This window comes from Mirounga leonina, unplaced genomic scaffold (assembly GCF_011800145.1).
Source record: "Mirounga leonina isolate KUSES-001 unplaced genomic scaffold, KU_Mleo_1.0 Mir_168, whole genome shotgun sequence".
Lineage (NCBI taxonomy): Eukaryota > Metazoa > Chordata > Mammalia > Carnivora > Phocidae > Mirounga > Mirounga leonina.
Window position 1 is genome coordinate 25,514,395 of NW_023270426.1, and position 144,179 is coordinate 25,658,573.

The 144,179-nt window shown below is 43.4% G+C and overlaps 1 protein-coding gene and 1 pseudogene across 1 annotated transcript; one reads left to right on the forward strand and one right to left on the reverse strand.

Moving 5' to 3' along the window:
* The first annotated feature begins 8,931 nt into the window (after window positions 1–8,931).
* On the forward strand, window positions 8,932–60,949 carry NDFIP1 (Nedd4 family interacting protein 1). The gene is made up of 8 exons (XM_035014355.1): window positions 8,932–9,187; window positions 38,254–38,341; window positions 42,940–43,070; window positions 46,099–46,186; window positions 47,097–47,221; window positions 49,566–49,632; window positions 52,469–52,574; window positions 59,886–60,949. The coding sequence occupies exons 1-7, from the start codon at window positions 9,125–9,127 to the stop codon at window positions 52,570–52,572; spliced, it is 666 nt and encodes a 221-aa protein (XP_034870246.1). The 5' UTR covers window positions 8,932–9,124; the 3' UTR covers window positions 52,573–52,574; window positions 59,886–60,949.
* Window positions 29,723–31,001, reverse strand: LOC118016754 (annotated as a pseudogene).
* Window positions 60,950–144,179: the final 83,230 nt, after the last annotated feature.

Here is a 144,179-nt window from a genome sequence, read left to right on the forward strand (position 1 = left end):
AGACCTGCAAACACCTCTAATATGACAAGATGTTCCACGGAGCTCAAGTAGCACATGCACCCGGTAAGAAGCTAGTAAACATGCCTTTGTTTAAGACAAGCTCCAGGTCAACACAATGGCAGAGACTCAACTAGGAGATGCTCCCACAGCCAGAAGAGGCTGTCTTCCTGTCTCCTCGGTTCTGCTGGCTGATTGCAACTCCTCCTGCCTCATTCACAAACCTTGCAGCCTCCTGGAGCCAGCATGAACTCAGCCTCAGAGAGGCTTTTGCAGTCATCCTAACCTCATGTCAGCACACAAGGAGTTATCATCCACAGAGAGCCCTGGCCGGGAAAACTTCCTGGTGCTCTGTGGCTGGAAAATCTGTGTCACCAGAGGTATCGCTAGATAATTCATCCGTTCCGCTCCCTGGATTTTGAAGATTCAGGGAACACATGCAAAGGCACGTGATAGTTCTTGGTATTTGCAGTTTGCAAAGTGCTTTTACCTGCATTGTTCCATTGAGTTGGTCTTCCAGAGGTCAGAGACTAGACTTTTTGCTTGAAATCAATCTGTCTCAGAAGAACAATTGTTGCCAAAGATCCTATGAAAGGTCTTTTTTTCCTACTGACAATTGGCATTTCTCTCCCCTCCCCAAGAAGGAAGTCTAGTCTCCAGGTGGGAGGAAAGCTTATCCTTAGGCAGCTGCCAAGTTGGGAAAGAAGGGCTACCCCCCAGGGCAGTGATGTATGTTTAGAAAGGGAGAGGGAGTGACATTTTTAGGCTGCAAGTCTCTTCTGGGAGACAGACCTATTTTTGGATATGTTCTGTGCCACCCATGAAACACTCGAAAGGTAACCAAGAACCTGGTGTGTTTCCTGTGGGGAAAGTTGTGAAGGGCCAAGAGCTTCAGCCTGTTCTGAGTCATTAAGTTTGACTTCATCATCAGTTGGTTGCAGAGAGAGCACAATATCGCCCCTCCCCTTTCTTCTGAACCATAGTTTGGTTGCATGAGGACAGCACAATGGGGATGGCACAAATCCTCGAATCATAAAAGGTTGGGCCACATGCTCTCAGAGTACAGAAGGCCAGGGTGACGTGTGTTAACCCAAAGTGGTAGATTGTTTGTTTCAGGGATGGAAGGAACCTTATGTTCCATAGCCTCTCTGCCACTTCCTGGCTGTGTGATCACGGGCGTGTGACCTAACGCCTCTGAGCTCAGTTTCCTCATCTGTCAAATGAAGGATCAAACCAAATGATTTCAAAAGCCCTTTTAGCTCTTGTCTTCTATGACATACACACAAAGGCAAGATAATTATCTTCATGCAACTTGTTCCCTCATCCAGAGGATAGAGATAAAATAGATTCTACCTCATGTGTTTCTTTTTCTTTCTTTTTTTTTTTTTAAGATTTTATTTATTTATTTGACAGAGAGAGACACAGCGAGAGAGGGAACACAAACAGGGGGAGTGGGAGAGGGAGAAGCAGGCTTTCCCGCTGAGCAGGGAGCCCGATGCGGGGCTCGATCCCAGGACCCTGAGATCATGACCTGAGCCGAAGGCAGACGCTTAATGACTGAGCCACCCAGGTGCCCCTATCTCATGTGTTTCTTATTAACAGTAGAAAAGATAAAAAAATGTAAATTGCTTGGTACAAGTCCTGGCATAAAGTAAGTGCTCAGTACGTGTGATAATTAAAGTAGTGGTCTTGGGGGCAGTGATATCAGACGCATCTTTTTTAGGACAGTGAACAATAAAAATGCATCTTTAATTTTTTATGGTGAGAAACATCAGTGGCAATTTAAGCCAATGTTCTGGATGACCTGTAGACTAGTATATCGGCCATGTTTGCTTACAGAGTGACTAACAGGTAAAGGAAAGTCAAGGCAAGAGAATGGTGTTTCAAAAGCGAACACAACTTTCATTCGACCCCTGAGCCGGTGGCCAATTACTATTTAAAATTGAAATCTGTTTTGTCACCATCAGCTCTGGAAAGGCTGCGTGCCAGGTGCCAACCCACCTTGTACCATTACTCTATCACTGCATGGCTGACTCCAGGGGAGGAATTTGGCATAGAAGGGGGCTTGTCTTTGCTCCATCTGTGGGCTTCAGTTACCGAAGATGTGAATGAGGAAGAGCCCCACACAGGGATAATGTTAGAGGAGCTCCTGAGTAATTTGGCCAGGATTTCAACACTGCTTTAAAACTATGGTACGGGGGCGCCTGGGTGGCTCAGTCCGTTAAGCATCTGCCTTCGGCTCAGGTTATGATCCCAGGGTCCTGGGATCGAGCCCCACATTGGTCTCCCTGCTTAGCAAGGAGCCTGCTTCTCCCTCTGCCTCTCCCCCTGCTTGTGCTCTCTCTCTCTCTGTCAAATAAATAAATAAAATCTTTAAAAAAAATAATAAAAAAACCCCCCCCCAAAACTAAGGTGTGATTTCCTGGTCCTCATGTAATCTTATTTAAAACTAGAGAGTCTCCCTTGTCCTTTCCTTAAAGGCTGCTCTAAGTCACCCAGGCAGAGTTTCCTGGTGACCTGTGAGCAACCAGCATGTGTGCCCACAAGCTGCTGCTGAGTTTAAGCCAACATCAGCTTCTTCCAGTGGGGGACCCTGCGGGGGGCTCGTCTTTGTTGTCATAATTAGCACAAGTAGTATGTCCCCTGACACAGTGCAGACAGTGCAGATCCCTGAGCTTTAGTATTTCCCTCGTGTAATCCTGTTTCTTTTCTTTCTTTCTTTCTTTTTTTTTTTTTTTTGTAATCCTGTTTCTTACGATACTTCCTGAACACAGGGAGAAAATTACCCACTGGGGAAATGGGAGAAAACCTTTTCTTGTCTTAGGAATCAGCCTGAGGGGTGGAGAGCCAGGCACTTTCCCTACTCACCTTGTTCTTGTGTTCAAGACACTTAGTTAAAGCAACTGGTTGGTATGCTGGGTCCAAAGATGAGAATCAGACGCTTGATTTCCTTGTGGACACTTCGCTGTTCTTCATTCCTCATTCCTTTGTCACCCACAACACCCCTAAATATATTGTGAGCCATTTGTCAGGGGTGGGATCATGTAAAGATTTTATGGGGATGCCTCTTATGGTTGCATACGTTGTATATTGCCCAGATCAGGGTGGAGGGTGTCGTTTGCGTAGACTATAATGGCCTGGCTCTCCCTGGACTGTGTCAATGCACTATTTACACAATCAAATGTGGCAGTCAATACATGGAGGACCAAGTTGCAGCATCTCTCCTGGCAGGGGGGGGGTCCCCAAAATTTAAAGCATGTATTCTATTTAGGACAGACAGATCAGTTCAGCATCTTTCTAATTAAATGTTACTGAGGACTCTTGGAAGAAATTTCTCTATCGGTCTTGGTACCCTGTTTTATTTAGCTCAGGTTCCCTATCAGTTGTATAACCAGTCAGGTCTCCACTTTTTTGGTGCGCTTGTAACATGTATAACTTCATTTTTGTGTTAAACTCATTCCTGATGCTATTTCAATCCTACAAGGGCCTATTATATGCCAGGCTCTGTTCATATGGAGATAACGGTGAACAAGAAGGCGAGGTCTCTTTCATGTTGCTATTTTTGTTTTGCTTTTTCTTTTCTCATCTACTTCTAATCTATGATTTCTTTACTATACTGCAATCACTTAAATCCTTTTTGGATCAAGAGAGTGTATAAAATAAGTAAATACTATAAATGTATATGTACCTAACAATAAAGCACTAAACTATATGAAGCAAAACTGACACCAGTGAAGGAAGAAATAGACAATTCTACAATTATAAGTGGGAGACTTTAACAATCTACTTTCAATAATGGTTAGCCAGAAGATCAACTAGCCAGAAGAGCAACAAGGAAATAGAAGACTTGAACTACACTATAAGCCGACTAGACCCAATAGACACACCTAGAGAACATGCCACCCAACAATAGCAGAATAGACATTCTTTTCAGGTGAACATGGAACATTCTCCAGGGTAGACCATAGGCTAGGGCATAAAGCCAACCTCTATAAATTTAAAAGGATTGAAAAAATACAAAGTACGGGCAACCCCCTGTGGTCCCTTCCCTCCTCGGGAGTTTCATAAGATCACTCTGCTATTGTTCAATAAACCTTGCTTTGCTGTCCACCAAAAAAAAAAAAAAAAAGAAAAGAAAAAGAAAAAAAATACAAAGTATGTTCTCCAATCACAATGGAATGAAATTAGCAATCAACGACAGAAAGAAATTAGGGGAATGCACAGATAGGTCAAAATTAGGCCACACACTGCTAAGTAACCAAAGGGTCTAAGAAATCACAAGTGAAATTAGAAAATAGTTGGAAATGAATAAAAATAAAGACATAACATACCAAATCTTACGGTATGTTAATACCCACACTTAGCATTTCTTAATTTCATTTTGGAGAATAAATGAGAAACTATTCTTTTGTAGTTTCAGGTTTTAAGGCAGAAAGCCACAGCAATTGCCCATATTGGTGCTCAATTAATATCTGTTGAATAAATAAATCAATTGCATTGCAGGGGCAAGAAGATAAGCCAGGGAATCAGGAATCTCATGATGGATCCCTAACTGACTAACACTTTTCCTCTGGCTTACATTTTTGCAGAAGCCATTTGTAGTTTAAGATCTTTTATAAATACCCATCCTCTTCTCTCTTTCCCTTGCCTCTCCATTAGGCCTTCTGCATTACTCTGTGGTTTAAAATTCCTACTCAAGCTCTTATCACATAAACTTTTTTTTTTTTTTGTCCTGCTAGGAAGCTAGGGGCTGGCCATCTACTGCCTGGGGGCCAAATCGCACACACTACCTGTTTTTGTATGAACTGAGAGTTAACCATAATTTTTACCTTCTTTTACATAGTTGAGAAAAATCAGAAGAAACATAATATTTCATGACATGTGAAAATAAGAAGTTCAAATTTCAGTGATGATAAATAAAGTGCTATTGGAACACAGCCATCCAATTTGCTTGACATGGTCTATGGCCATGTTGATGATACAGTGGCAAAGTAGAGTAGTTGTGACAGAAAACTTGTGGCCCACAAAGTCCAAAATATTTCCAGTACTGTCTATCCCTTTACATAAAAGTTGCTGCCCCCCTGTTCTAAGCTTTTTACAAGCATACTCCTGACTGGATGTGCCTTCCAATTCATGGCAAAGCCTTTTTTCTCATTCAGAACCCTTTCTCTTTAATCCTTACCTGATTATCACACATGATCACATAATTCTCTTCACCATCTCTAGTTAATACAGCCCAAGACAGCTGTAATTAACTTGCAGTTTTTATATTTGAAAAAATGTCTTGAATCTGTGTTCACTATCTTCTCTATTTCACTGCAGACTCCAAGGATGAGACTGGTTCTTCTGTGTCTTCTACTCTCCTCTACTCTCTTCTACTCTCTTCTACTCTCCTCTACTAACTTCTGCACTCTTCTACAGAGCAGTGCTCAAGTTTTGTTATCAGACAGATCTAAATTTGCATCCTGGTTCCACTGTCACTAACTGAGCAAGTGATGTACATCTCCTGAATCTCTTTTACCTGCAGACTGGGTTTGTTATGAGGATTAAGGAGAAGACCTGTGGAAGGGTCCAAGATCAAGAAGGTGCTCCACAAACAGTAGTAATTATCAGTAGATAATTTCTTTATTTGTAATATGAAGATATCACCTTTGCCTTTAATGGAACTCATAGTAATGTAATGAGAATTAAAAGAAGGAGTAAGTAAGTGGAAATGGAAAAGCATGGTTCAGTGGGAGCTCTGTAAAGATTAGCTAGAGACATTCAAGGTCTGAAATGAGATATTAGACCAATGAGGCTTTGTTTAAAATTTAACAAACCCTTCTTGGTTACTTATTGAGCTCAGTGCTGCCTAGGACAGGCCTCAGGTGGATGTGAAAGACAGAAGACCACATCTATTCTGGAGGAGTTTTTATCTAAATGGGGGGGGGGGGGTAGGGTAGAGAAACAGACGTGAGCTATGCTTGTACTTGTCCATAATATTTCTCTTCTCTCTCAGGATGGATGATTCAGAGTCAGCAATTCACATAAAAAGTATTGCACATGGAAAGTATTACTGCTGTTCTGTGGGGAAATAAGTTTCTAAGTGCAGCAATCTGAAATTAATAACTTTCTCTGTGGAAACTCTTTGACAACATCTCCAGATGAAGCCAAAGAGTGCAATTTTTATAGCCTTGGATTATCTTTGCTGTCTGCTTGGCTTGCAGCAGGCATGGATCCGTGAGTCAGAAATTCGGTTTTCCCCTTCACTGTACACTTTGCTTGCCAACGGGAGACCTTGTACAGCGGTGACTCAGTTTCTCAACTTCCCAATTTACCCATCCATTGAATCAACACAAATCACCTCCATTTACTTATTAAAGGCTTTGGGCGGGGCGGGGTGGGGCGGGGAATTCAGAGAAAAAACAAACAAACCACCAAGACTTCCTGTGAACGTAAAACATTTTGGTTCAGGGTATCAGAAAAGGAGTAGGAAAGGGAGACTGGAAGCTACAGATGAACTTTTTTTTTTTTTTTCCCTTTGGAGAGACAATATTCCAGGGAGAAAGCCCAGTATTTATATTACGTTCCTATGCAGGGAGTGTATCGCTATTGGGGGAGAAAGTAATTCAGGAAAGAAGAAGACGGGAAGGGGAGCAACATCTTCTCCGCAGACTTCACGGCGCCGCGGACGTGGGTAAAGATGGCAGGTGTTGCTCCCAGAAGCCATATGCGGCAGCACAGACATCTTTTTTATTCCTTCTTACAAGTAAATTTAGATAATCTGGGCAAAGAAATCTGGGTTTCTACTTTTATTGGTGAGATTTTAAAGCATTTCAAATTAGACATTTTTTTCCCTTATATAAGACCACAAGGTAGGACATTAGGTGTAGAACGATTCACTGTACCTTATTACATTTAAAGGTGGTTTTTCTGGATTAAAAGCAACTAAGGGACAGAGTAAAGAGTGTACCATTTCGAGACTCTCAGCTTGGCACTTCTCAAAAGTGTCAATATGTGAGGCTAACGCTTGGATGTTGGGACAGACATGCAGGAGTTTGGAAACTGGTGGAGAACTTAAAGTGAGGAAGATAAATATCTAGAATTTTTATTGATTACAATTGGCTCGTATATGTAGAAACCTCAGGGTAGGTTCAAAACACAGCTATGGTCAAAAAATACGTAGTTAGGGCGCCTGGGTGGCTCAGTTGGCTAAGCGACTGCCTTCAGCTCAGGTCATGATCCTGGAGTCCCTGGATCGAGTCCCGCATCGGGCTCCCTGCTCGGCGGGGGGTCTGCTTCTCCCTCTGACCCTCTTCCCTCTCGTGCTGTCTGTCTCTCATTCTCTCTCTCAAATAAATAAATAAAATCTTTAAAAAAAAAAAAGGAAAAAAAAAATACGTAGTTAACTAAACTTGAAAATCAGAGGCTAAAACAATGATCATATTAATGCCAACCTTAGATGACTAAGTTGGAAAGGCAATCAAAAAGAAATGGGAATTGCAACAAGCTTCAAAGATCCATTTTTTCCCCGTGTTGGACATGTGTATAGAAGCAATTCCAGGTGGCTGAGTATGACAGAAGGAAATAGCAGATTAAATGCCTGCTATATAGCTATGCTGTGCTATGGGAAATATCAAAATATTTAAGAGATATATACTTTCATCTTCACAGAGTTTATAATTTAGTTGCATGATAATGGTTAACAATGCTGGTTTAATGGGTTTACATTCCAGCTTTTCCCCTCACTAGCTCTGTGTTCTTGGGTAGGATATTTAATCTCTTCAAGCTTAATTTCCTCATCTGGGAAACATTGGTAATTGTATCTCATATGTGTCAGTTCTGCCTGCCTCCTTTCAGTTCTTCCACAAGGCAAGCTCTCACTCCTCTCAGAGACTTTGCACATGTTACCGTTATCAGGAAAGCTCTCAGCATGGCTGAATATTTGGAGTTTGGCCATTCATGTCACCTCCTCAGAGAGCTTTGGTTCAGAAAAATACCATGGGGTGGGGGGCAACCCTCTGGGGTCCCCTCCCTCTTCCGGAGCTTTGTACTATCACTTTGCTATCACTCAATAAACTTTGCTTTGCCGCCCACCAAAAAAGAAAAATCTCATGTTGGGGTTCCTGTGTGCCTCAGTGGGTTAAGAGCCCAACTCTTGCTTTCAGCTTGGTGTTGATCTCAGGGTCCTGAGTTCAAGCCCCCAGTTGGGCTCCATGCTGGGTGGAGCCTACTTTATATATATAATATATATAAAACAGAAAAATATGTCTATATCTACAGGGGAGGCTGTTAAAATACTAAAGGGCTGCATAAAAAGGAGGATGCTATTACGATCATCCATCCTAACTAGGGTTTGTTCGAGATCTAAGGAATTCTGGAGGATGTAGGCTCAGGAAACTTCTCTGTAATGGGCCAAATAACAAGTACTAGGATTTACTGGCCATACCCAAAAACGGGAGCGGCTGCGTTCCAGTAAAACTTAATTTATGGACAATGAAACGTCCATTTCTTATACTTTCCACCACCACTGGACCGGATTTGGCCTCTGCCCTGCGGTAGCAGACCCCTGCTCTACGAAGATGGCAGACAAGAAGGGACTTGGAAAAGAACCGAGATTGTGCAGCAGGTACCAGGGATCAGATCGCTGCTGGGCCAGGTTGTCAACCTCCCTGGACGCCAGCGACCTCTTAAATGGGGCGGTGGCCCCCACGTCGGGGTGTACGATGAGGGTTAGAAGAGAACACACGGGGAAAGCTCGGAGCTCGTACGAGGTGCTCCTCAGAGGGTAATTCTTTCTCCGCGGCCTCGCCTCGGAAGGGCGGACCCCACCGCGGGCGGCGGCTCCGCGGGGCCAAGGCGGCGGCGCGGGGTGAGGCCTGGCCGGGCCGCGCGGCGCGAGTCGGGGGCGGGGCGGCGGCGCAGCGTCGTCGGCGGCGTCCCCGCCTCCTCCCCAGGGGCCGCGTCGGAGCCTCGGCGGCGGCGGCGCTCACAGCCTGAGGAGAGCGGCTTGCCTGGAAGCGGCGGCGGCCATCCAGACCCACCCGAGGCGCGTCCCCCGCGGCCTCCCCGCGCTCCCAGGCCGCAGCGCCCGCGCCCCTTTAGCTCGCTCGCTCGCTCGCCTTCCTTCCCTGCGGCCGGCTGCGCCATGGCGTTGGCGTTGGCGGCGCTGGCGGCGGTGGAGCCGGCCTGCGGCAGCCGGTACCAGCAGGTGAGCGACGCCGAGTCCCGCCCCGGCCCCCCGGCCTCCAGCCCTCGGTCCCGGCCCCTGCCCCGCCGGCCGGCCGCTTCAGGCGTCTCTGGCCCCAGCCTGTGGCCGACGCGACGCCGCGGCTTAGCAGGCCGCGCCCGGCCTCACAGGGCCGGGCGGGCCCCGCGCTCGGATTCGAGGCCGCCGCGAGCCCGGCCCATCCCTCCGCGACCTGGGGCGGCACTCGGGCGGTGGAAAACCTCTGCCCCGCAGCGTTTCCCGCAGTTCCCGCGGCGGGCGGGTCCCCGAGGCAGAACCCGCGACCCTCGGGAGGCGGCGGCCCGGGGGCATTCAGTTTTCCTTGCTCCTCTCTTGGTTTGATGTCATTGGAAAGAAGGAAAAAAAAAAAAAAGCAAGCGTGAGACGGGAAAGGAAACGAGGTGGAGAGAAAAGATTAAAATCGCTGCTACTGCGGCCGACAGCTCCCCGCGAGATGCGATTGCTCAGGGTTTCAGAGCCTAGTCTGTCGAAACCCATCCCCCTCGCCTCTGGTTTTAAGACAAAAGTCAAAAAATGAGACGAGAGGCAAGTCCGCAGTTTGCAGTAGGTTTGGGAAAGGCGATGTTTTATTGGGGCGATGCCCCAAGATGTCGAGCTTCATGGAAGCCTGCAGGGCGTGTGCCTGGGTGTGTGTTTTAAAAGCTTGGAAATGACGTTTAAGGAGATTTAATAGCATGGCTGGGGAGGAAATGTATAGGGGTTGATTGGAGTATTATCCCGGTTATAATTTCTAAATTGAGGCCCTAGGGAAAAGAGCTGCTTGTTTTACTCGCCCGTCTCTGTAGCTGGGTTCCCCTCGGAAATTCAGAGACAATCTGCAGGGTTTTTAGTGGTATTTAACCTAACATATCATAATTGTGGGAATTAAGCCAGGTAGGAACTGGTGTTGATTGGAACCGCAGATAACTGCTTGCGTTTTGTCATTTCAGATGTTTTTGATATAATTTGCATACAAATGTCAGTCGTGCTTTTATGATATTAAGTGTCCTATCATTGATGAGCTACAGTTTTGCGTTTTAGAAATAAGGAAGACCAGTATGATTAAAACATCTAGATTAACCCAACGCAGCCAGTTACCAGTTTGTTTTGCTGTCATCAGGGCTGTGTTGTAATTTCCTCCCTCCTCCAGCCAGACTTCTGAAATGACTGGTTAAGAATTTAGCTTCTTGGTTTCATAAACACGCCCAAACTGTGGCAGTGTAGTCTAGTCCTCAGATCTCTCACAGCCTGGGGTCTGGCACATGCTTTTTTGTATGACCTTGGGCAAGGCTCTGGGTTCCTCCCTGCTTTAATAAAATACAAACGACAAGTGTCACTTAACTGTCTACACAGTGTTCAAAAATCACATGTACCCCACAGTGGGATCTAATTCATTCTTTTCATCCTGCTTTGGATAAGGCAAACAAGCAAAAAGCTGTGGCTTTTCTTTGTATTGCCATCTTCTTGAGCTATTAGGTAATGCTGACATATTGCTGGAATACAAAAAATTTGGTGGAGTATCAAAACTATGCATTCCTTGGTGTAGTAGTTAATAGCTTTAAAGATGCCGAATTGAGCTATGTCAGGGAGAGGCCTCATCTTTATTTTATTTTTAAAAATCATTATGTTTCAGAAATAACCTCCAAAAACCATGAAAAAAAAAAAGAATCTTCCTAGAAAAATTGCAAAATATGAAAGCCAGCCCCCCCAAAACCCCACAATAAAAATCTATCACCCATAGGTAACCAAAGTTAATATTTTGATGTGTATCTTTGTGGACTTATAAGTATGTAAATATACGTAAGTATAAATCAGTATACATGTGTGCAGATAAGGAAAGCTAATATTGACTGAGCATTTACTACATGCCAGTCATGGTACTAAGTGCGTTACATCCATAATTTCACTAATCCTCATAAAACCTGCATGAGGCAGGGTTTGGTATTATTGTATAGATGACAAAGTCAGGACTCCAGGAGGCTCATTAACTTAAGGTCACAGGCTCTAAGTAGTGATTACAAGGATAAATACACACTCACCTACTTAAAACAGGCTCACATTCCAAATATAGGCATGTGCATTTAGCAGATGTATATGTGCGTATGTATTTTTCTCTTGTACCCATACATATATACAGGCACATCTTTGTACACGTGTACCATTCCATGGGCTACTGATTATACTTGCACACATTTGGTGCATATGTGCACATGTGTATGTTTACACACGCACTGTGCCCATGTGTATCATGTTCTCAGACACGTGCATTCACAAATTTGCAGGTACATGTATTTGTTTACATGTATGTACAGAGGCACACAATATAGCTATATAGGGTGGTTTAATATTTTCATGTCGGCATAGCATGTAACTGTGGTTGTACCATAGTTCAAGTCAGTTGCCTATTGGTCACTAAGTATGTTCATAATTTTTTTTATTCACTGAAGTTTCATTTACATACATCTTCATCTCTTTTCCTTAGTATAAATTTTCAGATGTGGAAACGCTTGGTCAGAGAGTATACATATTTAAAAGGCTTTTGCATTATAGAATATCGGTGAATTGTCCAGGCAACCTGATAGGAGCATGATACTCTGGTTGTCACAAAAGGCAGTTCTGAGTTCTGTTCGATCTGGTTAATCAGATAGAGCTGGTTCTCTAGTAAAGTAAATGCAGTGGAAGACTGTATGATTCATTACTAAAGACAAACACAAGTTTGCCTTTATGGGTTTCTTATTGGGAGTGCACTATGTGCACAACTTGAATTTAGTGTTATGACAGACTGCGCAGAAAGCCTGGGCTCGTAGGTTCCCCATGGCTTTATTTTTTTCCCCCTTTTTGCATTTTGAAGCTGAGATTGTATATCCAAACATTCAGAAGAATTGTTTCAGAAAGGTGTAGGGAGGCCCAGTGTTGTGAAATTTGTAATACATCGCTCTCTCTGCAGGTGTTTATTCCTGTTCATCCATTCCAGTCCCTCTTTGCCTCACTGGACTGTATCTTTGCCTGTTTTATGAATTTTGCCAAATACTTCCTGAAATGTTTTCAGCTCTTTTGATTTGAATCTAATCTAAGGAAGCAACAATGACACTGCCATCTAGGCTTAAAAATAGACTGTGAAATGTTTAGTTTCAGACTTACTGCCTGCTGCAGAAGTTGCCCACTTGTAAGCATCACTAATAGGCTTGTAATGCAGTCTGATGACATTGTAGAGCTGCTTTGGGAATGATACCTTTTTGTATAAATTCTCTCAGGATTGTGGAGGAAGGTTTTGATAGATCAGGGAAAGAATTTCATCTCTGCCAAGCCAAACCATATTTATGCTGAAGTGTTAGATGAAGTCACGATCCTGGAGGAAGGGGCAGAAAGTGCCCATGTGGTTTTATTTTTTTAGTTTGAAAAGTTGTAATTATATCTTGGAATGCCCCTTAGAATGTTACGTCAAGATTTTAAGGTTATTTTGCTGTATTTGTGGCCCATATGTGCAATGATCAAAGAAAACTTTTCAAAAAATATTGAGATGGGTAGAATTGTTTTTTTAAAAACTTTTAAAAATTGTAGTAAAAAAATACATATAATTTACCATTTCGACCATTTTTAAGTGTACAGTTCAGTGGCATTAAATACATTCACATTGTTGGGCAACCATCACCACCATCCATTTACAGAACTTTTCCATCTTCTCCAGCTGAAACTCCATACCCATTGAACAATAACTCCTTTCTTTCCCTTTTCCCGGCCCCCACAACCATCATTCTATTTTCTGTGAATTTGATTACTCTTAATACCTCATGTTAGTGGAATTATATAGTATTTGTCCTTTTGTGGCTGGCTTATTTCACTTAGCTTCATATCCCCCAGGTTTATCCATGTTGTACAGTCAGAATTTCCTCCCATTTTAAGGCTGAATAGTACTGTATGCATAGAGCATATTTTGTTTATCCTTTCATCCAAAGGTGCCCATTTGGGGTGCTTCTGCCTTTTGACCAGTGTGAATAATGCTGCTGTGAATATGGGTGTACAACTATCTTTTGAGTGCCAGCTTTCAGTTCCTTTGGGTATATACTCAGAAGTAAAATTGCTGGTTCATATGGTAATGCTTTTTTAAATTTTTTGATTAAAAAAATAGTTTTCCATAGTACCTACAGCATTTTACATTCCTACCAGCAGTGCATAAGAGTCCCAATTTTTTTTTGAAGAGTTCCAATTTTTAACATCCTCATCAACACTTGTTATTTTTTGATAAAGCCATCCTAATGGGCGTGAAGTTGTATCTCACTGTAGTTTTGATTTACATTTCCCTAATGATTAGTGGTATTGAGAATTTTTTTATGTGCTTTTGGCATCTGTAAATCTTTGGAGAAATGCATGTTCAAGTCCTTTACCCACTTTCGAATTGGGTTCTTTGCTTTTTGTTGAGTTGTAGGAGTAGAGTCATTTCTTAGTAATATTTACATTTTCACCTTTTTACTATGAAAATTCCAAACATATACTAAAATGTATAATAAATCTAACAAAAGTAATCAACAAATGGGTATTGTTGTTTCATTTATACTCCCCACCATTATTTTGAAGCAAACCTTAGAAATCATGTTATTACATCCATAAATATTTTTGTGCGTAACTCTAAAAGATGTTGTAAGCAGTTCGTATGTGAGAAATAAATCATGAGAGCCCTTTTGTCATCTGTTATGAATATGGAAACAAAATTTGTGTCAGGAGCTGTAGATCTACAACTGTGATTCTTTTTTTTTTTTTTTTTTTTTAAAGATTTTATTTATTTATTTGACAGAGACACAGCGAGAGAGGGAACACAAGCAGGGGGAGTGGGAGAGGGAGAAGCAGGCTCCCTGCAGAGCCCGGAGCCCGATGCGGATTCGATCCCAGGACCCTGGGATCATGACCTGAGCCGAAGGCAGTCGCTTAACCAACTGAGCCACCCAGGCGCCCTACAACTGTGATTCTTATTTGACTTCCTCTTAGTAAGCAGTGACTGTTTTTTTGTAGTGGTGATGGATACTTGCTGATTCATTCTTAATTTTCTTGCCTGCTTCTGCTGGTGACCACTTGTTAGGGGAGATTTAATTGGTTTTATCATTCTCTCTTTGCACTGAGGGACTAAGGCCCAATTGAGGAAATCCTGGCATCATCTCAACTGACACCAACCCCTGGTTTGCCTGCCTGTAACTTCAAATTACTTTATGCTAGACACCGATTGTATCATATTACTTTACATAAAATTATATTATAAAATAAATCCTTCTGTGAGAGTGACTTTGTATTCTTACTAATAAAAAAAAAAAGGAAAGGCTTGAAGAGGTTCAAGTGCCATCTTCTGATTTATCTGTTTTTAGGGCTTTAAAATAATTACTTTGGTTTCTTAATAATTTACTTTTATGTTGTCTTTGAACAAGTACAGCTGTTTATGGGGTGCCTGGGTGGCTCAGTCGGTTAAGTGTCTGCCTTCAGCTCAGGTGTCCTGGGATCGAGCCCTGTGTTGGGCTCCCTGATCAGTGGAGAGCCCGCTTCTTCCTCTCCCTCTGCCCCTCCCCCCCTTGTGCTCTCTCTCACTCTCTCTTGCTCGCTCTCTCTAGCTCAAATAAATAAATAATAAAAAGTACAGATGTTTAATGGAACATATTCTCGTAGTAGTGGATGGTGCCCATTTAGATAAAGCAGCTCCTAACAATTTAATTAGAGATTGATGCTGATAATAAGCTTGATGGTCTTTGTTCTCAAATCATTTTTGCCAATATAGGCAGTTGGTAAATACCATACATTGAATTTGTTGAGCTTTATATACTCCAGTTGTAATTGATCCTAGTGGCTGTCTAGATAGATGTGCAGGATGTGTTATTTTGCCTTCACCAAGTGTAGTAATAAAGTGAGTGTTAATAGACATCATTTAGCACTTCCTGCTGTTAAAATTAGGATGACTCATTTTTTTTCCCTGAATAACACAATTTATTATATTAAAAGTTATACATACTGGGTCTAAATACTGATCAAATTTAAGAATGTTTCTGGTGAAATATTTTCTTACTGATAAAAGCAGTTTGTTTCACATGTATGTTTTTTATGCCCCTTAGCAATTGAATATTGACATTTTTTCGTTTAAATTCACATATTGCACTAATATCAGTTACTAGTTAATGAGATGTTTGAATGTGATTTGGAGGTTTTTCTGGAAATTGGATAGTTTATGAATAGAAATACATGGCTTTAGGGAGTGACTTCTGTTTAAGTTTGATTTTATGTATTATTCAGTGCTTAAATGTGGCATTAAAATTAAGCATTTCTTGTTAGGCATTAGTACGCAGATATTCTTCATAGCCTCGAGTCAGACAGTACACTTGTAAAGGAAAGCTTGATTTCCCTTCCCTTCCAGTCTCTTCTCAGAGGTAAGTGCTCAAATTGCATTCTTCAGGCTTTAATAATTTTTTTTCCTTTCCTTTTTTTAAAACAAGTTTAAAAAAAAATTTTTTTAAATAACCTTTAATTTTTGTAACATTTAAAAAATTTCAGAAACATTGAGAAAATGTAGTTTCCATGTACCTCAGATCCAGTTTTCCCTATTAACATCTTACATTAGTGTGATACATTTATGACATTAATAAACCAATACTGATACATTATTATTAACTAAACTCCATACTTTATTCAGAATTTTGTTTTTTAATCTAATGTCCTTTTTTGTGTCCCACAATCCCATACAGGTTACCATATTACATTTGGTTGTCATGTTACCTTAGGGTCCTCTTGGCTGTGATTTTCCTTGTTTCTGGTGACCTTGACAGTTTCGAGGAGTTTTGGTCAGGTGTTTGTAGACTGTCCCTCAAATGGGATTTTTTTTTTTTCTGCAGTTTTATTGAGAAAATTGACATACATCACTGAATAAGGTTTACAGCATCGTGGTTTGATTCACATATATTGTGAACTGATTACAGTAGGTTTACCTAACATCCATCTGCTCATATAGTCAGTTGGATTTGTCTGAATCTTTTTTCATGATCAAACTGGGGTTGTGGGTTTTAGTGAGGAAGACCACAGAGGTAAAGTGCCATTTCTATCACACCATACCAAGAATGCGTACAACCAATGTGACTTAACACTGTTGATGTTGACCTTGATCACCTGGTTCAAGTAGTATTTATGAGGTTTCTCTTTTGTAAAATTATCCCCCCCTGCCCCCCCCCCCCCGGCTTTTCATACTCTGCCCTTTGGAAGGAAGTCACTATCTATGTACAATATGCACTTAAGTATTGAAGAGTTATGCTCCACCTTGTGGAGGGCAGGGTATTTACATAAATTACTCAGAATTTTTCTGCACAGGATAGTTGTCTCATCCTATTAATTTATTCAGTGATATCAGGATGGACTCATTTATTTTATTCTTTGGGTTATAATCCAGTACTAATTTATTTTGTGGCTCAGATATTTGCAGTTTTGGCCATTGGAACTCTTTCAGTTGGCACTTGTGTCCCTCTAACATAATTCCATCATTTTGGGTTTTTTGAAGCACTTCCTTCCTTTCTGGCATGAGGCTCATTGTGAATATTTCCTGTCCCATCCTGGAATCAGCTATTTCTCCAAGGAGCCTGGTTCCTTTTATTGGACAGTGATACTAGAAACCAAGATCTGTGCACATTGCTACTAGGGGGCCATTGTTTCTAGGCCTTCTAAGTTAACAGAGTAAAGAAATAGATGTGTGTATATGTATCTATAAGTATTTCTATATGTAATCACCTGTATCTATATGAAACTAACCAACTCTAACCAATTACTACATGGATCACTGTAGCCTCCTGCCCTGGCCTGTCTGGAAACTCCCACTTTAGCAGTGAGAAATCTTGCTCCCACCACCCACCATCCATTTACTTAATTCTTCAATTCTAACATACGTGTGTAGTGGTATCAGAATTGGTAACCTACACCTCTGTGAGAAACACTTCTATCAACTAGAGGACAGGGCATTTATACAGTTTCTTTTGCTGTTAGACTTACAGACTGCTAGTTTCCAAAGTTGCTTAGGTACTTAGGTCAGCACCTTTCCCCTCACCTTCTTTAGTGGGGTTGTTTGATACATTTATAATAGTTAGGTTGTTAAGAAAAATGGTAGGAGTGATTACTCTTTTTTCCCAAAGTTTCTGTTAATAATCATGTTTTGCTTTTTAAAAAATTCATGTAACAAACTTACTTGGAAATAGTTTCAACTTACAAGTGTCAAGTATAGAATAAAGTAACACCCATGTATTTATTGCTCACAGTCACCTCAAACATTAAGGTCTGATTAACAATGAAATACAGTGCTATAAAAATTGAAAGCACTATAGGTAAAGCCCAAGTCCCTTTAACCTCACAATCCTCTCTCTATAGAATTCTATGCTTATTTTGCAATTTACTTTGTTATTAAATTATTTTTAAGTTATTTTGTCCTTGTGAAATTTAAATGAGATTTTATGGACTAGGGAATCAGGAATGTGGTGTTCTTAGTATTTTGAAGCTCTCGTTTTAGGAGTTTTATTTTATAGCATCCAGACTTTTCATATAACTTTACGTTAATAAGCAGGGTTGTTGTTTTGTTTTGTTTTTTTTTTTACAGTAATCTCTGTACCCAGCGTGGGGCTTGCACTCAAAACCCCGAGATCAAGAATTGCATGCTCTACCAACTGAGCCAACCAGGTGTCCCAATAAGCAGTTTTTGAAGCTTGTAATGTAGACTTCAGTATCTGGAAGGTTCACTTTGGACATTAAGTAGAGACTGATTGAGGAGAAGGTAAAAGGACTTTATTAAAACATCTAATCAGTAATAGTCCAGCTTCTGTCATGAAGTAAGAGGTTATGTGACTATAGGTGAGAATTTTAAATCTCCTTCTAGCCTTATTTTCTCTTTTGTAAAATGAAGTAGTTGGACTATATCACTTTGACTCTTTCCAGCTTATAGTTGTTTTTGTATGTAGAAGCTGGTGGCTTTGATCCAAAGAGATGGCATTCTCTTGATGATTTAGCAAACTTCTTTCATGATGAATAACTATTTTTAAAAGTGATGTCATTAAATATAGATGGTGAGTTTATGCTAAAAGATAAAAGAAATTATGCATTGTTCAAAAATATAGAAAATGTCTCCTTAATAGTATATTTTCAAAAAAAATGGGTCACTGAGTACAGAATACCATTTTGTCATTTTTCAGTACTAGTTTTAAGTCTTTCCCTTCTTGTCAGCTTCAAACATTATATATCATAGCAAAAAATTAATAATGCTTTTAGAAATCAGGAAAAGTAATAATTACAACTTTTCCAAATACATTTTTTTAGAGGGGGTGGGGCAGAGGGAGGGGGAGAGAGAGAATCCCAAGCAGGCTCCACGCCCAGCATGGAGCCTGACATGGGGCTCGATCCCACGACCCTGAGATTTACAACCCAATCCAAAGTCAAGAGTGGGACGCTTAACTGACTGAGCCACCCAGGCATCGCAATAAACTTTATTTTTTTAAGAGCAGTTTTAGGTTCACAAAATCATCACCCACTGTCATACAATTTTATTACTTCATGATAGAAGCTGGACTATTACTGGTTAGATGGATTTTTTTGTTTGTTTTTAAAGATTTTATTTTTAAGTAACCTCTATACCCAATGTGGGGCTGAAACTCACGACCCCAAGATCTAGAGTCACACACTCCACCAACTGGGCCAGCTGGGTGTCCCTGATTAGATGTTTTAATAAAGTCCTTGTAAAAGTGAGAAAATAGTAATTTTAAAAGTTCTGTAGCTTTTTTTTTTTAAATTAAGCTGGCTCTTTGAGTTCTAGTATTCTCATTCACTGCTTTTAGTAGTTACATTTTCACAAGTTTTGAAATTCTCATGTAACTCTTGAAACAGAATAAGAAGTTTGATTTGAGGGTAATCTGCAGTTGAGCATCTTATACATGATTGATGGTTGATACTAGAGTCTTTTCAGCAGTTTGTCCTCTTGTAGCTGAATTGCGTTTTCAGATGTAGTATTTTAAACTGTGCTTAAAATCAGTTCTCCTCAGTCATGTATGTGAGGGTAGGCAGCATTAATTATCTTTGACATGTTGACCCAGTTTCATTTTAGGTGGCTAAGTGAGGTGATCAGAGTTTTGTGATCTTGTGAGTTTCACAGCCAGCTTGCCACCTTTCAGCTGTGGCCAAAATGACCAGCTGAGTAGAAGGGGAGAAAGTTTATGGGGGGCATGAAAGGTAATCATTGGCATATTATATTAGCATCTGCTATTATTTGGAAGGTTAAAATATCTTTTCATGTATCAGGTTTAATGTAATCCAAATGCCATTTTAAGTTTAATTTCTCATTTCAGTGAAATATTAAAGTAAGAATCTGTAACTGTTTAAAAGGATCTCAACAATTACTGGGGCATACCTTCTTTTTTATTGTTAATGTTAATCACCATACATTACATCATTAGTTTTTGATGTAGTGTTCCATGATTCATTGTTTGCGTATAACACCCAGTGCTCCATGCAGTATGTGCCCTCTTTAATACCCATCACCGGGCTAACCAATCCCCGCTCCTCCCTCCCCTCTAGAACCCTCAGTTTGTTTCTCAGAGTCCATAGTCTCTCATGGTTCATCTCCCCCTCCGATTTCCCCCTCTTCATTCTTCCTGGGGCATACCTTCTAACACTGATTTTGTATTTCTCTTAGCAGATTGCTTTATTATTTAATTGTCCCTGGTTAATGCTGTAGTTATTTCTGAGAAAAGAACTTTTTTTTTCCCTTTAAAAAATTAAGACTGACTTTCAGATACTGCAGTGGTACTACAAAAGGTTATTTAATGAAGGAAAATTCCACCATGCAGTTAGTGAAAAGTTTATTCAATTATTTGTATTTGCTCAAAAGTCTAGAAGGATAGCTGAAAGATCAGATTGGTGGTTTTTATTTTCTTCTGTATATTTTTGCCTATTGAGTGATTCAAGAGAATGTATTATGGTCTTGATATAGTACTAATTATATTAATACAGAGAATGAGATTGTAGATAAAAGACATCATTTTAAGATGGAAGAGCTCACCTGGTTCCAGGTAGGAAGCTTCTGAGAGGATGAAACTTAGCTTGGCCTTGAAGGATGAGCAAGATGTAGTGAGGGAGACAAAGATTTGGGGGAAGGAGTGGACTCTCATGACTTGTTGTTTCCAATGGGAAATGTGTTTCAGGGCCAGGGCCTAGAGTGCATCACCCTCTCTGGTCTGGAGGCCTCCTCTTACTCGTCCTCTCCCTGGAATGCTCTTTCCCTCTTAGCCCCCCATCTTAATTTAGGTAGTCTGTCTTAAGGGGAGTTTGAGTAACCCCCCCCCATTAGGTTAGTTTCCCCTGACCATAGTGAGATTCCTTTTTTGTGACACATTTTGTAATCACATTTTATCTTTTTTAACTTTCAATTTAGTTTTTATATCAAAATTATACATGCATATAGGTTAGAGTCAAATCTTACAGGCTTATTACTAAAGACAGTAGTCTCCTGTTTACTTGCCTGCTTCTTAGCTCTTTTAGCTGTTTCTTTTACTGTTTTGTTATTATCCTTGTAGCTAAAGAACATTTTATAGTGTGCTATTTCTTGATTTTTCAGTTTTCACTGTTGAAAAAAAATTGACTTCACCGCTATGGGGTGTAAGGATTTGTCTTTTACCTCCCTCCCACAGTCGCGTATACTCCTACTTCCTGTCTCTTCACTTTTCTGATATAGTTGTATCCATTATGTGGTTAGATCAATATTCAGCATTTACAATAATTGAAAGTAATAAATACTGTTCACAGCTGAGATATTTGGTATTCTGTGGTTTCTTGTCCTTGCCTGAACAGTACTTTATTTTCCCTGAAGTTAATAATTATTTTGGGGGGTGGGGAGATGGGTAAAATAGTGATGGGGATTAAGGAGTGCACTTGTGATGAGCACGGGGTCATGTATGGAAGTTTTGAATCACTATATTGTACTCCTGAAACTAATACTACACTGTATGTTAACTCTACTGGAATTAAACTTTAAAAAGTAATTATTTTTTGTTTTCTTAATTTCTGTGTACATATCATAAATTGCTAATAGCACTAATTCATCCTCAGGCTCTTAACTAATACAACCTCATAGTTTTTTTGATATGTTCAGATACATCAGGTATTTTATTGATATCATTGAGGGTGGGAAGGGGTCTTTCCTGGCCTTTTGACCCATTCTAGAAGATTGCTCCCAAGGTCTGCTGTTCAGTTGTCATCCTGGGGGTTTCCTTTCCCAGGGTTTTTAATTGAAGCCCCTTTCCTTGATTCACTTTTCTCTCTTGGTTTATTGCCTCGTTTTCCTAGAACACAGCCTTCAGTATCTTTCTGAGGAAGAATGCATGGGAAGTTAAGCCCTCCCTCCCTTTTTTGAGACTTTGTACATTGAAGACTCTTTTATGTTACTTAGACTTTTGGTCTAGAAACATTTTCCTTTAGAATTTTGAAGGCATTTACTCCATTGCCTTCTAAGTTCAACTGTTTTGCTTTTAGGAAGCATGAAGTCAGTTTTGGTGTCTGATTCTTCAAATGGGACCTACTTTCTCTAGCTCTCGGTCTCGTACTCTCAGAAGTTTTTAGGAGCGGGCGCCTGGGCGGCTCAGTTGGTTAAGCGACTGCCTTCGGCTCAGGTCATGATCCTGGAGTCCCGGGATCGAGTCCCGCATCGGGCTCCCTGCTCGGCAGGGAGTCTGCTTCTCCCTCTGACCCTCCTCCCTCTCATGCTCTCTGTCTCTCATTCTATCTGTCTTAAATAAATAAATAAAATCTTTAAAAAAAAAAAGTTTTTAGGAGCTTCTTTTTGTTTCTAGTATTCTTAAATACTGTGTTGTACCTTGAGAGCTACTTTCATCCATTGTGCCAGGCATTCAGGGGGGTCCTTTTGGTCTGGAAGCCCATGTCCATCAGTTCTGGTAAATTTAAAAAAGTTTTTGTGTCCAAACTGTGGAGAGAGTCCAGATGTCCTTCGACTGATGAATGGATAAAGAAGAGGTGGTATATATACACAATGCAATATTACTCAGCCATTAAAAAGAATGAAATCTTGCCATTTGCAAAGACGTGGATGGAGCTAGAGTATATTATGCTAAGTGAAATAAGTCAGTCAGAGAAAGACAAATACTGTATGATTTCACTCATATGTAGAATTTAAGAAACAAAACAGATGAACATATGTGATGGGGGAAGAGAGAAACTATAAGAGATTCTGAATGATAGAGAACAAACTGAGGTGTGATGGAAGGAGGTGGGTGGGGGGTGGGCATTAAGGAGGGCACTTGTGAGAGCACTGGGTGTTATATGTAAATGATGAATCACTCATTTCTACTCCTGAAACCAACATTGCACTATATATTAACTAACTAGAATTTAAATAAAAACTTGAAAAGAAAAAAAATTAAGTTTTTGTTTGATTTTTCTCTGCTTTGGTTTTTTTTTCTCCTCTCTTTGGATCTAGAACCTCTTGTAGTGATTTAAAAATTATTTAGCCTCATCTCATATTTTTCATCTTTGTCTTTTTTTCTACTTTCTGTGAGATTTCTCAATTTTAATCTTCTTTTAAAAGTTTTATTTATTTATCTCTGCCTAACAGGGGGTCAAACTTATGACCCCAAGATTAAGAGTCACGTGCTCTTCCAACTGAGCCAGCCAAGCGCCCCGAGATTTCTCAATTTTAGATTCTTTTTGATAAATTTTTAATCTGTTAGTTTTAATTTTCAAAAACTCTCTAATCCCCCCTTTTTTCTTTATAGCACACCATCCTTGTTTTATGGTTCTGATTTTTTTCTCCTCTGAGATTATTGAAAACTTTTTCCTTTCTTTAAGTTTTCATCTTCCTGCCTACTTGTTTCCTCCACATTGCATGTATTCTCTTTGTTTTGGTCTTTTATGACCTTTAGAAGCTTTCATTAGGTGTGTGGTGATCTTCGCCTGCATGGTTCAGAGTGTACAACCAGTAAAGCCGTTTGGAAGCTCAGTATGCTTGATGGAGTTTATTGCTTTGAGTGACAGTGTCATTAGGTCTATTCTCTTGGGTTGCTGCATTTCCCAGAGAATAGGCCTGGCTGCTAGTAGGAAGGGAGCTGAATGGGAGGAAGAAGGCTGGGAGAGCTCAACATTTAGTACGTAAGCGTCTCACTTCATCACTCTTTTCTGATATGCTACCCTTTCTCCTAAACTGTGTCTCCAGCCCAAAACTCTGTTTTACACTCTCCAGAGAATAAATTTCTAGTCCTCTAATGGGGATCTTGGGAGCTGTGTGTTTCTGGCTGCGTCTACAACCTTTCTGCTTTTAAATCTCATTGTCATTCCTACTTCCACCAGTACCTGCTGCCACTGCTTGAGCCTTTTGAGGATATAGTGCAAGACAGATTGCTTTTCTGCCTTCTGGGTTAGGCTTCAGTTTTCCTGGGTCTGCTGTGGTAGTTGACAGCTGTCATCCTGCTTCTGGCTTTCAGGATTTTACTGCTGCTTCCTTTCCTGGCACTCGGCTCTGTAGTTTTTTGCCTTAAAATTAAAACTTTACTGACATTTACATTTAAGATGGTTTTGGAAGGGATAAGAAGAAGTACATGTGTGTGTTTAGTCTTTAAGTGGAGTATTAAAATTGCACTTAATTCTTTTGTCTTTTCTTTGATAAACTACAGACTTAGGCTAAAAACACCAGTCACCTTTACTGTTGAGTCCTTTACCCCACACCAGTCATGGCCTAACTTGTTCATTGAATGGTGTTAAATTAATCTAGCAGTTAAACGCTTGCATAATGGAACATTTCTGTGATGGTGGAATGGAGGGAAAGGTATGTAATGCTTAATGCATCTCTCTGTTTCTCGGCTCTCATTGTTCTTGGAGGAGAAGGGGACCTCATGATCAAACCTAAGTTAAGGCAGACTCTCTTGAATACCTTTTCCCATCCATAATCTCTGCCCTCGTATGCTCTACTCCAGGCATAATAATAATAATACAGTAATAAGCAAGCATAGCTTTTGGAACTTCTCAGCCTGAGAGAGTTCTGGTTGTTCACAGGGCTACCAGAGCCAAGCAGGCTGCAGTCAGCGCTAGTCCCTGGCTTCTAGGCATGTCTGTCACTTTTGGTATCTGGACTTTGACTTTACTGTGTTTTTAATGTAGAATATTCCATTTCTTGGATATACCATTTGGTTGTTTTTATTTTTATTTTTTAAAATATTATTTATTTATTTATTTGACAGAGAGAGAGAGAGTACAAACAGGGGGAGTGGCAGGCAGAGGGAGAGGGAGAAGCAGGCTCCCCACTGAGCAGGGAGCCTGATGTGGGGCTCGATCCCAGGACCCTGAGATCATGATCTGACCTGAAGGCAGATGCTTATCCGACTGAGCCACCCAGGTGTCCCTTTATTTATTTGTTTTAAACTTTTTTTTTCCTTTAATATTTTATTTCTCCATTTGAGAGAGAAAGAGAGCACGGCAGGGTGGGCCGGGGTGGGGAGCACAGAGGGAGAGGGAGAAGCAGACTCTCTGCTGAGCAGGGAGTCCAACTCAGGGCTTGATCCTAGGATCCCAGGACAATGGGATCACGACCCAAGCCAAAGGCAGACACCCAACCAACTGAACCACCCAGGTGCCCCCATTTGGTTGTTTTTGGAAGAAAAAAACATTCTAGGAATGACAGTGTGATTAAAATAGTAATTTTTCTTCATATGTACCACCTTTATTGAACACCTGTTTATACCTATACTGTGCTAAGTGTTATAGGTTGAATACCAAATGTTAAACGTTTCTTATTTCTCAGGAGATAAATGTTGAAGAAGTCTGTTTCTCCTTTATGTTTCTTAAGCTTTTGTTGCCATTTATTTGAATATTGGTAATTATAGAATCATAATGTTCTTTTTTTTTAAAAGATTTTATTTATTTATTTGACAGAGAGAGACACAGCGAGAGAGAGAACACAAGCAGGGGGAGTGGGAGAGGGAGAAGCAGGCTCCCCACTGAGCAGGGAGCCCGATGCGGGGCTCCATCCCAGGACCCTGGGATCATGACCTGAGCCGAAGGCAGACACCCAACGACTGAGCCACCCAGGCGCCCATCATAATGTTCTTTTAATTTTTGTTATGAAATACACAATACATATACAAGGAATACATGTAATGCATAAGTTTATAAAGCCTGCAAATAAATCAAACACCTTTGAGTTTATAATCCAGGTCACAGCAATCTTCTGAAAGTTTCTTTTGTTTCTCGCACCTCCCTTGCTTTTGGACCAGTCAGTAAGAAAGAGTAAGCTTTGTCTTTGTTGCTTTGTAAAGCCTGGTTTCTCATCAGTTTTCTTCATGTTTATGTGCTCCTGGTGCTAAGTAGTCATAGGGATGCCACCGGCTGCTGATGCTCACTCACGGACCTGTCACCACTGTCCCTTCCACAGATTCGGCACTCATCTGCATGTGGCTGCATGCCTTGCCTGTACATGTATTTGGTAATTTGTAAAATAATGTGAATACTTGAGATAAATGTGAACTGGTAGGTTAAGATGGCATTAAGATAAGCCACCGCTTTTTCAGGTAGATTTCTATTAAAGCTACACCTCCATGCCTGCTTTAGTCAGCATGTGCTAAGAAAGTACCCCTGATGTGCCACTCACCGTGCAGTGCTGAGGTGAATACAGTGATGAACCATGCAAAGGTCCCTGTCTGCGTCATGGATACTCTTCCAGTCTCCTTTTCTCCCCTTCCTGAATTGTTAGGAAAGTATAATTTACGTACAGAACCATACACAAATCATAAATTGCACAGCTTAGTGTTCAGAAGGTGAACATGCACTTCTAACTAGTACCCAAATCAAGAAACAACATTACAGCACTCAGAAAGCCCCATTCAAGTGCCCTTCCAGTTACCCCAGGGTAACCACTGACTGGCATATGAGGTTTGCCTGGCTTTGATCTTTATATAAATATAATCATACAGAAAATGCTCTTGTTTCTGGCTTTGGCTCAACATTATTTTTGTGAGATTCACCCATGCATTGTATATTGTCATAGTTTATTCACATTGCTGTGTATGGAGATACCACATTTAGTTATTAAATTTTTTTTAAAGCATTTTTTAAGATTTTATTTATTTATTTGACAGGGAGAGACACAGCGAGAGCAGGAGCACAAGCAGGGGGAGTGGGAGAGGGAGAAGCAGGCTTCCCGCGGAGCAGGGAGCCTGATGTGGGGCTCTATCCCAGGACCCTGGGATCATGACCTGAGCCTAAGGCAGTCGCTTAACCGACTGAGCCACCCAGGCGCCCTAGTTATTCATTCTGCTGCTGTTGATGGGCATTTAGGTAGTTTCCAATTTTATAAGTAGTGATGCTTTAAACATCCTGGTGTGTCTTTTGGTGAACATATATGTTTCTGTTGGATATGTAACTAGAATGGAATTGCTAAGTCATAGAGTATGTATAAATTCATCTTTAATAGATAAGTGCCAAACAGTTTTCTAAAGTGGTTGTACAAACTACAATCCCAGTTGGAGAGTTCTGGTCATTATATGCCTTCATCAACATTTGGTATTTTCTGCTTTTAAAATACCATCTGTGGTTTTAGTTTGCATCTCTGTGCTGACCAGTGAAATGGAGCACTTTTTAATAAGTTTATTGGCCATTTGGATAACTTATTTTGTGAAATGTCTATTTAAGTCTTTTGCCCGTTTTTCAGTTGGGTGGTTTCCTTTTTCTTTTTTTCCTTTTTCCCCACTGGTTTTTTAGAAGTTCTTTATGTATGCTGGTTATGAGTCCTTTGTCTGAAAAATATATCTTTTCCCACTCTGGGTTGTGTTCATTCTCTTAATGGTGTCTTTTGAATGAATAAAATTTCTTAATATGAGAAACAAATGTGGGTGGACAGCTTCATGTCCTTGGACACAAAACAACTAACCATGAAGGAAGAAATTGATAGTCTACTTTTGAAGAACAGCAGTAAGATGAATATCTACTACAATTGCTGATAAAAATATGCCATCCCCTGTGATGACCCAAACACGAAGCTAATCACAGGGTAGAGAATACTGACATAACAAAACAAGTAGAGCCCAGAAGAAAGCAGTTACTGTACCTAAGAAACGACTTCCTTTGGTATTTTAGTGTAATGGTATGTAGGAATAGTTCTTCTGTCAACAGATTTAATGAAACAGTTATTTTGTCCTTGTTGATCTTGATCTTAATAATTGTACATAAAACATCATTTAACAAATATCAGATTAACTTTTTAACATCCAAAATTATCAGCCTAAATATTATTATGGCTTGTACTAAAACCAGTTTTCCTAGTAAATGGAAAAAATGGAAGTGTTCTTTCAGGAGCATTAGGGGGAAAATAATAAAAAATTGACGTCATCCTGGCATGTGTTAGTGCCTGGTAAAATTTTATTGAATGAAATATTCAAATTTCTGACTATCCATGAGAAAAGTTGTTGTGGGCTATGGCAGAAGAAAAGGCAATGGAGAGAAGGGAAAGCTTGAATCACAATATATTTACATTTGATTATACTCCTCTAAGTTATATATCCACATTAATAGGAGAGGGAGAGTGCGAGAGCATGAGCAGTGAGAGAGGGAGAATCTCAAGCAGACTCCACACTGAGCATGAAGCCCCACGCGGGGCTCAGTCCCATGATGCCAAGAGCATGACCTGAGCTGGAACCAAGAGTTGGTCACTTAACTGACTGAGCCACCCAGGCACCCTGATAGGCATATAGTTTTTTTATTTATTATTTATTTTTTAAAGATTTTATTATTTATTTTTGCAAGAGAGAGGGCATGAGTGGAGAGGGCAGAGGGAGAAGCAGACTCCCCTCTGAGCAGGGAGTCCGACGCGGGACTCAATCCCAGGACCCTGGGATCATGACCAGAGCCAAAAGCAGATGCTTAACTGGCTGAGCCACCCAGGTGCCCAGGATGTAGTTTTAATAATAATTTTGCATTGGACTGATTTAAAAGGGTTGAGTTCTTTTGTAATTTTAATATTACATTATATAATTGTTTTACAAGTCAGGATTTGGGGAGACCTAGTATGTATGTTATACGTATCCTTAATGTGTGTATCTTGGTACATACATCTTTATATACACACCTGTGTGTATTAATGTATATGTGTATGTGAAAATCTTAATAGAGGCTAGAAGTGTTCTCTATGCCAAATCCAGAAATTGGACTTGTTCTTAAGTCTAAAAGAATCCTTGAATAGATGATGCCATGTTCTGTTGGGACAACTTCCTTTTTTTTTTTTTCCCCCAGAAAGCATTGCTTAATATAGCATTTTAAATGGTGAATATAATTAAGAGGTTGTTTTTGCTTCCATGTTGGTATTTTATAGCTTTAACATTTCTTAGATGAATACAACATACAGGGTTTTAAAAAAAAAGCACAAACAGTATTTATCACTCTTGCATTTAAATTATGGACTAGACTTTATATATATATATAAATTATTTAAAAGTGAGTCTGTCTAGCTACTATTTTTATGTTGTTGGAGTGATTTCTGCGAGTACCTTGGTTTCTTAGGAAAGTTGAAGTTGGAGATGAGTGGCTACTATCTTGCCTTCCTCCTTTCTCTCTGGATGGTATTCCTTGTTACTTGTATCTCAAGTGAAGAAATAAGAAAACTTATCAAGCTGGTAATCATACTTCATAGCATTTGCTCTCATTTCTAAGGACTAAGATAAATACTGTGAGTATTTTCTCTCCTTCCAAACCAAATTTTATTCATCAGTTTTATTTATGTGTGTAGCAGTGATAACCACAAAAATCTTTAAAAAGCTTTATAAACTGATGGCCTTTCTAAGGGGATTTGCTGTGGTATTAGGATTTTCTTTTCATCTGTTACTGCATTGACTTTTTAAGGCATTATTCTGATTTCTTTTGCTTTGGTGAAGTTTGACTTTTAATCGTGTTTTTATTTTGGTATTAAGAGGATTTGCATTTAATTTTTTCTTCTGACATGAGACATATTGTTGGGGATAGTCTAATTCTGGTGTTTATTTTTTAAATTATCTTTAGGGAAGCTCTTGAAGTAGAAAAATTTAAATTAATGCTGCTCATCCTCAGCTCTTAAAATAGGTTGTTAGCCAAACTATTTTGATTTCTTGATCCTAATATTTTTGTCAGGAGGGGAGAATATTAAGGAATTTTTTTTTTTTTACTACAATTAGTTTGCAGCTCAGTGTGTTATTTTTCTTTATTTTTGTCCATTTGCAAGTATGTGTTCCATGTTAAGCCCTGAGGATACTGATGGGATCAGGACCGTTCGCTCCTATTAAGGGGCATAGACATGGATTTAGCAAGAGAATGATGATTTGGAGCAGTTAATTTTCAGGGCTTTTTCTCCCCACCGTAAAAATGCCTTAAAGGTAGTGTCTTGTACAGTGTGACGTTATAACAGGACAAAGAGCAAGTGCGCGCAGAGACATGGCTATCCGAGAACAGCTTGTGAGTGAATAAGGAGCTCACACAGCTTCCATGCTTTACTGGCTCACAGCTCTAGGCTACCTCTTCCTCTGCCTCCTCCTAGGACTCGCCCTCCTCCTTGGCTGTGGTGTCCTGGTCCTGCTGGTAGTCGGACACCAGGTCATTGATGTTGCTCTCGGCCTTGGTGAAGTCCGTCTCGTCCCTGCCCTCGCCTGTGTGCCAGTGCAGGAGGGGCTTGCGCTGGAACCTGGCTGTGAACTGCTCTGAGATACGCTTGAGCAGCTCCTGCGTGGCCGTGCTGTTGCTGATGAAGGTGGCAGACAGTTTTACCTCCCGGGGTGGGATGTCACAGCTGTTCGCATGTTGTTGGGGATCCACTCCACCAAGTAGCTGCTGGTCTTATTTGGGATGTTAAGCACCTGTTCGTCCACCTCCTTCATGGACAAGGAGCCCCTGAACCCTGGGGCCACAGTCAGGGAGTGGCCACAGTCAGGGAGATGGCGTCACAGGCAGCCATCACGTTCTTGGCCTCAGATATCTGCTGGCTGAGGTCTGGCACCATCAGGGCCCGGTACTGTGGCTGCCTCCGCTTGTCAGCGGGACAAAGCTGGGCCTGAAGAAGTGCAGGTGGGGGAAGGGGGACCGTGCTGACAGCCAGCTTGTGCAGGTCAGCACTGAGCTGGCCAGGAAAGTCCAGGCAGCTGGTGACCCCACTCATAATGGCTGACACCAGGTGGTTGAGGTCCCCATAGGTGGGTGTGGTCGGTTTTAGGGTTCTGAAGCAGATGTCATAGAGGGCCCTGTTATCCGTGCAGTAGGTTTCATCTGTGTTTCTTACGATTTAGTGGACTGGGAGGGTGACATTGTAGGGTTCTACCACTGTGTCTGACACTTTGGGCAAGGACACCACACTGAATGTGTTCATGATCCTGTCTCAGTACTCCTCCTGGATCTTGCTGGGGAGGGGGTTACCCATCCCAGACCCAGGTCCTCCACCCAGGGAGTGGGTCCGCTGGAAGCCCTGCAGGCAGTCACAGCTTTCAGCTTCCTTCCTCAAAATATCCAGCGCCCAGTTGACCAGCCCTGTACCTTCCGTGTAGTGCCCCTCGGTCCAGGTGTTCCCAGCACCACTTTGACATAAGACGAAGTTGTCTGGCCCGAAGATTTGCCCAGAGGGTCCCGAGTGCACACAGTCCATGGTGCCCAGCTCCAGGCTCACGAGCACAGGCGGGGAAGTACCTGCCACCCTTGGCCTGGTTGTAGCACCCGTTGATCCATTCCAGCTGCAGGTCGCTGTCGCTGTGGTAAGTGCCTGTAGTGTCGCTGCCCTGCTATCTGATGACTCCCAGAACTTGGTGACGGTCTGGTTGCTGCAATGGCTGGCCTGGTGGTGGTGGCATGGGTGGAAGGATACACCAATGCAAGAGCTGAGGAGCAGGTGCACAGAGTGCTCTTCAGTTTGGTTTTTTGAGTTTTTTTGGTGTGTTTTTTGTTTTTTGAAGTAGGCTCCACACCCACCATGGAGCCCAACACAGGGCTTGAACTCACAACCCTGAGATCAAGACCGGAGATGAGATCAAGAGTCTCACGCCTAACTGACTGAGCCACCCAGGCACCCATCTTCAGTTTTGTTTTAACTAAAATTCACATTATGTAGGTTTGTGTTTTCAAAATTAGAAAATACTTTTTTTGAGATGTAATTCACATACTGTAAAATTCACCCTTTTAGAGTACACAGTTGAGTAATTTTTACTGTACTCACAAGGTTTGGAACTATTACCAGTATATAACTGCAGAACATTTTTATCACCCCCCAAAAGAAACCTGGGTCCTTTATAGCAGTCAGTTACTCTCTCCTCTTCCCTTCTCCAGCACCTGGCAACTACCAATCTTTCTGTCTCTTCTTGGATTTGCTGTTTCTGGTTATTTTGTATAAACAGAATCATAAAATATGTGGTCTTTTGTGACTGGTTTCTTTCACTTAGCATACTGCTTTCAAGTTTCATCTGCAATGTAGCATGTATCAGTACTTCTTTCCTTTTTTTTTTTTTTTTTGATAGGATGGATTATTCTTAGCCATCCTTTTGTATGGATATACCATATTTTGTTTATTCATTCATCAGTTGATGAACATTTTGACTATTATAAGTTATGCTGCCATGAACATTCACGTGCAAGTTTTTCTGTGAAACTATGTTTTCGCTTCTCTTGAGTATATACTTAGGAGTGGAATTGCTGGGTCTTTTTATAACTCTCTGTTTAACTTGTTTTTGAGGAACTGCCAAACTTTTCCACAGTCACAGTTTTATATTCCTGCTGGCAATGTATGAAGGTTCCAGTTTCTCTGCATACTCAAAAACACTTTTTATTTTCCTTTTTTATTTTCTTATGGCCATATTAGTGGGTTTGAAGTGATAGCTCTTGGTTTGATTTTGCATTTCTGTGATGACTACTGATGTTGAGCATCTTGTGTATACTGCCCATTTGTAGATCTTCTTTGGAGAAATGTCTATTTGCTCATTTTTATTTTTTTTTTAAGATTTTATTTATTTGAGAGAGAGAGACCAAGAGAAAGCAGAGGGAGAGGACACAGAGGGAGAGGGAGAGGGAGAAGCAGACTCCCCACTGAGCAGGGAGCCTGCCACGGGGCATGATCCCAGGACCCTGAGATCATGACCTGAGCCCAAGGCAGATTTTAACTGACTGAGTCACCCGGGTGCCTCTCTTTGCCCATTATTAAATTAGATTTTTTTTTTTTATTGGTGAGTTTTTCTCTGTCAGAATTATTTACCTTATTTTATTTTATTTTATTTAAAGATTTTATTTATTTATTTGAGAGAGAGAATGAGAGCGAGCACATGAGAGGGGGGAGGGTCAGAGGGAGAAGCAGACCCCCTGCTGAGCAAGGAGCCCGATATGGACTCGATCCAGGGACTCCAGGATCATGACCTGAGCCGAAGGCAGTCGCTTAACCAACTGAGCCACCCAGGCGCCCTATTTACCTTATTTTAAATGTCACCCTCTAATTAATAGCAATATAATAGAAAATTGTTCTTGGATGTAAAGAATTTGGTGATGTTAGAATAACTCAATTTACAGTTAGTATACAATTAAAAACCTACAGGTTATATACAGTAGAAAATACACAGTCTTCGGGGCACCTGGGTGGCTCAGTAGGGCTCTCTGCTCAGCGGGGAGCCTGCTCCCCCCTGTGTGTGTGCGTGTGTGCTCTCTCTCTCTCTGTCAAGTAAAATAAATAAAATCTTTTAAAAAAAATGAAGCCCCATATAAATAAAGATTACTATTCAAAAACAAAAAAGAAAATACACAGTCCTCACAAACTTTGGTTATTTCTGAGTAACAGAGTAAAATGCACACTCGGTTGTTTACCTAAGGAAATGTGCTTGTTTACTTTCTGGTAATTATACTGTCTCTTTTGGTAGGATTTAAAGAGTATACAGAAGTCGTGGGTTGGTAAAGAGAGGTTTAAAAATTGCACTGTAAGGTAAAAGATTTAGGATTTAACTCTAAAATTATAAGTGGTAAAATAACATTTAAAGCTAGAGTTTAGGCATTGATCCAGGATTTTTTGAGACTTATTGTTAATAACTAAAGAAGGGATTTAAAACTTACAAGATCTCTTGCTGCTTAAATAGGACCTAACCAAGATAAAAATGAATAGTGTGAATACTTGTAACTTTAAGGATTTATTGGATAGTTCAGCGTTATTTTCCACATGCTTGTTGTGTTTGTGTGAATTAAGAGGTATATTTTGGTACCTCTTTTTTTTTTTTTAAGATTTTATTTATTTGAGAGAGAGAGAATGAGAGACAGCATGAGAGGGAGGAGGGTCAGAGGGAGAAGCAGACTCCCTGCTGAGCAGGGAGCCTGATGCGGGACTCGATCCCAGGACTCCAGGATCATGACCTGAGCCGAAGGCAGTTGCTTAACCATCTGAGCCACCCAGGCGCCCCCCCCCCTTTTTTTTTTTTAAGATGTTATTTATTTGACAGACAGACAGTCAGTGAGAGAGGGAACACAGCAGGGGGAGTAGGAGAGGGAGAAGCAGGCTTCCCACTCGCCCAATGCAGGGCTCGATGCCAGGACCCCAGGATCATGACCTGAGCCAAAGGCAGACCCTTAACGACTGAGCCACCCAGGCGCCCCTATTTTGGTACCTCTTGTCATGTATAAGGCTTTATGGATTTTTTTTTTCTCTTAGTTGTTTAGTAGGGTTTTTTGTTCTCCCATTCTTTTTTTTTTTTTTTTTTTTATCTGACAGAGACACAGCGAGAGAGGGAACACAAGCAGGGGAAGTGGGAGAGGGGGAAGCAGGCTTCCCACTGAGCAGGGAGCCCGATGCGGGGCTCCATCCCAGGACCCTGGGATCATGACCTGAGCCGAAGGCAGGCGCTTAACGACTGAGCCACCCAGGTGCCCCTTGTTCTCCCATTCTTAGTAAATAGAATCCAAGAGTGACTTTTAAGAGCCTTAGGTACTGCCATCCAACAGTTGTAAATGTTGGCCCTTAATTTGGGCCTAATCCTAGTCCTGGCTCCGTTCTTGATTAAAAACAGCTCATTTCTAAATGGAAGACCATCTTTAGAACTTCTTAGGGGAGAGGAGTGAGGAGGCCTTCTTCATGGAGTGGGAACTCAAGTTTAAGAATTTAAACCTGCAGGGTATAGTGTCTGTAAACTTGTTAAAATCTAGTTTGCGGGGCGCCTGGGTGGCTCAGTCGTTAAGGGTCTGCCTCCGGCTCAGGTCATGATCCCAGGGTCCTGGGATCGAGCCCCGCGTCGGGCTCCCCGCTCAGCGGGAAGCCTGCTTCTCCCTCTCCCACTCCTCTGCTTGTGTTCCCTCTCTTGCTGTGTCTCTCTCTGTCAAATAAATAAAATAAAATCTTTAAAAAAAAAAAATCTAGTTTGCTTCTGTTAGAACTAGAACTATGTATGATTTCTGTATGGGAGATTTGTTAAACTGTTGTTTAGGTAAAATGTCATGTATATAATTCTAATAGCAACAATATAGATAGGACACAGAGGAAGGTAGTAAGGAGTCACATTCTTTATTTTAGATATGCTGCCTTTCTCTGGCTAAATCTAGAGGACAAAACATTATTAACATCTGTTTACAGTAAATAATAAAAAAAATAGAAAGTGATCAAGGCCAACAGGTACCATAGCAGACTGTGATATGCAAAGTGGAAACGTGGGAGAGTTCTAGGGTTCTTCTAGGGAGCCATGACAGTGTCTACTCAGAGTATAGAGTGGAACATGGGTAATCAGGAAAGTGGGGGCGAGAACGCAGTGGGGATGTGGTAAAGAGAAAGGCCAGACGGATTTTCAGATGACTGGATTATTCCTATCTCAGGGATGGAGACCTGGGTAATTTTAGGTAGTTTTGTACTAAACTCAGTACTCTATATGGCATGCATAGGTAATTGTGTAATTAATTACTATTTTGAAAAAAAAAATGCCATTTAAATAGATAAGTGAAATTGATCAGAATTGTTAAGGAAAGTTATATGACAGAAAAAGAATCAGTCCCCAGTGGGTATTTATTATCTGTCATAGATACAATCAAAGGATTCTCCCCACCCACCACACCTAATACCACAGCAGGGAGAGAGCAGCAGGTCTCCCCATGTTCCAACCCTGCCTCTCACAGTGTCCCCTGCAGCCAGGATTCTGTGACAGGTTGGACTCATGCTCCCACTGACCTTGTTGATGGAAGACACTGGACATCTTTCCAACACCAGCCCCAAAGTGACAATGACCCTAATTCTCTGAGAGAGTGTCTGAAGAGAGCCTTAAGATCCCTGAGCCTCAGAGATGTGGCAGGGAGGGCTGCACAGGAAAGATTCCCAGGGACAGAAGAGGGAACATTAAAAATACATTCGAAAGTATCCAACTTTATAAAGTAACCAACTTTATAGCCTTATAGATATGTCCAACTGTAGTTCTAGTGTGCATTCTTTCCAACCCCCCCCTTTGTTAGTGAATACCTGATTTGTTTGGCTAGCAGAGCCAAATTAACGGCCATAGATGACCCCCAAGTGTAAAAAGATACATACTTAGGGATTCTGTTGTTTAGCACTTACTGTTCACACAGATGGTGGTCACTAGATACTTGCTGCCCGTGGTTGCCCCTTTCTTTTTTCCCCACCTGGTAGTATTTTATTTTAAACACATTTCTTGGTGGAGCCTAAACTTACCACCAGCATATAGAAAATAGGCCAGTGTTGGGAAGCCTGTAGAGTGAGGTCCTGGGATCGATCATCCCAGCATGTGGAGCCTCCAAAGTCATAGTGGGTGTTTTTTATCACCTTTGTTTTTGTTTTCAGTTGGAAATAGTATTAGTACACAATTCTAAAGTGGTGAAGTTTAATGGAGGGGAAAAACTTCACCTGGAAATGTTTGTTTTTTCCCTCACTGAAGAGAAAATGGGGGTTTCTGAGACAGTTGGAATTTCTTTGCTTTGTTATCTCGTACCTTGGTGTGGGATGATCAAATTGCACATCTCCAGGTTGCTAGGAGACCAGCAACCTATCTCATAGATACTGGCATGTAAGACCTCTTTATTCTCTGGACTTGTGTATTTTTCAGAATTGTCATGCTTCCTTTCTAAACCCTAAATTATGCAGAGGTGACATGTTTATTTGACCAAGCTCAGGAAATCTAAAACGGGTCAAAAATTCCAGGCTTGGTTTAGATAAAGAACATGACTGGCCACAGTATATTGAGGTAATATTCTTGTAAAATCCATATTTGCCTCTGTTTTTGCTGCTGACTCTTTTGTGACATTCTCAGGGCAAAAGTGGTTAGGTGGGGGCAGGTTGAGAATACCCTGTCTAGAGCTTCTTATAATGTTGAAAGAATTACAAATGAACCATGGCTCTAGGAACTCTGTTTAAATAATTTACTGTCTCAGGAATATGTGGCTTTACTGTAGCTATTTTGACCTATATGCCTTCTTTAAAAGGAAATTCATCTTAGGTTACAATACAGTTCTTTTGGGGGTGCCCTAAGTTTAACATTAGAGTTCTAGGGTTCAGAAAAATGTGCCCAGATGGGAGATGTTGATGATAATTTGGCACAAGAATTCCTTTGAAATTGAATACGTTGCAGTGTTCATCAGAAAAGTTTTGTTGGCTTCTGATTTTGAATAGCATAATAGCATAGGGAGTAGAGACTGAGATGGTTAATTAAAAATTTAAGGAATTAGGGAGCTCTACTCTATGTTACTGGAGGTCGGGCTCTCAGTTTTCCTGTCTCAATTCAAGATGGAGTTCTCCGTTGCAGTCAGTTTAGAGAGGTGTGTATTTTACAAGTGGCTCATGTGGCTCCGTATATTACGAAGGCATATAGTAGGACCCGGACCCCCAAGTTATTTACATCGATAAATATATTCTCTGTTATTACTTTACAGATTGACTCCCATTCTCAGCCAGTTAATCTTTTTAAATGAACTGTAGTTAATTGTCACACTAGAAAAATTAAATCCGACGTTCTATGAAGATGAGTTGGGTAGACTATCCAGACTGGCAATGGCAGAAAGACCCACTTTTCAGTGTGAGTTATTTAAAGTAACTGGGGCTGTAGATTTTACAGAGAAAATGGCTGAGATAGGAAGAGGGAGATTTATTAACAGAGGTTGTATATGTAGAATTGTGTAGAATTTTATGGGGTTTTTTTAGAATTTTATGTTTTTGTAAATGTCTCAGTTATTTAAGATTTAATTTCCTGTGCACACTGAATAAATATAGTGGCAAACCTTGGTTTGCTGTGATTTATCTTGAACAGATTATTATTAGATTCTTTTTCTTTTTTTTTTTTTAAGATTTTCTTTATTTATTTGACAGAGAGACAAAGCGAGAGAAGGAACACAAGTAGGGGGAGTGGGAGAAGGAGAAGCAGGGTTCCCGCTGAGCAGGGAGCCCGATGTGGGGCTCATTCCCAGGACCCTGGGATCATGCCTGAGCCCAAGGCAGATGCTTAATGACTGAGCCACCCAGGCGCCCCTAGATTATTTTTCTAACTTAAAAAGTTATACAAGTGCTAAATGTTCATTACAAAAAATTCAAATATACATATAAGCAACAAAAAGGAAAAATACCCTTATGATTGTATCAGCTAGAGATAAACATTGTAAACTGTAGATGTCTCTCATTCTAGACCTTCACGTATCTGTCTTTCACAACCAAATTATATTATGCATACTCTTTGGGAAATTTTGCTTTTGTCATATAACAGTACAGCATAAATATCTGTCCCAGCTATCACATTTTCTTTATTTTCGTTTTTATGGATGCTTAGTGATCCTTTGTGAGATGAACTATAATTTTTTTAGTAAGTCCCCTGTGAGTGGAATTTAGGTTGTTTCTATTTTTTGCTGCAGTAACTTTTATATGTACCCTTTTTTGCCTCTTTGACTATTTCCTTAGGATAAATTCCTGAGAGCAGAATACTTTGTAAAAGATTTACACATTTTAAGGCTTTTGAAATATGTTACCAGATAGATTTCCAGAAGGGCTATTCCAGTTTTCAGGTTCTTCTCTAAGTGGCTTTGTACTTGGATTAAAATGTGGAATTTTTATTTAGTTGCAGAATGAGGAAGAGCCTGGAGAGCCAGAACAGGCAGTAGGGGACGCTCCTCCACCTTACAGCAGCATCTCTGCAGAGAGTGCAGGTAGGTAACTGGGCAAGGTGACTCTTGAACTCTTGAAATGCACTTGGCTAGAGGCTTGTCCAGTATGTGTCTATTCGTCTTTGCCTTTACTTCAGCTTTCCCTAAGAAGTCTGACATTATTTGTAGTTTATTGCCAAAAGTGAAAAAACCACAAAACTCATGTTACTCTTCTGGAAAACACTTAAAACTCCATTTCAGTGTGGCTTTTTTATGGAACTCAATTTCATTCCAACAGAATATAAAGGAAGTAGAAATTAAGCAACCAGGTGATCATCTGATTTTTATTCTTTTTGTAGTTTCCTCATTAATTGTTTTGCTCTTTGTGATTCTAGTGCCTGTGGCCTGGAACATAGTACGTTTGATTTCTTTTGTGCTAGTAAATTCTTTTTTTTTTTTTTTTTTAGATTTTATTTATTTATTTGATGAGAGAGGAGAGACAGCACAAGTAGGCAGAGTGGCAGGCAGAGGGAGAGGGAGAAGCAGGCTTCCCGCTGAGCAGGGAGCCCGATGCGGGGCTCGATCCCAGGACCCTGGGATCATGACCTGAGCCGAAGGCAGATGCTTAACGACTGAGCCACCCAGGCGCCCCCCCCCCCTTTTTTAAGATGTTATTTATTTGACAGAGAGTCAGTGAGAGAGGGAACACAGCAGGGGGAGTAGGAGAGGGAGAAGCAGGCTTCCTGCAGAGCAGGGAGCCCGATGCGGGGCTCCATCTCAGGACCCTGGGATCATGACCTGAGCCGAAGGCAGCCGCTTAGCCAACTGAGCCACCCAGGTGCCCCTGTGCTAGTAAATTCTTAATAAAAAAAAAACTGGAAGTCTCTCAGCTCTTTCATGATGTTTCTCATAGTTTAAGCCCTCCTTAAGTAATCTTTCATCTTCACATCTTATGCCAGACTGTCTTTTACAATCTTACCTGTTTATATAGAAGGGATGGGGAAGAGAAAGAAAACCTTGACAGTTGAGGACTTTGGGTAGCTTAAAGCTGCCTGATGAGCAGCTCTCCTTTAGTTGCTGAAAATTGACCAGTTTTGATGGAACATCTTCCATTTTCTCTAACAGAGAAGTGTGGCAGTGTGGCAAGTATATGGCCCATGGTGCCACCACTGAACCCATCCTCTTCCCAGGGTAGATAGGCAAATTGAAGACAGCATTTATCCCAAACACAGCCTCAGAATCCTTTTCTATACAGCACTTGGGGCAGCTATTGTCCGTTGATGTGGGATTAAATTTGTTGGTCTCTGTGACCCTGAGGCTGCCATTATAATGAAGAAGAACATGGGTCAGAAAGTTTTTTACCTCCACTCTGGCTTCAAATTTTGAACCCTGTCTCCTTGTATTAATTTTATTTATAAGCATCGAAAACTAACAATGCTAAGTTAAAGTTTTTTGAGGAATTCTAGGGTGTCTCATGGAATCGAATGAGAACACCAAGACTTGAGAAAGAATCACAGTGCCATGCCATATTTACTCATTTCTACCCAGACTCTAAGTACTGGTTTTCCATTAGAAAGACATCCAGTGAAAATTGTAGCTGGTTAATAAGAAAGTTGGATCCCGCTCTTATTAAGGATAAAAGTCCTTTGTATTTAAGTACCCAGAATCATTAGGAGGTAATTTTTTCCTGAATATCTGAGTTTCTGCTCTCTGTAGTTGTAAAATCTTACAACCATTTTCAATAGAAATCTTTCTCAAACACTTCTCTCTCTTATTCACTTACATGTCATATTCTTTGTTTAAATTTTTCCTTACGATTTGGGTTATAATCAGAAACATTCTCTAGAAGGTATTCTATCCTATACTGTAGTGATACCTTTATTCACTGAGATTTGTAGAACTTTGGTTAAAGAATCAAATTCTCCCTTTGCTGTTAGATGGTATTTCCTATAGCTGTCCTTATGAAGTCCCTTTAATCTCTTTCTCCTTTGTTTTTGTTAATCTTACTGTGGGCCCCACAGCAAATAACAAAGATTCTTAAGATTGGGTATAAAGGTAGAGGTAAACTATTTCTAGAATAGAGCCTGAAGAATACTCTCTCAAATAAAGTCTTTGGGTTTTGTGGCATTTCATCTAAATACACAGAGGCCTTAAAAATAAATAAACAACCAAACTTTAAAAGAAAAATTTTTTAAATTTTTAAGTAGGCTTCACACCCAGTGTGGGCCTTGAACTCATGACACTGAGATCAAGAGTCTCTTGCTGTACTGACTGAGCCAGACTTTTATTTTATTTTATTTTATTTTTAAAGATTTTATTTATTTATTTGTCAGAAAGAGCACACACAAGCAGGGGAAGCTGAAGGCAGAGGGAGAAGCAGGCTCCCCGCTGAGCAGGGAGCCCGATGCGGGGCTCAGTCCCAGGACCCTGGGATCATGACCTGAGCCAAAGGCAGACGCTTAACGACTGAGCCACCCAGGCGCCCCTACAGCTTTAGTTTCAATAACACATTTTCATATATTTTCTTCTAAAGGCTGTGATATTTTATTTTTCACATTTAGATTTCTTTTCCATCTGGTATTGTTTTTTTCTGTGTAGTGTAAGGTAGTGGTCAAGACTAATTTGTTTCTCCTTATGGGTAGCCATTTCGTACAGTGCTGTTTATTAAATCTTTCTTCACTGCTCCGCAGTGTCACCTTTATTGTAAATCAGGTGACCATATATGAGTGGGTCTGTTTTTGGATTCATTTATTGTTCTTTGGTCTGTTTGTTTATTTTTATGCCCATCCCCTACTGTTTTAATTATAGAGCTTTATAATCTTGATATCTGGTAATGTAGGTCATTCAGACTTTTTTTTTTTAAGATTTTATTTATTTATTTGACAGAGAGAGACACAGCGAGAGAGGGACCACAACGCAGGGGGAGTGGGAGAGGGAGAAGCCGGCTTCCTGCTGAGCAGGGACCCTGATGTGGGGCTCGATCCCAGGACCCTGGGATCATGACCTGAGCCGAAGGCAGACACTTAACAACTGAGCCACCCAGGCGCCCCCAGACTTTCTGTTCTTCAAGATTGCTTTGGTTTTTCTTGGCCTTTTACATTTCCATATGCATTTTACAATTAGCTTGTCAATTTCCATAAAATGTAACAAAACAAAAACTGGAATTGTAGTTGGAATTGCACTGAATCTGGGGGTCAGTTTGAAGAGAATTAACATCTTTATAATACTGCTTCCAGTTTACAAACATGATATATCTCTCCATCTAATTAAGATCTTCTTTAATCCTCTCAATAGTATTTTGTAGGTTTCAATATTGAGGACTTGCATGTTTATTACTAAATTTATTCCTCATGCTGTTGTAAAAAATGTTCCATATATAATTTTATTTTCTATTTGTTGGTAGTATATGGAAATACAGTTGATGGTTTATATCCATCCAGAGACTTTGTATGCAGAGACTTTGCTAAAATTCATATATTAATTCTTGTCTATAGATACTCTTGGGTTTGATACATCTATAATCATGTCATCCATGATTAAGGACAGTTATTTTCTTCCCTTCTAATACTTACGTCTTACATTTCCTTTTCTTGCTATATTATATCAACTAGTAGGACCTTTAAGGTAATGTTTGATAAGAAGTAGTGAGAGTAGGCACTTTTGTCTAAATCTCTAATTTTAGGGGAGAAAACTTAAAAATTTACAATTATGATATTTACTCTAGGTTTTTCATAGAGACTTATCAGATTAAGGATGTTTTCCCTTATTCCTCATTTGCTAAGGGTTTTTATTATCAGCAAGTTGAATTTTATAAAATGCTTTTTCTGCCCATGTGAGTACAATAGACTTTTTCTTCTTTTTTTGTTAATGAAGTGAACTGTATTGATTCATGATTTCAGTAATACGTTACAGTAAAATTGGAAGTTAATTACAATTAACCAGAGGGAAAAAAGAAAGAAAAATGTTAATCTTGATGAACTATAAGACTTTTTTTTTTCAAAATCCTTGTTTTTTAAAAATTGTGCAGAAATTTAATACATTTTTAAATAGCTCTTTTCTAATAAATATTGAGTTTCTTGTAATAGGAGTTAATGAGAATGAAGATGCAACATTAAAAAGAGGAAATGAAAGATTTAATTCAAATAAATAATGGCTCTGTAACTGAATTAGTTACCTTAGGCACATCATAGAAAACAGTACATGGTAAAACTAATGTGAAGAATCAAAATGCTAAAACAAACCTGTGAGAAATGAATTTTAACTTCTTTATTAAGTTGGTTTTCCTGTTTATAAATAGGAGGAAACCATGGTACAGCTTACACACACACAGGTGAGGTATTTTTGGCTTAAATGCTGTCTTTATACCACTATTAATATTAAATACCTTTCGTGAACATACCATATAGCAGTTGAAATGTGTTTAAAGGCACTTGGAAGGGAAGGCAGAGTGATTTAAATGAATAAATTTAAATAATTGAAAGGTGGATAAATTTAAAAATCATTCTCAATCTCATATTCATATATAAACATTTCGATTCAATTATTCTATATGTACTCTTAGAGGAACAGCTGTTTTTTTGTTTGCCAGAGTTAGTGGAAATCTTATTTTTCCTTAGTTTAGCTAATGGTCATATATTTGTGACTTCCTTTTTATTCTGCAGCATATTTTGACTACAAAGATGAGTGTGGATTTCCAAAGCCTCCATCTTATAATGTGGCAACAACACTGCCCAGCTACGATGAAGCTGAGAGAACCAAGGCTGAAGCTACTATCCCCTTGGTTCCTGGAAGAGTAAGTCCAATTTACCATGTTACTTGCTGGCTGCTTGATGGGAATTAGGTTCTTTTCGTTATTCACTTTTGATGTATTCCTTATGATTGTACTGATTAGTAGAAGTACATTAATTTTTAAAAACAAGTACATTTTCTTTGGGGATAACAAACTCTTACCTCTTCCGGAAAATGATGCATTAAAAGGTACAAATCAGCAGAAAATCACTAGTCAGGCCAGCTTATTTTCCCTGTATCTCTACTATTACAACCATTTTCTCAACTTTCCTGCCGTGACTGAAATGTCTTAGAGCAGTGTCTGATTTAGCAAATACACTGTTTGCCTTGATTCTGCACACTTATTTTGGTATTAGGTAGATAGCTGCTGGGGAGATCTATAGAGAGAATAAGTTCAACTTTGTAGAATTAAACTTATAAAAGGGCCCCAGCAATTGTCTCGATGAACCTCATGCCAGCAGCATTCTAGACCACTCCATCTGTGGGGACATAGTGAATTCAGATCCCATCTGGCCTGATGTTGATTCATGGGAGGGGGCACTGGGTGTGATGAAAGCCAGGAGGAGACTTTGGGGCACTCTTTGTTCTTGATGTCAGATCTGCAAGTGACTGGATGTGGTTTCATAAATACTCATCCAGGTTGAAGGGGATGTAGGTAGGGCCTTAGGCCAGATAGTGGGAAAAGATGCAGTAGGATCCATTCCCTAGGAATGTGGGGCAGTCAGGGTTCCAGACTCGAGTCCTGGCAGGAAACCAGAGTGAATGATAAGAACAAAAACAGAAGATTAGCCTGGGCAGTGCAATGGTGTAGGCCCCAGAAGTTCAGGCCTTATGGTAATAGACTGTTTACAGACCACACCTACTATGAGTGATGGGGCTTCTGAAACCACTGCTTGGCAGAAATAATAGTTTATAAGCCCAGTCTAGGCTGATCCTATATGGTGGTGTGTGCTCAGTTCTTGGAGGTGCCAGGGAGAAACTAGCAACCTTCAAGGAGCTTATGGCCTAAGGGCAAAACAGTTTTAATGTAATAACCATGTATTGGGAGCAAATGACATGCTTGGTACTGTGCTCAGTTTCTAATATATTGTTTGAAGTCTTCACAATAGCCTTGCAAGGTAGAGATTATATTATCCCCATTTTACAGATGCAAAAATTGAGGGCCAGAGAGATTAAATAATTGGCCCAAACTCATACAGCTAATAGGTAGCATAGGTGAGAGTCACACCCAGATATTCCAGACTCCATAATCCTGTGTGTATTCTGTAGTCTTGTTAGACTATATGGTAACTGTCCCATGGAAATAGACGAAGTGATCAGCTCTGATTAATAGCAGAACTCTGACAAGTATACATATTTAGGAACCTGTTAAACATTATTTAGCAAACATGTGTAGACCACTTTTTTATACAGTGTGCTATGTGCTTTGCAATGGATAGGTAGAAAACTTTGAGTGAGGCAATACTCCTACATACAAGCACTTAAATATAGCTGGGGAAAAGGCCCACAAATACCAATACCTAAGCAGCAGTACAAGTGCAGTGAGCATTAAGAGCTGTGACTTTTTACTGTGTGATTGTGGGGAAGATGGGATTTGAAGTGGGCCCTGAGTTTTGATGGATAAGAACATTCCAGAGGGAAAAGGGCAGAAAGCAGATGTGAATCCAGTCCCGTGTGGGGTAGGGTCTGTGAATGTAGTAATTGATTTTGCTTGAGCAAGGAATTTGTGACCAGACTATAGGTTGTAGAATGTTGTGAATGCAAGGCTGAGGCAATTAGACTTACATGTAGGTCACACAGACTCAAAGTTTTTGAGCAGGGGTAAGACAAATATGGTATTTTAGAAACATTAACCGAGCAACAATTTGTAGGAGTAATCCAGTAGTAGAGATACCAAGGACAGGAAGAACAGTTAGAAGGCACCTGCAGTATAACTAGAAATTACTTCCATGTCCTTTTGTAGTATATCTTTGAGTATTTATGCAAAAAACCAATTAGTGTCTAATTAGGCAAAGCCTTGTTTTTCCTAATATGAAGTCAGAAACTGGGTATATAGTATTTTAAAAAACATAAAAAAACCACACTCTTATAAGAATTTTCTAACAGGAGAAGAAATGTGTTAAGTTAGAGATGGAAGCTGCCACTGACACTTTCCTATCTCTAGTACCCCCTCCCCAGACCTGTTATGGCCTTCCCAGCCCCCTTTCTGTCTGTGTAGGGAGAGTTTGGACTGTCCCTAAAGTTGTTTTTTTTCTTTTTTTTTTTCATTTGGGGAATCTTCACTGGACTGTGTACAAATCTCACTTTTACTTGTGAGTGTATATTCATATATTTTTCAGTATTTCAACACATAACCTACATCAGTTGAAAAGGTGAGCCACATATGTGGGTGTTAATGTTGGTGAGGATCATGTTCCTTCTAGACTTGGAGTATTATGTTTTCAAGTTAGGATGGAAAGGATCCTATCTGCTAATAAGCTTGGAAGTGAGGTTGTTTCAGACCTATATGCTAATGTGAACAAATGGTTATGGAGTTGAGCAGTGGGTAGCCCTATAGCCTCTTCATGTGTGATCATGCTGTCCTTTTTCTCATAAAGCATTTGAGCTCCTTCATAGGTCCTGGATTACTAATATTCTGGGCCCCCAGCAGGCTCTGGGTTAGTGATTTTAGAACATAAGCCAAATATATATCTTTGCTTTAGATATATATGAGTTAATACTTCCCATTGAATCTTATAATTTTTGAAGCTCATTGTTAAAGAACTTGGGTTATAAAATGAACAATTTGTTTAGAAAACTGTAGAGATGGAAGAAAGATTTTTTTTTCTCTAATTAGATCTTTTACTTAAAAGATAAAATGAAATTTTTAACACATACTGAGCCTCAGTGCTCATAGTTTTGAATTGAGCCAAAGCAGTAAATTTTCTCCTTGGTACTCATTTTTATCCCCTGCCTTACTTTTTTTGATGCCTTTCATTTGCCTATGAATAATTCATTGTGAATTTACCTTATTCTTTTTTCTTTTCACTTAGGATGAGGATTTTGTGGGTCGGGATGACTTTGATGATGCTGACCAGCTGAGGATAGGAAATGATGGGATTTTCATGTTAACTTTTTTCAGTAAGTAAATACACATAGCAGAGCCACCTCCCACAAACTGGAGTGCTTTGAATTATGGGTGAATCTGACTGAATTAAAATTGACTAGGTGAGCTAACATTTTAATACATTGTGCTTATTTGATGCCTTTTACTGAGATGTTCAGAGCTTAGTTCACTTTTATCTTATTATCCCTTCTGTTTGTCTTCTATTTCTACAACTATCTATAGAAAATGTAATTGAAGCAGTTTTGGGGATGCTATATTTTTACATGAACTGAGCCTCATCTTTTAGGTCTGCAGAGATCCTTAGCATTGCTCCTACTCATACCTGACCTGTAGAGTAGGATTAAAGGCCTTAGTCTGATGGAATTTTTTTTTTTTGCATGCTTCTATTTTCTGACAGATCAGAGTCAACTGAATTTTTTTTGCCTTCTCGGCGTTATTTTGCATTCATCTTTCCATGTGTGTCACTTAGAAGTGAGCAGCCATTTTTTAATTTCCTATATTAAAAAGATAAGATATAAAGGAAACGTAGTACTTTAGTGGTAACATTATGTAAGCTGTCAGAATTCATAGAAGTAGGGGGATGAATAACTTGAATCAGATTTTATTTACTGAAGTGTAGCATATAAAGGGTACAAGTCATAAGTATACAGTTTGGTGAATGTTAAGGCATTTTTGAAAGTAAATAGCAGACATAATAGTGTAATACCTGATATTCAGAGCAGATGGTTTCTTGTTTGTTTTTGGGAAGAAGACAGAAAATGGATGTTTTGGGGAGGTAGGGCAAGGGTTATGGTGGGTGGGCTGGGCTGGGCTCTCTTTTATCCTTGGAAAAGCCATTTAAGCAGAAGCAAGTGTAGAGATCACTCTTCCTTCTTGGGTAACAGGACATGTCTGACATGGTTTTTTTCTTCTCTGCCTTTACAGTGGCATTCCTCTTTAACTGGATTGGATTTTTTCTGTCTTTTTGCCTGACCACCTCAGCTGCAGGAAGGTATGGGGCCATTTCAGGATTTGGTCTCTCTCTAATTAAGTGGATCCTGATTGTCAGGGTAAGTTGTATACCAGAAAAGATAGACCCTGTAGAGAAACAATAAGTAGAATAACTTTGACTATTTGGTTTTTTGTTTTTTTTTTTTACATTAGTTTTATGTTTAAAATGATTTTAGGTTTGTCTTTGTTCTGGTTTCATGAAGTTGAACCTAAATCATTTGCAGGTGGTTCATGCATGTTTATAGTTAAATCCAGTGACTATTGGTCGTCCCAAGGTATCTATCCTACAGGTTGTTCCCAAGTTGCTTTCTCTGCTTTTAATGCTTATGATATGATAATATGTGTTTGTTCTGAAATTAGTTGTTTTTGTAAAAAAAGGAAAGATATCACTTCTTTGGTGTCTCATCAAAAACAGGCATTCCTCACATTAATTCTATTAAAGTTTTGGTCTTTCTTCTTCCCTCTTTCTTTTTCTTTGTCCCCCCCGCCCCCCCCTCCTTTCCAGGGTTGTTTATCAGTAGTATCACTGGTTATGCCAAAATGTTTGGAAGCTGAAACTGTTTAACCAATTGCTATTTCATTAGGGGGCCTTATCTCTAAGGTGTATTAGAAATCTTCAGCGATTTGGGAATTATCAGGTAGTCAGAATTGCTGAAGTAATTTATACTTTAAAAGATCTAGTCTCTTAAAGTGTACTGTGATTTCAGGTAAGTTTATTGCTTTTGTCAACTTAATAGATAAAAATCAATGTATTCATCATATGTTGGCATTATTAACTAATTAGTGGGTGTTGACTGACCACTGGACTTTCTCAGATTTATTTATTTATTTATTTACTTACTTACTTATTTATTTTAACCAGTTGTTAACATTGTTAACACATAGGATTCTGAGTTCCTTTGAGAATCTGTTAAAAGTTATGGGCTTTTCCCCCAGGCAGCTAATACATACTCATCTAAGCCATGGACTTAGGTAAGGAACCCAAGCCCTAAAGAGGTTTTTCATTCCTTCTCTAAATCTTAAATTGTTATTCTATTAAGAAATAATATACTGTATTTTAGTGCACAAACTGTGTTAAACTCTTGGATATCAAAGCCCCCAATAGAAAACAGATAACATTAGTTACCAGTCTTTTTTTTTTTTTTAAAGATTTTATTTATTTGACAGAGAGAGACACAGCGAGAGAGGGAACACAAGCAAGGGGAGTGGGAGAGGGAGAAGCAGGCTTCCTGCAGAGCAGGGAGCCCAATGCAGGGCTCAATCCCAGGACCCTGGGATCATGACCCGAGCGGAAGGCAGACGCTTAATGACTGAGCCACCCAGGCGCCCCACCAGTCTTTTTTTTTAACTAAAATTTTCACTAAGCTGACTAAAATGTTAAAACTGAATTGAATGAATCAACTCGTATCAGGATGCCTTTGTCTGGGAGTAACAGAAAACTGAGCTCAAAATGGCTTAGAAAACAGTGGGGAAAATTTATTTCCCATGGAAACAAGTCCTGCCGTGGAGGATAGTTAAATCAGTGTTTCATTGACATCATTAGGGACAATCGACGCCTCTGCTCAGCAGGTTGGTACAGCTGCCCCTCCGGCAGGGTTCTAACGCCTATGGCAGTTTCAGGCATCACGGCAGAAGCACAGCCGTGCTCAACAGAAGAAAGAAAACAATTTCTTCTCTTCCTTTGCTCTCCAAGTGCAGGAAAGCCTCAGCAGCCCTCACTTGCCATTGGCCAGAATGTGCCATTATTTGGCAAAGGAATGGGATTATTGTGATGTACATGATAAAGCTTCCGAGGTCAAGGCGTACCTGGAACAACGGGACAAAATAATTGGTTTTGGCACTGGGCAACCAAAGTAAAAGTATCATCAAAACATAGTTCTAAGGGCACCTGGGTGGTTCAGTCGTTAAGCGTCTGCTTTCGGCTCAGGTCATGATCCCAGAGTCCTGGGATGGAGCCCCGCATCGGGCTCCCTGCTCAGTGGGGAGCCTGCTTCTCCCTCTCCCTCTGCCTGTAGCTCCCCCTGCTTGTGTTCTCTCTCCCTCTCTGGCAAATAAATTTAAATAAAATCTTTAAGTAACAAAACCCGTATTTCTAGAAGGATGAATATTATGTGGGTAAGACTATCTTTAAAAAAAATAAATAAATAGATCAGAGAACTTCAAAACAAAGAGTCTATAAAGCCAGAATTGTATTTTGAGATTGACTTTCCACGAAAGGAAATACATCTGCATATATGATAATCATTTCAAGTCAGTAATATATAAAATATTTCCACTTAAAAAAATTGTGAGAGCTAAATGACAGCATTGGTGTATGGAAGTCTTGTGTTTTATGTGCCCTTAAGTTAAAATGTGAATTTCTACCCGCTAAACTACTATAAACTAATTTGCTTTATTTTTCAGTTTTCCACCTATTTCCCTGGATATTTTGATGGTCAGTACTGGCTCTGGTGGGTGTTCCTGGTTTTAGGTAAGTGCTTTTAACATAGACAAAGGAGAGAAAAGATAATTGTTAAATTTTAGAAGTAAAATTACTTTTAATCATCCCTCATCTTGCTTATGATACAGTAAGAGATTAGCAATATAAGTATGATTTTTAAAATATTTCTTAAAGATTAGTTTGTCATCACCATTAGAATAACGTGCATGTTAATGAAACGTCTCATAGTGGTGGTCGAATTTTTCCTAACCCATTCATATATACTTCTCAGGTTTCCCATGTGAGCAGTGGGACCACACTAATAAGATGACTTTATAGTCTATGAGTTTTTTTCCCCTGGAGAATTATTGCCACAGAAGGGTTCACAAACTCCACCCCAAATTGTTCATAGGTATATTTTAACCAATTGAACTAGTCAGGAGTGTATGCGGCCAATCTTCAGTTGGATCTGTTAGCAGGAAACAAAATGTATAGCCTTGCTAGAAATAACTTCTGGGAGGATCATTATTGGGCTTCCAGAATTCTTTAGTTCAATACTGATGAGAATAAGAATGATTTTGCAATGAGGAGGAGGCCTTTTTTTAAAAAAAAATATGCTAGGCATTTCAGGTTGTTCATCTTAAGATTATCTTTTTTGCTCTAAGTATTTATTTTAAAATCTCTTCTTTCAAGACATGTTAAAGCAAAGAAATGAACATTGGGGTGGATAGTGTTGGCTTCTTCATTCTTTGTATAGAAAATCTATATGGTACAATAACAGACCACCATCCCTGCTGCCATTTCTATGGAATTATAGCAGGGCCAACCTGTAGCTGTTAAAGATGGTATAATTGCTTCGCCCCGCTTCTGTGATATCACTTGCTCCTGTCTCCAGTTTTGGGCCTTCTTGTTGCCTCCATAATTAAGATCTCTGGTGGCAATGCTGCTAATTGGGTCTAGTTAGTACAGTGTAGACCTACCTGCTTTGCCTATGGTGATAGACTGAACCTAAATTTTACTTGGAAAATACAAGTCTTAAATCACACCACCCCCAACCGCTCCAACAACATCATCTACTCTGCTGATAGTCATTGGAATTCCACGGAAAGAGAAATCATGATTTCCCCCCTCCTTAATTATTGAGACACTTAATAATAAAAATGCCCCAAAGAAGAGTTACTTTGGAGGAATAGTTTCTTGGTTTGCTTATTCTCAAAATTGTATCTTTAAGAAAAAGGCTGACTCCTTCCCCACCACGCCTAGCGTAAATCCAAGCAAATCCTGAGTGGACCAAAGGAGAGCCATTTAAGCATATTTTCAGGTTGATTGTTGACAGCACAGATTATTTAAAGAAACTTAATGAATTGTCTTCCTATATTGAAGTTTCATGGGAAATTATAATACTCATTATTAATTGATCTTTCTGTCTTACTGTTTACTAGTAAGCAAAAAAACAGGCTTTGGATATCATTTGTGCATTTGGACCCAGTGTTTGGGTCATTTTTGGGATTTCTCTTGCAGAAAGAACCAATTTTGGGGTGTTTTGTTGCAAGGAACAGGGCCACACAGAGCTCTCAAGCTGGCAGCCTGTGAGCTACATTTAGCCGGGAGTTGTGGTTAGTTTGTTCCACAGTTATTTTCAGAGGTTTTTTTTTATTAGCTGCCATCATTTAAAAATCAAGAGTTTCCACATAAAATGTCTGAATTTTTTTTTACTTTTCTTAAAAATTGGAACATCTAGCAAAACAGGCCTCTATTTCCACATGGCACCCACCCTTTGACTAGAGCTAAGTTGTAGGTGTCCCCTCCATACAGGTTATGTGTTCTCTATTTCACTAGGATTCCCCAACCCAGCACTTAACGGGGTGACCCCTGCTCTATAGTCACTTACTGCTTTTGGTACCAAACAGAGTGGGAATGAGGAGTGATCGCTGAATGGGTACCGATTTTTTTAGGGGTGGTAAAAATGTTCTAAAATAAAGATAATAGTTTTGGTTGTACAGCTCCATACCTATACTAAAATTAAACCCAGTAAACTGTATACATTAAATGAGTGAACTTCATGGTATGTGAGTTACATCACCATGAAGGTGTTTTTAAAAAGCCCTCTTAAGACTCAGACACCAGCTCTAAAGGAGGAGGACCAGGAGCATGTGAGCTATCTTTGGAGGGGGCGCATCACCTTCCCCACAGATTGTTAGAAGAGGTGCCAACTGTGAATGTGTAGCTTCTGGCATAGATACACAAAATTAGTCTTAACTCCCTTAGTGTCTGGTAAATAAATGGCCAAGTGTACCCTACTTGTCTATATTTTTTAAAAATAGAGAAATAGAGTTCAGAGTTGAGAATATACGAATTGGTGCTAAAGGAAAAAAAAAAAAAGAATTGTAATGGATAAGGGGATCCTGACATCTAGTGGACAGCTTATGTACAGTTGACAGAAAAAAAATACCGTGACCAGAAGGGATGGTGCACTTGTTTTTTTTTTTTTTTTTTTGACTTGAGAAAAGTATTTTATAACCTGTCCTTTATTTATTTATTTATTTGGAGTTAATTATCTTGAAATACTTTTTTGGAACCCAGAAGGTAGGTTTTGATAATGCTTCTCAGGTTGCCAAATGTACATGTTTAACTCCATCTTATTTTTTATTTCCCTTTTAGATCAATTAGATTCTTAATGTGCAAAAAGAGTTTCATTTGGGCTCTTGAGATTATGTCTTCTCATTGAGAAATGGAAATCCTTTGGAAGTTTTGGAGAAAATTACTCATGTTTTGATAGCTTTTAGCAGAAAAATGATAAAGTAGTGCTATCAAGAGGGATGTTTTTGGGGAGGGGACTTAATACGGAAACTATAAATTCATTCTTGACTTTTCTTTTTTAAATCAGGCTTTCTCCTGTTTCTCAGAGGATTTATCAATTATGCAAAAGTTCGGAAGATGCCAGAAACTTTCTCAAATCTCCCCAGGACCAGAGTTCTCTTTATTTATTAAAGGTATTAAAAAAAACAAAACTTGGGGCGCCTGGTGGCTCAGTCATTAAGGATCTGCCTTTGGCTCAGGTCATGATCCCAGAGTCCTGGGATCAAGCCCTGCATTGGGCTCCCTGCTCAGTAGGGAGCCTGTTTCTCCCTCTCCCACTCCCCCTGCTTGTTTCCCTCTCTCGCTGTATTTCTCTCTGTCAAATAAATAAAAATCTTTTAAAAAATAAAATAAAATGAAAAATCAAAACTTTATTCTAGTCCTAGTATAATCACGTGATACATTGCAGATTGCTATTCAGGTTCAGAGTAGAGTATACCTCCTGTGGTAGGAAATACAGAGAAGGTAAAGAAGCCTTCTTAAGGTCTTTGCCTTTTAGCAGTTTCTAGTTTAGTAAGGGGTGTTTTCATGAAAAGCTGTTGAAAAGGGCAAGTTAGAAAAACTGCCATAGGAGAAAACGTTTTCTCATGTTCTGGCAATACAGAAGACGCAGGAGTCTTAGTGTAGTCATCAGGGAGCTAGGATATTTGGCTGCAACTATGGGGTCCTAGATCTTTGAATCTTGAATCCTGAAGCCACTGCTTACTGTACCAGTTCCGGAGGAAAGATTGGGAAGGAGCCTTTCAGGCCTCATCACTGAGCTTTAATTAGATCCCCTAAACCCCAGAGCTCCAAAGTGAAGAAACCATTGGGTGCTTTAGAAACTCCTTTTGTCGAGGCGCCTGGGTGGCTCATCGGTTAAGCGTCTGCCTTTGGCTCAGGTCATGATCCCAGGGTCCTGGGATCAAGCCCCACATTGGTCTCCCTGCTCCACGGGAAGCCTGCTTCTCCCTCTCCCACTCCCCCTGCTTGTGTTCCCTCTCTCGCTGTCTCTCTCTCTCTCTCTGTCAAATAAATAAAAAGAAACTCCTTTTGTCTAGTTTACTTACAAGCCCACCAAGGCTTCCATCTCTTAGAATTAGTCAGGGAGACTTTCCTGGTGCCCTTCTTCAGGTTCATAACCTGATATTACCACTCTGGTGGTAATGAGGGTCAAACTCAAGGAAAGGAAGGGGAAAGGGCCTTTTCCCCTGCCTCGCTAGAACAGAAGTCTAAGCCCTGATTTTATTCCTAGGTGGTTTTCCCCAGAGCTGGTTTCATCTTATATCACTGGCTACAAAAAGGAAGAGCTCTAGCCTGATGCGGGGTTCAATTCCAGGACACTGGGATCATGACCTGAGCCAAAGGCAGACACTTAACCGACTGAGCCACCTAGGCGCGCCTAAGATTTTATTTTTAAGTAATCTCTACACCCAATGTGGGGCTCAAACTCACAATCCCGAGATCAAGAGTCGCATGCTCTACTGACTGAGCCAGCCAGACACCCCCCAAAGATCAGACAAGGTTTTGTAAAGGGTGTACCAGCTGCGATGAAGGTTAAGTGGTGGGTAGAATTTCTACTAATGAAAATTGGATAGGGTGGGGAAGATTTCAGAATCACCTGAAGCAGAGTGAAGAGTGTAAATAGAGGCAAGGAAGAATGGAGCTTGCTCAAGGGACAGCAATTTGATTGTAGCATAAAGGAGTGTTGAAGGTCAAGGCTGGAAAAGCCAGGTTGAGACAGTGTTTTCAAATATCTAAGTACTAAGTATCTAAGTACTGAGTACTAAGCCCATTTGCAATGGAACTACAGAATTCATAGAGCAGCCCTAAAAATCCAGTGACATGTTGGCTCATTGCAAGGCTTGACCCTTCATGAACATTAATTTGTTCTGTATTTTCTGCTGGGTAGTCAAGAGTTTGTGTAGGTAATCATATGCTAAGAGTGGAGTTCTCAGTTTTGAAGATTCGTGGTGGTATCAGGATGTGTGCTTCTAGGAAAGAAAGTAGCCGCCATATATAATTTGCCAGGTGATGGGGGACAGCATTAAAAGTTTGTAAGCAACAGAATAATATGATGAGAACTTCTCGAATATGACAAAAAATTTTTTTAAGCATGATATAATATTTTTCAGCACTCATTTAAGCACTTTATATGTATAATTAAATATTCTTATGTAAGTAACAGAAGGTTATAATGATAGATGAGCTCAGATACCCACATAGTGGAGTATATTCATAAGGCGTTTCTTATAAAAGTTAAAGCATACAAAGAACTTAGGCTTGTGTTGGTTAAAGTTAAGTTTCTTCAAGGGAGTATGTATTTTATTTGAAAGAAAAGTTTAGTCATCAAGATTACCACACCTGTTGATGTTTTTTTTTTTTTTTTTTTGAGAAGGGGAATGTTTTTATTGCATGTTTAAAAGTGTGTGGCATATCCTGAATTTGAATTAGGACACAGGTGGACATTGATATTGCTGGCCTAGCCCCTAATGCCCATGATGTGTCTTTGTGTCTAGGACATCCTAACTTTAATAAGAGACTTATCCGATGTTCTCTGCAGTTTTATGCAGTTACTGTTGTCATCCTTTTTCTTTCCTCTCCATATCTGATTATAATTGGTAATTATTTCTAAGCCTCAGGTTTAACTCTTACCTACCAGAAATTCAAAAGTTAATTCTTTTGGGTTGCCATGGTTCCCCTTCTTACAAAGGGTACCAAAATCACCTATAGATTTCCCCTAATACATTGGTGCCCCAAAATATCCTGAGGGACAGATTTCTTTCTCTCTCTCTCTTTTTTAATATCTTAAAATTATTTTTAAGTAATCTCTGCAATGTAGGGCTCGAACTTAGAACCCCAAGATCAAGAGTCACATGCTCTACGGACTGAGCCAGCCAGGTGCCCCTTCTTTCTCTTTTTAAAAAATAATAGATTCCCTTATCTAGTCAAGTGGTAGCTTTGAATTTCTGAATGGACTGAGATCACACCTCTGTCTATTCATTCTTCAGTTAGAAGGAAGTTTTGATGTTTACTAGGGGATTGCACACCTTCCTCATCTTGTTTCTTTCTTTTCGTTTTTTTTTTTTTTTTTTTTAAGATTTTATTTATTTATTTGTCAGAGAGAGAGAGAGCACGCGCACAAGAGTGCGCACAAGCAGGGGGAGTGGCAGGCAGAGGGAGAAGCAGTCTCCCCGCTGAGCAGGGAGCCCGATGCGGGACTCGACCCTGGAATCACGACCTGAGCTGAAGGCAGACGTTTAACCGACTGAGCCATCCAGGCATCACTTTGTCATCTTGTTTCTAATACATAACAAATAATAGCCAGGTTGGGAGAAAGCCTGAACTTCTCAGTTTTCCTATACTGTTAGAGACTGTATTGAGGGGCTTTTGTTTATAAAAATTGTTATTTTTTGTTTGGATTTTTAAAAATTCTGAAATGTCTTTATTTGGGGTTATGATTTGAAGTAGGCAGTCCTTAGTACTAATGCTCATGGAGCTGTGGAGGGACATTATAGGCCTGTGATTCTCTGTATTTTGGAGTCAGAAGGCTTATTGTGCTTTAGGAGTTGTCAGAAATTTCGAGCATCCCCAGTGGAGAGCATAGTTTTCTTTCCTTTTCTGTCTGACTTTGGTATTCTAGTTGATTTGAAATAATTTCTGACATGCCCAGAGGATTCAGCGCTCTAAATTAGGGGTTTGGGGACTTAGAGCAGCATTTAGAATTTTAATGACTTCCTTACTAATTGTCAGTATCCCCAGAGTGAATCTGAAAAACCATAATATCCCATGGGACTGATTTTCCTTTGTCCATTGACAGGGGTAAGAACTGTTCATCTAGATCCAAATGTAGAATGTTTCTCTAAGTCAGAGGAAACTTAATTGAGTTTGAAGTTGTGCTAACCAACCATCTTATAAGGAATGAAGATTTTATTTTCTTTTATAGAGACTTCTTACTTCATTTAATGTAGTTGTCACTAGTTAAAAGCTAGCTGTAGGCTTACTTTTTGCCAGAAAGACACAGGTAGGGACTTTTAAAATAGCTTTGCCATAACAGAAAAATAACTTAATTCCCATGCTGTCCTACGATCTGGCATTTTACTGGAAAGAGGTCTGAGAATAGTGACTTTTCTTTTCAGGTGACCCAAAATACAGTACACACAAACCAACCTTGAAATGACCCAAAAGCCCTCTTTCTAATCAGCTAAAGTAGTTGTTACAAAAGCCAAACACTAAAGCTCATGTACTACTATCTTAGGGGCCGCTTTCAGGTTCCCTTTCGGGAGCTCATTTAAGCTTAAAAAGGAAATCGGGTTTCCTATCCCACAGCAAGAAGAGCCAAAAGGAACTGCTAGAGGTGGGCCCGGCAGCATCAGGAAGTGTGTGACTGGGAGGAAACAGAAGAACAAAATGCAAATGCTCCTTCTGTATTGTTTAGAAGAAACGGATCCCTTTTAGAAACCTCTTTATCTGAAATGGTCAAGATGTAAAGTGTTCATACTTTTTCTTATTTACCAGCTAACTGGAAAGTAAATGTACGTGAGTACCACTTCCTCTGATGCTGCCAAGTAATTGAGGGTTTAGCTGCAGCGGCTGGAGCGTGGTGTCCAGCACTACTCCGAAAGTACTTGCACCTAGGAAGCACAGTAGATTTTAAATTCTGTTATTTTAACTACCTGTGAAAGAGGAGGAAAGAAAGTTTTGGGGTGTTTTTTGTTTGTTTTGTTTTTGATAGAGAAAGAGCAAGCGCTTGCACGCTGGGGCTGAGGGGCAAAGGGAGAGGGAGAAGGAAGCTACCCGCTGAACAGGGAGCCTGCTGTGGGGCTTGATCCCAGGAACCTGGGACCATGACCTGAGCCACTCAGGCGCCCTGAGGAAAGAAAGTTTTTTAAGCCCTGACGTTAATGAGATAGGGCCCTTCATAATTAAATGATTCCTCTGACCTGGTGAGCTGTACCTAATAGACACCAGATACTTAAATTTTTCCCCCATATGGTGATAAATGCTTTGATTTTTCCCGTTCTATAATCTTCCCCCTCCTAATACCTCTCAATTTATTAAAGGAAGTTCACCTCAAGTTAGTTTGATTTATTGGACTGTGTTATAAAGTAGCTAGGTAGTAGAAATGTTTTCAGTGGAATTTTTGCTTTAAAAATTCACATAACGTTCAGGAAGACATGGTTGTCTTCCTCTTGAAATTAAATGATCTCTGGGCTCCTGGTTCCTTTTGTTTCTGAAGTGATCTGATCTACAGTTTACTAATGAAGCCTACAGTCCCTAAAACCCTTCTGTCCTCCGTTGTGTGCCTCCATTGTTTTTGTAACAATTTGTGAGTCAAGTCCATCTGAACAGGCCTCCAGGTCTTAGAGAGAAGTGAGCGCCTCTCTAGCAGTCGTTTTCCCCTGGAGTCTGTACAGTGATTGAGATCACCCATTACTCACTTGTCTAGGTGCTCTTAATGGAATTTTAATGTTCGCTGGGTGGCTCTTACTTTGAGGGATCTATTAAAGCTAATTCACCGCCGGGGAAGCAGCATGGTCTAAGGAAAGTGGCCAGATAGTTTTCTGGACTGCATCATATGTTCGTGCAAATTTTAGTGTTTTGCTGAATAGGAACAATTACATCAGTTTTCTTCTGTTCATGGAAACGGCTAAAATTGAAGTTACTTAAGTTTGTAATTAAGTCTAGCCTTCTGGCAGAAACCTCCATCTGACATCGGTCTGCCAATACTCTTTTTGCTTCTTGGTTTTTCAAGTTCCTTGTGTTTGCATGTCTTTGTCCCTGCACATCCTGAGGTCTCTCAATCTAAACAAAAGTTGCTCTTGTGTCAGTGGTACTGGTTTCCTTGAATACCTACTGAATTTGGGATTTGGTAGAATATTAACAGTTTAAGAAAGCATATGTTGATTTCCTCTTTTGTTGTAGCTCCTCTGCGTTTTGTCAGCCTTTTAAAGATTGATGCAGTTGTCTAATCAGAAAAGTTAGAAGAGGTTTGCTTGGAGCTTTTACAGGAATTTGGAAAGGCAGAAAAGTAAGCTCAGGGCCTGCGTAGTAGCCCATCCACCTACATAGTAGTAGGTGCAGGGTACCACAAGGTAGTTTCTCAAATATTTATTAAGTAGTATGTATCTCCTTAGTGGTTTTCTTTAGCATGAATATCAGAAGTTCCTTATACTTTTCCCCATTATTTCCATGAACACCAAAACAATTATACCAATACAGAAATGCCTCAAAGTATTGGAGTGAAAACTGGACTTTACAATATATGGACATTATAACTTTTTTTCTGAGATACATGTCCCAAAATACAGACTTTTCCCCTAGTTGATTAAAAAGAAGTATTGGGGGCGCCTGGGTGGCTCAGTTGGTTAAGCGACTGCCTTCAGCTCAGGTCGATCCTGGAGTCCCGGGATTGAGTCCCACGTTGGGCTCCCTGCTCGGTGGGGAGTCTGCCTCTCTCTCTGACCCTCCCCCCTCTCATGCTCTCTATCTCATTCTCTCTCAAATAAATAAATAAAATCTTTAAAAAAAAAAAAAAAGTATTGGGGCACCCGGGTGGCTCATCGGTTAAGTGTCTGCCTTTGGCTCAGATCATGATCCCAGCATTCTGGGATCGAGCCCCACATCAGGCTCCCTGCTCAGCGGGGAGTCTGCTTCTCCCTTTCCCTCTGAGCTCTCCCTGCTTATTCTCTCACTCAAATAAATAAAATCTTTAAAAAAAAAGAAGAAGTTTTATGTGTGGGCACCTCGGTGGCTCAGTCGGTTAGGGGTCTGCCATCTGCTTGGGTTGTGATCCCAGGGTCCTGGGATTGAGTCCCGCATCTGGCTTCCTGTTTAGTGAGGAGCCTGCTTCTCCCTCTCCCTCTGCCCTGTCCCCCCATACCACTCATCTCCCCTCCCCCGTCTCAAATAAGTAAAATCTTTAAAAAAAAAAAAAAAATCTGTGATACCTATGAGTTTACAGTTGTCTTTTAACTTTGCCATGTTCTGAGTACAGCATGACATCATTGGCATCCTTATTGGAAATCATCTTTGTGTGAAATCTGACAGAATTGGCAGGGTAAACAGTAGCTTCGGGTGTATCAGGAAAATTACTTGTGCACTTGGATTCTACTGTGTCATAGCCCCCAAGTTACAGTCATTGCTGTGAAGGTTAAGTGTAGAGTAAAGGAAGTGGTATTTGCATTTCATTCTTTTGTGAGGAAGTTTGGAGAGAGAGACTCCTGGCCTCATGGGTTTTAGAGAAAGCATTCAAGTTCTTCCTAGTTCTAGAGTCCTTGGTAACTTTAAGAACTGAAATTTTGATGTTTATTGAATAGTATGATGTCAGTGTATAGTAATCTTAAAGCTATGTTAAAATGTACTTGTGTCTCCAAACATCCTGCTTTCTTTTGTGACTACATCCTTCTCTTGGCCAAAATAACAAGCTAACTAGAGTTTCAATATTCAATATCCTTCTCTGGCAGATGTTTTCTGGCAAAGGCCTTCCTGCGTTTATGAATTCTCTCTGAAGAAGCAAGAGAACACCTGCAGGAAGTGAATCAAGATGCAGAACACAGAGGAATAATCACCTGCTTTAAAAAAATAAAAGTACTGTTGAAAAAGATCATTTCTCTTTATTTGTTCCTAGGTGTAAAATTTTAATAGTTAACGCAAAATTCTGTAGTCATTGAATCATTAGTGGTTAATGTTTGAAAAAGCTCTCGCAATCAAGTATGTGATGTATTAATAATGCCTTATCTATTGTTTGTAGTCATTTTAAATAGCATGAGCCTTGTCCCTGTAGTCAGTAGGGGGCAGTCTTGCTTTATTCATCCTCCATCTCAAAATGAACTTGGAATTAAGTATTTTAGTGTAAGATATGTATAATGCTGGCCATTTTAAAGGGGTTTTCTCAAAAGTTAAAACTTTTGTTTTGACTGCATTTCTGCACATAATTCATACTTGCTGTTAAAATTAACCTGGAAATTTATTCAGTTGTACTGTGAACACCTGGAAGCAAAATCATAGTGCAAAATACATTTAAGGTGTGGTCAAGAATTTGTTCTTAATTGGTAAATAATAAGCATTAATTTTTTATAGTCTGTATTCTAAATTTTGCAGTACCTTATTGTTCTGTGTTATGAATCTAAAAAATTGTAAAGGCGTTGTCACTGTATAAAATAAAAAGGACAAGGGCAAATGCAGCTTAATTACTAAAATGCAGTTCTTGACATTTTCTGTGTGATTAGAGTCCCTACCCCCCTTTTTCCCCCTTTTTTGGGGGGGGGGGCTGGTCTCCTGATGATTAGGCCAAGGGCTGGAGTAGGGAGGGGAATAGGTACTTAGGAGCAAAGAAAGAATTAGTTTGGAACTTTTGAGATGATCCCTAACATACTGTAGTACTACTTGCTTTTACTATGTGTTAGCAGAAACCGATGAGTTATAAACGTAGAATAATGTGCTTTCTGCCAAGTGGTAATTCACCTTGGTTTGCTATGTTAAAACTGTAAATACAACAGAACATTAATAAACGTCTCTTGTGTAGCAACTTTTGCTGTAGATTAGTGTTTAATTTCTTGGTTTGCATTTGTTCATTGCCAAGGCAATTTTTTCTAATCTTTATTCATACAGATTCATGCAGAATTACTCACTAAATAAAAAAAAATTGGTTTGGGGCCAATTTTTTCTTTCTTTTTTTTTTTTCTTCTTCAGCACAGGAAGTTCCCTTCTCTTATACTCAATATGTTCCTGAAGATGTATGTGAAAATTAGTTCTGCAAAACATAATGGACTAAATGGGGAGGAGTTGTAGAGATCTTAAATTATTCCAGAATTCCTAATCATGCTTCATTTTTCAGACATAATCTTAGATAATTTATTTCCAGTATTTTCTGCATGTTCCTTGCCTTTGCTCTTTTTCTCATTCAAACACAATCCCCTGGTTTAAGTCTTTTGAGCACCCTTTGAGGTGAAAGATTACTCATTCCTCCTGATTTCTCTTCTTGTCCCAGTTGTGTTAAAGACCAGTGGTTCCTATAATGTCAGTCGTTTGATTTTTTTTTCTTACCTTCTCCACTTAAATAAAATATAAAGCAGCAAGATGGTCAAATAACTACACAAACCAGCACCAGTGAGGTATGATCGCTGCAAATGTTACTTATCTGTTGCATGTAAGTATCTGGAATCAGCTTAGGAAGTCTCTTTAGGGGTGTCAGTATGTAGTGCACAGAAGTATATAGGTTGTTTGAAAGCCAAATAGGAAAATTGAGGGCCTCCTGGATGGATGTTTGAATGATCATTCTAACTTACTTATTATAACTAATAGTATATGTTCTTGTTCATATTTCAAGTTATATTTTGCAGTTAGGTAAGCAGGGGGTTTTAATGAAAGTGTCTGAAGACTTACATTTTGAATTAGATTATGCCAACAATAGAGTTTGGAAAATTTTATAGCCTATTCTGTTCTAAAGTTTCAGAATGAATATATCTCTAACAATCTGAATAAATTTGGGCAGTGCAACAGCGAGAACTATTTAAACTATCTTACAGGACAAAATATAAGGGCCCTAGATCACATAAACTGAAACATTTTAAACTCACTTTGGATTTATTACTTAGGTCCTTGTGCCTTATTTGGTTTGGTATATTCAGAAACTGAAATATTTGGAATTCCTATTTCTACATATTTGGTGGTCCTTAAGACTTTCTCACATGTAACCCTACAGTGTGACATGCTTTCAAAATACTCAGAAGGGTGATTTCTCTTTTTTCTTTTAAATGTTCTACATATGAAAGTCTTTTCAGACATGTAAAGTTGATACCATTTGTTAACTGTTAGGATGGAGATATTTATACTGTACTGTTACTTTTCATTTTTGTCTCTTATTCTTTTCTGTTTCCCTTTGGTAGATTCATAATTAAGAATAATAGTTTATTTGAAAGGGTATGTTGAGGAACCACTGTTACTCGCCTGAAGTTAAACTGGCCTTGATCCTGAGCTAAGGGACAACTAGGGCTTATCCATGACCAGAGGTCCCTCACACCTCTTGCCTGTTCATTTGGAATTATACAAACTATGTTTAAAGGATTCTGTGTAGCAGTTTCTTTTTTCAGAAAATTAGATTGTGTGGGAATAAAAGGTTATTAAAATTTACTTGTTAAAAAATTGTAAGAGTGAATATCTTTACTAATGGGATCAATTTTGTTTAGGGTTTTAAAGCAACAAGATTTTTAATGAAGTAAATGTAAGTTACCTGACTTGGGCTGTGGCCCACCATGAGTCATTGGCAGCACATAGGAAATGTCTTTTGACCTTCACTATTTTCTTAAACTAGAAGGTATCCCACAGCTATAAATGGTTTAAAGGAAGATATAATTACTGAAAGGGAGTTCCAGGGCCAATAAAAGTGATAATTCAGTTGAAGTAGCTGCTGAGGTGGCAAGATTCTGAAGTCAGAATCAACAAAAACGGAGTGTTCTTTAGTTTTGAATCCAACCCTACCACCTCTTCTGTGTCCAACCTTGAAGGTTAACATGGTAGAAACCAGAGAAGCACTTGGCCCTGATTCCATTAAATACCGATAATCGAATTTTAACTTCAAACATGCCAAGGCTAGACACAGACCTATGCATTTATGTAAAGTATGCGGGAGTGTTTTGTGAACAAGGAGCTGGGGCCCTTGTGCCCTACGTTGAATCTGGTTCTTGGTGAAATCTCAGTGATGAACACAGGTAAGTTGTGTGTAACATGTAGTTTAATAATTTTCAGAATCGCTGTTTTTCAGCTATTTAGATTTTCACCTTTTTAGGCTTTAAGAGATGATGAGAGGTGTAACAAAATGCAAAGAAGCTTCTGTAAATAGTTTGTGCATTTTTAAAATTTTGTGCATTTTTAATGCCAATACTATTTGTAGTCTGTATGGTATTTAAAGTGGATTGAGTGTGTTTGCTAAACCAATACTGACGTGCTCTTGGTTTAACTCTTCCTTTTGCATATAGCTATGTACCTTTGCATATGTGTATGGTTGTAGTCATTTAGAGCACCCACAGAGTGAAAAAGTGCTTTTGGCAGATAGCCTCTTAATAAAAAACAGGTTTTGGTGGGCTGTGCTACTAAAGTGGAGAACAACTCCCAGAAATACACCAGGAACTCCCAAAAGGGAGAGCAGGTTTGAGAGTAAAAGGTTTCCAGAAGGAAACTGATTGTGTATCCTCTTTATTCTAAAAAGAGGCTATCTGATAACCCAGTTCATTGTCTCACCTACAACTTGGTAGCCTATAGAAAGACCTGCTCTTATGGGAAATCTGTGAATTGAGAGCTGTCCTCCTGAGGATAGTTTCCCTAGCTATAAATTTGAAATACCATCTAATGCATGGCATTTTAATCCCCTCAGACCCTCCAGTTATTCTCAGAATTTGAAACTCTTAAAATGTATTACAAGTTTTTGTTTAATACCTGTTCCTACCAAAAAGCATTGTTTGCTGATTTTTGAGAGTTTTAACTCTTACGTTCAATTGGTGAATTAGATATAAACTTAAATGCAAATCTATTAAATCACTATAGAATATATGAAACATAGAGAATTCTCTTGGATTTTGCAGGATTTCATCCAGGTCAGAAACTGAGATGCAGTTGTATAAAATAGACCTCTCCCAATCCTGCTTTGTATGTTGTCCATCGTGCTCTAAAAGTGATTCATTTTTACTATTTATATGGGAAATGAAATGTTTCACAAACTTGTCCCCATCCATATGTGATTGTGGGTTTACAGACAACAAAAGTGAGAAAAATGGTCCTTTAAGTCTTAGAAAGATGCGTGCTAGGCTCTGAGAAGACAGTATTCATTGTTATTCATTGGGACGTTCAAGAGTGGTATTGGTATATGCAGCCTGGGAAGCAAGAAAATGGGTCAAAAACCTAAAAGGAATCTCAAATAGAAAAGGTGATTTCCTGACGCTTTGTATCAGCTAAACGATCCAGCTAGGGAAGTGCTGCCTTCTGGCCATGAAACAGCCTGACTCTTCTGAAATTTATCCAGAGCTGCAGTGATTTTCCACCTTGCAGTCAGGGTTTGCATTCATGTCCCCTACTGAGAGCTGCTTTCCCCCATTTAAGCCAGTTACTTCCTGAGCCAAGTGGAGGATTGGAACAACCTATTATCATAACTTGGCTAGAGTTAACGCTTGGTGAAACATCCTTCTTTTCTTTTGCACAACAGTCAGAAATGCCTAAAATGTCCCCTTATGTGAGGTTTTAGAAAGAATTGTGCCATCTGCTTCCTGATTTCACATCTTTATTTTGATGGGACATCTCATAGACCGTGTTTGGCAGTCGCTGGGTTTAGATGTCATTCTGGTCATTTGGGCATGTTCATTTCTTGAGTATCAACCTTAAGGATTTTTATATCGATTTATTTCTAGTTCATATTTTAACTGGATTTGCAGATAATAAATTGGTAAGGGAGCCACTTGGTTTGTTAGATCAATATTTTTACGAACCCTTTTATTGCTAGCATCATTTGGTACTATGTAGTTTTTTTTTTTTATTCTTAATGTTAATTCCCATACATTACATCATTAGTTTTAGATGAAGTGTTTCATGATTCATTGTTTGTGCATAACACCCAGTGCTCTATGCAGAATGTGCCCTCCTCAATACCCACCACCAGGCTAACCCATCCTCCCACCCCCCTCCTCTCTAGAACCCTCAGTTTTTCAGAGTCCATCGTCTCTCATGGTTCATTTGGTACTATGTAGTTTTTAAAAAGTGGAGACTGGTGGCCTAAAGAAGCAAAATTAGTCCATGTATTTCTAGGTTTGACTCAGTGACTCTCAAATTCTGGGTCTGTGTGTCCATCATGTATATAAGAAAAACGTTTTGGGGGGATTGTTACATATGTTATATATGTTTTCCCTGAGACTACATTTGTGAAATGGGGTTTAATCTGTGTGTAGTTCTCCCACCTGTATTCGGCCTTAAGCCCTTCTGTGATTTAGCAGTTCACTAGATTTAGTATTGAAACAAAACCTTGTTTTTCTAGGTTGTTTCTAGGCTCAGTTGGTTAAGTGTCTGCCTTTGGCTCAGGTCAGGAACCCAGGATCCCCGGGTCCTGGGATCGAGCCCCGCGTCAGGCTCCCTGCTCAGCGGGGAGCCTGCTTTTCCCTGCCTCCCCCCGCCCCCAACTCGTGCTCGAACAAAAAAAAAAAAAATGTTTTTCTGACATCCGTCCTGTAGAATTATAGTCAGATTTGGTTTCTGTAGCAGTTCCACAGAGCTTCTAAATAAGGATAATAATGTAAGAACTCATCTCAAGTCTTGACTTTCCACAGAAGGTTGGATAGAAGAAATTTGTAGAGTTGTATACCTACACCTAAAATTAGGAGGTAATTTTTTTTCATTAGAATATTTTCAGGGCATTGTTTGCTGGGTAAAATTAATTATTTTGTCTTCAAAATAGGTCTGTAGGTCTTCTCAAAGGTCATGACTACAATACTTCCTCTTTATAGCAGGACTATGGAAAGGAGTGTGTTTGCAGAGCAACAGGGAAAGGCCATAGGGAAATTAATTTCTAAATATTTGGCTAAGAATGATTGTGGACTCTTCCTTGGAGGTCTTTAAAAATAGAGTGGATCCTCATCTGTTTGAAATGGTTTAAGGATAAAGGAAAAGGAATGGATTAGCAGGCTCCTTAAAATCCCCAGAAACTCTAGAGGTTTGTATGTGGCCCACATCCTGACAGATTTGGAACAGTAAGTTCGACAGATGTCATGTCTGCCGTTCCCAGGCGGTGCTCGTTTCAATGTGGTGACCTTATGAGAGCACTGTCCTAAATAGTCTGCAAGAGGGGAAGGAGTGTGTCCAGACTTCTGGTAAACCTAACTAGGGAGGCTTATTACCTACAACTACATTTGTTTTAAGATCCAATGACCAAAAAAGTTACACTTCGCTCAGAGTTCCAAAATGAGAAAACAAAAAAGCACCCTCTAGTTTCTGAAGCCATTTTCAAACCTTTGTATATTCTGAAGGAATTTTGTTTAGGTGGCATTAGCTAATGTTACCTTTCCGAATCCTTCCCCTAAGGGACCATGGGAGGAAGAAAGAAAGCAGATTAGGTGGGTAAGGAGGGCCCTAGAGGAAATGAAGTCTGATTTGTTAAGAAAGGACTGATGGAAGAGGGTAGCAAATCGGTTCCTTTTGTTCTTTGGTCCTGCTTTAATCCTTTAGACTCACAGGATAAAATTGCTAGCTAATTGCTAGGAGCTCCCCATAAAAGAGGATTGGCCTAAATTGAAGAATAAACTTAAAAGAGTGACTAAGGATTTTTTTTTTTTAATTCCTCCTTTATTCAGGTCACTTTTCTTTACATATGATTATGTCTCCAAGAAGTGGTTGGATACCCTCTTGAGAGGTCTTTTTACAAAAAAGAAAGACAAATGTCCCTGAAATTCCAAAGACTCTTTCCCCCCACTGTAGCCTTTTTTTTTTTAAGAGTGTGATGAACTAAATTCACTAGACTGTAGTTTACATTAAAAAGAAAAACAAAAAGCCAAAAAGACTAATGTGTTTTGTAGTAGCATTTTTGTACAAGTGACTCATTGGTAGAAATATATTGACCATTTTAAAGTGCAGTCTGATCTTACAGGGGGAGACATAATTTAAATGTCAAGAGTTTTTTTTTTTAAAGATTTTATTTCTTTATTGGAGAGCGAGCGAGAGAGAAACAGCATGAGAGAGGAGAGGGTCAGAGGGAGAAGCAGGCTCCCCGCTGAGCCGGGAGCCTGATGTGGGACTCGATCCCAGGACCCTGGGATCATGACCTGAGCTGAAGGCAGTCGCTTAACCAACTGAGCCACCCAGGCACCCTAAATGTCAAGAGATTTTTAACCTGAGTACAGACACTGTACTTAGTTTAGGACAGATTATTGTGTTTGTATCTCGGTGCCAATCTCAATCATTACCTAATTAGGTGCTTTTTTTCAAATAATACCTGATCCATCCAAAACCAGTATACTAAAAGTTGTCATTAAAACATATCAAGTTTTAATAGCAAGCCATGGATACTTTTACTGCCTTTTATTTATTGCCAGGTGTATTTTATTAGAAGGAAAGGTAACTAAGTATGTTCTGCAGAAAATACGTAGTGTAAGTCAGTCCCAGTAGCAGTTATTATTTTTTAACTAGATGGTGAAGCATTTACACACTTAGTTTATTAGTGACATTCCCATAAAATTTTTAGGAACACAAGGCCAAATAGAGGTCATAAGTTTCTCTAAGCTGGCCCTCCAGAGCACTGCTTTGGGTGATATGAGACAGCTGAAGAGAAGCCAAGACACCCTCCGTGCATCTTCACTTTCTAAGCGGCAATGGCTTCACCTCTGTCTATGGTGTTCTCGCCCCTCCGAGAGAATGATGCATGAAATTCAGTCCCCTGGGTCTGAGGTGATAAAGCTGTACTTTTGAAAGAAAAGTTCTACTTTTATAAAGTAAATACTTGCGCCTTGGCTTTTTCGTTGTAAACCACTTTATTGAGATATGATTGACATACAAAAAGCTGTACATATTTAATGTATACAACTTGAGTTTGGAGAGAAGTCATTCAGACGCCATAAACATCCGTTACTTCCAAAAGTTTCTTCCGGCCCTGCTATTATTATAATCTATAATCTATATTTAAATATATCCAGCACCTCCCAAAATTTCTTTTTGCCCTCTTTATCATCATCATCTTTTTGTTTTGGGGGGGTTTTTTTTTTCTTCCCTTTTTTTGGTGATAACACTTAACATAAGATCTACCTTCTTAGCAAAATTTTAAGTGCACAATACAGTGTTGTTGACTCCGGGCCCTATGCTGTATAGTAGACTGCTAGGACTTAGTCATCTTGCATAGCTGTACTGTTCCAGTTTCTCAGATATAGATGTTTTAGACCTTCATTGGCTAAAAAGTTACTAGCTGATTATGATATGTATGACCTTGTACCGGCTGTCACGCATGCAGGCTTTGTAGAAGAGAGCCCCTGGCTGCGGGGAGCTTCTGGTCGAGGGTGAGGGCTGGGTGGGATATAAGACAGTGCTTTCCTGTCCAGGAATCTCAATACATCATCATTTTCTCTGGCTTACTTGCATAGTGGTGGAAGAAGTTTTTTTACACTTTCCAAGTTACATTTACCTGCCTCTAATTTTATTTTTACCAGAAGGGCACTAAAGATCTTTGTAAAACCAAATACCCTCCAAGGAAAGAGAGATTGCTGCCACCTGGGGAAGTCCCTGCTGCCCAAAGAGCCAACAAGGATGGGGTGGGGGGTGCATTTCAGGGACCTGGTAAACCAGCTGCAAAGGGAGGTGCAGGCCCAAATCCACTGGGCCAGGGCTTGAACCCTCACTCCCCACTTCCTAGCTGTGCAATCTAGGTCATTCAGTTGCCCTAGCCAAACTTTGTTTTCCTAACCTGCGTTCCAGAATATTTTCTCACGGAGCTGTTTTTAATTTTAAATGGGATAATGTAGGTAAAGTGCCTGGCAGCTCTGCAACCAGCTACAGCACTGGATCCAAGGGCAGGACACAAAAAACCCAAACCTATAATTCAAACCAAGGGCATTCATTCCCTTCTCAGGACCACGTGGCTTCCCTAAGTTCTGCCTTTCCTCACTCTTTCTTTCCTCAAGGCTGTCATTAGACCATCCCTGATAAATCAGACCACTCTTTTCCTTCCTAAATTCCTGCTGCCCAGATGAGAATATGGCTTACCCTTGCTTTTCTGGTAATATCATCATGTGTTTATGTAGGACGTTCTATTTGTATACATGTTCATTTGATCCTCACAGATTACCATAAAAGGGATTATTGAGCCTTCTTTGCCACCAAGCAACCAAAACTTCCCTCCCCCTGGCAAATAATCTTTCAACACTCAGTCACATCAAAACACTCTATAAATCCAATAAACTCTGATTCTCGTTTCCTTTCCTGAGTTCTACAGGCTGAGATTCTGGCCTCCTTTTTTCTTGGGCCATTTGTATTATATTTCAAGATTTCCCATACACTATCTTTGTGTGGATTTAGGTCTTCAAAGCGTCCTTTGAACTTCTTATCCTTCTCCTTGTTTCTTTCTGCACTTGCCTTAAATTCTTCGCTACTTTCCCCACTCTTCACATATCCTCTGTGCCTGCCTCCCTGCACCTCCCCCTACAAGCTTTCCAGTACTTCCTCGATGACTCTACTTCTTTTGGCCTTTTCCGGTCCTAAATTCCTACATATCTCTTTTCTACGACCATAGTTAGGGCCATTTTCTCTGTAGCCGCCTTCTGCCTCCTTTTCTCTGCCTCACCCGGGCCACGCCAACCCTAGTTACTTTCTGCCTTCCTTGGCCATTGACCTCTACCCCACCTAACCAGAAAGTCACGGGTTTTGATTTACTTCCTGAATGCCCGTGAGTAGTAGAGGTACGACCTGTCTGTCTTTTCCTCTTATTTGGGATTTGGGGAGTTTCTTATCAAAATCTTATCAATAAGATTTTGTTTACAAAATATTGTCTAGGTGAAAGAAAAGGTTGGAAAACCACTGCCCTGGGTGAGCGCCCCAACTCATCCCTCACTTTGCCTGACGCTGTTGGACCATCGTACTGTTTTTTCTCCCTTGATCTTACAGGGGTTTCAAAAAATACCCTGATTTTGCAAAAAATAGTCAACAAATCTGAAAGTCACCTCTACTCCACTACCCCCCTCCCCAATCAACTGTTTTTTCTTTTTCAGTCTTGTTTTTATATATTTATCAGTTTGACATTTTGGGTAGTCCTAGCCTGGTACAGTCCAGTGGAATGAGGTCGCTTATTAAGCCATTCTGCATATGTCACACGTTAAATTTTTGCTGTCCTGGAGATGCTCTTGCCTTTTCCTGCTTTTCACCTAGTTCTAATGAATCTGACATGGCGGTGTTTTTTAAGCCAACTTCTTTTTTTTTTTTAAAGATTTTATTTATTTATTTGAGACAGAATGAGAGAGAGAGAGCACATGAGAGGGTGGAGGGTCAGAGGCAGAAGCAGGCTCCCTGCCGAGCAGGGAACCCGATGCGGGACTCGATCCAGGGACTCCAGGATCATGACCTGAGCCGAAAGCAGTCGCCTAACCAACTGAGCCACCCAGGCGCCCTAAGCCAACTTCTAATACCTCTTTCCACTGTTCTTTTGCTAAGGAGAATAACTAGGCTTTTGCAACAATTACAATAAAGGCTTCCTATAAGCTTATGGTCTTTCATTGATGGGATGTCTAAAAGAGATCCAGTTCTCTACACATCTGAAAATCACATCAAATCAAATTCTTAGTCTCCAGGGATTAAACTTAGAGTAAATATGTATATTATTGTTGTGCTGCAGGTGCCTATCATAGATAGACAGTAACAGTTCCCATGTATTGAGCATTTACCATGTGCCAAGTAAGCTGCTTCATTCTTTATGCACATTACCTCATTTAATTGCCATCCTAAACCTTTGAGGTAGGTAGTACTATTATCCTTATTTTATTTTATTTCACTTTTTATTTTTTATTTTTTTAAAGATTTTATTTATTTTTTAGAGAGCGAGCAAGAGAGAAACAGCATGAGAGGGGAGAGGGTCAGAGGGAGAAGCAGGCTCCCCGCTGAGCCAGGAGCCCGATGTGGGACTCGATCCCAGGACCCCGGGATCATGACCTGGGCCGAAAGCAGATGCTTAACCATCTGAGCCACCCAGGCGCCCCATCCTTATTTTATACTTTAAAGAAAGGGAGGCTCTTACGTGGGGAGGCCGAGACTAATCTGCTTTGTGCTGTCAGAGCATGAACTCCAAATAGTGATGTAACACCTGCCCCTTCTGTGAGTGCACCTGCTTCCGTCCCCTCTTTTTATTCTTCTGCTCCTTCTTGATCCACTCTTCCTTTTCCTTCCCCCAGGGCTCCTAGCCTGCCAACTCCGCTTCATTGGACGTGGCAGTGGAGGGATTCTGGCCCGGAGGCACAGAACATCCACCCTTCCACAGCTGCCTGAAATGTCCACTGGTCCTCACACGTTGACGCTGGCCTCGGCCTCCCTAGCTTGTACCAGAGAGTTTTTTATTCTCCCTCTAAGCCAGTGAAGCAGGCCTAGCTGATGATCTGAATCTTTCTAGCCATGGCTCAAATGAAGTGATTTTGCAGGCTCTTAGAACGAGTACTGCACAGAAACAGAACAAGATCCAGGGGTCTTTGCTCTCCCCAGTTAAGCAAAGGGACATCTTGAGACAATATTTCATTACTAACTTCCTATTAATAGCTTACATTTATTCAGCACTTTTGTGTCCAAATGCTCTTAAGTGCTTGTCATGCATTATATCCTTTAATCCTACAAAAATTCAGAAGTTATTCCCATTTTATTATCCTGATTTTATACTGAGGGAGCTGACTCAGAGAGGTCCAGTAAATTGGGTATTGTCACACAGCAGAGAGTGCAAGACACTCTTGGCCAGTAATTGATCTTTCTTCCCCCTTCTCCGTTTTTCCCCCCAAAAGGTAATCTGTGTTCATTACGGAACTATTTCAATGCTGATTTTTAAAATTCTGCCTTCTGTCAATAGTGCTAAATCTGGAGTACTTTTTTAACCTCTTAAAATTGCACTAATTCTCATGTGTACAGCTGTGAACCTTCATGGGAGGAGTATGTAGTCTTGGACTGCTAAGAATAATTCTGTCTTCATGTCAGAGAAGGGTGTTTGAAGTTGCCCAAGCAATGTCATATATACTGAAGGATTCGTGAGAAATATTTCTTCACTTAGATTTGAGAACTGATTACTGAAAGCAAAATTTATTATATTAACAGGTTTATTGTTATTAATCTCATCCTTCGAAATTGAACATGAATTTTTATTTATTTATTTTTTAAAGATTTTATTTATTTATTTGAGAAAGAGAGAATGAGAGACAGAGAGCATGAGAGGGAAGAGGGTCAGAGGGAGAAGCAGACTCCCTGCTGAGCAGGGAGCCGATGTGGGACTCGATCCCGGGACTCCAGGATCATGACCTGAGCCGAAGGCAGTCGCTTAACGGACTGAGCCACCCAGGCACCCAGAACGTGAATTTTTAAGACTTGATGTTAAGGTTATGATCTGCCGCAAATGTGAGAGGAAACAATCTATGATCTTTGACTACCCTTTCATAGACCTTTATAGAGGCTTTATAAATACTCTAGCCAGTGCTTCTCAAATTGTAACATGTACATGAACTCCTAAGGATTTTGTTAAAATGTAGATTCTGGTTTAGGAAGTCTAGTCTGGGGCTCAAGATTCTGTATTTATAACAAGCTTCCAGGTGATGGCCAAACTGCTGATCCAGGAGAACGAGGCTTCGAGAAGTAGTGCTCTAATCCCACGTTATATTCAAGAAAGAAATTCAAATTCAACTATTTACGAACTGTTTACTAAATAGCCCAAAACTCAAATGGTTGTTAGAAACAACACCTGTCTGCAGGCTCCATAGCATTCTGATTTTCATGGAGTTTTTTGGGCCTGACCTTGACTCCCTTTTTGGTTTATATTAGTGCATGCAGTAAACTCTCTGGCTTTCCTCTTGTTGCTTCTCTGTAAGCTGAGTTATTCATCTCTTACTCACTTGTGTGATGTGTGTGGGCCATGGCTTGAACCAGCCCATATGTCTTCCTTGAAGGATAAGCAGTAAATTTTCTAGAAAACCACGCTCTCCAGCTCACTTTTTGAGAGGTCTCTGCGAGGTGTGGCAAGGGGCAGGGAGAAAGATTTGGAACCCCAGGAATGAAGATCAGAGTGGTCCTACCTGTGTGCATTTATCTGATAAAGTGCAGGAAAAGTTTGCCTCTTTCCCACCCCCACTCTGCCTACTCTGAGCCTTGGCCATGTCCAGAATGGACTCCGGATGGCAGTTGTGGATGCTCAGAGCACAAAAGGTTTCTTGTTTGCCGAAGGGTCTATCAGTGTTTAAATAGAACAGGCGGAAGCGCAGGCACACCATATCAGCAGCTTATCGGGGCCCACAGTTTTCCATGTACATTTGCTAGTCACTTGAATTTACCCAGCCCCATCAGCGCTGAGTTAAAAATTGCAAGGCCAGGCTGTATAACAAGGAGAACAAGAAAAAGCCAGTTACCGAGTATAGGGGTTTGTGTGGGTTCTCAGGACCTTATTTGCATTCTGCCCGTGTAGAGAATGAAGCTGTGCTGACCTGTGTATTAAGAGGCACCAGAGAGAACCGCAGTCTGCTTTAGAGGACTAGGATGACTCCAGAAGCTAGGACGACTCCAGAAGCTAGGACGACTCCAGGGCGCCCTGCGGCAGACGTAGTGGAGATACTTCCTGTTACCCTGGCTCTGTTTCCCAGGGCCGTAGTCAGCTCAGGAAGTGGCTAAAGGTGGTGTCAACTGTGCCTACGTAAAATTGTACGCAGTTTTGGTGTTTGCAAGTGTGTGTGCACACATTTGCCTGGGAGTGGATCCATGACCCAAAGGGCTAAATGTTCCTGTACTTTTTGGGCTACATTTTCACGGAAGGAAACCTTTAGGACAGATATATGGGCAGCCTGCTTTAGAAATGAGTCCTTTCCATTTATAATCATCATTCTTCCCAGGAACTTGCTCTATGCCAAGGGCTCTGCTAGCCACTTTTAAAGGATTACCTCATTTAATTCTTAGAACAATCGCCTAAGAATTGTCATTTCTATTTTACAGATGAAGAAACTGAGGCTTAAAGAGTTGTGATGTGTCCAAGGTCACAGAGCTAACTTAAAGATAGAGCTAGCATCTGAACCTGGGCTTTCCGATTCCAGAGCTCTTAACACGGTGGACAGCTATCCCTAGTGTTTTAATATACATGTCTGAGTTTTTCATACATGTTGGTTAACTCTAACTGGCACAGAATTGTCCCAGACTTCATCCACCTAAAAATCAGCTTCATGCCTGTTGCCATATTTATATATCACCAGTATTATTGAATTCCTATTTAAATTTTTTTATTAAATGTTATTGAATTTATTACTTACCCTCATCCTAATCAATATCCATGAAATAACCACTTGATGTGCTTATCTCATTTTTCTTGAGTTCACACTAAAGTAAGTATATAACCATTAACATGAAAAATTTATGTCCCACCAGCATCATTTAAGGCACCATCGGTGTATTCATACTGTACATTCAACAGTCCTGGTGTAAGATGTAAAGGCTGCATGTCCCTACTGCCACGGAATTGTGGGCAAACTAAAATAGCCTCTACATCTCCACCCAGGCGGCCTTCCCGCCCAGGCCCTGGCCTCATGGGGAGTGGTGCCCACCTCATGGGGAGAGGTGCCCCCGGAAGGGGCTGGGCAACCCAATGGAAGGCACTCTTCTGGTGGAGACCACACTCTTTCAGGGCTCTAATAAGACAGCTACAGGGCCAAGAAAAAGACTATTACTTAGCGAGCCTTGAGGGGGTTGAAGGATTCCAGGGACTGGGGCAAGAATCTGTACTCCATTGCTGAGTGCTCCTGAAGGGATTTCCTGGGATACTGGGGGTTATGAAAGACAGTCTTGCCATGGGCAGAGTTTGGGTGGTAAAGGGTTCCAGTCGAGGATGAAAGAGGCCTCTAACTAAACTCCAGTTGTTCCTATTTCCATCGTAACCAAATGTTCCTCCCTAAATTCCATCGCCCCTGGGGCCTAAATTAAAGGGAGAGTTGGAATCTTATTGTCTGAAATTGTGTGTGCATTTGACCTACATCGCTGTGTCTTTAATACAAGCAGCTAAATTTCCTGACTTCCCTGTATATACCAAAAATGGAGTAAGACCCTGAGTAAGCGAGCACCTACAGTTTTTTGCCCCAATAAAGTTGCATTTTATGTGATAAACTTCCCAGTCTTGGAATTTTAGCAATTTTGTAATTTGGCAATCTCTCTAACCAGCCAGTAAGACAAAGGATGGCAGCATACTCATGCCCTGAGGGATGTGCATCCCTGGAGTCTGTCTTCCTTCACTGGCCTGGAGAAATCAGAATGGGAAAGGTTCTTTCTGAGGACCAGCTGGTCCTCCAATCTCTCTAACTAGACCCACCTGTAGCAGAAAAGTGGCCTGTAGCTGCCCTACAGCTGATCTGCTATCTTGATCATCCCAGACACAGTGATTGCCTGCCCATGATGACTGCAGCTGTTAGTATTTCAATACCAAGATGTGGGGGAAAATCAGCAAGAAATAAAGAAAAGTCTGCTCTTGGAATGGGCTGGGCATTTAGCATTGTGACTGTCCTCATCCTTGTGGTTCAGCAGTAGCTGACCCTGGACACTTCTCTGGGAGCTCCAGTATGTCTTGTCCCCAAACCAAAATTTCAGCTTCCTGGGGGTGCAGCTCCCAGTCTTTCTCTACCGTCTGTCCTCCAAAATGGCATGGCTTGACCCAGGACTCCCAGGTAGGCTGCTTTAAAAAATGTCTCTCGCCAGCTTTCAACTTCATATCCCATTCTCCACCCTCACCCCTCCTCCCACCAGAAGCTTGTGGCTTGAGTTTACAGGAACACCAGGCACAAATGGAATGCTGCCAGTCGCAGGAGATTCCGAGGGAGATAAAAAGCACATCTTTGACCACTTCTTTACCAAACAGACCCGAGATGTGTAATTAAAGGCCCCAGGACTCTGCTGGAAATAGGTTTAAACTTGAGGTAATCCCTTCTGGCACTTCCTCTTCCTAATAACCATCAACAAAAATCAAACAAATCCACCTGGCTCCAGCCAGTAAGCCTATAACCAGCAAAGGTCACGGGAGGAGCGATAAGAGAAAAAAGCGGCCCCAAACAGCGTTACTGGAAACACATGTCGGGACGTGCTACAAAGTGCCTCCTGCCAGGACCCTCCTGGCCCTGAGACGCGCCCGCTCCGCTGTCGAGAAACGCATTCTCCGCCACTGAGAAGGAACGGCAGTGGCACGCACGCACGCACGCACGCACGCACGCACGCAGGCGCGCACGCACGCACATCCGCGCGCACGCACGCAGGCGCACGCGCACACATGCAAGCGCGGGGAAAGACGAATGGGGGGGGCTCGGTGGCGGCGTCTGCTTTCGGCTCTTCTAAGGTGTGACCCAGCCAGAGAGGGACTAGAGTTGAGGCCATTCTTAATGTCCTTTAACTTCCTCCTCTTTCCAGATGTCAGGCATGGGCGTTATTGAAAATACTGTTGATAAGAAAAACCAAGAACGAGATGCTTGCCCCTAATTCCACCACGCACGGTTTGCCCCTGCGACCATCTTGGTCTATCTTCTTTCATGCTTTTGATGTCGGATACAGAAACACACATGCACGGAAAAGGATTTTTTTTTTAAACTTTCAAACCGCATTACATGGTACAAACGATTTTTCGCCGGGTTTTTGTGTCAGTCTATCTTGAGCATCTTTTTTCATCGTTTTGAGTTAGTCGTTGTAAGTGGCTGAATTGTATTCCATCACCTGACAGCATCACAGTTTAAGCATCTCCTGTTGTTGAATGTGTCGGCTGCGTCCCGGTTCCTGTTGCTCCCCTCTCCCATTAGCGCGGACTATTGGGTTTGAAAGGGCGGGTGTCGGTTGGTTGGAGACGGCCCAGGTGAGCTCAGCAGCGCCTACCCCCGCTTTGGAGGGGAGGAGACTTTAGGTTTCTCACGGACAGTCGCCCCCTTAGCGGGTAGGCACCTTGAGGACAACAGAGAGAGTAACCCTCTGGTAAGGGCAAAGCTGGTCCTTCCCTGGTGCTGAGATGTTGGCCGTGGAAGCTGAGGCTAATTCGGGATGACGTGGCTTTCAAGGTGGTGTTTTGCTGAGGGCAGTGAAACGTCGAGCTGCATGAGAGCTTTGAAGAAGAGTTTTCATTCCCTGCGTGGGTGTCTGTGATCCTCTGGGCCTAAGTGGTGGGTCCATGCCAAATCAAAGTTTGTGATGCGAAAATATAGTCCGATCACCAGTGAAGTTGGCCCCCAAGGTTATGCTGACTGCTTAACCATTTGTTCTGCCCATGTGTTCTCTCTCTGTGATATTTGCAGCAGGGGATTGCAATTAGGGAAAACCTCAAGGTCAGGACAAACAGAACAAAATAAGCAATGCATGTGTCCGGAGCACCTACTGGGTATCGGGCTGAGGCACATTATTGTCTCCACTTTCCAGGAGAGGAACCTCATGTAGAGAAACGTTCAGTCGCTGGCCCAAGGCTGTACAGCTGGGAAGATAGAGCTGGGATTCCAGCCCAGGTCTGACTCTCGAACCTGCCCCAAACCATTACGCCACACTGCCTCATTATGATGCATTTATAAAAGCTTTCTAGCTAGGCAGGTTTATATATATAACTTAATTATAGTTGACAGGCAGGACAAAATAAGGTCATTGTAACAAATGCTATTGTATTTAGACAACTAGCTTTGCAAAAAGCTGGGGGTGCAAGGGTGGGTGGAGAGGGCAAGTCCTGGTAGCATCTTTGTCAGCATGGTTTTGTATGAATTTGTCACAACAGGAAGAACTAAGGGGTCTACGTTGAGTGTGTGTATCTTGGGGTAGTATGCAGTTTCAAATGTGTACTGTTCTGAACTGAATCTCTTAGTTCGAATATCTTGAGTGAATGTAAATACATAACCTCCAATTAAAAATTTGAGTATGCATTCCAAAGAGTTGAAGTATAGTTATAAAATCACACTAGGACAGGGGTGCCTGGGTGGCTCAGTTGGTTGGGCATCTGACTCTTGATTTTGGCTCAGATCATGATCTCACAGTTGTGAGATCGAGCCCCAAGCTGGGTGGGAGCCTGCTTAAGATTCTGTCTCCCCTGCACCTCAAAAACAAAAAACAAAACATATGCACACACACACACAAGGTTGGAATTCCAGTTTTGTACTTTTCAAAATTTTTTTCAGCCTTCAAATTCTGCCTGTGATGCTAATCATTTTGATCTAATTGACCAAAATGAAAAAAGGCTTTGGAAGGCAAGAACATACTTGGCAGTATATGCATGTGTAGGATCTAAAAACTGTGTCAATGAGTAGCATACAGTAAGAAAACTGTGGAGTCATTACAGCCACGTTGGACCCTGGAAATCATGCATTTTCAGTGCCATCTTTGGAAAGGAAGGAGGAAAATGTGGCAATGAGCATGCTGCCCACACTGAAAAATCCCAGCCCACAGAGACACAGACGTTGGGGGTGGATGTTTCCTTGGGAGCAGCTGCTATTACTAAGACTCCGGTTTGCCCAGTCAACTCCTAGTCAGAAGGACAGTTGTACCAGGGCTGCAACGGGTTATTTGCCTCCTAGGAACACTTGGGGAAACCCATGTACTTGGCACCTGAACCCATGTACTGGCACAGCTTTGTGTCCCAGGGGACTTGCTAAGAAAGCAGGCTTGACCCAGGAGGTCAAGGAGGACCTGCTCCTCCTTGCAGGAGCACTGCTAAGTGCTGCTATGCCTACAGACGAAGCTTTATCTCTGATTTGGGGGGCGTTCTGGTGCTATTGTTGTCCCCTTCCCCAGGTCTCAGGGTTGGATTGTAGGCAGCGGATGCCTTCTGCCTCATGATTCGCCATCACGCATGAAGAAAATTGGTTGACTAGAAGCCAGGGACTGGGGAAAATAGGGACTAGCACTGCTAAGATACCCACCTGCCTACGGAGGTGCAGCTAGTCAGGCCAGGACCTGCAGATTATTATTATTTTTTAAAGATCTTATTTATTAATTTGACAGAGAGAGACACAGCGAGAGAGGGAACACAAGCAGGGGGAGTGGGAGAGGGAGAAGCAGGCTTCCCTCTGAGCAGGGAGCCTGATGCGGGGCTTGATCCCAGGACCCTGGGATCATGACCTGAGCCGAAGGCAGACGCTTAACGACTGAGCCACCCAGGCGCCTCAGACCTGCAGATTCTAGTAGGAATCCACTACAGAGAGGAAAGAATAGGTCTTGGCAGATAAGGTGGGGATTGGGATGATTTCCTCTGCACACCTAGTCACTCTCTTTCCCTCCTGCATTCAGTATTGCCCACACCCTGTCTACCCTGGGCAGCATTGTAGGTGTTGAGTGTATAAAAACAATATAAGATCTTGAGCTTGAGGAGCCCATAGTCACTAAACAGCAGAGGTAGAAGATCCTCTTTAAGTAGGTCATCACGGTGCAGTGTGAGTATCGTGGCAGGAGGAACCACGTGCAAAAGGAGTGTTGGGGTAGGAGTCATACAATCTGTTATTTCTGCTAGTTATGCTTCTCAGTGTTGTCGTCATAAATGGATTGTATGTGCTTTTAGGCCAGAGACCAGGTTTCTTTCTCTGATTCCTGCATGAGCCTCACCCAGTTCAGAGATCGTGGTTAAGTAGTGATCAGTGCCTTTAGATTGATCAATCAACCAGCCTTGAACCCTGTGGCAGGAGTGGTGGTGGGGCTGATAGGTTTGGATATTACAGCCCCACCCTCTTTTTAGGGAAGGAGACAGAAAAGCCTGGGGGTTGCAGGGAGGATGGTTAACCCAGGCTCTGCTTTCTAAAATGCCTGTTAAAAATGTATTGCATATCAGCTGAGCAGCTTTGGGTAAGTTACTTAACTTCTCTGAGGCTGTTTCCCTAGCTGTAAGAGTGGATGCTGCTGCTGACCTCACCATATCTGGAGAGCTGCCCTAGAATCCTGCCGGACTTTAGTGAGCACTCAGAACAAGGTGTGACTTCTCAGGACTCCAGCCACATAAGTACCTTTATCTTCTTTAATCAGGCACTGGTTCTTTCTCAAACCAACCTTCTCCATTCTGCTCTGAGCCAGACTCTGTGGAGGTCCAGAAAGGGATTAGTCCTTCAAATTTACTTTTTTTTTTTTTTCCAGATTTACTTCTAAGTAATAAAGGAGGATTTTTAAAATAAGTGCTTTGGCCTTCTGCTGGCTTTTTGAAAGCCTTAGCATAAAACTAGGAGTACAAAAAAGACAAGGTGACATTAGAGTCACCAGAGGGGTATTTAGCCTTTTTTAATTTTTTTTTTTTTTATAGCTGGGGGGACAGAAAGAGAGGGAGAGAAATCCTCAAGCAGACTCCCCAGCGAGTGCAGAGCCTGAGGTGAGGCTCGATCCCAGGACCCCTAGATCACGACCTGAGCTGAAATCAAGAGTCGGGTGCTCAACCAACTGAGCCACCGAGGCGCCCCAGTATTTAGTCTTTTTTAAAAAATTATTCATTATGCATTGGGCTCCCTGCCTGGCAGGGAGCCTGCTTCTCTCTCTTCAGCTCCCTGTGCTTGTTTCCCTCTCTTGCTATATCTCTCTGTCAAATAAATAAATAAAAATCTTAAAAAAAAAAAAAGGAGCGCCTGGGGGACTCAGTCATTAAGCATCTGCCTTTGGCTCAGGTCGTGATCCCAGGGTCCTGGGATCGAGCCCCATGTCGGGCTCCCTCCTCAGCGGGAAGCCTGCTTCTCCCTCTCCCTCTGCTGCTCCCCCTGCTTGTGCACTCTCACTCTGTGTCAAATAAATAAATAAAATCTTTAAAAAAAATTATTCATTATGAAAAGGTGGAAAGAATAGTAGTAGTAAAATGAACACCCACAACCTAAGTTTTTTTTATTGTGACATCAGCCACAGCAACTTCTTTCAAGGCATGTCTCCAAAGGCAAGGGAAACAAAAGCAAAAATGAACTATTGGGACTTCATCAAGATAAAAAGCTTCTGTACAGCAAAGGAAACAGTCAATAAAACCAAAAGACAACCGACAGAATGGGAGAAGATATTTGCAAATGACGTATCAGAAAGGGCTAGTATCCAAAATCTAAAAAGAACATAATCAAACTCAACACCCAAAAAACAAATAATCCAATCAAAAAATGGGCAGAAGACATGAACAGACATTTCTACAGAGAAGACATCCAAATGGCCAACAGACACATGAAAAACTGGTCAGCATCACTCGGCATCAGGGAAATACAAATCAAAACCACAATGAGATACCACCTCACACCAGTTAGAATGGCAAAAATTAACAAGGCAGGAAACAACAAATGTTGGTGAGGATGTGGAGAAAGGGGAACCCTCCTACACTGTTGGTGGGAATGTAAGCTGGTGCAGCCACTCTGGAAAATAGTATAGAGTTTCTTCAGACGTTGAAGATAGAGCTCCCCTACGACCCAGCAACTGCACTACTAGGTATTTACTAGTACCAAAGACACAGATGTAGTGAAAAGAAGGGGCAAACGCACCCCAATGTTCATAGCAGCAATGTCCACAATAACCAAACTGTGGAAGGAGCCGAGATGCCCTTCAACAGACGAATGGATAAAGAAGATGTGGTCCATATATACAATGGAATATTACTCAGCCATCAGAAAGGATGAATACCCACCATTTGCGCTGACGTGGATGGAACTGGAGGGGATTATGCTAAGTGAAATAGGTCAAGCAGAGAAAAACAATTATCGTATGGTTTCACTCATATGTGGAATATAAGGAATAGCACGGAGGACCATAGGGGAAGGGAGGGAAAACTGAATAGGAAGAAATCAGAGAGGGAGATGAACCATGAGAGACTCTGGGCTCCAGGAAACAAACAGGGTTACAGAAGGGAGGGGGTGGGGGGATGGGGTAACGGGGTGATGGGTATTAAGAAGGGCACGTGTTGTGATGAGCACTAGGTGTTATACGCAACTAATGAATCATTGAACACTACATCAAAAACTAATGATGTACTGTATGTTGGCTAACTGAACATAATAAAAAAAGAAAGTATGCAAAACATAAAATTGGCCATTTTACCATTTTTAAGTGTACAGTTCAGTGGCATTAAGTACATTCCCAATGTTGTGTAACCACTGGCCCCCTCCATCTTCAGAATGTTTTCATCATCCGTACTATAATTCTGTGCTCATTAAACACTAACTCCCCATTCCCCACCCCACCCCTAGCCCTGGTAACCACCCTTCTACTTACTGTCATTATGAAACCAGCTATTCTAAGTACATTATATATGTTCACCACCTAAACTGAACAATCATTGATTTTTGGTCATCTTTGCTGGATCTTTTTTTACTGATGTGTTTTAAAGTATATTGGAAACATCACAACATTTCTCTAAATATTGCATCTCTAAGAAATGTATTCCCAAATAACCTCAACACTGTATATAACAACTTTAAAAAATTGTGTTAATACCTTAATATCATCTAATTCCAATCCACATTCAAATGTCCCCAGTTGTCCTAACAATATCTCTTATAGCTGGTTTATTCAAATCAGGACCACATACTGTATCTGGTTGTTAAGTCTTTTGAGACACTTTTATTTTAGAACTTCCCTCTTCACCTCTCCTCATCCTCATGAGAGGGGCTTATCGAAGAAACCAGGTAGGTTGCCCATAAACCCACCTTCTGAGATGGTCTGATTGTTGACTTGCGGTGTTTAACCTCTTCCCTATCAGCTACATTTCCCATAAGCCGAAGTTAGACGTAGGACTTGATTAGATTCAGGTGTGGTGACACTGCACACCTTTTATTGCCCCAAATCAGAGAGTTCATCTTGTCTGGTGGTCTCACCATGGGTCCCTCTGTGCCTGGGGCCGAGGTTGATCTGGGGGTAAGGGGTTCCTACCTGATCCTGCCAGTGTCAGTTTACATTCTCCTTTTCTGCACTGCTACCAGTGAACAATTTGTGAGGTGATATTTTGGTCCCATGTAGAGTATCCAGTTCCCCCCAAACCAGTGCGCACCCATTGATGTTCCTTGCCTGAGTCCGTTATTTCATCGGGGTTGCAAAAAGGTGATTTTCTAATTTTTGTTTCTTCCACATTTACTATCTAGAATTTATACAGAGTTATCCCTCCTTGCCTGGGACCGATTACCCTGAAACATAGGGCCAGAGGGAAAGAAGAAAGGGAAGCCATGAGCCTGGGCTCACATTCTGGGCTGGGGAAAGGACATTAAGCACTACTCCCTTACTCTGACTCCCATCTTCCTGGGGCATGGAGGGGCACCCCAAAGGATGTTATCCAAAGGGGCTCTACTTGGTGTTCAGTAGCTAGACTCCTTCCCCTTTCCCACGTGGGAAAGTTAGTTAGCAGCCCTGCCTCCCCCTAGCTCTCCCCCTCCCCTTTAGAAGGGGTGCACTGCTCTCAACCATTCAGTAGAGCAAGCCATTTAGTGTTATCTCATCCTCTCCTTTGGGAGCATCTGCTCTGCTCAGAGGAGGCCCCAGGCATGTACCTCTGTGCCTAGCATCCACAGGAGAAACCAGAAGACGTTAGGCAAAAGAGAGATTATATTATGACTTATGATGTATCTTATTATGTTACTCAGAGAAGTGGTTTCCTAAAATCTCTTTGAGATGTGGCCATTTCTTTTGGAAAAGTTTGAAGCTTTGCAAACCTGAACTCTGGGGAAGTGTACCCTGTCCTCAGCCCTGTAGGTTGAAAGACAGACATCTCAGTTTGCCTGGGGCAGGCCCAGTTTATGCCTATTTGACCCTTCTTCATTTTACATCTTGGTCTGGACAATAAATTATGGCTACCAGAGCCGCAGGTCCATATACTCAGTCTCTAGAAAGAACATAGAATTTGGGGTCTGGAAGGGATTTCCAGATGTCTCTTTGTTCATTCTCCTGCTGGAAGGCAATAAGCAGAACTCGCCCACCTTTCATCCCCATCCCCACCATCCAGGAAGATCTCAGCGCCTCTCTCACAGGCCCTGGGTCCAGCCCTGCCAGGTTCTGTCAGTGGGAGGATGTTCCTCACCATCCTCCCCTTCTCTCTGCTCAGAATTACTTGATAAGATAAGAAAAACTAGGACTTCTGGGGGAATGGCCTTTGTTCTCACAGGGAGAAAGCCCTTGGGCCTGAAGACAAGCCCAGGACGTAACTTGTTCTCCTGGCTCCCTTGTGAAAAGAAGGAAAGGGGCCCTGGAGAGCCCACAGAAGTGGCAGAGCTGGGTGGTGACCCCCAGAGCCCAGATGGCCTTTAACCATCTGAGCTTGACTGGCAACTTACCCACTACAAGGCCTGCGGAGGGAAGGTGAGGCTGCCTGCTGGCTCATGCTGGGCCTGGACCCTGCCCAGGGCTGTTTGGGGAATGTCATTCTAACTCTTATCTGCTTTCTGCCCCCATCCCCACCCTGTTGGTCAGCTACTTCCTGGGGAGCAGACGGGGGACCAAAATGGCTATGTCCCCGGGTTGGGAGTTTATGTCTCTGTTTTGTTATTTGGGGAAGGATGTGCTTCATTTTACTTAATTATGGGACATTTGTTGTGTTCCTACTGTGTGGCAGGCAGGTGTCCATGCTAGGTGCCGGAGGTGCCATGGCCCTGGACCCTGACCTGCCCCAAGAGTGCTGTGGGTTTGTGGCATGGTGCTCTGAACTGAGGGCACAGAGAGGGGAGCCGTTGTTCTGCCTTGGCAGTGGGGGTTGGCGGGGGAGGCTTCAGAAAGGAAGAGTATTTGAGCAGAGTCTTGGAGGGTGAGGGAGGCCTTTACATGGTGGGTAAGTCAAGAAGGGCTTTCCAGGCCAAGGAAAGTGCCTGAACAAAGGTCAGAGGTGTTTGAGGAATGGACACAGTTGGGTGGGATAGGAAGCTGGTGGACTTCGTAGTTGTTCAATGCTGAGAGGTGGGCTGAGGGAGCCTTCTGGAGACTCACAGACGGGCTATGTGGCTGTGGGCAAGTAAATTCACTTTTCTCAGCCATAGTTGCTTTTTCCTTACAATGGGAATAATATAACCTACTTCATAGGCTTGTTGTGAGAATTAAAGGGTATATTGAATATAAACCATCCAGCTCGGGGTCTGGCATCTACATGCTCACATAGTGTAAATTATTGGCACTGCTCTCCTACTAATAAAAGTGGACTGTTCTTTTCTACAACATACGGCGTGAATCGCCAGAGTGAGTCAACAATGCTGCACTTCCAAAGCAGGTCTGGACCTGTGATCTCATTTAGGAGGAAACGGCCCGGAACAGGATGCCGAGGGAAGAAAACTCTAAGGTTGCCGTGCACGGGGCTCTGTCACCATCTTTCTCTGACAGTTGTGTTGGGCTGGCAGTGTGGCTCTTGATTGCAGTAAATGCATTTAATTAGTTTTTATTCCACAAATAATTATTGCGAACCTGCTATGTGCCAGGTCTTAGATCCAATATCTTAGTAAGAATATGTGACTAAAGGCGACAGGGAGGCAGAGAGAGGAGAGAAGAGAACTCAGTTCTTTCCAAAACTAATTTTATAAAATCAGAAATTTATTTGGAGGCCATAATTGAACTGCTTTTTATTATTCCATGATGTCCCTGTATCTGAAAGCTTGGTAAGGTGTGGGGGGTGATTTGTTTGTTTCTATCTCCGTCATTGGAGTGCAAGTGCCTCAAGAGTAGCCACTGTGGGGGACCGGGTCACATTTATCCATCTGGCCACTCAATGGCCAGCTCCTGAGCGGCTACTATCGGCCGAGCACTGTTCTGTGCACTCGCTGTTGAAGTGGTCTTGGAGATCTGAGGAGCCCTGTCCTGATTATGATGATTACTTTTAAGTGATCTTTTTTGTATTAGAAAGAAACAAGCCCCCTTTTTCCTGCTCACATAGACTTGTAAAGAGAAAAGTGGAAATCCAGGGACCGGTATTGTTGTCTGTGCTGAAATCAAATGAGGCTTAGGGCAGTGATGGGTGGGGACAGGGCTGGGGGAAGGGACCGGGGCTGTTTCCTAAAGGACAGCCTACCGGACTCTCCCACTCAGGAGGCCACATCTCACTCTTAGCGAAGGTGATGGGGTGGGAGTGGGGGGTTTGATCTGTTTATGAAATGAGCAACTGCTTATTCCCCTCTCATGCCTCCCACACTTTGCAATCAATCTCTGCAGGCTGAAGCTTAGCCCCTTGTGTTTTATTGGAGGAAATGGCTGCCTCACCCAGCGTAAGGTGACTAAAGAGTTATAATACGATTAATTGAATAGTAGCAGTCACTACTATTCACTTACTGCTGCTAGTAGTAGTTTTTGAGTACCTAGAATATTCCAGGCAAACCAGTGCTTGTCATACATCTCGTTTAATCCTGCAACCACCCTATTGCGTCTTCTCCACTTGCTGGACAAAGAAAATTGAAACCAAGAGAACGAGTGTAAGCAGGTCCACAGTCACGCAGCCGTCGAATAGAAGAGCTAGGAGTCGAACCCATTTCTCTCAACCTGCAGGTGCCTTCACCCATACACTGTCCAGCTTTTCCCTTTGACCTCGACCTTGACCTCCTCAACCTCTCTTTTCCCTCCCCCGCCCCCTCCTCTTCTTCCCTGTTTTTCTTCATGATTCTTCAGTTAACCAAGCCAGGCTTAGAAAACCCTGATGGGCTAGCAGGGGCCTTTTATAGCACGGCACCCGACCCTGGGGCTGCAATGGCTGACTCTGGCCTGGCGCTGCAGAGATGAACGCCCTGGCCTTGGGAGGCGGCTGTTAGCCCTCTTTCTTTCTTTCTTTCTTTTTTTTTTTTTAAGATTTTTTATTTATTTATCTGAGAGAGAGAATGGGAGACAGAGAGCATGAGAGGGAGGAGGGTCAGAGGGAGAAGCAGACTCCCTGCCGAGCAGGGAGCCCGATTGTTAGCCCTCTTTCTAATTAACAGTCACCACCACTGGCTTTCATCCCCGTGCTAACTAGAGGAGTGTGTGTGTTTGTGTGTGTGTGCGCGTGCATGCGCGCGCACAGCTCTTTATCTCCATTTCCTGTTTCATATTTAATTCGACATTTTTTCCAGCTTGTGGATGTGGAACACGTGTAAGGTTGGGACATGGTCTGTTAGTAACCGTTCCTACATTCTGGGGCTCGTTTGCTCCCATTGAGCCCAACCAAAGGCTCGTGGGTCCTAATCTTCTGGCCTCCCATAAGTTACTTTGCTCTCATCACCTCGGTTTCTGAAGGGGCTGCCTTTGGGGCAGTGGTTTTGTCTTACATGCTGCTCTCTGGCAGGTCTGGGATGGTTCTTGTGGAGCTGTGCCAGGGCAGGTGGCACGGACTGCTGATTGATAAAGACGGAAGGCTCAGGGAAAGACCATCCCCCATCATGGCCCGTTGGGTTGGGCTGAAACACAGCTCCAGACCTTTGTTCTTAATCAAGACTGGATGAGCGTCACAGTGAGTGTTGTATGTTCGCTTTCTGCCATTTCTCTGAGGTCGAGGGGACCCAAGCAGCCCTCTCAGGTGGGGCTGGCCCTGCTCAGCAGCTCAGGCTTGCAGACCTGCATCATGGAGTGTGGGGGTCCAAGCTACTGGAGAGGAGCGGGCACTGGGGACTAGGGAAACTTCCTCCTCAGTGGCTCCTCCTGAGCCTGGCAGTGGGTCTCTGAGGCAGATGGAAATCCTATTGAGCCTCACGTGTCCCAGGGATCCCTCCCCCATGTCGTAGCTGGGAGTTGGGGTTCAGAGCCGCTGTGGGGGGCCTGCCTGAGGGCCCTGGTCCGCCTGGTGCTAACAGTCCTCACCTTGCTAACCTGAGCTTTGCCAGTCTCTTGGCGGCCACTGAGGTTTTTTTGTTACTAGGAGCCTCTGATTGCTAAGGATTCCCTCGTGTATAGAATGAAGTCAGAGCGGTTGTAGAGTTAAAAGGAAGCTCACCAGTCGGCCTGATCTGGGAAGGACAGAACCTGGGGCTGTTGGAGCCTTAGAATATGCTTGGGGGGCAGGGGAGTCTGGGACCCCTGAAGCTGCACAGTTCTCTGTGGTTTGCACACACGCGTTTTTCTAGGGAGAGGGTGCAGGGCCTTCATGAGCTTCCCGAGGTGTCTGGATTTCTCCAAAACGTTAATCACTTGTCTAATCCCTTCCTCACTTCACCACAGGGTGCTATAGAGAAAGTTCCAGTGGAATATGGTGGGGAATGAGGTTCAGAGGACGCAAAGGGGCTTGTCTAAACATTTGTAGATCTCATACTTGAAGGTAACTTTTGATGATAGGTGGGGAGACACTCTTAGAAGAGTAGGTAAGGTAGAAATAAAATAGTGTGTATTTCTTTGCAGACAGAAGCAATCCGTTTTTATTATTCACTCTTTGCTTTGAGGATGTACAGTGAGGAGTCTTAAGTATAAAGAATTATAACCAGCCCAGACTCCCTGACTTTGAATAATCCATTATAAAAGTACAGTTCTTTTTATCATAATATTCTTATCTTCTGTTTGTTTCTGAGCTGAACAGAAATGCCCCAAGCTACACCCCAGCTGTAGAGTTTCTAGACCAAAGGCTACTGTTTTCTTCCTGCAGGAACCCTGGGGTGTTTGGGGGTTAAAAGGCCTGGCCCAGCCATGTGTGTTTAAAAAACAAGGCTGATTCCGCAGCCGGCGGCTCCAGCCTGACTCCATCCTGCTGTTAATGGAGGACAGAGGACCACTTATAGCTTCCTCTTCACCCCATAACAAATAACCCGGTGCTCCCCCAGGCCTTCCTGCGCCCCCACCCCCACTGCCCTCACAGTGGTGGCAGCAGCAGGCTTATTCCCAGCCTGGTTTCTCTGCAGGCTGTGCGGTCAGCCCCTACCAAGTGGCTGAGGCCCAGCTCCTCTCTGCGATTAAGGCCCTAACTAACTGCGTTAGTAGAGGGCCAGGCAGGTCACCTTGCCTCTCGGTCTTCTTGGCCACTCCAGTGCCTCCAGGGTGGGGTGGAGGCATTTGTCCTGCAAACAAAGCTTGGTCCACCCTTGAGCACAATCCCCTGTGGCACCTCCTCTGGGAAGGCCTCCTTGACTGCTCTAGCCCAGTGGGTTGTCTCTGTTCCATTCATTTATTATTTTTTTATTTTTTTATTTTATTTTATTTTATTTTATTTTTTTTTAAAGATTTTATTTATTTATTTGAGAGAGAGAACAGGAGAGGGGGGAGGGTCTTGAGGGAGAAGCAGACTCCCTGCCGAGCAGGGAGCCCGATGCGGGACTCGATCCCGGGACTCCAGGATCATGACCTGAGCCGAAGGCAGTCGCTTAACCAACTGAGCCACCCAGGCGCCCCTATTTTTTTATTTTTATTTATTTATTTTTTTTAAAAAGATTTTATTTATTTATTTTGACAGAGAGAGACACAGCGAGAGAGGGAACACAAGCAGGGGGAGTGGGAGAGGGAGAAGCAGGCTTCCCGCAGAGCAGGGAGCCCGATGCGGGGCTCGATCCCAGGACCCCGGGATCATGACCTGAGCCGAAGGCAGACGCTTAACGACTAAGCCACCCAGGCGCCCCAAATTTTTAATTTTTTTAAAAAAGATTTTATTGGGGCGCCTGGGTGGCTCAGTCGGTTAAGCATCTGCCTTCGGCTCGGGTCATGATCCCAGGGTCCTGGGATCGAGTCCCATATCAGGCTACCTGCTCAGCGGGAAGTCTGCTTCTTCCTCTCCCACTCCCCCTGCTTGTGTTCCCTCTCTCGCTGTGTCTCTCTCTGTCAAATAAATAAAATCTTAAAAAAAAAAAGATTTTATTTATTTATTTGAGAGAGCGCGTGCACGTGCTCACAAGCAGGGGGAGTGGCAGAGGGAGAGGGAGAAGCAGGCTCCCCACGGAGCAGGGATCGATCCCATGGACTCGATCCCAGGACCCCTGGGGCTTGATCCCAGGACCCTGGGACCATGACCTGAGCTGAAGGCAGATGCTTAACCGACTAAATCACCCAGGTGCCCCTGTTCCATTCATTTAACACGTATTTGGCATGCACCCATTTGGCATACACCCTTTATCACAACCTACATCACAATTTAGCATATAATAATAAATAATTCCCATTTATTGGAATTCACTATGCATTCAGCTTGGCAGTAAGCATCTTAAATGAAATGTTTTATTCGGCACATGAGTTCTGTGGACTTGGCACCCACTGGTATCCCATTTTATAGACATGGAAATTGAGGCATTTCACTGTTTCCTTTTCTTAGCTTTTATCACTCTCTGTGGTCACATTATGTGTTTATTTAGTAATTTGTTTTACATATGGCTCCCTTATTATATCCTAAGCTCCAGGAGGGCAGGGATTTCCCTTCTGAAGTGCTAGAGACCTGGGCTGAGCAGTACCTCGCACCCAGGAGGTGTTTAGTAGGTGCTTGTTTCGAAGGTTGAGACACAGCAGGCTGTCACTTGTCCGCGGCTTCACAGCTGGTCAAGAGTGAAGCTGGGATTTGAACCCGGGTCCAGGAGTGCTTCTTAAATGCGTGAGTTCTGTTCCCCAGCCAGACCTTCAACTCACTGGGGCCAAATCCAGTCTTACCTGAAAAGGTACACAGGCTTTAGAGTGGGATACCCCCTAGGTCCACACACTGGCTCTGCCATTTACTTGAGTGACACTTGGAAAGCTGCTTATCCATTCTGAACCTCTGTGTCCACATATCAGAAATGGGAAAAATAATGCCCACCTGCCTGGGTTGTTTAGAAATTTAGAGATAATACAATACATGGGTTGCCTGGTTTATTGTAGGTGCCCAGTGAAACGACAGCTAGCAGGAATCTGGGCTCCTCCTAAATTCTCAGGAAGTCAGTGGACTGGGTTGAAAAGGCTTTAAAGTCCATTTTTAATCTTTTATTGGATTATAAAATGAATACATGAGTACATGCTCAATCAAAAAAGAAAAAGAAATCCATGCAAAAATCAAAAAGTAGAAGTTTCACATCCTTCTTTGCCACCAAACCCATGGTTCTCTCTGGAAGTAACCACTGTTAATGGTTTGGTGTCTATGCATTTACCTAAATAATACCTGTTTTACATAAAAGTATACTTGTGTATTATTCTAAAATTTGCTTTTTTTCATTAACCTACTTGGGGACGTTTCCCTGTTACATTCAGAATTACTTTGATTTTCTTCTTGATGGTTGCACAGCGTTCCCGGTGTGGCTGGACCATCACTTTTGTAACCATTGTCCTCTTGATGGCCTTTGAAGTTGTTTCCAGTTTTTCTTTATTTCAAACAAGATGGGAATGAATATTATTTCTCTTACTTACTGTTGAGCAACAAAGCCCTTAAAGCTTAGTGGCTTAAAATAACAATTTATTATTTATCACGTTTCCTTGGATTGTTTGAGTGGTTCTTCGGCCTTGTGTAGTGTTGGCAAAGCTGGAGGTCTGGCAGTTGAGTGACTGGCCCCTGGTGCTGGCTGACTGTCACCAGGAACACCTTGGTGCTCCTCTAACTGCTCTCTACACGTGGCTTGGGTTTCTCATGGGACTGGGTTCTAGAATGTTACTTCTGCCATATTCTGTTGCTCAAATCCAGTCCCACGGCAAGTGCAGATTCAAGGGGGCGGGAGACAAGCTCAACCTTTTGAGGTGGGAGCAGCCTGTGTGCTGGTACAGCGAGGGTAGGAATTGTGGGGGGCCATTTTGGGAGACTGGCTACCTTAAGTGTGTATGAGTGTGTGTGTGTGTGTGTGTGTGTCCATGTGTCTGTCTCCTTGCTCTTCCTACATCTTTATAAACAGGTAAAAATATTTTTGTAGGTTAATTCCTAGGAGTTGTTGGCCCAAAGAGATCTGGATGGCTACTGCAAAATTGCCTTCAACCCCCGCACACCCTCCTCAGTGAGGAACAAGAATGTTCATTTCTCCATACCCTCCCTGGGGTTGGATATCAGCTATTTTCATATTTGTCATTCTGATGGGTGGAAAATTGTATCTTATTTTTATTTTTATTTATTTTATTATTACTATTTTTTAAAGATTTTATTTATTTATTTGACAGAGAGAGACATAGTGAGAGAGGGAACACAAGCAGGGGGAGGGGGAGAGGGAGAAGCAGGCTTCCCGCGGAGCAGGGAGCCCGATGTGGGACTCGATCCCGGGACCCTGGGATCATGACCTGAGCCGAAGGCAGACGCTTAACGACTGAGCCACCCAGGCACCCTGTATCTTATTTTTACTGTGAGAGGTGTTGAGCAATTTTTTTTATTTTTAGTTCTTTTTTTATACTGGAGAGTTCAGTTTGCAGCTATGCTCATGGCACCATCAAAGAAATAGGGTGATGGTTGGGAGGTTGGGAGGGGCAAATACGGTACAGGAGGCCTCTGATTCAGGGCCTCATCCAACAGCTCTGCTGCTTGCCACCTGCCTGTAAGTGAAAGGCTTTCACAGCACTGGTGAGCAAATTATTAACCCTGCACTATCTTCAGGCTCATTACCCACTTAGATGGGTGTCCAGAGGGCTCTGTAATTCCCAGTAAGAGGATGTCTGCACTTCACTGGAATTGTGAGACCAGCTCTGAACTCTGAGCTCAATCGCTGGGCTGGAAAAGCCCATGCAGGAATGAGGAAGGAGTGGGCTGCATCAGGGAGTAAAACGTCCCTTTAATGCCCATCTGTTAACATGCTTTCAGGCTTTTCCTCTTGTATTCCTACTTGCCCGCAAAAGGAAGGTAAGAGGATATAGGAAATGATGCCTTTGATGGAACAGTCCAGGGTTTATTTCAAAGACACTCACTGGTCGAGGTTGGTCTCACTGTTTTTCCAGCTTTGGAACCAAGTTTTGGTCTCCTAGATGTTGCACACTGGCATGTCAGGCAGGACTGTTTTGGTTATAAGAGACAGAAAAGCCAACCCACACTCCGGCTTAAGCAGGAAAATACAAGATATTTAATTGGATCACATACTGAGATTTCTAGGGGCGGAGATAGGAATGGGTTGGGTTCAGGCTAAAAGGTGATGGCTCCTCAACCCTAGACTTTGTCTCTCAGATCTCCTCTTATACCTTACACTCCTTGTGAGGCAAGACTGTGGTGGCCTATGGCCCCTTATCCTTGGAGGTCTGAGTCCAGCGGGACAGAGTGCCTGTCTCTGGCTCTGCATTCCGGCAAGGCCTCTGTGGCCCACTGGCTCTGGCCCCCCACATGGCCATTTTCCCACCTCTGATGCAAGCCCCATGGCCCAGGGAATCTGGCACAGTGACTGGCTCAGGATGTGATGTTGGTTCGACTCTGAGGCTTAGGTTTTGGAACCTCTCCTTGAGCGTGGGGGGAGGGAAGGACCCCAGACAAGCCCTGAGAGCTGTTTCCTAAAGGCAGAGGAAAGGACGTTGGGGATGTCAGGGATGAAAATCACTGTCCCTGGCTTCTCCATGTTGCACAGAACATAGTCATTGATTTAGGATATAAAATCTACAGTGTGTGTGAGGGGGTTGGGGAATTTAACCCATCTTCAGGTAAAGCTAATTCACCTTATCCCAGGACCAGCAGTGGCAAACAGAAGACCCCAGAGAGTCTGAGAACAGTTGCAAACGATTCCAGAGCCTGGCTTTAGTCATGGCTTATATGGTCTGCTTATCTCTGTTCACGGAGTGGGTGACGAACAAGCCAGATGTGACCCCTTCACCGGCCTTCTTGCCCTAAGGGCGAGTGTCTGAGTAGTAAAGAGGCCAAGAAGGGAGGGAGGGCAGGAGCTTGCGGGGAGAGAGGGCTGCCTTTCCCAATCCAGTTACAGAATTTGTCTTTGTAAAGTTGATTATCTCTATTGCAAATGATCTGTGCAGGTTTAGGTCAAGGCTACATGTTTTCTTCAACCACGAACCTGGAGTTGGTAGCAGGAAAATGTCCTCCTTTGCCAGGCTGGGCGAACAACCCTGGGACAGGCTAACAGGTGTGATGGGGTCATGAGCCTCTTGTTAATCCTTTCATGGTTTACTTTTTTGGTTTTGTTTTTTTAGAGGAAACTCAGGTTAAATATTTATTGTAGAGAGAGGGTATGCTGCTTCCCCCCCCCCGCCCCCCGCCGGCTTCTCCTGCTTTGTCGCTGTTGGCTGTTTCACGGGCAGTGGCGTGCCGAGAGTGTAAAATCTAAAAGACGCAAAACGCTGCGTCGGAAAGTCTGTCTTTCATGAGACCTCTGCCCTGGCCTCCTTACTCACCACCCCACAGGCAGACCCTGTTACTGCTTGCCAGTGCATCCTTCCTGAGAGCCCATACACCATCTCTCTTTCTCTCTCTCTTTTTCTTTTGTAGGTAGGCTCCGTGCCCACAGTGGGGCTTGAACTCACGACCTTCAGATCAAGAGTCACATGCTCTACTGACTGAGCCAGCCAGGCACCGCCCCCCACCATCTCTTTCTTTATTGAAAAATATACCACATACATATTACTGAATGACAACTTGTTCATTGGTTCTTTACAATAAAAGAATTAGAATTTTCGACTATAGTGACTTCAAAGCCCCCAGATTCAGGCCACAGAGTTAAAGAAACAAATCTGGCCTGACCTCCCATCAGTGAACCTGTTGACTGCTGGTGAATGCTCACTGGTTCTGGGGATTACACACATCTGCTTGTCATCCTCCCTTGGGGCTCCTTCCTCCACAGGGCCTGCATGTTGAATGGCTTCCTAGCTCCTTTGACCAAAAATGGGTTCACAACATTATTTAACCAGCTCCCCTTCACCTTATTTGCCATTCAGGCTGCAAATGACCCACACTTTCCAAAACTAAAGCCCATCCTCAGTGTTGAAGACTTGTCATCACTAAGGTTTACACGAAAGCTGCTGGCTCAGAACCTGAAGGCCTTTCTGAAAGAAGTGGCTAAAAACATCCCCAACAAGGGCAAGCCTCCAGTGGGGAGGAATTCATGTAGCCCTTACTGTGTTCCAGGCCTCGTGGTGGGCCTTGGGGATAAAGATGACTAATGCTCGGTTCCGTTGCTGGCATAGCTTAGTGCAGTCCCTGGGCAATGGGCATGGGTGCTGGTGGAACATAATTATTCACTGTGCCTTATGTGGGTCTCAGTCCCGTGGAGATGACTGTGAATGAATGACATTCATCTTAGATATACACGTTCTGTTCTATTTGTTTAAAAAAAGAAAAATCACTCCGCAGTCTTTTGCCTTACAATGCTGCAGAGAGATGAGGAGATAATAATAGTATAATCCTTACTGACTCATGAGCACAAATGATGACTGCTTAGATGCTCTGCACAGGGGTGAGGCCCTGGCCCTGTACTTACAGGCTTTACCTTACCAATGCCTCCAAAGGGCCCTGTGAGGTAGAGCTGAGTGTCCTGCTCATTTGACAGGTGAGTACTTGGCTTCAGACACAGGAGGTTAGCTGCTTGAGGTCACAAAGTTGGGGTTCAATGTTCATACCTGGGTCCTTCTAATGAAGGCCCTCTGCAAAACCACTGCCCGCCTCGCACTATGAAGTCACTGACCCATCCTTTGGCAATTTCTTGCAAAATAAAAGTATTTTTGAAAGTGAGCATTTAACTGTTTCTAGAAGAAAATCTTGATTCCTAGTAGACAGGTTGTTGTTACTGAGCCTGATCTGGGTTAGCTCATTGGGTTCCATCAAGAGGTCTCATCATTAATAAAAAAGAAACACCTCCATTCATTGGTGGTGGGAGCATAAATTGTGTTCACACCAGTCTCAGATGTGCAGGGAAAGTAGAGTGTCTTTACTTAAGAGTATAACTGGTAGAAGCCCCTCTCTACCCCCACAGACTAAGTGGCAGGCAAAAAGCCAATGCAGTCCAGTGCATGTTATGACATAGTCTGATCTTCTAAACAGTCTATTGAGGTTTCACTTGATCTCTTCTCTCTGGTTTGAGAGGCTCTGTGGGGAAGGAGCATGGGAGAATTTACAGTCTGGAAGAAGGGTCCCTCTGTCCTTGCACTGGCCCTTGGCTGTGAGCTGGCTGGTATCTCAGAGAATGTTGGCTCATTCCTATCTCTAGGCCATCCTAGTATCTACTGTACATCTGAGTCCATTCTTACTCATCTCAGATGGTATCTGGTAGGACATCCTTGCTGATTTGTTTCCCCCTCAGTGGATCCTCTTATATCTCTGTCTGGTCTTCCCTCTGGCCCCTGGGCAGGAGTTCCACTTGAGGCCTCTGGCTGTGGATAGCACCCCAGACCCTCTTGTCCTGGTCATACCACTTGGCCTGTTGTTTTCCTGCACCTTGTGCCCTGTTGGTACCCTCTGGAGGCCACATCATAAGTGTGGCAAGAATCTCCCCTGTCACGGTCTTCTCTTCCTCTGACTTAGCCCCTACCACCTCTCTGAGAGAAAATTGGGACTTACACACCTACATTCCTCCTCAGTTCTTCTGTTTGCTGTCCTCTTCCCACACTCCTTTGGGTAAGAAGGAGTGGACTTCTCTTCTTCCTCTACATTTTATGTGTTTTCCCAACTCCAGCCTCATAGCTAAATCCTAATGGCCAACAGCAGTCAGAGATGCCTCAGGACACTAGCAATTTTCTCCAGAAGAATGGTCACTTCTAACTTCTTCAGTCTTTTCCTTTTATGCCCTTAAAGTGGATATTTGCCGAGAGTTGTGAGATGATTTTTGATAACCTCCTTTTGAAATCTCACGTTGGTGGGTTAGTGCCCCATTTTGGCATGTAGGAATGCTTGGCATCAGTGGCTTTGTTCTCAGCCACTGGACCCTTAGAGAAAACCAAGACATAAGAGTCATCTTTGACCTGTGGTGTCTTGAGCATTGCAGTATATTAAAAGTTTACGTATATGTGCTCCATTCTGAGCCTCTCAACAACCTTATCAGGTGAACAGGTAAACTGAAGCTTAGAGAGCTTAAGTTACTGAATAGATCAAAATGAGCTGGGCTAATAAGAGAAGGTCATGGTCAATATTACTGTGAATTTGAGATGATTTTTCCAATTTTAGATTTTTTTTCTTCTACAGATTTACCACATGTTTCTGTGATGCTGTTTGGCTTGTCATGTTCAATTCTCAATTTAGATAGGTTGGCTTACAGTGATTTTTAAAATGTTTTTAATCACTTAATTTTTCAAGTATTTATGTCTTCATCCTTTTTTGAGATGCAGAGGCCACATTCACTAAGAGAGCCGTAGTTTTCAGGACCACAACGTTCCTGGCTCATGGATGGAACTAAATATGTCCATATTCCGTCCTACCTGAAAGGTCTGTCAGAAGGACCATTTCCTGAAATGTGTCCTCAGAGCTGATGTTACTGAAGAAAGAACAATGACAGGAGGTATATGTTCCATGGTCAGATAGGTTTGTAAAACAGTTTAAGCAGAGTTCACTAGACTTCTTAACGGTTGGGCTTTTCACACCTCCACAGTGCACACCATTGTATTAACCCCAGGTTGGGACTATCGTAGATAGTATTGTCCAAACTCAGGTGTTGATGAACGTTTCATGGGACTGATGTTGCATGGAACAGTCTCTGGAAGGTGCTGATCTAGAATGAACTATGTAGAGGGCAAGAAGGAACTCCTGTTATCTTAGTATTTCCTTGTGAGTGAAATCTGTGGTCACTGAGTCAAAAAGGGAGCCCACAGAACACAGCGATTTCTATGGGTAGCAGTGCTTTATTTTTCTGCTCCAGCAAGTCCTCTCCCACAAACAAACCAGCACAAGCTTCCTTCTGCCCCTGACAGAAGCAAGTCGCTCCTAAGGAAGGTAGTTGGATTGTGCTTCTTGGCTTAGAGGTGGGGGGGGTGGGAGTCTGTTCAGCCAGAAGAAGTAAATATACTTCAACAGTGCCTCCTCCAATCCCTACATCAAACACTATAGCTTTCCTCCAGCCAAAGCAGTATTCCAAAAGGAAAAGGTAGGCGGAAAATGAACAGCATTATCAAGAATTTGCATGGCATTTCCTCTTTTGCCCTAGCACCATATTGCTTTAGAGTATAAATATGATTCTAAACATGTAAGATTTGAATGACAGCTGGAATTAGTTGTAACAGGATTCTACTTCTGTTTTGTCATGTAGCCCCTTCAGCCGAGGTCCTAGAGATGGTAGAACTAAGTACAACAGGCGGGTATTAGCGAAATTAGCAAATTGGATTGACTCTCCAAGTCTATGGGCTAACAACAATTGTGTGGCCCAGTGAGCATTTAAGAGCTTCAGGAGGGAGCTAGGCTTCATGTCCCAGCGACACCGGAACTATAGATTGGGTTGGCTTTTTTAGTGAATAAAGATAGGCTGAATGCATGGGAGTAGAGGTGGGGGTCAGATTGAGAGGACTCTGAAAGAATCTATAGATGAGAACCAAATCTCGTCCACCTGGGAAAGACCTCTTGGGCTATATACCACCCTCTAACAGATTTATATGTCTGAGGTATGAAGCCAGCTCTTGGGAGAAGCAATGCTATAAAAACAAAGCCACAGAGGGTATAAATTTGCTGACTGCACAGGCTGTAAATCAGTGGTGAGGGGATCCAAGGTCTTGTTAGAGGCCCACTGCCTGCAGAATCAGAGGACAGCATGGCTCACAGGACCTCTACCAGGCCTGTCATGTCCAGTGCAAAATAACCACAGATTTTTTTCTTCCCTCACTCTTCCCCCACTGGCCTCAGTTCTGGTAACTGAGATGCTGCTGATTAGAGCCTGCGGCGGGGCGGGGGTGGGGGGGGTTGGGGGGTGGCAGGGAGGCTTCCATTTCTGAAGGCCACCGGCGCTTCTCAGAGCTCCTGCCATATGACCTGGGTGTCTTGAATCATTTTCTTATGGTTTCATATCTTAGTTCTCTTTGGAGATTGTTGGCTTGAAGATACGGGTTGTGTCTGACCTGTTTCTGTGTAACTCACAGCAGCTATTAAGTCCTTTGCATTTGATAGATTAATAGGTGACATTTGGGGAGGTGTCTGACCTGCCCATTAACCCTTAATCCCTAAGAAGTCACCCCTTCCCCATCGAGAATAGGTCCAGGAACCAAGTTTTTACGCTGTAACCCTGCTTCCCTGGCCAGAAGAGGTAGAGTGCTGACCCACACTGAACCACTCAGTTTCTTTCCCTGGGAAGTTGGGACTGGGAACCAGACAGTAGTTGGTTCCCACTACTTTTGAATGGGGCATGTGAAACAGGAGCTCGGGATCATCATCACTGTCTTCTGCTGTGTGCGTGGAGAACAGAGGAAGGAGATCTGCCAAGAGAGGAGAATGGAGCAGATGTGCACCGAAGAGCATACACAAATGACCATGTAACTAAAGAGAGAGGAAGTGTGCCTGCCCTGGTTCCAAGTGGCTCTCTAGGTCTTGGTTCCTGCCTGTCATGAGGCCTGGCTGCTTCTTCTGCCTTTGGGTTCTGAGAGATAGACCTAAGAGAGTTCCAATCCTTATAAATCCATCTTCTTTGCTTAAGCTAGTTTGAGTGGGTTTCTGCTTCTTGCAACTAGAGAACCGTGATTAAACAATATGAAAAATAAATACTTGTTTGAGTTCCCAAGTATTTCATCAGCATGTCTTATTGGCTTTGCCTTTAGAATATATCTAGAATATGGTCATTTCTTACCTTCCCCACTGCTACAGAGTCTCCATAATCTCACTTGGATTGTTGTTACAGCCTCTCAACTTGTGTCTCTTCTTCTACTCATGCATCCCTACAGTCTGTTCTTCACCTGGCAGCCAGATGGGCAGAGTCCCCTTCCCTTCCCATCCTGTGTTTTCCCATCCTTTCATGAACAGATTGGTCCTAAAGCCATTAGATGGGAGGCACTTGGGGGAGCTGCTGTGGTTCGCAATGATGTTGGAGTTTGAATGCGGTAAGGAATGTGTCTATGCAGAAAGATTGGCATGGGGAGTCAGAACCCAGAGGCTCAAGAAGGCATCCAAGGAAGAGGGATATCAGAGCCTTTGGAAGGTAAAGAAGGTGTCTAAGTGGTACAGGGAGCACCCAGATGTGAGGAGATGGGAAGACAGAACTTGGGTGGGAAGGGAGGATGCCCATGAGAGGAGAGGCCTATTAGGGGGTATCAGAGTCCAGTTATAGGTGTACCTCATTTTACTATGCTTCACGGCTACTGCATTTTTTGCCCCACAAATTGAAGGTTTGTGGCAGTCCTGCCACTGTTGAACAAGTCTGTTGGCACCATTTTTCCAATAGCATTTGCTCACTTTGTGTCTTTGTGTCACATTTTGGTGATTCTCAAAATATTTCAAACTTTTTCATTATTATTATATTTGTTATGGTGATCCATGATCAGTGGTCTTTGATGTTACTATTGTAATTGTTTTGGGGTTCCCGGAACCACAACCATATAAGGCCTTGAACTTAATGGGTAAATGTGTGTGTTTTGACTGCTCCACCGACCAGCCATTTACCCATCTCTTTCCCTCTCCTCAGGCCTCCCTATTCCCCGATACATAACAATACTGAAATTAGGCCAGTTAATAACCCTGCGATGGCCTCTAAATATTCAAGCGAAGAGAAGAATAGCATGTCTCTCACTTTAAATCAAAAGCAGGAAAAGATTCAGCTTCATGAGGAAGGCATGACCAAAGCCAAGATAAGTCAAAAGCTAGGCCTCTTACACCAAGCAGGCAAGTTGTGAATGCAAAGGGAGAGTTGTTAAAGGAAATTAAAAGTGCTACTCCCATGAACGTTAACATGATAAGAAAGCGGAACAATTTTATTGCTGATACAGAGGAAGTTTTAGTGGTCTGGAGAAAAGATCAAACCAGCCACAACATGCCGTTAAACCAAAGCCTAACCCAGGGCCAGGCGCTAACTTTGTTCAATCCTATGGAGGCTGAAAGAGGTGCAGAAGCTGCAGGAGAAAAGTTTGAAGCTAGCGGAGGCTGGTCCCGAGGTTTAAGGAAGGAAGTTGTCTCCATAACATGAAAGTACAAGTGAGGGATCCAGTGTGGTTGGAGAAGCCGTAGCCACTTACCAGAAGATCTAGCTGAGACCGTGAAGGTGCGTGTACCAAACAACAGGTTCTTAGTGTAGACCAAACAGCCCTCTCTTGAAAGAAGATGCCATCTAGGACTTTGACAGCTAGAGAGGAGAGAAGTCAACGCGTGACTTCAAAGCCCAGACTGACTCCTAACTGCTAATGCATTTGGTGACTTTAAGGTGAAGCCAGTGCTCATTGACTGTTTCAAAAATCTAGGGCACTTAAGAGTGATGCTAAATCTATTCTGCCTGTGCTGTATAAATTGAACAACAAAGCCTGGATAACAGCACATCTGTTTACAACATGGCTTGCTGAATATTTTAAGCCCACTGTTGAGACCTACTGCTCGGAAAAAAAAGACTTCTTTCAAAGTACTACTGCTCATTGACAGTGCACCTGGTCACCCAAGAGCTCTGATGAGGATGTACAAGGAGATTAACGTTGTGTTTCATGCCTGCTAACACAGCATCCATTCTGCAACCCATGGATCAAGGAGTCATTTTGACTTTCAAGTCTTATTCGTTAAGAAATAGATTCCATAAGGTTATAGCTGTCCTAGGTAGATTCCTCTGGTGGGTCTGAGCAAAGCAAACGGAAAACCTGCTAGAAAGGATTCACTGTTCTAGATGCCATTTAGAACATTTGCGATTCATGGGGAGAGGTAAAAATATTCACAGGAGTTTGGAAGAGGTTGATTCCAATCATCATGGACAACTGTGAGGGGTTCCTGACTGCAGTGGAGGAAATAACTACAGATGTGGTAGGAATAAATAGCAAGAGAACTAGAATTAGAAGTAGAGCCTGCAGATGTGACTGAATTGGTGTAATCTCATCATAAAACTTTAATAAATGAAGAGCTGTTTCTTTTTTGTTTTAATATATGAGAAAGCCATTCTACAAATGCTAAGTCCTCATCATTGCTTTTCTGTCTTTTTTTTAAGATTTATTTATTTATTTTAGAGAGAGAGCGCATGAGCAGAGGGAAGAGGCAGAGGGAGAGGGAGAAGAGGCTCCCTGCTGAGCAGGGAGCCCGACAGGGCGCTCAATCCCAGGACCCTGGGATCGTGACCTGAGCCCAAGGCAGACGCTTAACGGACTGAGCCACCCAGGTGCCCTGAGGAGCTGCTTCTTATGGATGAGCAGAGAAAGTGGTTTCTTGAGATGGAATCTACTGGTGAAGATGCTGTGGAGATTGTTGAGATAACAACAAAAGATTTAGGGGCAACTGGGTGGCTCAGTCAGTTAAGCATCTGACTCCTAATTTCTCCTCAGGTTATGATCTCAGGGTTGTGAGATCGAGCCCCGCTTTGGGCTCCGTGCTAGGTGTGGAGACTGCCTAAGATTCTCTCTCTCTCTCCTTCTGCACCCCCCAAATATTTAGAATATTACATAAGCTTAGTTGGTAAAGCAGCAGCAAGGTTTGGGACGACTGATGCCAATTTTGAAAGAAATTCTACAGCAAGTAAAATGCTGTCAAACAGCAGTGCATGCTACAGAGGAATCCTTTGTGCAAAGAGGAGTCCATTGATGAAGCAAACTTCATTACTGTCCTATTTGAAGAAATGGCCACAGCCACCCCAACCTTCAGCAGCCACCACCCTGATCAGTCAGCAGCCATCAACATCCAGGCAAGACCCGCCACCAGCAAAAAGATTTTAAGTTGCTGATAGCTCAGATGATGGTTAACATTTTTTAGCAATAATTATTTTCAATTAAGGTATATACATTGCTTTTTTAGACATAATGCTGTTTCATACTTAATAGACTACTGTAAAGTATAAACATAACTTGTATGTATTAGGAAACCAAAGCTTTGATTTGACTTGCTTTATTGTGATATTTACTTTATTGAAGTGGTCTGCCTCCAAACCCTCAATATCTCCAAGGTATGCTTATAGAGTGAGTAAGGTATATATGCAGGGCCTGGGAGGAGAGGTCAGGGTCCCAGCAGAGTGAGGAACATGCTCATGTGGGTGGGGGTTGTCCAGCATGGGAGTCAGAGGGTGAGAAGGGTATCCAGGGGAAAGGATGGTGATGACAGATTGATGATATTGGGGAGAATGATTAAATAAGTAGGTACATTAGGACTAATGAGATCCAGCTTTCTCACTGTGAGAGAAGAGAGTTAGGATTATGGAGAGGGAGAAAATTCAAACCCTGTAGTGTTGGATTGGAATTGGAGTTATCTATCAGAACTCATGGCTTTCAGTACATAGATAGGTAGATGTTAGATAGTTAGATATAAATATCCACAGAGTACTCAGGAATAAGGACACCTCAATAGCAATGAATACACTTAGCACCCAGATCTTGGCTTCTAAATATCATTTTCCACTAGCAGGAACTAGGACTCCTTAGGGAAATGGTGATTCCTGCGTTAGGGCATGGAAAGTACAAGAAGAGCCTGGAACATTGTGTGCCAGAAAGCAAGGCTGTGTCCAAAATATAATGGGGAAATGTCAAGTGGACACAGAAGCCAGCCCAAAAGGGCTCCTATGGGCCAAGTCTGGGACAATATGAAGATCAGAATAAATCATGACAGTGAGGGATTATAATCCATTGACTGAATTAGGAAACTATGACTCCATACTAATATAATTTCATAAATGAATATTTACATAGTTTCAAACATTCTCTCCATATTTTTTTTTAAAAGATTTTTTATTTATTTGAGAGAGAGAGAATGAGAGACAGAGAGCATGAGAGGGAGGAGGGTCAGAGGGAGAAGCAGACTCCCTGCCGAGCAGGGAGCCCGAGGCGGGACTCGATCCTGGGACTCCAGGACCATGACCTGAGCCGAAGGCAGTCGCTTAACCAACTGAGCCACCCAGGCGCCCTCCATAAGATATTTTTAAATTCAAAGGAGGAAAAGGGTAACTTTACAGTGCAATCAGGTAGACATTATATTAATCAAATGATCAAAGTGAACATCATCTGCAATGGGACAAACTGAAATCACACTCCACTGATAGAATGCAATAAGAACGCAGCCTCACTTCTCTGATATTCTTGCCAAAATGCATAATCAGAATGTAATCATAAGGACCAAGTTAACATTCTACAAAATAACTGACCTGTAATCTTCAAAAGCGTTGAGGTCGTGAAGGCTGAGGACCTGTTCCCAATTGAGGAGACTATAAAGGTGTGACACTGTGTGTGATTCTGAACTGTCTGTGGGCTGCCAGGGTTTGGCTGTTCTAAGCGAGGCCCTGCTGGTCTCGGCTCCAGGCTGTGGGTTGAGTCCAGGTCTGTACCACATGTCTCGCATACTCCTGGAATCGGGAGGCGCATTCTTTTCATGGACAGAAAGCAAGTCAAGCTCAACTTCACCATCATATTTGAAATTTTGCTCACTTCACATATGCAATGTCTAATTGGCTAATGCAAGTCACAATACTGAGCCCAAAGTCAAGGGTGGGAGGCACGTTCTGCCTTCCATGAAAACATGGTGGAAGTATGGATATATGCTACTGCTAACGTAGGCTGGGAAAGAATCGAGACTAAGAATCCAACTTGCTACACTTACTGTGTGCCTTCACCTTGTCGTGGCAAACTCTGTGTCCTGGGACTTCCCATGTCGAGTATGTGTCAGTGCCAACCATGCCACTGGACTCCAGGAAGGTCCTTATCAGGACTGATTAATTGCTGCCAGGTGTGTCTCTATCCATGTTGGGGAGGAGACCAAAACTACCATGTCACTATTCTCTACCTATGTTGGTTCCAGGCACAGGTAGCTTCCCTGCTAAAATGTAAAATATGTCAACTTTTGGAGTCCTCAGTTTCATTTCTCTGTCCTGGAGAAATAATCACAGATGTGGCTTAAAAAAGAAAAAAAAAAGAGAGAAAGATTTGAAGAAGGTTTCTTCATATAGCATAGTTTATAAGAGGGACAAAGTGGATCTTCCCAAAGGTCCTTCAATAGGAGAGTTAAGTAAAATGGTATTTCCATCATAGTTAAAAAGAATGAAGAATGAAGTAGAGTTATGCATTCTTTTTTTTTTTTAAGATTTTTATTTATTTATTTGAGAGAGAGCATGAGAGGGGGGAGGGTGAGAGGGAGAAGCAGACTCCTCGCTGAGCAAGGAGCCCGATGCGGGACTCGATCCCGGGACTCCAGGATCATGACCTGAGCCGAAGGCAGTCGCCTAACTGACTGAGCCACCCAGGCGCCCCTAGAGTTATGCATTCTTAACAGTTCAGTTAGAGACGAGGAACCACCAGGAGGTACAATGTATGTGTGCACACGCACGTGTGTGTGTGTGTGTGATGGGTATTTGAGTCTACACAATTGGAAGAGCTGCTTGAACAGTCTTTGTAAGGCTGTTTTTTCTCATCTGAAGCTGGAGCTTGAGGTCCACAGGTCAGGCAGGTAGAGGAGAGCAATGTAAATGAAGTGGGGGGAGCAAGGACCAGCTGGAACCCACCAAACTCCACATCAGCCTCATTGCCTCCACCTGTGAACCTTCAGGAGCCGTTCTCCAGGCCCAGGAGATGGCGGATCTGGCAGAGGACACGGGGGAAGGCGGAGCAGCTGATAAGGGTCGATAAAGGTAACGTGCGTGCCCTGCAAAAGCAACCAGTGACCCTGCTCTCACCTTCCGAGAGTTAAAAGGAACATGGTCGCTGCATCACATCTGCCCTCCACATCTCAGCAGAAATGCCTCCTAGCCCATTCTAACTGGAAACATACAGGGAAGGGAAATCCGGAGACTTCTTGAGCCTTGCCAAATCGCTGCATTACAAAGCCACCATACTGCTGTGAGGGGAAGATTTCCAAGACCTATCGATGTGTGAAAAATGCAAGTTTCGGGGTATTACAGACATATGTTTTTAAAAAATATTTCCACAAAAATTATTTCCATCTGTGCACATCGAGGTATGTGCATGCACAGAGACGGATTTGAGGATAAACACTGACCGTGGTCACCTCTGGAAGGAGATTGGAACCAGGGAAGGTGGTGTCACAAGGACTGAGTGTATCTGGATTCAAGTGTAATTGGAAGCAAACAAAAAGAAAAAGAAAATCCCCTTCTCTATTAGTCTTTTCTCAAATCAGGGGAAGGAGGACTCTTTAGGAGGGACCTAATTTTTAGTACTTTCAGAACAGGCAATGAAGTAGATCTTTCAGGACACTCCAAGGGATATGTAGATGGTCAAAGGGTTATTCTGGTATCCCTTTATTCTCTCTGTGTTAACAGCACAGTGAGGCTTTGCCACCCCAGCTTTGCTTCAGAGCGGTGGGGAGACCCCCAGAGCTCAGGCCTGCGGCCCGTCAGGAGCGGTGACGTGCAATCCGAGTGCCAGGACTTTCTTCAGGGAGTCGAGGGGCATCTCCCTCTGTTTTTTCAGTAGTGATGTGAAATAGCAAAGCCAGCACGGTGTTTGAAAGAGAATTTTCCCAAGAACTTTCGTAGTGTTGCAGGTTCTACCTGGGGAACTTCCGGGAGTCTTCTTTTTGTAGACTGTGCCCACAGAGCCCTGTAGGATTTACTCAAGAACAGTAGTCTGAACTACTTTGCAAAAGAGAGAAACAAAGAGATGGTGAGTGTCAAGAGTATCTAGTCCTCTGAAGGTGACTCTGAGCAGGGGACCTCCAGACCATGCCCCAGGCTCGGAGCACAGCTTCTCTCGTGGGGCTACCCCCATCTCCTGTCTTTCGGAAAGCCTTCAAGTGCTTTCTCCCAGAGAAAGTATCTCCCTTCTCTTTTTTCAGTTGAAATCCCAGCCATGCTTCAGCTCTTTGGGGGGAAGTTTGTCATCAGCCAGAATGGGTTTGATTTCTCCTTCATCACCTTCATCTCCCTCCAGGGCAGCACTTGATGCCAGCTCTGGGGCTGTCAGCAGGCAGTGTCCAGCTGTTGACTCCCTCAAAGACCTGTCCCACCCAAGGTTGTGCTCTTGTCAGGGCATCCACATCTGGTGGCCCGGTGAGGTGAGGGTGTAAAGGCGCGGCCATTGCCGCGTGATGAGGACAACTCTGGTACAACATCTGCTCGCTCCAGAGCTCCCTGCTGGGTTGGCCAGGCATTTGAAGGGCCTGCATGCAGCTTGAGTTTTCCCTCTGCCCAGTTCTGCTAACGCCTTCTTCCTTTCACAGGCATTGGGCTCTCATAAACCCTTGTACCCCGAACTTGTTATCAGCGTGTGCTTCTGGAGAACCCAACCTGTGAGAGTTGGTACAGGCAATGGCCATGAAAGCAGGCATTAAGGTAGGGTTTGGAGCTGGATCACTTATCCCAAGACTGACCATCGGTGGGGGTGGAGCACGGACATCCCCTGGGGTGAGGTGGTGGCCCAAATGTTAATTCATCTGTTGGTGAAGTCGGGGGATGCACTGGTAGACACGGGAGATGTTTGAGAGGAATGGAGTTAATAGAACTGTGTGGATAAATATATGGGATAGTTTTACTAAACCCTTCTGATGGTCTCCAGAAAGGTATCGACTGCCATGCATCAGTAACAGGCGACTGAAAGGCTGGTGTGAAAGCCAACAGGCTTCTTCATTACACAGAAAGAAGCACCACTCTCTTTCAGCGAGGGCAGACCCCAAACTAAGCAGTTCTGTTATGTCAGGGTCAAGACCCTGGTGGGAAAAACCCAGGACCCTGACATGTGGGATGGAGACACTTAGTGGCCACCCCAGCATATTGTAAATTTGGACTCCACTGAAACTTCAGAGCACATGGAAATGGCCCAGCCAGTAAGAACTAGCATTCTCCCTGTGCTAGATAACAGTGCAAGGGCCTCTCTCCCAAGGCAACAGGCACCTCTAGGATCAGCCTTTACCTTCCCTTACGTGGCTTGAAATTAAGGTTAAGTCACAGCATAACCCAACTGACAATGTGATAGGCCTTATAGGGGAGGAAAGGAACTGTCCCACAGAGGGCCACATAATAAATGGAATCCTGACCAAGATCCAGCTTACAGTAAGTCTGCCTGGGTGCCACCACTACCAATGGGCATTTCCCCCATCCCACTTCCCTACCCTCTTGATTCATAGTTTCTTGAGAATAGGACCAGTGTCTTTGAATTCCGCATTACTTCCTGGTATGATGCCTGGCATTCATCATGGGATAGGTATTTAATAATTACCCATTGAATTGAAGCTTTTCTTGACCACTCAAGAAAACTGGATGGGAATCATCATATCTCTTCTGGATGCTCAGAGCTTCTAACATTTATTCTGCACTTCTGGAGTTTTAACCTATATTACCCTTACTATTTTTTAAACTTTTGATTTTGGAATTGTAGACTTAAAAGAAGTTGCAAAAATAGTACACAGTGGTCCTGCCGATTCTTTGTACCCTTCATCCAACTTCCCCAATGGTAGCATCTTACATAATTAAAGTATATTAACAGACCAGTAAATAGACATTGCTACAGTACTTTTTATTAGACTCCAGAACTTATTTGGACTTTACCAGTTTTTACGTGCTCTTTTGTACGTGTGTGTAGTTGTATTAAATTTTTATCACCTGTAGAGAGATGTGTGACTACCACCACAATCAGGATACAAACTCTACTATCGCCCCCAAGGAGCTCCCTCAGCTACTCCTTCATGGTCATATCCAGTCCCTGGTGGTAGTCCTTGGTGACCACTGATGTGTTCTCCATCTCTGTAATCTTGTCATGTGAACATAAGTTTTCGTTTCTTTAGTAAATGCTCAGGAGTTTGATTGCTGGGTCATGTGGTTAGTGTGTCTAATTTTATCTGAAACTGCTGAACTGTTTTCCAGAGTGGTTAGACCATTACCATTTTTACTACTAGTGTCTGAGAGCTCCTCATCCTCACAGCACTTGGTCCAGTCTGTATTTAGCTGTTCTAATAGGTGTGGAGGAATGTCTAATAGGAATGTCACCGTGGGCTTTTTTTTTTAATTTTTTCTTTTTTTGAGAGAGAGTATGCGAGTGGGGGGTGGGAGTGGGTTGGGGAGAGGGGCAGAGGGAGAGGGAGAAAGAGAATCTTAAGCAGGCTCCATGCCCAGAACAGAGCCAACCTGAGCCGAAACCAAGAATGAGAAGCTAAACTGACTGAGCCACCCAGGCATCCCAACACTGTAGTTTTAATGTGCATTTCCCAATTTGTTAATGACATTGAACAACTTTTCATGTGCTTATTTTCCATCTACATGTTCTCTTTGGTGAAGTATCTGTTGAAGTCTTTTGCCCATTTTCTAATTGGATCCTTCATCTTCTAACATCTCAGTTTAAAGAGTTTTTTTTTTTTAAGTTATTTTTTATTCTGGATACAAGTCCTTTGTCAGAAATGTGATTTGTAAACATTTTCTCACATTCTGTGGCTTGTCTTTTCATCCTCGTAAGGGAGTCTTTCGCAGAGAAAAATTTTAAGTTTTGATGAAGTCTACTGATTAGTCTTCTTTTATGGATTGTGATTTTGGTGTCAGATCTAAAAACTCTTCACCTGACTCTAGTTGATGAAGATTTTCTCCCATGTTTCCTTCTAAAAGTTTTATATTTTATTTTTATTTTCTTTAAATATTTCATTTATTTATTTGCCAGAGAGAGAGAGAGAGAGAGCACACACAACAGGGGGAGTGGCAGGCAGAGGGAGAAGCAGACTCCCTGCTGAGCAGGGAGCCTGATGCGGGACTCGATCCCAGGACCCTGGGATCATGACATGAGCCAAAGGCAGATGCTTAACTGACTGAGCCACCCAGGCATCTCTATATTTTATATTTAGATCTCTGATTTGTTTTGAATTTTTTTATAAGGCGCAAGATTTAGCTTGAGTTTTGTTCTTTTTGCTTATGAATGCTTAAGCTGTCTTTCTAAGATCATTTGTTGAATACTCTAATTTATTGATTTTTTTTCCACATAACCATCTTTTTACCACCTAAATAGTAAGACCAAAAATAGGGACCACATCTTTGCCTCTTGGCATCTTTCTGTGAACTTAGTATTTCATTCATTCAACAGATATTAATTTTTTTAAAGATTTTATTTATCTATCTATCTATCTATCTATTTATTTATTTATTTATCTGAGAGGGGGCAGGGATAGAGGGAGAGGGGGAGAGAGAATCTCAAGCAGATTTCCTGCTAAGCGTGGAGCCCGACACAGAGCTCAATCTCACCACCCTGAGATCATGACCTGAGCTGAAACCAAGAATCAGACACTTAACCTACTGAGCCACCTAGGTGCCCCACAAATATTAATTGACTATACAGTATGTGCTGGAAATTAGGCTAGGTGATTAGAATACATCTGTTGTCATAGAGCTCATAACGTAGTGGAAGAGACAGACAATAAACAATCAAAAAATACCTAGTTAACATTGTGATGAAGTGCTCTGAAGGAAAAGAAAACCTTACAGAGATAAGGAACAATGAGGAAAGAAAGCTGCCAACATGGTTAGGGAGGTGCACTCAGAAGACAGTTACATCTAAGCTAAGACCTTGTGATCTATGATACTGTGAACGTGATGAAGCAAGAGGGTTGGGGAGAAGCCCTAACTCTGTTGTTTCAGCCATCTGCCCATCTCCACACCATCTAAATCTTATAGCAGAAAAAGGCACTTGAAAATATTTATCATTTTATATTCTAAAATTAAAAATGAGCCCAGGACAACCTTCTCAGGTCCCTTCCCTCTTTGGGAGCTTTGTACTCTATCATTTGATAAACTTTACTGTTGCTCAATAAACCTTGCTTTGCTGCCAACCAAAAAAAAAAAAGAGCCCAGCCTAGGAGGAGGATGCAGGGGCATCCCCAGCGTCAGCCTCCTTCATGATGGGTTGTCTGCAGCCCAGCATCGTTTTGTGGTTCCCCTTGGATTTTGGATGTTCATCAGACAAGCTGCCCGCTGCCTGCCTGCCATGTGGGCAAGGTTCTATGGGACAGGTGCCTTGCTGGGAGCTGGGTGGGCTGACAGGGCCCAACACAGCCAGTCTGTGAGCCTCCTAGTTGGCTACCTGGAGCACTTCCCCAGGCCAGGGAGGGAAACCCAAACCACCAAACTACAAACTACTCCTGCTGGAAAATGAGGAGGAGACAGGCAGGATTTCACAACCTCATCTATTCAGGGTTCTCAACAGGCTTCCAAGGCCTCCACCCTCTCTAGGCTCTGCCTTCAGCACCCAGATGTCCAGAAGCCTGGTGGCACTTAGCACACGCCTGGCATAGAGGGGCAAACCTTCTACTTTTCCAGGGTGTTCTCAGCCTATGTGTCTTTTGGAGGGTGCAGTAGTCTGGGGAGTAAGTATCGAGCAGTTTTTTTTTCTATTATGGGTGTTGTCCACCAGTAAGAATTTTTTTTTTTAAGTCGGCTCCGTGTTCAGTGCAGAGCCCAACAATCCCAAGATCAAGACCTGAGCTTAGATCAAGAGTTGGACACTTACATTCCCACCAACAGTGTAAGAGGGTTCCCCTTTCTCCACAACCTCTCCAACATGTGTTGTTTCTTTCCCTGTCCATTTTTGCCATTCTAACTGGTGTAAGGTGGTATCTCAGTGTGGTTTTGATTTGGATTTCCCTGATGGCTAATGATGATGAACATTTTTTCATGTGTCTGTTAGCCATTTGTATGTCTTCTTCAGAGAAGTGTCTGCTCATCTCTTCTGCCCACTTTTTGACTTGATTATTTGTTTTTTGGGTGTTGAGTTTGAGAAGTTCTTTATAGATTTTGGATACCAGCCCTTTATCTGTAGTGTCATTTGCAAATATCTTCTCCCATTCTGTGGGTTGCCTCTTTGTTTTGTTGACTGTTTCCTTTGCTGTGCAGAAGCTTTTTATCTTGATGAAGTCCCAAAAGTTCATTTTTGCTTTTGTTTCACTAGCTTTTGGAGATGTATCTTGAAAGAAGTTGCTGTGGCCGATGTCAAAGAGGTAACTGCCTATGTTCTCCTCTAGGATTTTGATGGATTCCTGTCTCACATTGAGGTCTTTCATCCACTTTGAGTTTATCTTTGTGAATGGTGTTAGAGAATGGTCGAGTTTCATTCTTCTGCATGTGGCTGTCCAATTTTCCCAACACCATTTATTGAAGAGACTGTCTTTTTTCCATTGCATGTTTTTTCCTGCTTTGTCAAAGATTATTTGACCATAGAGTTGAGGGTCCATATCTGGGTTCTCTATTCTGTTCCATTGGTCTGTTGCACTGTTGGTGGGAATGCAAGTTGGTACAGCCACTTTGGAAAACAGTGTGGAGGTTCCTCAAAAATTTAAAAATAGAGCTACCCTATGACCCAGCAATTGCACTGCTGGGTATTTACCCCAAAGACACAGATGTAGTGAAAAGAATGGCCATATGCACCCCAATGTTCATAGCAGCAATGTCCGCAATAGCCAAACTGTGGAAAGAGCCGAGATGCCCTTCAATGGATGAATGGATAAAGAAGATGTGGTCCATATATACAATGGAGTATTACTCAGCCATCAGAAAAGATGAATACCCAACTTTTACATCAACATGGATGGGACTGGAGGAGATGATGCTAAGTGAAATAAGTCAAGCAGAGAAAGTCAATTATCATATGGTTTCACTTATTTGTGGAACATAAGGAATAGCATGGAGTACATTAAGAGAAGGAAGGGAAAAATGGGCAGGGGGAATTGGAGGGAGAGATGAACCATGAGAGACTATGGACCTGAGAAACAAACAGGGTTTTAGAGGGGAGGGGGAAAGGGGGAGGGGGGATTGGTTAGCCCGGTGATGGGTATTAAGGAGGGCACGTACTGCATGGAGCACTGGGTGTTATACGCAAACAATGAATAATGGAACCCTACATCAAAAACTAATGATGGGGGCGCCTGGGTGGCTCAGTCGTTAAGCGTCTGCCTTCGGCTCAGGTCATGATCCCAGGGTCCTGGGATCGAGTCCCGCATCGGACTCCCTGCTTGGCGGGGAGTCTGCTTCTCCTCTCCCACTCCCCTGCTTGTGTTCCCTCTCTTGCTGCCTCTCTCTCTGTCAAATAAATAAATAAAATCTTAAAAAAAAAAAAAAACTAATGATGTATGGTGACTAACATAACATAATAAAATTAAAAAAAAAAATTAAGAGTTGGACACTTAATAGACCAAGTGCTCCTAGCCAGTAAGAACTTTAAGCAGAGACAAAAATTGTTGCTTTTTTTTTTTTTTAATTTATTTATTTGACAGACAGAGACACAGCAAGAGAGGGAACACAAGCAGGGGGAGAGGGAGAGGGAGAAGCAGGCTTCCCGTGGAGCAGGGAGCCCGATGCGGGGCTCGATCCCAGATCCCGGGATCATGACCTGAGCCGTAGGCAGACGCTTAATGACTGAGCCACCCAGGCGCCCCAAAATTGTTGCTTTTTAATATTAGAGGGCAGTCATATCTTTGTTGGAGGACCTGGTGGGGCCTCCCGTTGCTGGTGGGGAGAAAGCAGTGGAGTCCAAATGTCTTGATCCTGGCACTCTGGGAATGGGGACCACCAGCTCTGGCGCTGGGGGGTCCCATTACAGCTCTGTGGTGTCTGGATGATTTAACCCCATGATTGCCTTGGTTACACAGGCTGAATCTCAGTGAGCCCAGTTACTCATTACCTCTCTCTGGACTTGGTCTGACATGAGTGGGCAGCCTTGTCTCCTGGCAAGTTGCCACCCAGACTTCTCCCTGGGGGTGTGTCCCCCAGCTCCTGAGCACAGCCCGGGGTGGGGGTCAGTCTCTTCGTGCGCTTGACACGTCCCTCAGACCTGACATTTGTTCCCTAATACCTTCCTGTCTTGTCTGGCCCTGAAGGCAGGCCCTTCTCTCCCTTGGAAACCAGACACACTAGGATCCTGAGAATTGCCAGGGACTGGGGTGTGGCCTACAGGTTACCCACTGTGTTCATGATACATCATCTGCCCATTTCCTTATAGCCCCTTCACTGCGGGGACTCTGGTCACGAGGGTCCTGTACTGATGCACCTCCCAAAGGCCTAGGTAATGCCCCAAGACTTAAATAAGCTCCAGAGAATTGGCCTTAGGTGTGCATGGTTGCCTCAATCAGTTAAGTGTCCGACTCTTGATTTCGGCTCAGGTCATGATATCAGGGTCATGAGATTGAGCCCTGTGTTGGACTCTGTGCTGGGTGTCAAGCCTGCTTAAGATTCTCTCTCTACCTCTCCCTCTGCCCCCCCTCCCCACCACTGCTCATGTGGGCTCTCTCTCTCTAAAAAAAAAAAAAAAAGAGAGAGAGAAAGAATTGGTCTTAGCACCAGACAGCCTTGGTTCTAACCCTGAAGCCATTACTTACCTGCTTTGTGACCTTGGACAAGTCACATGACCTTGTTGAGGTTTAGTCTTCTCCTCTGTGTAAGGGGAACAATAACACTACCCCCAAAGGACAATTTTAGAGATTAGATAGGGCAATGTATATAACATGCTTAGCACAGTGCCTGGTACATACTCATTAATGCTCACTAAATGGTAGTCATCATCTTCGTCATTCCTTTCAAAATGTACTCATCTCGTATTCTCTCCCTTAGGATTGGTCTTCCTGCTCAGTGACAGGTAGTGAATTAATTAGCTAGCTAAGATACTACCAATAACAACAGCAACTTTTGGTCAGACACCGTCTAAGCTCTTGGTACTTCACTTAATTCTTATACCTCTCTAAGATAGGTACTATTATTATGCCCATTTGAAGTAAGGAACGTGAGGCACAGAGAGGTCAAGTGAGTGGCCTGAGGATACACAGCTAGTGAATGGCAAATCCAGGATTCAGACCCAGGGAATCTGGCTCCCAGTTATGGTCTTACTAACCCGACATACTTGATCTGCTTCCCCCAGAAAACACAGGATACTGGACGAACCTGCCTCAGACACGCAAGGAATGATGGTCAGTCTGGGTTGTTGGTGCTTTTCCTATCACCCCAGGCAGGTGGCCACTGTCTCTGCTTAGTGTCTCATGAGTCTGTAGCAGCTCACTGCGAAGCATTTTGGGATTTGCAAAGGCATTTTCATACACCTGCAAATTATCTGCCTCTTCTAACAATCAGGTGGGGCAGGCAGGAGAGAAAAATTGTTATTTCTATCTGACAGGGCTCAAAAAGGTGAAGCAACTTGTCCAAGGTCACCCAGCTAACACCAGATTACAGGTCTTCAGTCTCTGGCTATCCTGCCTTTTGTTGCTGCCACGAGTGCGTTCCTACAGCTGACAACCGTGATAGAGCAATAAAATCCTAGAACTAGGTCTCTTAGAGCCATGCAGTTTATGTTTGAACACCTCCAGTGACAGGAAACTCACTACCTGTAAGAGTTAACTGGGTTCAGATGGTGTATAGGGAGGCGGTGGCCAGGGGCATGACTGGCCTTGGAGGTGTGTACCCCACAAGTGAGGCTGTGGGGTTGAGCCTCTCTGAGGAACGTCCCTGCAGCCAGGCTTATGAGGCCTCTCTGTCCTGCCCCAGAGCCCTCTCAGTCCTTCCTCTCTAAAACCGCATTCCCCTCCCTCGGAAGGAGCCCTTTCTGCACAGACTGGTTAAGGTTTATTAGCCCTTAAAATTCCTTCGAGATGAGTTGGTATTTATTTCTCTGCAAAGCTTATGTAACTGTAAGAGGATACTGGGGCTGCCAAAGCTGTCTGTGGTTTGGATGGGACTTGCAGCGGTTTTTTCTGGGAGCTAAATATTATCATGAATGATCTCATACTATCATTTTCTTTGGAAGTGAGTTGTGCTTGTTGCAGGGATACCTGGAGCTGCCTTCTAGGCCCCTGCTGTTTTGCTTCAGGCTTGTCCTGCGGGGAGGGTAAAGGGGAGAGGGAGAGCACAAATTAGTTTCTTGAGGCAACTTGGCCACTTAGCTGCTTCCAGGAGGCTCAGATGTGGGTGGCCCACAGCGATCGGGCGGCTGGGGAGATGACAGGGAAGGCCAGCCTTCCAGCCAGCGTTGTTCCAATCTGAGCTTTTATAAGGAGGCCGACTGGGAACTTGGGACAGGAGTGGGATTGGGAAGGTCTGACTGCTGGGAAATCCCAGGCCAGTGCTGAAGAACTGTCAGAGCTGAGGCAGCCTTGTATGGGGAGCCTCCAGCTGCTAAATCAGAGCACTTACTGCCTACCAGACACCAAGTTAAGCACATGGGGGTGGGTAAGGCGGTAGGTTGGAGCGTATACTGCAGTGGGAAGGGCTGGGTCTTGTTCCAGCTCTACCACTTAGTGGTTGGGTGACATTGGGCAGTGGGGTAACCTGCCTGTCCTTGTCTCTGAAAATGGGGGTGGTAACAGCCCTCCTGATGAGGTTGTGAGGAAGATTAAATGTGATCATGCCGACAAGTTCTTAGCACAGGGCTTGGCACTAGGAAAGAGCTCAAAAAATGTTAGCCGTTATCCTCCTCATCATCTAATTTAATCCTCATAACAACCCTGTGGGGTGAGGACACAATCTTGTTCTGTGGGGGAAGAAATGAGGCTTAGACAGGTCATGTGCTCCAGGTCATGTAGTTAATGAGCCACAAGGCTAGGGTACAAACCTTTCGTTCCTGGGGTTTCCTGGGCCTGGAGGTGGGGGAGGTGGGGTCGAAGGACCATGTTGGTCTTGTCCACTGTGTTCCAGTGTGGAGCCCTGTGCCTGGCATATGGCCAGCACACAGAATCCTGGACTGGTCAACTTACACCTGCAGTGATGCTTTGCATGCCATCGTTTTAACAAGCAAAGCCTGGCTTCTGCCTGTTCAGTAACTTCTCTGACCTCAGTGACATGGTACATGTGGCTGCCGCTGGCCTAAGTCCCCCTGAGAACAAAACCCTGGGGCGCCTGAAGAGAAGAGAGGAATCTCTGTGGCGGGGACAGGTGCTGTCCCTGGCAGTCAGACCTCTGGGGTTTGAGAGAGACCACAAGAGCGAAGGCTTGTTGGGGGCTTTCAAAGCCCTGGTCATGTGTCTTGAATTTAGTGGGAAAATACTTAGAAACCACTTGCTGGGTGATAGCCATGTGCTGGGGGACTGCAGATGCAGCCTGAGTAGGTAGATATGTTCCCTATCCTCAGGAAAGCCCAACCTGGTGGGCTAAGGATGGCGGAGTAAATCAAATGAGTCATTGTTAATTACAAATTTTGATAATTGCTATGAGTGCTCTGGGTAAAGAGATGAATAATGAGGAGGTGGAATTCTTATTTTAGAGTAGTCACGGCAGGCGTCATGGAGGAGGTGGTATTTGCGCTCCTTCGGAAACATTGTATCACCTCACATTGGACTCAGTCATCCCTCCTGATGGTCAAGGGGGAGTATGAGGCTCTGAGGCCCAAAGCTGGCGCCAGAGCCTGAGGAAAGCCACCCAGAGGCATTTCTGAAGACAGTGCCTGACCGGAATCTCCAGTAAACATTCTGTCCCACCCAGGAGGCTGGGAATAATTAACAGGGAAGGGCACAGAGAGGAGCTTAATTACAGAAAGAAGCAGATGGCTCTAGCCAGTCAGGGTAGGGGCGCCATACATTCCTGTTCCCTGAGGGCATGCATGAAACTTGTTTGCAAGAGTTTTTCCACGTTTATCCACTAGGTTTGGGAATCTCCTTGAATCTTCTAAGTGTCTGCAGCAAAGCAGGAGGCTGTGGAATTTTGTTTTACTTTTTTGCAAAGCATTTTCAACCAGTAGTCCTTCTCTCTTGGTCGTCATGGCCCACACCTAGCAGGTCCTGTGGGTTCCAGCTTTGAAGTTTGTTCTGAATTCAAATCTATCCTCTTCCCTCTGGCTCCATGCTCTTCCAACCCCATCCCGGCCCCTCCTGCCCACTGGGCCACCTCCTCTCGCTTCCAGGGGTGCTTTTAGAGATGTTGACCTTTCAGTGCTTATTGTAATTTGGAACCAAATCATAAAAACCCTTTTCCTGGGGCGCCTGGGTGGCTCAGTCCGTTAAGGGTCTAACTGTTAATTTTGGCTCAGGTCATGATCTTGGGGTTGTGGGATTAAGCCCTGAGTCAGGCTCCGTGCTCAGTGGGGAGTCTGCTTCTCTCCCTCTCTCTCTCCCTCCTCCCCTCCCCCCCATAAATAAATAGATCTAAAAAACAAAAACACAAAAAACTTTTCCTGGGCCTGGGAGGCCCTGTGACCCTGCCTCTTCTCCATCTTCATCTTCATCTTGTACCCTGTGCCTCACCCCACATTCAGGGCCTGAGCTAGACTACTCTCTCCCCAGGATGCTGGATCAGGTCTAAGCACAGTGCCTACACACAGCAAAGACAATGGTTAACATCTAGGCTTCAGTGCTTAGTAGTGGGAGGCAAGGGGCTCTGTCAGCCTCAAGAGCCCCAGTTTCTCCTAAACATGGGACATAGGGAACCACAACTTGGGCAGGAGACGGTCAGTAAATGTTCAAATCCCTTTCTTAGGCTTCAACTACAGTATATCCCCTTAGTGTACTTTTATATTTTACACTTTCCAGGCCATTTTCCCATTCATTACCTTATTTAAAGCTGTTGAAACACTGCCACTAGGCAGGGTGAATATTGTAATCTCCTTATCAAGCAGAAAGTGGCCTCAGAAGGGCTAAAGCCCCTCAAGGTCACACAGGGAATGAGCAGGGAGAATGGGATGGTTGACGACAGCTGTACTTGACCTCCCGCGAGTGACAGGGCAGAGGGACTAGATGAAGACCCTGAGACCCAAAGTCGGCTGACATCTAGGGGGCAGTGGTAGGGGGAAGATCCCTGCTTTCCAGGCAGCCCCCACCCCAGCTGCCTGGCCACAGGGAAATGCTCATAGTCCCACTCCCCCCAGCCTAAAGCTGGGGTTCTTGTCCTCATTTTTTTTCACAACCTTCACCCAATCTCAGGCCTCCTCCTGACCACTTCTCCGCTTCCACAGTCTTCCCTTTCCAGTTTACAGCCAGCCTAGGATGAGGCCCAGATGGCCCCCACTCAATGGTTGTGTGTGAGCCTGGGCCAAGGGTGGGATTTGACTGTAGGTGGGTGGGAGTCACCGGGAAGCTTAAGCTCCTCCAAACAGTTTTTCCATGGTCTCCACATTCCTTGGGCTGGAGTGCATTTCTGAAGAGGAGCCCGGTTCATAACCTCAGTCCTTGCAGGTGGGGAGCCAAAGGAAGAAGGTCTTGAGGTCTTTAACTTGCAGAGTTTACATTCTTGGAATGAAGACATTGCCCAACTGAGGAGCACCAATACTGACATACCAATGATGGAGGGAATTTCAGTAGGAAGAAGAGATTTGGCTCTGGGGCTGTGGTTATGGTGCTCTCTCAGCTGGTTGCATGGGTGCCTGCTTCTTGGGGTTGGGGTGGTTATGGTGAGAATGTTGGGGGGGAGTGTAGATGAGGGGAATGGAGGCTTCTCAATAAGTCAAAAGGGCTGTGTAGTAGAGCTGTGTGGGAAGAAGCTGTCTGAACCCCAGCTCTGCAATTTGCCACCTATTTGACCTTATGAAGGGGCTTAACTTTTTGAACCTCAATTTTCTCATCTATAGAAAAGGGATTATGCTTCCTTTATTAAGCAGATATTTTCTGTCTACCTACTGTGTGCTTGACCATGTGCATTGAACAAGATAGGAGACAAGATCTCTGCTCTCATGGAGCTTGGGGTGGGGGTGGACGGACAAGAGATAAATCATCAGTCAACAGAATAACTTTGGCTAAGTGTCTGGTCCAAAGCCAAAGGGAGTGGGAAAGATGGGCAGACGGAGCAGGCCTCTCCAAGGAGGTGATGTTTGACCTGAGACCTGGTGGCAAGACGTCCTATCTACACAGAAATGAAGGAAGAACATTCCTGGTAGATAGAACAGCCAAGTGCAAAGGCCTTGAGGTGGGAAAGTCTTGCCGTGCTTGAGGAATAGGCCATGGCCACGGCCACAGAATGTAAAATGTGGTGAGCCAGTGGGAGAGTGGTTTGAGTTGAGGTAGGGGGAGTAGTTAGGAGGCAGATCTTGAACAGTTTTTGAGGTCATAATAGAGTTTGAAAGCCTTTGGAGGGTTTTAAGTTAAGCAGGGGAATGACCCGATTGGATTTGTATTTGAAAAGATCACCCCCTTGAGCGGCACCTGGGTGGCTCAGTCGGTTAAACGTCTGCCTTCGGCTTGGGTCATGATCCCAGGGTCCTGGGATCAAGCCCTGTATCAGGCTCCCTGCTCAGCGGGGAGCCTGCTTCTCCCACTCCCCCTGCTTGTGTTCCCTCTCTTGCTGTCTCTCTTTCTGTCAAATAAATAAAATCTTAAAAAAAAAAAAAAGAAAAGAAAAGATCACACCCTTAAAATTTCTGAGCTTCGTTTTCCCCATATTTTACAATGGACATAATAAAGCATATCCCCTGACATGAAATATCATGAAAGCAACAAGCAAATTGACTCATATGAATCAAATGTGCCACAAATGTTAGGACCACTGTGTAAAGACCTTAGAAGAGATATGAAGTTCTCTCCTTGGGAGGGGGTGGCTCCTAAAGGGTTAATCAAACCTGTCTTGGGAAAAGCAATCCCATTCTGCTAATATAATGGTAAGGGATGCAATTCAGGCTGTTTATATTTGAGAGATTCGGTACTCCTATTAAGCAATCACCCTGTTTATGTCACTGCTAATTGAAGTAAATTGCTTTCTGCAATCAAATCGGGAAGTTCCCCTTTCCGATCATGAAGGGACTTGGGCTCCGGTTCCTGACTTCCAGTATTTAGTCTGCTTTGAGACTTGCCCTTTAATTAATTACATACATTCCACTGATTTCCTTAAACATGCCTTTGGCTTGCTGTTGGGTTGGCCATGTGTTGATTTTGAAATTGCTCTCTGGGATAGGAAGTGTGTCCTCCACCCCACCCCCCACCCCCCACCCCGCAGCCAGAGCAGGTTTCCTACTGCTGGGACCGATGGGGAGTGAGCTTGCAGCAGACGTGAGAGATAGAGGTGCAGGTATGACTGCTGGTGGCTGGAATGCTCTTGGTGCCGCTGCCTGGTGGAGAGCGACTTGGGTGCATTGGGACCGAGGCCCCCTGTAAATCAGGCTGGGGGCCTTCCTGTATCGGTGGGCTCAGGCTTCAGCTCTTTGGTTTTCTGCTCTACCTCTGCTCTTGTGAGTGGCACAGGAGGAGAGCAAGGGCAAGGCCAGCAGAGAGTATGCCCCGCAGTGAACCTGATTCACCTGGCTGCCTGCCACCACACCATCACCACCCGCCCCCCCCCCCCCCCCCCCCGGGCTTTCTGTCGTGCACACAGGCCTGCATAGAATGGGAATCCTGGGGACAGAAGGGCTGTGAGGGAGCTCAACACAAGACAGAGGTACAGAGGCTAGGGCCTGGGGCATGGAGGGTGGGTGGGAAGGAGCTGAAGTGTTATTAAGGAGGGAAGCAGTGAGTTCTAAGGCCTGTCGCCCAGCCCCATGGAGGGCATCCCGGTGCCTGTTCCTAGTCTTGGTGGGCAGAGGGTAGTGGGGAGGGATTTGATACTGGACAGAACTGTCAGTTTGGATGCCCTTGGAAGTCATTCTCCTGGCTTTGCAGGGAACAGAGAAAATAGGCAGAAAGTGTCCCCCATCATTCTTCCTCTGTGCCAGAAGAAAATAAAGGGCCCCAGGATTCAGTCCAAGGTGAGGTATTTTGGACACTTCACCTTGAAGTGCGGAGAGTATCATGCCTGATGCACTCCGCTAGAATCATCCCCCCATCCCCTCCCCATGGCACTGTCTGCCTCTGGGACAGCATGCGACCCTTCCGCCCTGTATTTGAGTTTCTGGGACTCTGCTAGGTCCGGAGATAAAGACTCAGATCAGACACATTCCTTGCCTGAGAGGAAGAATTAGTCAAGTAATCAGGAGCTAACTCCACTAGCTGGAGTACGTAGCATTTCTTGAGCACTTGCCATGAGCCCGGCACTGTGAAGTACTATACATGCCTTGACTCCTTCAGACCTCACTGCGTGCACTGTGGGGACTCAGCATACTGAGTTTGCAGATGGTAAAATCGAGGCAGAGTCCATTTTGGAAAACAGCCTGGTGGTTGTTTCTTCTTCTTCTTTTTCTTCTTTCTTCTTCTTTCTTCTTCCTTCTTCTTCTTCTTCCTTCTTCCTTCTTCCTTCTTCTTCTTTCTTCTTCTTCATTTCATTTATTTATTTATTTGAGACAGAGAGAGCACAAGCGGGGAGGAGGATTAGAGGGAGAGGGACAAGCAAACTCTCCACCGAGCAGGGAGCCCGATGTGGGACTTGATCCCAGGACCCTAAGATAAGGACCTGAGCAGAAGGCAGATGCTTGACTGATTGAGCCACCCAGGCTCCCAGCCTGGTAGTTTCTTAAAGAGTGAGACATCAATTTACCATACCACCTAGCACTTTCAACCCAAGGTACATACCCAAGAGAACTGAAAACGTGTCCACACAAAAACTTAGACACAGATGTTCATAGCAGCACTGTGTATACTAGCCCCAAACTACTAATTCAAATGTCTATCAACTGATGAATGGATAAATATACACATATTGCATACAGTGAAATATTATTTGGCAATAAAAAGGAAGGGAGTCCTGATACATGCGAAATGAGAGAAGCCAGACACAAACGGCCATATGTTGCATGATTCCATTTATGTGAAATATCCAGAATGGCAAATCTATGGACACAGAAAGTAGATTAGTGGTTGCCTGAGGCTAAGGGTAGGAATGAGGGTTAACTGTTAATGGGCATAAGAGATGTAACGAAGTCATAGAAAAGTCCTAATATTAGGTTATGGTGCTGGTTGCACAAGTTAGTAAATTTACTAAAGATTATTAAATTGTACACTTAACATGGGCAAATTTTGTGATATGTAAATCATGCTTTAATAAAGTTGGTTTTTAAAAAATTGAGGCTAAGATCTCATAAGCTGCCTAAAGGGACTGTCTGTTACAGGGTGAAGCAGACAGCCAGGCCAGACACCAGTTCTTAACCATTCGGCAGCCCTGCTTCTGTGGGATAGCTTTCATCTCCTCTCTCGGGGAGACCCCCACAGGCCTGCGAACAGGCAGATATTCTTGGAATGTTTCTGGGAAAGGGGGCAACACTTGGATTGCGTCTCGAGGTCTTGTGTATGAGTTCTTCACCAGGAAGCTTTCTGGGCTGCCATCTTTGACCCTCCCTTCCTTTAAAGAGCTGGATTTCGTTGAGTAAACAGAAGAGCGAATGCCTGAAGAAGGAGGAGGAGGAAGACACCAGCCATCTTCCTTGCATGAGGAAAATCCACGATCGGGTGTTAGATGTGGCCTCTGGAGACATGCTTAGCTGGAGCTGTGGACAGGTAGACGTCTCACGCTCTGGCCCTGCTGATGCCCAGGGCTGAGCTTCCCACGGGCAGAGCCTGTCTTATGCCCCTCTTCAGACTGGCCAGAGGGAAAACTTCAGGCCTCTTGGGAATTCTTGTCAGAGGCTCCCTCCAGAAGCACATTTGAACTAAGACCTAGGAATCGGGGGGAAACAAAAGCTTTAAACAATCTTTCCCAAACTCTGCCGGTTCGGTCCTCTCTGACTTAGTCACAGTGGTGTCCAAAGAGCAGGATGGTTTTGAGCCCTCCAGTCATCCCTCGCGGGCAGTAAGGGGGTGCATTGTCTTTAGACGATGAAAAAGTCAAGAATGAAACCAAGGCAAAGGACCGCTTGCCATACACCGGCAACTCTAAACCATGTCAGTGACAAAGTATTCCTCCCCACGGGGGCAGACGACTCCCCTGCCCTGCCCTGGTATGCTACTGTCCGGTCAAGTCAATTTAGTGGCAGGTTACACAGACTCATTACAAGCTGGCTGAAGCCAGAAAGGTGATGTAGTGGAAGGAAGTGGGGTCTCTTACGGAGAGGCCTGTGGGCAGTGCCAATTTCCTTTGTTCAGGACCCTGTGACACACCCCTGGCTTTTCTGTGGGGCAACTTCACTATTCACTCCGTGGCTTTCTCAGCTTTACTGAAGTCACACGGCCTTAATTCTAGGAACTAGGAGAGACCCACATCTCTTAGTTGCAGTTCCAAATTCCTGGGAGGCAGAATCTCACCGGACTGGGGTGGATTCCAATGGCTAAAGGAGGGTATACTGAAAACCAGGCTTTTAGAGCCCATGGGAGGTTGTGTGCTGTCCAGTCACCCCCAAACATATCTAGTGTATTTTTCTGGGTATAGTTTGAGAGGAGCTGGACAGCTCTTTGTTTGGGGTCCCCAGGAGTCTGTGTGTTTATGTACCCATTTCCTTATTTCCTTTTTCACTTAGGTTACCTGGAGTGGATTTTTATTTCTTGGAACAGGGCTGTCCTTGACCAAAATAAGAACCTAACTTGATGGGCAAAGGTGGCCACATAAGAAAGGCAAACATCCTTGGTGGTGAATAAGGGATTGCTGGCCTGGGGGGCAGTTCCCCTCTGAATGAAGCACACGTCTACACGTTCATGCTTCACAGTGGGGCGTTGTCCTTCTCCTTGGAGTATTGGAAAATGAGGTATGTTACCACTGTGTCGAGACCAAAGGCAAGGCCATCTGTCCTCCATTTTTGTCCTGTTTCTTTTCCGCAGATTTTTATTCTCTTTTGCAGACAATGGTCAGTGAGGAATTCCCCAGTCTGGATTTTTCTAAGGGCAGGAAAGCTTGTCTCTCCCCTGGCTGGGGAACGAGCCCTTGATTGGCGGGTAAGAGTGCAGGTGCTGAGGGTCTCTTGCGATCAGAGGCACCCTGAGGAGATGCAGTAGGAGTGACCAGCATCACCTGGAAAGCACTTTTAGTAAACATGTTTAACCTGAATACAATGCAACCTCTCCTTCCAGTTTACAGAAATAAGAGGGATACAGGGACAATTTAAATGACATCATGAAGAAACAGACAGATTGAGAATATGGAATGTTCAGTAAGATATCAGGTCTGGACTCTTCAGAAAGCCACTGTCATTTAAATAAAAAAATTGGGTGGGGGCAGTTCTAGATTAAGAGAGACTAAAAATATATGATGACCACATGCATTGTACAAACTTTAATTGGTTCATGTTGCAAATAAAGAATGAAAGTAAAAAGATGTTTTAGGGAATACTAGAAAAATTTGGCTCTAAACTACTTTGCTTGCTATTAGGAAAGTGGTGTTAATGTTCTTAGGTGTGATAAGAGGCTGATTATGAGGAGAATGCCATTATTTTGGAAGATGCATGAGGGAATATTTTCCCCTTATTTTATGTTTTTTCTAAATAAAAATCTGGTAATTTTATATACATATAAAGTAAATATGACAAAATATTTACAATTGTCGAATGTAGGTGGCTAATTTAAGAATGCTCCTTGTTTTATTTTTTCAATGTTTGTTTAAAAATTTTCATAATGAAAAGTTGGGAAATAAAAATAGAGAAGTAGGATTAGACTTGAATCCTGTTCCTTCATTTAATAAGTATGGGCCTTGAGCTAATTACAAAAACCTTTTGAGACTCATTTTTCTCCTCCTCAAAATGGAGATAAGGGGGAGCGCCTGGGTGGCTTAGTCATTAAGCATCTGCCTTCAGCTCAGGTCATGATCCCAGGGTCCCAGGATCGAGTCCCGCATCAGGCTTCTTGCTCAGCAGGGAGCCTGCTTCTCCTTCTCCCTCTGTAGCTCCCCCTGCTTGTACTCTCTCTCTCTCTCTTTCTCTTTGACAAATAAATAAAATATTTTTAAAAATAAAACAAAAATAAAATGGAGATAACAATAGTGCTTACCTCATAGGGATGTTGTAAAGATTAAGTAAGATCATTTAGGTCATGCCCTTAATCCGGTGCTTAGTGCATAAGGACTCAGTGAGTTGACTTTGCCCACAAACGGCAATAACTCAGAGGAACATCCTTTGGCTTCTTTCCCTATTAGCTTCATCCTTGGTCAGAGGCTGGCTTCTCAGTCAACCAGAAAATTCATATGAGGGGGCGCCTGGGTGGCTCAGTTGGTTGGGCGACTGCCTTCAGCTCAGGTCGTGGTCCTGGAGTCCCGGGATCGAGTCCCTCGTCGGGCTCCCTGCTCGGCGGGGAGTCTGCTTCTCCCTCTGACCCTCCCCCCTCTCATGTGCTCTCTCTCATTCTCTCTCTCTCAAATAAATAAATAAAAAATAAAATCTTTAAAAAAAAAAAAAGAAAGAAAATTCATATGAGGGCTGGATGTCTTCTGTTTGCCCCTCTAGATCCAACCTCTCCCTTCTCTGCCCTGCTCTGTGACTTGAAGGGCTAGACAGGGTGGACCACTGCACCTGGGCCCCACTTCCCTGGTTTTTGGTTTGGTTTAGCCAGTTGGAAGCACCAGCAGGGGACTGGAGAGAGGTGAGACAGTGAGCTGGTCTGCCATGGGTGGGCACTCTTCCCTCCTCTGACCCCTGTGAAGGATCCCGCACTATGGCTCGCCCTGGGACACTGCACCATCCCTCGTTACTTTCCTTTAGGTTTGTAAATAGAACCTTCATTAAACTATTCATGGATCCAGTTTGAGTATAGTACTTATTGCCTCTCCAGACTCTGATTGATGCAGGGTCTACTATGTGCCAACTGTTTTGCTAGGCTCCAAGGGCTGTCGTAATTAGTAAAACAGACGTAGTCCTATCCCTTCTGGAGGTCATTGTGTGTTCACCTCAGACCAGTCACTTTGGGGACCTCTGAGCTGGTACTGAGCCCCCATTCCCGTGGACTAGTGTACACAGAAGGACAAGTGAGCACTGCTTGTCCACCTCCACCCCCCAACACACACATGGAGAAATCTGACTTATACCCTGCAATATCTTGGCCTGCCCCAGATTCTCAGACCAACAAACCAAGAAAAATGTTGGCTGTGCCCCCTTTTTCTCTACTCTTTGTGTCTAGGAGCCTCAGAGCTCAACAGAACCTCTTTAAATGTCAGAGGTATAATGACAACAGGCAAAAAAAATGTGGTAACACTTAGCAGGATGCTGTGTGCAGCACTGGACTTCATTAAATCAAGTTTGTGGTGAGAAGGACTCAGAAAGCACATTTGTGTAAGACAATAGGGTTAGATGATGTTCTCCTCAGATGTTTCATTGAGTCTTCTAATATCTGTATAAACGACCCACAGATGAGACTAGGACTTAACACCTTTGGAGAAGCTGGGTGTATAAACTCAGGGCCTTTTTGTGTGTCTACTCTGAGAATGGTTTTCCCACTCTCCCTGCAGACACGAAGAGGTAGACATCATTTGTGGGCAAGATTTATTTGCAGCAATATGGTTAACAGTCCTCACCCTGGTCCTGCATATACTATGTTCAGTGAATGATTTCAGACATCTTTTTTTTTTTTTAAAGATTTTATTTATTTATTTGAGAGAGAGAAAGAGCACAAGAGGGGGGAGCGGGAGAGGGAGAAGCAGACTCCCCGCTGAAAAGGGAGCCCAACGCGGGACTCGATCCCAGGACTCCAGGATCATGACCTGAGCTGAAGGCAGTCGCCCAACCAACTGAGCCACCCAGGCGCCCTGATTTCAGACATCTTGTGTTCTCCCTTTTGGGAAGCTCCTCAAGATGGGACCTGTATTTTTGTCCCAACACAATGGACTCGTGTACACAGAGAGCTGATGAGATGTGAGGAAATGTGATAGCTGATGTGAGTTATCTCTTGGTTTGGTAGCTCGGGAAGAGTCCTCTCAGGTAGCCCAATGACATAATGAAAAACCTTCCTGGCTTGTTCTTCTCTAAGACCTCAGATATCTGAAACATAAGGAGAGTTTGTCTGCACTTGGGTCCCATCCCCTGACTCTATGAATTGGCCTCAAGGTTGCGATTATAACTCCTAAGTGTGAGCGTCAGCCAGAGGTTCCTCTGCATTTGTGGTGAGCATATGGACAAATGGGAAATAAGCAGCCCAAGGAACGTCTGGTTTGGGAGCTGGCTCACAATCAGATGTTGCAGAAAAGGGAGCAATCAGGACAAATGGGACTTCTGTTAAGTATATTGTAAACCAGGACAGAGATTCCTTCCTGTAGACAGCTTCCCCCAGGAGGAATGGCCCCATGATGACACCTGATGTTTACTGAGCATTTATTTATTACATGCCTGACTCTGGGCCAAGCCCTTGACATGCCTTTTTTCATTGGATCCTCATAACAATCCCTGTGATAATTAACTGTTACCCTAAACAGTAATGGTTATCTCAGTAATAAAACCCCATTTTACAGATGAGGACACTCAGAAGGCTAAGAAACATTTTCCTATGGCTATACATTTTGCAAATGGGTAGAAACAGGCCTTGAACCCGGTTCTAGTTAGCTGCAAAAACCCTCTTCCTAACTACTATACCATATTATAGCACTCCTGGCTTGCATTGCCGAGAGGGGCATTTTTTTTTGCCACATAGACCTGGCACACAGGTGAGAGCAGAAAGCAAGGAAAGAACTGCCTCTTAGGACATAAGCTTCATAAGGACAGCAATCTTTGTTTCATTCACTGCCATATCCCCAGTACCTGGCACAAATGATTATTGGTCATTTGTCACCTACCCTTAGCTATCACACGCCTGGCCTGTGAGTGTATGGGGTTGATGACTATAATGGAAGAAACTGATTTTGATGAGAAACTCACGCTCTGTGTGTGTGTGTGTGCGTGCGCGTGTGTGTGTGTGTAGCCTAAGGACTGGGGTCAGGTCCAGATTTTAACTCTTGGTTGTGGCTATGGGATGCAGGAAAGAATGCTGCAGAGAGCCTGAGAAGCAAGCAAGGGCCAGCCACAGGTGGCGGCCTTGGGGCTGGTGCATGGTCCCCCTGTCCCCAGCCTGAACACTGAAGACACAGGGGGTGGGGGGGTGCGGGGCAGGAAGGAGAGGGGTGTAGGAAATCTAGGGAAGAGAGGGAGGGAGGGAGAAGACACAACTGACAACTGGGAGGTTGGACCCAGTTAGTGCTGCTCGAGCAGGTCCGACAGAGTCTCAAGGGGCGCCTCCTTCCTCCTGCTCCTTCTTCCATTGTTGGGCAGTCTGGGTGAGAACAATAGGAATGGAATCCTTTTCCCCTCCTGCTTGGCAGGGCTGGGCCCACTTCCTCCTGGCCCACCGAAAGGAATGCTTTCTTGTCCCGGCTGTGTGGGACCCGCAGGGAAGAATAGCGGTGGGGGCTCCCCAGGGATGAAGGCTTTGTGGCTTGAGCTGATGACAGTTGGGGTTGGAGCAGGGAGGGGGTGGGTGTGGATCTTTTTAGAATTCCTCTTGGGTTTCTAACGAGTATTTCTGCTCTTTTTTTCCTCACTCATTATGGGGTCTCTGTTGTGAGATGCTAAGTCAGTCAGGGCCCTACCGACTTACGGAGCAGACCGCTCAGGCAGATCTGTGACTCGGAGGGCAGGGGCCAACAGTCCCAGTGAAACCCTTGAGACAGGTTAGCTGGGCCCGGGTGCCCCCCATGCTGCGCAGGCCGGTGAACCATCCGAACGCTATTCCTGGCCTCCCAATAGTCTGGAGGCCGCTGCATTTTCTGTGAAACGGCTTCATTGCCATACCTCTCAGAAGGCTCTTCGACACAGTTGAACCCTCATCTGGTGCTGGCAGCAATGGGGTGGCATGAGCAGGGGACATGGAGGTTTTCATGTCAGGTTTAGAAGACACACAAGCTGCTGCTGCCTTTTCTCTTCTCCTTCAAGGGTCTTAAAGTAGTTGTTTGATCTCTCCCTGGCTTGGGGGAATGGATACCCATCACCTACACCCTGGCTATGACCAGCGAGCTTTCAGGAATGGCCCGTGAAGATCAGACTCTGCCCTGTGGTTTTAAGACCCTTGGGGACTCCTCATATCTCCCCCAAATTTCCAGAAAACCCTCTCCCAGTGTAAGGCTGGAAGAAGGTGAGGGAGGAATCCCCTGTGGTCCAGAGCAGCATGGGTGAGGGAGTCTGAGTTGAGCTAACCAAGGGCAGAGAAGGGTAGCCAGGCCCTCAACCTGTTTGAGGGGATGCCAACTAATTCGACCAGCATATTTTATTGTTGGAATTGGGAAAGGGGGGTAGGTAAGGATGGGGGGTGAGGTCAGAGTGGAGTGTCTGACCGAGTTGGGGGAGCCATTGGGAAAATGTGGAAGACTTTGGGCTTGGAAGGTCTGGGTGGATGTCTGGGCTCCAGTCCTGGCCCTCCGCGGTAGACCCCAGAGAAGGAGAGAGACATACTAATGACACAGTAATGAGAGCTGACAAGTATTGAGCTCTTCAGGGAACTAATTACTACACTTAGCTTACCTGGCTGCCAGCCTTCTGGGGAACCCATGCGGGGCAGAGGGCTGGGGGTGTCTCTGCACAGGGTATGTAAACATTGATTTAAATCCCACTGTTGTCAACTGAGTTGCTGCCCTCAGGAAAGAGACCCTCTTCAGAGAATAAACCTCCAGCGTCCCGGGGGCCAGCCTCAGGGAGGGGCAGGCCCAGGACTGCAAGGTGAATGGGAGGGAATGGAGTCTGGCCACACTGCCAACAGCCTTTCAACCCATTCTCCAGCCCTTAGGCTCCACCTTTGCCCCACTTCCAGAGATACTTGGGATTCAGCCTGCTAAATTAATGACCACTCATCCATCTGCTTTCCAGTTTTCGTTTTCCCTTCCTTCCTTCCTTCCTTCTTTTTTTTTAACTCTTCATTTCTTTCTTTCCCGGTATAGTTAGCATACAGTGTTATATTATCTTTAGGTGTACAATATATTGATTCAACAATTCTGTACTTTACTCAGTCTTCATCAAGAGATGTGTACTCTTGCTTTCTTTTTCTTGTTGGTACTGGGATATTGTTTTGTTTTGCTTTGTTTTGCTGTTGTCCTTCTGGGTTTATGTATTTCAAAAAAAAAAAAAAATCCCATCTTTGGAATGTTAAATACATGTGCTCAATCCTCCATCTTTCACTGGATGGCATTTATCCAGTTGGTAGATTTATTTCTTTATCAATCACCTAAAGCTTTCAGGCTTTGGGTAGCAAAAATGTCCTTGCCCTTAAATACATTTCAGTTTGCAAATTAATTTTGCAAATGAGTCAGCGCACATTCCCTCTCTTGGCTGAGCTCTCACCATCTTTCCCTACAGATTTTGCAGCCCAAAGCCCAGCACACTATTGGCCCTCCTCGGAGTTTGGTGCAGATGTGTCTGTGCCTGGCTGAATGATTTTTTATTTTTTATTTTTTTTAGAGAGGGAGAAAGACCATGAGTCCGGGGTATGCGGAGGGACAAAGGGAGGGGAAGAGAGAGAGAAAAATCTCAAGCAGACTCCCTGCTGAGTGCAGAGCCCAGGGCAGGGCTCCATCTCACGACCCTGAGGTCACAACCCTAGCCGAAACCGAGAGTCAGACGCTTAACCCGCTGCGCCCTCCAGGAGCCCCTGACTGAGTGACTTCTGACCTCGCTAGCCCAGGTCTTAAGGACTCTTTCATCTGAGAAGAAACAGCACACTGGGTTAATTTCCATAAGCCTATACTTTCTTTGTTAATTAATTTTGATTATAAATTATATCAAAGATATCACAAAATCTATATAAGGTACATGTAGAGTATAAAGAGGAACAATAGAAGAAATACTGCTTTACCCAGCAACCAGCTTAGATCCCACAACCTTATATACTGAGTGCTTCTTCCCAATCACCTGTCCCTCCCTCCCAGAAATAATCACTGTTTTGGTTAATCACTTGCTTTTCTTTATAGCTTTACTATCTGTGCGTGGATAATAACATTGTTTCCTTTTGAAATGTATATAAATGGAATCATACTTATAGTTTTCTCTGGCTTGCTCCTTCACTCAACATTTGAGATTCATTCAAATGGACCCATGTCGTTGCAGTTCATTCATTCAGCTATAATGTTCCATTGCAAGATAACGCCACAATTTATTCTGCTGTTGATGGACATTAGGATTGTTTCCTCTTTTTACTCTTTTGGACAACAGAGGTGGGGCTACAGTGAGGCAAGAGAGACACTGTTATTTTCCTGTAGCTGTCTTAGCAAATGTCCACAGATGGGATGGTTTAAAGCAACAGAAATTTATTCTCGCCCAGTTTTGGAGACCTGAAGTCTGTAATCGAAATGTCCTCAGGGCCACACTCCCCTTTTAAAGGGTCCAGGAGAGGGTCCTTCCTTGCCTTGTCTAGCTTCTGGTGGCTCCAGGTGTTGCTTGCTTGATGGCTTGTGGCTGTATCGCTCCAGTCCCTGCCTCTGTCTTCACATGACCTTCCCCTTCTCTCCCTGTGTCTCTTTTCTATCTATCTCTTACAAGGTTGCTTATCACTGAATTTAGGGCCCACCCAGATTATCCTGACCGATCTCCTCTCCAGATCTTTAACTTAACTACATCTTCAAAGACTTTTTCCAAATAAGATCGCATTCACAGGTTTCAAGACATGCGCATGTCTTTTGGGGAACTACTATTCAACCCCTGCCCCCCCACCTGCTGCAGACACCCTGGGTGTGGTATTAGAGGCACCAGCCTACATCAACCCTTGAGCTGAATGTCACCTTACCTTTTGTGCCCTGAGAGCCTCTCTTCCTCCCTCAGGCCCTGGATCTCCCTAGCAACCCTGCTAAGAACATCTGTGCCTGTCGCCTGTCCCGCCGTGGGCAGCAGTTTGTCTGGGATACTTAACACAGAAGTGGAATTGTGGGTTGATAGAAAGCATGCATATTAATCTTCGTTAGGTAAGGCCAAACTTTTTTTTCAAAGTGGTTGTACCAGTTCATGTTACCATCAGCAGTAGATGGCAGTTCCTGATGCTCCACATTTTCTCCAGGACCTGGATTGACCAACTTTCCTAGTCGTAGTCAGTCTGGTAGGTGTGAAGGAGTAGGAGTGATAAGATGTGGTTTGAGGGGCGCCTGAGTGGCTCAGTCAGTTAAGCATCTGACTTCAGCTCAGGTCATGATCTCAGGGTCCTGGGGTTGAGCCCAGCATTGAGCCCCATGTTGAGCCCGAGCCCCTTGTCAGCTCCATGCTCACTGGGGAGTCTGCTTGTCCCTCTTCCTCTCCCTCTGCCCCTCCCCTCTGCTTGTACTCTCTCTTTCTCTGTCAAATAAACACATCAAATCTTTTTTTTCTTTTCCACATAAAATCTTTAAGGAAAAAAAAGTGGTGTGAGAGAGCATCTCATCCAGGCTTTAATGTGCATTTCTCTATGACTAATGAGGTTGAGTGTATTTTCACATGTTGACATGCCATTTGTGTTTCCTCTTTTGTGAAATACTTTAAGACCTTTGCTCATGTTTATTATTTATTTATTTACTTATTTACTTCAGGGGGGTTGGGGGTAGAGAGAGAGAGAGAATGTTAGGCAGGCTCCATACCCAGCAAGACCCCAATAAAGGGCTCCGTCTCACAGCCCTGAGATCATGACCTGAACCGAAATCAAGAGTAGGTTGCTTAACCAACTATACCACTCAGGCACCCCTAATTTATTTTTTATTTTTATTTTTGATTTATAGAAGTGTTTTATATATTCTCTATATTAATCCTTTGTTAAGTTATTCCTAGTAGCTTTTCTCTTTTTCAGAAGTAGTTGAATTTATCGGTTGTTTCCTTTATCTTTTTTTTTGAGAGACAGCGCTGTGCTCACAAACGGGTGAGGAGTGGCACAGAGAGAGGAAGAGAATCTTTTTTTTTTTTTAAGATTTTATTTATTTGACAGAGACACAGCGAGAGAGGGAACACAAGCAGGGGGAGTGGGAGAGGGAGAAGCAGGCTCCCCGCAGAGCAGGGAGCCCGATGTGGGACTCGATCCCAGGACCCTGGGATCATGACCTGAGCCGAAGGCAGACGCTTAATGACTGAGCCACCCAGGCGCCCCAAGGATTTATTTATTTTAGAGAGAGGGATCGAGCATGCAGGGGAAAGGGGTAGAGGGAGAGGGAGAGAATCTTTAGACTCCCTGCTGAGCGTGGAGCCCAACATGGCACTCAATTTCACAACCCTGAGATCATGAACTGAGCCAAAATCAAGAGTTGCATGCTTAGCCAATTGAGCCACCCAGGTGTCCCCCTTTATGTTGCCTTCTAAGGATTTTACAGTTTCATTTTTGATATTGAAGTCCCAGAATGGATTTTTTGGTATATGTGAAGCAGGGATGCAATTTCACTTATTTCTATGTAATTAACCAATTGTCTGCGCACCATTTATTAGTCCAGGGTTTATCTGCTATCTGAAGTATCTTCTTGGTCATAAATCAAACTTCCATGTGTACATGGATGTTGTTCTAGGTTCTCTCTTCCTTTTAGTTAGTCCATTTGTCTGTCCTTATTCCAATGAACACTGTCTTTTATTTCTCCAGCTTGAACTGTAGATCATGGTATCTGGTTGAGTAGGTCCCCACCAACTTACTCTTTTTCACAAGGGCCTTGGCTTTCTTGGATAGTTGCTCTACCATAAACATTTTTTTTTTTTTTTTTTTTTGAGAGAGAGAATGAGAGACAGAGAGCATGAGAGGGGGGAGGGTCAGAGAGAGAGGCAGACTCCCTGCCGAGCAGGGAGCCCGATGCGGGACTCGATCCCGGGACTCCAGGATCATGACCTGAGCCGAAGGCAGTCGCTCAACCGACTGAGCCACCCGGGCGCCCTACCATAAACATTTTTGAAACAGCTTTTCAAGTCCCTAAAAATATTTGTTGGGATTTTTATAGGTACTGCATTAATGATATAGATGAGTTTGTCTAGAATTGATATAATTATGATTTTGAATTTTCTTACCTGAGAACATTGTATTTGTCTCCATTTATTTAGATCTTTCAAGTGTCACTTGAGGTTTGATCATTTTCCACAGAAGGTTTTCATATCTTTTCTGGATTTATTCCTACATATTTAAAAAGTTTTTGGTGGCCTTTAGAAATGGGTGTCTTCTTAAGAAAACTACATTTTTTAAAGATTTTTTTTATTTGAGAGAGAAAAAGAGAGAGTGAGCATGAGAGAGAGAGAGAGCATGAGTGGCAGGGAAGAGCAGAGGGAGAGGGAGAAGCAGATCCCCCATCAAGCAGGGAGCCCCACATGGGGCTCGATCCCAGGACCCCAGGATTATGACCTGAGCTAAAGGCAGACATTTAACGAACTGAGCCACCCAGGTGACCCACATTTCTTTTTTTTAATACATTTTTATTTTGGGGTGCCTGGGTGGCTCAGTCGGTTGGGCATCTGCCTTTGGCTCAGGTCATGATCTCAGGGTCCTGTGATCAAGCCCTGCATCGGGCTCCCTGCTTGGCAGAGATCCTGCTTCTCCCTCTCCCTCTGCCACTCTCCCTGCTTGTGCTCTTTCCTGCTCTCTCTCTCAAATAAATAAATAAAATCTAAAAAAAATACATTTTTATTTTTATTTTTTAAAATATTTATTTTAGAGAAAGAGAGCCCATGTGAGAGCGGGGGTGGGGGTGGGAGAGGCCGAGGGAGAGAATCTCAAACAGACTACCCCGCTGAGTGCAGAGCCTGACACAGGGCTCCAACTCATGACCCTGAGATCATGACCTGAGCCGAAATCAAGAGTTGGGACATTCAACCAACTGTGCCACCCAAGCGCCCCAAGAAAATTATATTTCTAGGTGATTATTGCTGATGTGTAGAAGTGTATGATTTTTTTTTTGTGATTTTTACATTTAGCAATATTACTGATCTCTCTTATTGGTTCAAATATTATATCTGCATATTATTTGAGGGTTTTAATGTAGCCAATCATTCATTCAACTCCAAATAATGACAGTGTTATTATAGTCATTCTTTCTTGAATATCTGAAATGTGTGAGGAGACATTCTTAGTCCTGCAGGTCCAGTAAGAAAATATTAAGTAACACTGATTTCAACATGATCATTTGCCCATTTTATATAAATTCACCTTAGTGTTTCAGAGGACCTAATCCAAATATGTTACATCAAATGCCAAAACCAGTTAGAGCAACAGATCTGAATGCCTGTTTATGACATACATAGAATTCTGGGGGGAATGAGGAAGCAGCTCATTTACTTAGGTCCTGAGATTGTAGGGGCAAACCCTTCAGTATGTATAGCAGGTCTGTGCTGTGGTGAGGTTGGGGGTTACACTTGCTGACAGAATGACTGCCTTACAACTTCCTCTCCTTTCTTCTAGAATGGTGGAGGCTTTGGAATCAGACAGATCACTCTGTGTGGCCCTGAGTAAAGGGCTTAAGTTGTCCGAGCCATAATGATGTAAAACGATGATGTAAAGCATCATCTCATTTGTAAAATGATGGTGATATCACCCCTCATAAGGTTTGGAGGGGGATTGAATGGATTAATAAATGTAAAGCACGGAAGCCAGCCTGGGACCTGGCAAATGCACCCTTAATGTTGGCAACCAAAACTGTTCCCAAGCCTTGGACACTTCAAACCAGGCAGGTCCTTGAGTCCTGTGACTTCATAATCCTTTAGCATAAGTGATAGAATACTATGAGGATGGCAAGCATGAACTTTTAAAAATCCTTCAGTCCTGGGATTTCAAAAAAAAGCTATTCATCAAGGAAACTTCCTTGAGGCAAAAAAAAAAAAAAAAAAAAAGCTTAAACCCCAATTAAAAAAAAAGAAACAGCTACATTTGGTACAGGTTCCAGCAAAGTGAGGTATAAATGATCAGGAGTCCTATCTCCTCAGGCTCTCTTTGCCCAGCCTTTGAGGCATCTCTAATGTACCCCTTACTCCACAGAGCACTGATTCTGTATCTCACCTATGCGTCTGCTCAGGCTGCCATAACAAAATACCACAGAATGCTTGGCTTCGACAACAGAAATTTACTTTTCACAGTTCTGGAGGCTAAGATCTAAGATCTAAGATCAAGATGCCGGCAGGGTTGGTTTCTGGTGAGACCTCTCTTCCTGGGCCTTTTTGCTGTGTCCTCCGAAGGACCCTTCTCTGTGTACACATGGGAAGAGAATGAGCTTGATGTCTCTTCCTCTTCTTGTAAGGACGCTAATTCTACTAGTGTAAGGCCCCACCCTCATGACCTCATTTAACCTTTATTGACTCCTGATAGGCCCTATCTCCAAATATAGTCACACTGGAGGTTAGGGCTTTTACACAAGAATTTGGAGGGAACACAACTCAGTTCCTAACACCCTCCAGTTTTCCAGATGGAGTAACTGAGGATCCTCAAAGGTAGATGATTCCTCACGGCCCATGTTGGAAATTAGGAGCTGAAGTTAGACCAGAGGCATGAGCACAGATGCTCTGGTGACCTGCTGGCTGAGTGAGGCTCAGAGCTTAGCAGGGACCTCCTGGGCTCTGCTCAGAACCCAGGACTCCACCTGTGGCCTCAGATGGACGGGAAGCTCCAGGAGTACCTGTGGGAAGCACGGCTGGCATGGACATTGCCCAGGATGCTGGCCACTTTTTTTTATAAGGGACTCTGTGAGCTGAAGCTGAAGAGCCGAGCAGACCCCATGTGGTGACTGTGGTCCGTGCACATGGGATTGGGGAACACTTGTGGGGGGCAGGGGAGCACTTAGACTGTGCTATTGCAAAGGTAGCAGACCTTTTGGGTCAGCTGTAGCCACTCACTTCTTCCCACGTCCCGGCTGTGCCAGCTGCTTTCTAAGCTTACCTTGTGGGACCCTATGCCGGTCCTGTTAGATAGGAGCTCAAGTCAGCCCCTTGACACAGCGGGGAGCAGCGGGGCCCGCCAGGCCTGGGGTTGTTTGGCTCCAAAGTTCTTGCCCTAATGCTGTGCTCTGCACTTGTGTCCTCCCCATCCCTCCCTTGTAGCTCTTTTCTTCTCTGAGGAGAGAGACCAGCCTCTGGGTGATGCTGCTGGGCTGACCAGGCCTCTTTCCACAGCCTGGTCGGGCTTGGATGTTTCTCAACTCCAGGAGGAAAAATAGGGAAGGTAAATGTATGTCATAGTTCTCCAGGCCCATCCAGGAGCCAAACAGATCAAACAGGGTGGGGGTGGGGGCTGGAATGTCCCAGACTGCCTTTGCCCAAGTTGAGGAGCGGAAGCCATGACAGCTAAGGGGATTTGTGGAAATTCCTCCGCACATTGTTACCAGGCAGAGGAAGTGTTTTAGAGTGGAGATCTCAATTTCTGCCCTGGGGAATCAGAGCTAGTTTCCGCTTCTGAAACTTGTTTGTGGGAAATTGAAGGGGCTGTTTCAGGTCCTCAGTGTGGGGGGCTCCACAACCCCCCCCATCTCTCCCTCCCATAGGTGAAGGGGGCAAGAGGGTCCAGTGATCCAGACAAAACAGTTCCGGAGGGTGTTCCTCTTCTTTTTCCTTCCACTTTGGGGTGGATAGCTCAGAGCCGACGCAAATGAACACAAACATTTTTTCCAGGCCCGCTGGTATTTGTTTCTGGCACCATCAGCACAAGCAGGTTAGAGAAATAAGTTGCATTTTTTTAGTCTGTGTTCAGCCTCTGGACTGGACCTCCTCACGCTCTGTCTGTATGGCCCTCCATGTCCGCTCGTCCATCCTGGAGAGATGGTCAGGCCTAACATCCCTAGCATGGCTGTCCAAACTCTGCCAGCTGGTGAGTCAACTCCCACTCTCTTGGGAAGGTCAGAATTAACACACCAGGAAAGATCTAAAGGCATCTATATGTGTGTCTACATAGGGAGACACCCAGTTACAGTCATACATGTGTGTACTTCCATGTGTCCGATGACTGCTTGTTTCTTCTCCACTGCTGTCCCTGCTTCCTCTGCAGGGCTCTCTGATGCAGGAGCACTCCGTGAGAGTTCTTTTTTTTTTTTTTTGCTGTACAACATCTTGCCTGTCTTTTTTTTTTTTTTTTTATTCTTATGTTAATCCCCATACATTACAACATTAGTTTTAGATGAAGTGTTCCATGATTCATTGTTTGTGCACAATACCCAGTGCTCCATGCAGAATGTGCCAGGCTAACCCATCCTCCCACCCCCCTCCCCTCTAAAACCCTGTTTGTTTTTCAGAGTCCATCGTCTCTCATGGTTCGTCTACCCCTCCGATTTCCCCTGCTTCATTCTTCCCCTCCCGCTACCTTCTTCTTCTTCTTCTTTTTTTTTTTCTTAACATATATTGCATTATTTGTTTCAGAGGTACAGATCTGAGATTCAACAGTCTTGCACAATTCACAGCGCTTACCAGAGCACATACCCTCGCCAGTGTCTATCACCCAGTCCCCCCATCCCTCCCACCCCACCCCCCACTCCAACAACACTCAGTTTGTTTCCTGCGATTAAGAATTCCTCATATCAGTGAGATCATATGATACATGTCTTTCTTTTTTTGACTTATTTCACTCAACATAATACCCTCCAGTTCCATCCACGTCGTTGCAAATGGCAAGATCTCATTCCTTTTGATGGCTGCATAATATTCCATTGTATATATATACCACATCTTCTTTATCCATTCATCTGTCGATGGACATCTTGGCTCTTTCCACAGTTTGGCTATTGTGGATATTGCTGCTATAAACATCGGGGTGCACGTACCCCTTCGGATCCCTACTTTTGTATCTTTGGGGTAAATACCCAGTAGTGTAATTGCTGGATCATATGGTAGCTCTATTTTCAACTTTTTGAGGAACCTCCAAAAAGTTTTCCAGAGTGGCTGCACCAGTTTGCATTCCACTCCGTGAGAGTTCTTGACAGGACCCTGGAGGAAGGGGAGGCTAGCATGGGTTCCCCCTGGAAAGTCTTGCTGGGAGCCAGACACAGGCCTGTACCATGCTGCTCCACCCAGACCCTGCCAGGAAAACCCTCCCCCAGAAAATCACCTTTGAGGAATGACAGAAACCTAGACAGGGAAGGAAGGGCACGTGGGCCCACAAGGTCTTTCTTAGCCCCTGCATTCTGACTGGGAAGTGAGGATAGGCCAGCTTGCCTGAATAAACCAAGTGAGAGTAACCAGACTGTGAAAGAACTTTTAAGGATGAACTAACTGAGCAGGGGGAGCTCGCTTGTCTGCCTTTCTTTTCCCCTCCCTCTCCTCCCTCTCTTCCTCCTTCCCTCCTCTCTCTGTCTCTTCCTTCCCCCTCCTTCCCTCCTTCCCCTCCCTCCCTTTCTTCCTTCCTCTCTTCCTCCCTTTCTCCCCTCCTCCCTCCCTTCCCTCTTTCCTTTCTCTTTGCTTTTCCTGCCTTCTTTCTTTCTCTTTATTCCATCTTGGAAAGAGAGCACCAAGCACTCTTCCCTTTTAATCTCATTATATCTGGCTCAGTGTAAGCACCAAGGTGGAAGATGTGACAAGCCACAGCCCATGAATCCAAAGATTCATAAACTCTCCCCTTCATAAACTCCACCTCTGGGTGAGAATTCAGGATGGCTGGAATGAACCTGTCACCTCTCAGCCTGTCATATGTTTCCTTCTCCTGCAGTGAGGAAAAGGGTATTGCGGAGCCTAAGCAGCAGGCTAAGGATTGAGGATGCCTAAGAGAAATGGAATTTGGGGTCACAGGTCAAGCAGCATATTCCATTTGGACAAATTATTATTTCAGAGTTAACAGATTGTGTGTGTGTGTGTGTGTGTGTGTGTTTTAATGGTTTACATCCATAAGACTTCTTGGAAAGGGACAGTTTCCCAACGTGTAAAATATGAATTTTTCGGAGTCAACATTCCTAATGCCCAAATACACTTTAGGACTATGAAAACTTCATGTACAATGATATGTTGTTATGAACTAAATCGTACTGAGCAGTGAGTTGTAAGAGGGCATTTTATGTTTTATTTTTATTTCCATGCGTGGTTTATTTTTGCACTGACATTTTATTATAATTTCTTCCTACAGTAGGTGAAGTGCTTGGGAAGTTAATTTAAACCAGCCTGACTCTCTGTGTGTTTTTTAATATTTGTTTAAACTTTTATTGAGCTTGTCAGGCCAGTCAGTGTGCAAAAATGCAGCCGAAAACCCCTTTTTCCTTCTGCGGTGCCCGCCCATTAATACTAGGTGGTGACAACAAGATTCGCGCACACTTCAAATAGGGGATTATTCGGGGTTTTCAAGGAAATTTGAGCCACCTGTTTCAGAAACCTCTTAGTGACTTAGCGGAAGGCTGAAGAGTGTCTCCCTGCCCAGCTGTCACTCAGAGTTCCAGCTCCTCTGGCCCCCTCTGACCTGGCCAGGCCCTGCAGGGGCAATTTGCATCACTGGTTGGCAGCCTGGGCTCGAGATGTCCTCCCAGCTTGTGGCTTGGCCTCAGCCTGGGCCGGCAAAGCAGCTGCCATCTATCTGCCTCTGGGGAACTTTCCAGATCCACAGCAGGCTGGCTTCCCCTCCATTTGGGCTGCCCAGTCTAGAGCTGTTTATCATGGACAGCAGAACGACATGGGATCACCTTGAGGAAGTGGGTTGTGAGAGCCGATTGTGTGGCCTACGTGTCGAGGAGCCACGCTACCCACAGAGTTTGGCCAAGGGAGAAATAGAAAATCAACATTTTCCAGCAGGCTAAGAAGCAGCTGGGCATTTCTGGAGCCCAGGACTCGCTGGTAAAAGGGTCTTTGTGGTGGCAAAAGCCGAAAGGTGGTTGAGGGGGCACAGTGTGATCTTGTTAGGCTTGGGAAAGACCTCCTCCCAAACGAGGTTTCCTGGCCCCCAGTCCAAACTCTCCATCCAGTGTAAGCTAAGGAGTAGACTAGACTCATAGCATGTTATGGCTGGAAGGAGTCTTAGTGAAGAGCTAGACCAGTGCTTCTCAAAGTGTGGTGCTAGTTCAGCAGCCAGGAACTTGTTAGAAATACAGATTCTCAGACCCCTTTCCAGGCATGCTGAATCAGAAACTCTGGGGGTGAGACCTAGTCATGTATGTTCTAATAAGCCATCTAGGTGATTTTTGATGTAGAGGGCAGTTTGAGAACCACTGGTCTAACTCAGCCCAATTATTGGATCAGGGGAGGACCAAGGCCCAGTGGTGACTGGGAGGAAGGAAAGTAACGTGTATTCCAGCACTCAGGTTGTGGCAGAACCAAGACAGGTTCTCCCAGGCTGGATTTCTTTTTGCCCCTTCTTCTCCTGCTGGTCCAGATAGGACAGGCTGTAATTTCTGAAATCCCACTGTTATGGAACCTGGACTGGATCGCCCAACGGTAGAACCAAGCGGCACTCAGAGATCTTGGAGGATAGGTTTATTTAACGCCAGCGGGCTCACAGGAGAGTGATCTCCAAAGGTCTGAGCCCAGGGCACAAAGGGGGTAATTTATACGCTTCTACTTCCGCATACTTGGCACTTTTGGCGCGTGCGCGAGGCGGGGCAGGGAGAGGAACCCGGATTGGTGTGCGCGCGGGAAGCAGAGCGGGGAGAAGAACCCGGAAGAGCCCTGGGGCAGGGGCTGGGACTCTCTCGCTGGCTGTCGGCCATCCTTTAATGCCCCTTTAAACACCTAGTTTAGAGGGCATCATTTTCATCTTCTAAGGGGCAATAGTGAGTAGGGAGCAACTGGAGTCTGATTTTAGCAATTTGAGTAGTGATAAACCTAGTAAGGGCACTAAGAATACAAGGACCAAATACTACTATGAGGAGAAGCAATAGGAGGTGGCTGATGAGGGGGGCAAACCAAGGGAACCACTGGGAGAGGGTATCCCACCAAGTTGTCTGCTGGAGTGTTTCCCACCGACGATGCACTCGTTCTTGTAATTGGGTCAGAGTTTCTTGGACCACCCCCGACTCATTAGCATAGAAACAACATTCCTCCTGTAAGAAGAGGCAGAGCCCCCCTTGCATAGCCGTGAGCAAGTTGAGCCTGCGCCTGTTTTGGAGGACCACTGAGGCCAGTGAATCAAGTTGGCGTTGCAGGGCCAGGGCTGGCTCAGTGAGGGCAATAAAGTCTGTCGTGAGTTGTTGAGTTAACCCCTGGTACTGAACCAGAGACATCCCCATGCCGGTGGCGCTGAGGGCAACACCTGACGCGGCCAGCAGGCTCACGATAAGAGGGATGGCTGCGGGGGAGCGTCGAGGGCAGCTAGGACATCTCCATATGAGTGGGGCATCGCTCCCGGGGAGGACTGAAAGATCAGGTAAGAGACTGACAAGCGTGCATGATTGATTGCGTGGGGTGATGCAGATGTATACACCTTGATCACAAGCCAGAAAAGTGTTGTGAGGTGTACAGACCCAACTGTGGCCTGTGATGGGAGAGGAAGAGTTGCCATACAGTGGTATTGGAGCCAGAAAGGGATAATCTGAGGTCCCCGGTGCTGAGGTGGGAGGTGACACAGTAGATTGGTTGAGGATGACACCTAGGTATTGGAAGGGACCAGGCTTTATACAGATCCAGCAGTCAGACGCTAGAGGTGGATTTGAGTGGTTAAGCACTTGGTGGGAGGCGTTAATCATACCTAACAGTTGCGCTATAGATGCTTGCTGCGTGTGGATGGGGGACCCAGGGATGCGCCAGGGCGAGTTATTTTCTGTCTGATTCTGGGCGTTGACTGTAAGGCTTGGAGTGAACATGGACTTAATCATAAATTGGGCCATGGGGTTGGTTCCCATAGGGTGATATTGGCCGAACAGGAGAATGATTCCTACAGCCCATGATGTGGCATTGGGTTCTAAGACTGAGAGGGTGAGTGGTATACAGCGATTGTTAGAGAAAGAGGATGGGTTGGCGTTGCATGACAAGGAAATCCAGGTGTCACTCTGCTGTTTGAGGGTCCACCACCTGTTGGACCATCATTCCATTCCCGGCCAAGTTGCCACCCATGACTCACATCCCCAGGCTTGCGAGCAGAATTGAGGGCAGGTGTTTGGCTGTTGAGGCATAGGGCCCCCACAGATGTAGATATCTACCAGCCAGTTACTTGAGTGAGGGCCATGGTAGGAACATCTATGGGGTTCCCAGGAGGTATCAAGAAGCTGGCATCCATCAAAATGGAGGTCAAACTTTGGTGTGTGCCCATCCCTGGTGGAAGAAGTCAGTGGGGGCACTGGTGCGGGATTGAGGGGGATAAGCTGCAAAGTCCATTTGCCAGTAATGGTGATATGAGAGTTTGCCCCCTTGCCTGGCCGGGCAAGCTAGAGGCAGTGAGGAGGAACAGCACACCAGGTAGCAGAAGACCAGGACTGACTGGGGCCAGGAAAACCATGGTGAAATGTGCTCAGGAGTAGACAGCAGAGGGCCAGTAAAAGTGGGATCTATGACTTTAGGTAGAAGGAGCCATCGTGGCTAACCCGTCAGCAGATGAAACCTGTGGACAAGTAAGTGCATTAATACACCCTAGGGACACCCAATAAGCAATGACAATAGTAAGCCTCTGGGGGAAAATCCAGTGAGGAGGGGCAACAGTGTAGAGTCCGACTCCCAAGATGAGGGAAATCACGCTGATAAGAGCCAGGGACCATGGTGAGCAGGTGTCCATCAGTCGGTGGGGTTTCATCGAAGGTGAAGCTGGAGTGGGTTCGTGAAGTCTGGCTGGACTCTCCACTGGCGTGGCTCCTTATCTGCGGTTTGAGGGGGTCTTTCTTCCAATCTTTGACCCAAACTGAGTCCCCTCTCTGGAAGGAGTGTACCTG

Coding starts and splice junctions, on each gene's coding strand:
- NDFIP1 (XM_035014355.1), top strand. CDS start 9,125: ATGGCGTTGGCGTTGGCGGCGCTGGCGGCGGTGGAGCCGGCCTGCGGC. Junction 38,342..42,939: donor CATCTCTGCAGAGAGTGCAG/GTAGGTAACTGG, acceptor TTTATTCTGCAG/CATATTTTGACTACAAAGAT. Junction 47,222..49,565: donor AGTGGATCCTGATTGTCAGG/GTAAGTTGTATA, acceptor TTTATTTTTCAG/TTTTCCACCTATTTCCCTGG.